We start from the raw sequence: 144,179 nt of genomic DNA on the forward strand, positions 1-144,179 counted from the left end.
GCTGTCGATGCTTGACTCAATACTTTGTCCACCTTGGACTGCATATCTACCACGCTGCTAATCCAACTGCTTACTTCGCTCTTAATGAACCCAACTTTCTTGTCTGTCTCTTCCTGGGCTGACGTGATTTCCCTTAAGTCCTGTTCTATACTAACTTGCCTGTCGTTGAATTCCCTGGTATGTTCGTTTTTCATTTCAACTAACTCCTCTTGAATTTCTTTAATTAAAATTTCGGAGTCCTCATTAGCCACTTGGAGTTTACTAATTGCTTCCTCATTAACTTGCAACAATTTCTTCTCCATGGTTTCGGTTTTTGATAATACCTGACTCTCCAATTCCACACTAATTTTATCTACCTTGTTGTTCAGTGACTGAATGTCCGCAGATAATATTTGACGTTGTTCCTCTATTATGGTTAGCGTTTTCCCCTTTTCCTTATCACTGGAGATCCGCATCTCTACGACCTGTTGTGTAATGTCGTCCTTAAATTCAACCTGGCTGTCGATCAGCTGCTTATGCGCCGCCTGGCTTTCCAGTAAATGCTTGTCAAGTTCCTTTCTCATCTCATCCTGACTATCACATAACCTACTGTACATGTCGTGGCTTTCGTCAAAACGCTTGTCCATATCGGTTTTTAAACTGTCATGGATTTTGGAAAACTGTTTGTCGAAATCGTTCTTTAAACTGACCTGCACTTCCGCAAATTGTTTGTCAATTTCATCCCTAATTTCCACTCGGCTATCATCAAAACGCTGGTTGAGTTTACCTATCTCACCCCTAACTTCCTCTTTAAGTTCGGTACAAATAGTGTATGTCTCCTGAACTACGTTCTTCAATCCAGCCTTCAACTCATCACTAGACTCTCTACACCTAGCCTGGGTATCCTCGATACTACTCTGTAACTCCTCAATCTTACCATCCAAACTTTCATTATGAGCCTTCATGTCCTCTCTCAAATTCTCACTCTGGACTTTCGTGTCCTCCCTCAAACTATTCAAACTATCACTCTGAATTCTCACATCCTCCCTCAAACTCTCATTATGAACTTTCATATCCTCTCTCAACTTACTATCCAAACTATCTATCTTACTATTTAAACTCTCATTGTGAACTTTCATGTCCTCCATCATCTGCTTTAACAGATCCACGGTCACCTGACCTTCCATCTCACAATACCACAAAGAATACAATAATGAGTACGCTGGCTGTTGATGCAACCAGAATACTCCAAACTACTAGGGAAAGAATTCACTACCTACTGCGTTTTCACATACAAACGCTATTATAATTTAATACCGAAACTGACAACATTCCAACAGTTGTCTTATAAAATTTTTGTTTACATGGCTGGTATCACAAAGTTGTTTAATGAAAAGGAAATTCTGAAGTTAATAAGTTACTCTGGATAAATATCTCAAATAGTTTCGCTTCCGTAAATTAAGTAAATAAAGAACATGTTAGCGCATAAACTTTGAATGTAATTCAGCATTACCACTTCCAAAACTTATATTGGCAACATGACATAAGCTTCAATACAGCTTTAAATACTGGTTTCCTAAAATGCATTGTGACTGTTATTATTATTATTATTATCTACCAAGTAGTTACGCTCCTCATTAAACGTATTAATATCTAGCACTCTCATTGGGCATAATTCGTTTAACTGTGGCTCAGCCATAATTTTCACCCGCTTGTATTATTTATAATGTGGCTTAAGCCTCAACATTATTTTATATTTTCCTAACATTTATTTTCAATGGATAATTTCATTATCGTTATCGTGGCATCGTATCGTTATCGTGACTTTGGGCTCCTCATCGTTATCGTGACATTAAGGCCCCACGTTGGGCGCCACTTCTACTGAACCCTTGAACTTACCATTCCATCGTTGGTCGGCCACGGCTGCTATAGTAGAACAATTTAGAACTCTTAAATCCTGGGTCGTTGCGGGAATAAATTCGGTCACGATCTTAACCAAACGATGGGGTTCAGAAGAAAGCCTAACTACTTGAAATGAGGAGCAAAAATGTGCTTACTAACTTTTATTAAACTGAAAGAGCACGATAACATCGTTAATTTAATATGCATTCTTGCCACAAAAATATAAAAAAAGATTTTATTATTGATTTTTGAAAAGTTCCAAATACAGTCACATTACATAACGTCACTTCGTTTCTTCTAATGTCGAAGAGTTGCTTCAGAGAAGCTAATATGTTAGTGGACAGCGAAACTGAAAAACTGAAAAGGGGAAGACCTGAAAACCGGGCGCCTATTTTTCCAAACAAGAACTGAGAGTTAATCCACACGATCCGTGGAAAATCTGACTTTCAACAATTAGAACGCCTGATTTTCTCTTAATTAAGGTTATCCACCAGTCAAATACCCTTCACGGATACGGAAACATCCGCCGAATGGACCCTTAATCGAACCAAACTGACTATCAGTTGCTTTGGATAGGTTGCGAAATATTATGGGAAAGCATGGTGTTCACTACAAGTTAACAGCATCATTCACAATTGACCTAAAATTCCACCATGTATTTGTCATTCATGACACCCTTAAGTGATACGTTAATCCCGATGCTAACTGTGCATCACCCAAACAACTGTTCGGAAGGAACCAACAACCACATGATCCGGGAGGATCTTACGTTAAGTCGTTCTAAAGGAACAAAACTGCGAAATGCAGGAAACACTTACTAATCATGCATTTAGAAGAAATGCCAAACACTGAAGTTAATCAAAAAGTGAAAAGTCACTTGAAAATATTATTATTGAACCGATTTTCAGGTTAGAAATGGGTTTGTTATGCTTAATAAATTTACCAGTCCACGCTAAAATTTACTACAAATTTAAGGAATTCTTTCCCTTGACAACAATGCTACCAGTACAGATCTCTCTATTTACTGTCTGTCCCAACACACTACTGGTAAAGTGAATACTTACTTACTATGAATAAGAATGAAAATACGACAAAATTAAAAATGATATAAATCACTGGCTGACGAATCGAAACCGCATTCGCAACTCAAGTCTCATTCTAAAACGCTGAGTGTCAATATGCACACCATCAAACGAAAACGGACGTTAAAACGAGAAACAATGAAGTTCGTAAAAATAAATTAGCATCTCGAAGTCATACAGCTTAACACGCACGAAGAAACACAGTAAAAATATTTAATCTAGATCGGGTCGATGTCCCGCACTTGGACAGCCCTCATTTGTCAACAGCAGTCCCGTTATCTCAATGAGAGCTTCGCATAGACCCTCTACAATAAATCATATCGCACTGTAATGGCTACCTTCAACCAGGCCACTTCACAAAAGAAACAAAAGAAAAAAAAATCTAAACTGAGACTTGAGTGTGTACAGCTACCATCCCAGACCTATCGTCGGGCTCACTTGAAATCTGTACACCCTAAACCTAATCAGTATATACATGATGCCTTCCAAATCCTATCGTCGGGCGTGACCTAGGACGTCTCATCACCAATGACTCCAAGAATAAACACGTGACGTCCTAAATCTATCGTTGGGCGTCAAAGTGGGTCGCACCACGTCTCCCTTAACATATCAGGCGAACCGCAATTTCCAACAAACCTCCAACAGTAACACTGAATCTGGTCAGACAAAAAAATACGCACGACGGAACTACGTCTCTTATCAAAAAGAATACAAGTCGAAACACGGTAAGTGCCTACCTCTCGAAAAAAATACAAGTGTCTACCTCATCATAATATGTGAACTCAAAAATAAATAGACGTGACGAACGATTCTCCACCTCGAACACAATCTCAGCCTGTGCACTGAAGTGTCAGGGCTGCCAATGAAAATTCCCAACACACGTTTCCCTTTTAGTGGATGCCTTCCAAATAATAATCATCACCATCACGTTCGAAATTCTCAGATCGCCTACCATCAATTCCAACCATCTTATCCATGACCTCTCCGATGAACAAATTAAATATAACCCAACCGTGTGTCCAAAGTGCTCTTCAATCCGTGAGGCCGTACCTTATCTTAACAAAAATCACTGGATGTTTACTACCCAGACCTTTACATTTTACTAGAGTCGTTTTCACTTGGAATCGTTCTATCAATTTACAATGCTTCACATCATAGTCGTCTCAAGTTCGGATTGATTGCGGAAAACAATACAGCCTGTTTCACACAGCCTGTTCCTAAATACTTCCTCTACAAAAATGTCTCAACACTCTTTCTCATCGCTTTATTTCAGCGGTAACACTTCTCTCTCATCTCCACGTACATATAAATCCATCGCTTTCAATCCCTTTTCCTTCGAGACCCTTTTTCATACATCGATCCCCTGGTGAAAACGACAACCATTATTAAGTACATCTCTGACTTTACTATAATTACGACTTTCGAACCTCAAAAATCCAAGAGCACACATCGACCTTTCGCAATTCAAGTATACACGATGTCTCAAAATTTTCTTCCCATTAATGACTGTGACTCTAACAAATTTCATTGACATTATCTAAATATGCTTACGATCCTTGTAAAAATAACTGGTTAAATGCAATTTGACATAGAAGAATTTCCTTATCCCACGGTAGACATTGTTATTATTATTATTATTATTATTATTATTATTATTATTATTATTATTATTATTATTATTATTGACCAGCATTTCTGAATGCAACTGACACCTGAGATTACAATATTCGCCACGACAAATTTACACTTATAACGTTCACAAATCCGTACTTTGAATGATATCTCATCTCAACACAAAATTTTAAGCGTCGCATTTTACCGTTCTTGACATGAACTTTACACACTGAAATTTTCACACGCTGACCAAAATTTACAACGCCTTTCGCCTGATAATTACGAATCTCACCCGACAATCATCTGGAAATTTGGTTGGGACAGACAGTAACTAACTACTAACTACAACATAATATAAAATAGACAGACCTGCACATTGGTGACATTCTCAGCATTCTGATTACATCATCTCCAGCAACCTCGCACTTAGCCCATCATTTTCACAGATAACATTTTCATATTTAAAAACTCACTCATCCAAACACTACCCTTCACACACACACGAGATTAAAAATTACCATAAATAATGCACTTTCTTTGTAACTTGCACCACGAACTTCCCTCGTTCTGCAGTCGGCTATAACTGTCTGATGCGTCTCCCAGAGTGGTTTCTCTCCCCGTTGTTTCAACAAGAACAGGTGTTCGGCCGATAAGGGAGTCGAACTATTTTGAATCGCTTCCCCCAGACCTTCTTCACTTACAAGAGTACAGGAAATGATAAAAATAAAATCTGCTGTGTATTTTTCAACCAGCCTACACCTTCCCAGTTCGTCTGCAAACGTTCACAGCTTCTCCAATTCACTTTTCTTCTTACTAAATATATGGACTTTAGCCACGAACATGTATTGAAATATTGTCGGTCAATCTGGCGCGAAATTCTAATGACGGCGGGCACAAGCTCCCGCGGCTTCAAGTTCCAGATCGACACTGCAAAATCTACGGTGGGGGGTTTCTTTTATAATTTCCGGAAGGACGCTATCCCCTCTATGAGGCTCGGTTGTGAAATCTGCCAAATTTGCTTCTAATAGACCAATTTTGATAAGACTTGTCCCAGAACTCCGGACAGACTTGCACTTATGTTCGATGTTAATTTTATAATTTTTCTGCACTCACAACAGGAGAAATAAATTGTTTCTGCCCGTGCGTTTCGCGCGTTTTTCTTCTGCCCACGACCTTGGCACGTGTAACTAGCTCGCTGTTCTCACGCTAACACACACTTGGGCTTAAATGCATCTAAAATTTTCCCTGGTGTCACTACCTCCACAGAGGGTGTATGAATAATTTTGCTTATTTATTTCTTCCTTTACTATCTTGTCAAAATCCCTCGTTGTGCAGAATTCATTAATTTAGAAAATTGTCGGGCACTCGAGTTCCACCGAGGTGTCCCGGCAATCCACGAGCTCGCCTTGCGGGAACCTTCCCACGCAACATCGGGCTCTTGGGAGCGCAAAATGGCTGCCCTCAAACATACAGTCGTTTCTGAATACCAAATAAATATTTGAGAAAAATAAAAAATTTTCTCATCGTAGAATTATGGGTTCAGTACTGTAGTTTTAATCTGATTTTCTTTACATTTGGCACATTTCTGCTACAACATAGCATTCATAATAGTTGCTAATTTTCAAAAATATTTTTGTGTTAAAATATGAAGATAAAAACAAGCTTTTATAATGCAACATCACATATTAATCAAAAGTGTTGTTAAAATATGAGGTCTGAACAGAAGCAAAAAATAATACTACAGATTTCTTTTAACGTCAAGGTTTGGTTTCCGCCCTGGACTCATCAAAGTATCCCACCTCTACAGCCTCAAGCGCAGTGTCCTAGAGCGTGAGGCATATGGTCGGGGATACAATTGGGAAGGAGAACAGGTGGCCTAACCTGCTATGATGAACAGGGGCCTCGTAGGAGTGGGAAGTTTGGTTATAATAACAATGTTATTGAATTTAGATTTCACTAACTATTTTTACGGTTTTCAGAGACGCCGAGGTGCTGGCATATTGTCCCGCAGGAGTTCTTTTACGTGCCAGTATTCGATGTATTTGAACAACTTCAAATACCACCGGACTGAGCCAGGGAAAATTTTAAGGGATAGGAAAGGAAGAGGGATGAGAGCGACCGTAACTTTAAGTTAGGTACCATCCCGGCATTTGCATGGAGGAAAAGTGGGAAACCACGGAGAACCACTTAGAGGATGGCGGAGGTGGGAATCGAACACTCCTTCTACTCAATTGTCCTCCCGAGGCTGAGTGAACCCCGTTTTACACCTTGTACCACCTTTCAAATTTCGTTGCAGAGCCGAGAATCGAACCCGAGCCTCTGGGGATGGCAGCTAATCACACTAACCACTACACCACAGAAGCGGACTAATTATTTTAATATTTCCAACTTAAAATAATTTCAAAATCATGAACCAGCAATTGTTACACCTGGGAGATTATAAAATTGGATATTTTGGAATATTTCCGCTATTGAGGCAGAATTGTACTTTTTAAATTATAATTTAGAAAATTTAAATTTCAGGAGGGTCTCCTCCTAAGGGGAAGTACAGAGGGTCTCCTCTTAAGGGGATGTACAACTCGTATTACTATATTACACAAACTATAACTAGTGTGTAGTGCGTAATACTGTATATTGCGTGGTTTGGATCTTCAGTTTATGAACAAAGTCAATGAATTCCACCATATGATAATCTTTGGTACAGAGATATATGGCTATATGCTCTCTTAATGTGTGTGTGTGTGTATATACACTGACTGACAGAGCAAATGCAACACCAAGAAGGAGTGGTTCGAAAGGGATGAAAGTTGGGGAAAAAACAGAGACGGCACGGACGAATAATTGATGTTTATTTCAAACCGATATGCAGGTTACACAATGCGCACGGCATCGACTCAGTAGGATGTAGGACCACCGCGAGCGGCGATGCACGCAGAAACACGTCGAGGTACAGAGTCAATAAGAATGCGGATGGTGTCCTGAGGGATGGTTCTCCATTCTCTGTCAACCATTTGCCACAGTTGGTCGTCCGTACGAGGCTGGGGCAGAGTTTGCAAACGGCGTCCAATGAGATCCCACACGTGTTCGATTGGTGAGAGATCCGGAGAGTACGCTGGCCACGGAAGCATCTGTACACCTCGTAGAGCCTGTTGGAAGATGCGAGCAGTGTGTGGGCGGGCATAATCCTGCTGAAACAGAGCATTGGGCAGCCCCTGAAGGTACGGGAGTGCCACCGGCCGCAGCACATGCTGCACGTAGCGGTGGGCATTTAACGTGCCTTGAATACGCACTAGAGGTGACGTGGAATCATAAGCAAAAGCGCCCCAAACCATGATGCCGCGTTGTCTAGCGGTAGGGCGCTCCACAGTTACTGCCGGATTTGACCTTTCTCCACGCCGACGCCACACTCGTCTGCGGTGACTATCACTGACAGAACAGAAGCGTGACTCATCGGAGAACACGACGTTCCGCCATTCCCTCATCCAAGTCGCTCTAGCCCGGCACCATGCCAGGCGTGCACGTCTATGCTGTAGAGTCAATGGTAGTCTTCTGAGCGGGCGCCGGGAGTGCAGGCCTCCTTCAACCAATCGACGGGAAATTGTTCTGGTCGATATTGGAACAGCCAGGGTGTCTTTCACATGCTGAAGAATGGCGGTTGACGTGGCGTGCGGGGCTGCCACCGTTTGGCGGCGGATGCGCCGATCCTCGCGTGCTGACGTCACTCGGGCTGCGCCTGGACCCCTCGCACGTGCCACGTGCCACATGTCCCTGCGCCAACCATCTTCGCCACAGGCGCTGCACCGTGGACACATCCCTATGGGTATCGGCTGCGATTTGACGAAGCGACCAACCTGCCCTTCTCAGCCCGATCACCATACCCCTCGTAAAGTCGTCTGTCTGCTGGAAATGCCTCCGTTGACGGCGGCCTGGCATTCTTAGCTATACACGTGTCCTGTGGCACACGACAACACGTTCTACAATGACTGTCGGCTGAGAAATCACGGTACGAAGTGGGTCATTCGCCAACGCCGTGTCCCATTTATCGTTCGCTACGTGCGCAGCACAGCGGCGCATTCCACATCATGAGCATACCTCAGTGACGTCAGTCTACCCTGCAATTGGCATAAAGTTCTGACCACTCCTTCTTGGTGTTGCATTTGCTCTGTCAGTCAGTGTAAATGTTGAACGCACGGTTTTTCTCGAGGCCGAACACCTTATATATTTTTTAACAAAGAGGTATTTTTGGGGTGCCAGGCTGAGTGCTCAGACGGTTGACGCGCTGGTCTCCTGACCCCAACTTAGCAGGTTCGATCCTGGCTCAGCCCAGTGGTGTTTGAAGATGCTTGAATACGTCAGCCTCGTTTCGGTAGATTTAATGGCACGTAAAGAACTCCCGCGGGACTAAATTCCGGCACCTCGGCGTCTCCGAAAACCGTAAAACTAGTTAGCGAGACATAAAGCAAACATTATTATTATTATTATTATTATTATTATTATTATTATTATTATTATTATTATTATTATTATTATTATTATTATTTCAGTGCCACGTGATAAGCAATATTAATGTTAATTTCACATAGCTGCCTGCTTGCGTCGGGAGTTAGTAGGTTAAAACCCCATTGTCAGCAAACCTTACTATGGTTTTCCGTGGTTTCCTATTTTCACACCAAACAAACAATGCATCCTTAATTTTGTTTTGCTAGTGCCTACTCGCTCTATCGTCCTTCAAAAACATATCCAGGATTCTATGCGTTTCGGTGTACCGGAGACATTTTGCACTAACATATCGAAAGCTTTCCCAATGATAGGAAAAGGCTAGAACTGGGAAGGTACCATCCGTGGCCTTAATTTAGAAACAGCCTCAGAATTTGCCTTCTGTGAAATTGGGAAACCACGGAAATCGTTTTCAGGGTTGCGGACGTTGGGAGTCGAACCCACAATCTCCCGAATGCAAACTGACAACTACGCGATCCTAATAGCGGGACAAACTCGCTCGGTGTACCTTAATTAAGGCTGAATGGACCCCATTCCACCCTTCAGACCAGAATTAACATACCTGGACTAGCCTGCCACTCAACCCAAGGCCTTCGGGTAAGATGGAGCCAATCTACTACTACATCACGGAGCTAGCACATAGTACTATAAAATAAATTATGTTTTTCTAATGTATCCGAAAAGTACAGGTATGAAATGGCGTATGGCTTTTAGTGCCGGGAGTGTCCGAGGACAAGTTCGGCTCGCCAGATGCAGGTCTTTTGATTTGATTCCCGTAGGCGACCTGGGCGTCGTGATGAGGATGAAATGATGATGAAGGTGGCACATAAACCCAACCCCCGTGCCAGCGAAATTAACCAATTATGGTTAAAATTTCCGACCCTGCCGGGAATCGAACCCGGGACCCCTGCGACCAAAGGTCAGCACGCTAACCACTTCGCCATGGAGCCGGACAAAAGTACAGATAACTCGAACTCAACCACCAGCTAGAATATTTGTCTCGTTCTAAAATGTTCGTCCAGAACAATACTTGTACACGACTGACTATCACGGTGTCCTTAGCCTTGAAAGGAAACAACGACATAGAGGTAAACTCATTTTGTAACCCATTAAAATATTTGTAACAGCTAAAGATGTGACTTCGCCAAGTCATCATCGAAAGCTCTTCAGAAAATCAAGCGATGCTTGGCCTATCCCACATCTCAACTATGAAGTGTGATGTTGAAGTGTTTGTACATAAAGAAGTGACGTAATGTACCACACTTGTAACAGAAGCCTCGTCTAGTCTTTGTGATTGTAGCGGTATTTTGTTTGCGAGTAGCGGTCAGGTGCACTCGTTAAGGTACCAGAAGAACTGCATGACGGTGATGGGTGCGCAAGCAAGTACCGCCATTACACAGTAACAAGGTACGATCCTCTGTCCTTCAAGGTTAGAACGTTTGACGTAATACATCTGGTATTTTTTCCAAGCAATTGCTTCTTACAATACACTATACATCATACTCCGTTTGAGTCATTTATCATTGTTTAAGACAAGATACAAATGAGTACATGTATCTTAAATCAGTTGAATACTATGAGGATATAGTCATCACTTGAAAGTAATTGTAATTTCTTAACTCCTGTGATAATTTCTTGTTATCTGTATTTGATGATATTTATCACATTCATACACCTACATTAGTTTAGAAATGAATTGTTATCGTATAATAGGAAGATGGGGATCATTACGTTGAGCCTATTCCATCAATAAAAAGCTACTTGAAGAATACTTTCTATACATAAATACGTAAACATTGTGAATCATTCCTTACTTGCCTTCATCCTTCTATTTTTCTTCCTTTCATTTTCCTTATTTCCTATTTAACCAGTAAAATAAAAAATGCCTTGTGATAAAGACGTATGCACTGATTCGTGAAACAAGGTGGGTGTACACATTCAATATCCATGCAAAAAGCATCGTCTACACCAACTCACCAACCACATTTTAGGAAAAATGTTCAGGAATTCAAAAGAAGAAAATCTTCTAAATACTTGAGATATATAATTACCATCATGTTCAATTTCCTGTATTAGTGTATTAATGCCATATTGGAATAACAGGTGTATTTTTTATTATAGACTCACACTCAAACAGCACGACGCGCGGCCATACACATGAAAGGTGTCGCAGTGTTCACTAGGATGCGCAGTCACTAGAGATTTTGCCAGTAAACAGCAAAGGCAGCACAAAATTTCTCTGTAGTGTGGGGCAGTGCGGAAATATGCCGGACCATTAAGATTAAGGAGTATGAGGGAGGAGTGTGAGAATTTGAGGGAGATAATTGGGTTCTCTCGGAGGACAGGAAGGAAAGTAGGCCTCCCTCAAAAAATGTACAGGATACAGTAGGTGTAAAAGTGAGATAGGAAGGAAAGAGGGAATTGTAGGTGGTCTAATGTTGTAAGGGGAAGGAGATTGCAAGCAAAGGGCTCTATTCGGGATAGGTATTCAGGACAGGTGTCTGTGAGAAACTGGTACGAGTCACTGCAGGTAAAACAACCGAGGGAAGATGAGGAACAGGGAACTGTTGGTGAGAAGTGTGGAAGTAGAAGAAAGGGAAAGGGCAGTAAAGATAAATGTTGAGTAGTGGATAGGAAAAGACAGGTAAAACAGGGTCCAGGGAGGGAGACAAGGGAGGAGGAAGTTGCTACTGCAGTTGTCAGGAAAGATATGGCTGACCAGGAGGGGAGGGGATCAAATAAGGTGGGTGGGGTTGAGGCTCTGGTCATGGAGGATTACATTGTTAGACATGTGGGGAAAGTGTGTGCAGGAAAGGGAACAAAGGTAGAGTGTTATCCAGGAATTAGGTTGAGGTAGATGTTGAGGAAAGTAGAAGAGAAGGAGGAGGAAAGGAGAAGGTGGTAGTGTTTCACGTTGGTACTAACAACGTAAGACAAGCAGGTATAAGTACCAATATAGTTGGAGATGTGTGGGATCTGCTAAATGTAGCACGGGTGAAGTTTAAGGAAGCGGATATTGTTATCAGTGGAATACTGTGTAGGAGGGATGCTGACTGGAAGGTGACTGGGGATTTAAATGACTATGGAGTGAGTATGTGGGAAACGGAGAGTGATATTTCTAGATCCTAATGGGTGGGTAGGAGATAGGGAACTGCGCTCAGATGGCCTTCACTTAAACGACAGTGGTACATATAAGATAGGAACTTTGTATAGAAGGGTGACAGGGAGTTACATTCAGGGAAACGGGGTAGCCTAGGGAGCGGTGATAAGCGTAAATGGAACTGGAAATCAAGTGGGGATGACATAAAATGTTAGTGCTCAGCTGTAGAAGTATTGAAAAGAAATTAATAGAATTAAGTAATTTAATAGATGTATACTTACCAGATATTGTAATAGGGGTTGAATCATGGCTGAGATATGATATAATGGATGCAGAAATATTCTCACGGAACTGGAGTGTGTATCGCAGAGATAGGATAGGAATCGTAGGAGGGGGAGTACTCACTCTGGTGAAAGAAGAATGTGTAAGCAACGAAAACGTTAAAGATGACAAACATGAAATTCTGGGTGTAAGGCTCATCTCTAAAGATAATAGGCAACTTGACGTCTTTGGAGTGTACAGACCGGGAAAGGGTAGCGCTGACGCTGATTCAGAATTATTTGATAACATAATCAGCTATGTGGGAAACGATAAGGAAAGAAACGTGATAGTACAAGGTGAACTCAATTTACCAAATGTCAACTGGGAAGGTAATGCGAACGACAGGAAGGGTGATCAACAAATGGCAAATAAGTTAATATGGGAAGGGCAGCTGATTCAGGAAGTGATGGAACCGACTAGAGGAAGAATATTCTGGATGTGGTACTGGTAAAACCAGATGAGCTCTATAGAGAAACCGAAGTAATAGATGTAATTAGTGATCACGAAGCTGTTTATGTCGTAGTTCAAAATAAATGTCAGTCTAGCTTAAGCAAGCAAAGAGTGCAAACGTGCTGTCTAGAGTGTGCTGGTGGTGTGAGAGGGGAGTGTTGAAGGGGAGTGCAAGAGCGAAGCGAAGAGTGTCGAGGAAGATGATTAGTGTGGAACAATATAGGGCAGTTATAGGAAGATGGCAGGAGAGGATGAAGAAAGAAGCGAAAAATGGAGGAAGCAAGTTGGAACTCGGAATGGGGGAAATGATGCTGGCGGCAGCGGCAATTATGGTAATGCTAATTATCGGGGGAGTAGAATTGCATCCCGGGCCGATCTCTTGTGGAAGCATGAGCTGGGAAGACGTGGAAGTAATTAGGAAGGTGGTAAAAGAGGTGGTAGAAGAAGTTTGCCCGTTTGAGAAAATTAAAATTATGATACAGGAGCAAACGAAGGAGTTCGATAATATGAAGAAATGATTCCAGAAAAGAAAACAGACAATATTAATCAAAGTGGGAAATAACGGGAAAGAAATCGCGCCACTAAGAGAGAAAAATAAGGAAATTAGAAGAGGAAGTGTCGAAGCTGAAATCAGAAGTAGAGGCCAGTAGTCAAGATCGAAGAAAAAAATGCTTATTTATATATGGTGTTCCCAGGTTAAGAGAGAGGACAAGGTGAACACAATTTATAAAGTGATGGAGGTAAGCTAATCCAGGGCAAAATGAAAACTAATTTTAGCGAAGTTGATATAGACGATGTGGAAAGAATAGGTAAAGTGCAGGGCAACAGTCCTATGAAAGTGAAATTGCTGTCTACTTTGATGGCCGAAATAGTGTTCAGAAATGCGGGTAACATTCAGAGAACTCCTTGAAAGTTGGAATTAAAAGATTAAAACCCTATTTGGCCTTCTGGCACGAAGTTACAGAGGCTAAGCCTATACTACTGAGGTGACTAGATGGAGAATATTTAAGTTACAAAAGTCACGGACAGAAAACGGTTACAAAGTCATAGTCACCTCAAAGTCAAGTTGTTAGGTAACTCGAGAGGGTATCACACTCTCTATTCCCGAATTTCGGCTAAGTTCTTGTTTGAAAGTTACATGTTTGAAACTTAAAGTTACATTAGTAAAGATTGGAAACCTTCCCTCGAGCTAACTGTCATAGACTATTATTTAATTAGGACTGCGATTACCTTGAGCTCCTGATCTACTCGATGATTGACGAGGCTCCCCACCTCCTTTATACACACACACACTAGACTGGAGTGACGAATATGACCAGCTGGTCGAAAAGTGTGCCAGCTTTTATACCCTAGGGGAAAGATCCAGAAAACTCTGGGCTAAGGCCTGACACACCCCCAATTCCCATAAGGTAATTAAATATATGCAAGATATATGTTATTGGTGGAAAATAAAATATACAAAATTTCCTATTGGTCAATATTTCAAGGTGGCGACAGAGATAGAAGTGTTGTAAACTTTAACATACCAAAAACAAGGAATAAACAATTCAGTTTAGTAAACCTTAAAATAACAAATTACTTTGCAGTCTTAATAGTCCCTCTTCACACCAGAGGGAATTAACATAAGTTTTTAATAAATTTGAAACAACTAGGTTTATTTAAGTGCTCAACCTACTCAATACAATACATTCCTGAAAATGTTAATAACATAAGCATAATACTTAAATTGGGACATGTTTCGCCCTTGTGGACATCGCCAGCTTATCTCTCAGACTCAAAATCAATTTTTTAATTTTTTTAAGAGCATGAACCAAGAGCTTGGCTACAATATAACTCACAGCTGTTTCAATTCCACAATCTGTTGATATGCCTTTTGTAAAGAAGACTCCAACTTAGAAAAATACGACCACGATTATAGAAACATCAAGAGGTTTTATAACATCCTTCGAGTACGATTAATAGATGATATCAGACATAAAACATTGTAAATAGCATCCAGACAACTTTCACTTTAATCTTTATCCTGTGACTGTACATAGTGTCTTAACATGGTGTTTATCTTATATCAAGTGTTAATGTATTGTACATAGTGTCTTAACGTGATGTTTTATTTTGTATCAAGTGTTAATGTATTCTTTAAACGTTAAACATTGTTTCGTAAGAATGAGAGCGCCTAACCACATAATTATTTTAATAGGTGCCAACACCAGATATCTTACGAATTATTTCAAAGACTCTTTGAAGAACTAAATCTTGTTTACCTGTCAGTAAAGGACCCTCACATAGTATTTTTAACTCATACTACTATTTTAGTAGTATGATGGTTTAATATGAATCTATCGGGATCCCGATGATAATTGATTTTGAGACTGAGAGATAGGCTGACGATGCCCACAACAAGGGTGAAACGTATCCCAATTTAAGTGTCATGCTTAAGTTATGGACATCCTCACGAATGCATTGTATTGAATAGGCTGACCACTTCAATAAAATTAATTGTTTCAAATTTATATACAATTTTCAATACGGACTAACCATGAAGTTTATTACATGCAATAAGATTTTTGGTAGAGACATCTGTTGATAAAAGTTCAAACTTCTTGTACGGTATTGGTAGTTGTAACTTTGGGATGGCAAATAGCTTTCTCCCAGGCGCTTGATTTAAATGAACGGGGCTTGTGTACCTCCCGGTATAGACCTCCCCCACCAGAAGTCCTTCCTCGCGGCGACAGTTTGAGTTTAAGCTTGTTAAAATAAATAAATAATAAATACATTTCTTGATGAATGTTTATTTTTAAGAAATTACGTTGAAAACAAGTCTTGAAGTCTTCTTGCAGCCTTACAAGTGCAGAATGTACCGTTCAGGTTTGACGGCAAGAGCAGCCGCCGCAGCCGATACCTTGGTGGTGTCCCTCGGACCCCCAAGTACCCTCAGATACACCTCTCCCGCTACCATGAGAGGGGTAGCCATGGTGATGATCACCACAGATCAGATATAGAGACACTGCTACAAGATGAGTAGGCGGTTAAATTACCGCACCTCCGCCCTCGCCGGAAGGAATGATCCTTCAGCACGCGGTTATGAAGGAGACTGGGCCAGAGCAGAGTGGGCCCTTACCCCTCGCCAGCATCACTCCCCAGATGTTGTAACTCGGCTGCAGATGACAGAGATGGCACTGAAACAGTAATTTACTTGGCGACGGAGATTGTTTGATGGGAAGCGAGAGTTTGTTTATTTTTCTGCAGGGTCAGGTGAGGCGGGCGGCATTGAGGAAGAGTGTGTGAATAGCAGGCTTGGTTTTGGAGGCGGGGAATAAGGTAATGGCAGCCTGTCAATGGACTAAACGTAAATATTATTAGAGGGGAAGGTTTGTACACAAGTGGAACAATAACAGGTAATATATCCATGGGGCAGAAGGCCTCCATATATTAATTTACCATTTACCTAATTAAATTTTGAACTTCTAGGCTGTTCCTGAAAGAAAGATAACCTTTTATTTACTGCCATGATTTAGTGGCCTATGTTGCAAAAAGAAGTAACTTATACCGGTTTAATCTGGGAGAGATGCACTCGAAATATTTTCTCAGTGGCTGGGTTGCTCACCAAAAGGGTGACCGGTTTTAAGAAATCCAAAATAATACATGGCCCATGGAATCTGGGAGCAAGCTTGCCTGCAGGTACGAAATTCTTAACCATGACCTGGTCTCCGACCTTTAAATTGGTGGGCCTCCATACTCCATACTCTAACCTTTTCATGAGATGCCTTAAGATTACTTTTCGCTTTCTTTCACAGATCTCTGGTATTATCAGGATTTATTTTCTCTGGCAATATATCATTAAGTGACCAATGATTAGAGAGCGGCGTGTAGGGAACAAACTTGAACATGAGAGAGGCAGGGGTGAACTTGTGGGACTCATGAACGGCCGAATTTAGAGCTAAAGATAACCAATGCAGAGAAGTATCCCACCTGGAATGATGTTCATGAGTAGGAAAGACTTATTTAGATGAAGCTTGTAGCACTCTTTAATCAGAGTATATCAGAGGAATATGACTTAAATCGAAAATTCACTGACTTGGGGCAGACTTAATGGTCTCAGGGATCAACCAGAACGTGTTGTTAATTTGAACATTGGCCTTTCCTGTATGAGACATTTTAGCCGCCAAGGAGTACAGGTTCAGCTGTATGTTTAGCTTCGTCCTTACCCATTACTGCCTTGAAAATGAATATCAAATTTGTTAGGATTTGGATAAGCTTCACTAGACCTACTGGCTTGCCCCCATATAATTTTCTCAAAAGAGACTATGCTTTCTTGAAGTCAGTGTATAGCACAGAGCCAGCCCAATTTTATCTTCGGGTACTGTGTGAACTTCAGACAAGCTCATAAACTATTTCCTGATCTCCACTGCTGAGTAAATATTTTCACTGACACCAGTCCATCCAGGAATATGTTCCTTTCTATATCCTTTGAGAATGTGCTTTCTAGGCAATTACACCAATAACACCAACAAATCTGGCATTATTACCACTCTTGGGGGAATCCAGAGAACATACTTGTAAATGTCACTTGAAAAACCATTCCAATTAGCTTTCTTGAAATTTCCTATCCCTTCGTCGCCATAAGACCTATCTGCGTCGATGGGACGTAAAGCACATTTCTAAAAAAAAAGTACGAAAATGGCGTTGTGATATATGCTTGCTATATTTTCAGAGTACAGAACGCTTTCTTCTACGCTCATTAATAAGGAAGCTAGCCTTTTTAGTAAAAAATTCACCAGATCTAGTTTACCCACAAAACATATGAAGGAAATGATTATATTTTGAAAGTAGGTGCTAGGAAGTGGAAAAATATTTCTATTTTTATGTAAAATAAGTCCACGTAATTTTTCAATAAATAGCGGGCAAGTGAAACGAAATTGAAAAATATTCTTTTAGCTCTCGTGTAAAACTGCATATTTGTGATATCGTGCCCTTTACCTCCAGTTTTCCATAGTTTATTATTTGTAACATGGGAAATAAATAACAGAAGTGTTCTTTAAGTGAGAAGAAATGCCCCTTGAACAAGAAATCATATAAATAAATAAATAAATAAATAAATAAATAAATAAATAAATAAATAAATAAATGGTAGTCTCGTTTCTGAGTTTCCGAATTAATGAATTTCGAGATGGGAAATCGAACCCATGCCATTGTATTTGGACCAACCAAGCATTTATTGCCTCGAATAAAAACCCATTTGTGAATAAATACGAGGGGAGTTCATTTACTAGGTTTCGGGTCACGTAGCTATCAGCTTGCATTCGGGATATAGCGTGTTCGAACCCCGCTGTTGGCAGCGCTGAAGTTGGTTTTCCATGGTTTCCCATTTTCACACCAGGCAAATGAGGGATCTATACCTTAATTAAAGGCTACTGCCGCTTTCTTTCCACTCGTAGTTCTTTCCTATCCCCTCGTCGCCATAAGACATATCTGAGTCGCTGACGTGAAAAGCAGATTGTAAATACAACTTTCCAGACAACTGTATCCACACTTAGCAATACCACTGTGTGTCAACTCGAGCAGGTGATTCTTGGATGGCACAATATTCCCATTCACACACAAGACACAATCGTTCTGTTCTGTCATTTTCTTGTACATCTGTTTCTCTAATAAGTGGATATTGTCAAGGTTATTGAGACTTTACAACCTTTTGTTCTCTAAATGTCACTAAAATATTCACTTAGCTCTTACGCATACGAGACCTTGGAAAACTGGAAGATCCGTCTTATTCGTGAAGACAGGCTTTAGAAGAAAACTTTCTTGGAGACTGTGAGCTTCGTTTTATTTTTAAATATGTTTCACGTTTGTTCACCATTAGTGCTAACTAACGATATGCCCAAGGAGACGTAGGCGTTAAGTCGAGAAAAATTGCACTTTTAAATGGTAAGTAATATCCGGCATAGAAGGCGAAGGACTTCGCCATTTGCTCCCCCAGTCCAAGGGCAAGACCATTATTGAAGATATTTTTGAGTTATGGTCATTAAAAGCAGCTCAGTATTATGTCCGCCTCCTACTTGGCTTTTTAGAGGATAGTAATACTTGGAACCATCACTATAATTCCATTATCATAGTAACGAAGGCAATATGATCCATTTCCTCTTCCAGCTAATGTTATGCATTTCTACTAAACTTATGATTTCTCCTCTAAACAAAATTAACCAGCTGATGTCCTTTTTTCTGTTGGTCCATTCTCCAGGTTATCATTCACCTACATTTTCATACTTCAAGTAGGCTACTTATTTTCAATTTCAGTTCCTCTTGAATAGTTATAATCTACGTTCAATTTCTATACCAACTCATGTAGGTGGTGAGTTCTTACTAAATTGTCATTTCTTTTCTGGGATGAACAAGAAAATATTTGCTCTGTCACCATCTTACCTTCTCCAACTGAGTGAATTGGCATTCGAGAGATAGTGGGGTCCGAACTCCATTGCCGCCATCCCTGAAAATAGTTTCTCTAATTTCCCATTTTCACACCAGGCAAATGCTGCGGCTGTATCTCAAGTCCACGGCCGCTTCCTTCCTACCCCTAGCCCTTTCCTGTCCCGTTGTCGCCGTAAGATCTAATTGTGTCGGTGCGACGTAAAGGCAATTGTAAAATTACCTTCTCAAGTGTCGTATCTGAGGCAGGGTGTATCCTTTTCCAATCCATCAAGGCAGTCGTAAATTCTTTTTTTTTTTTTTTTTTTTTTTTGCTAGTTGCTTTACGTCGCACCGACACAGATAGGTCTTATGGCGACGATGGGACAGGAAAGGGCTAGGAGTGGGAAGGAAGCGGCCGTGGCCTTAATTAAGGTACAGCCCCAGCATTTGCCTGGTGTGAAAATGGGAAACCACGGAAAACCATTTTCAGGGCTGCCGACAGTGGGGTTCGAACCTACTATCTCCCGAATACTGAGTCGTAAATTCGTTTCATGTAGAGCTGCTATGATAAACTGTACGTTACCGCTACAGACTGGGCTGAACATGAGTGGCATATGAGTGGATATGTCGGACTAACCGCGTAATTAAGTGTTAAATCAAATTGTAGGATTACGTGAAGGGTATAAATGACATTGCCTGATAGTAGTAGCCAGATGCATCGCTGTACGTACAAATCACAATGAGTTTAAAGAAGAAAAGTCAATGGTAAATGCATAATAGAAATGGAACGTCATTTTTTGTCTGTCGCTTAACCTTTAAGTTTTAATAATATTTTTAAAATGTATTTGCTTTAAGTCCCACTAACTACATTTTCGGTTTTAGGAGACGCCGATGTGCCAGAATTTAGTCCCGCAGTAGTTCTTTTACGTGCCAGTAAATCTACCGAGATGAGGCTGACGTATTTGACCACCGGACTGAGCCAGGATAGAACCCACCAATTGGGGTCAGAAGGCCAGCGGCTTAATTTTCTGAGCCACTCAGACCGGCAACATGTAGGTTTGTAAGTAAGGGAGTAATTCACAACTACCTTAACATGATATGTGAAGTAACATCATCACCTAGGAATTTAAGTTCTTACATACTAACACTCATAAACTGCGAAAAATTACCAGACCAAGCTGGAGGAACAGAAAGTCAAATGGCCTCGTTTAAGAAATATCAAAGAGAAACCACGTCTATTGAACACGTTCAAGAAGAGGAAAACGAAGTTCACATACTCGACAGTCTTCTTCAGTTAATTACTGAAGGTTAAGTTCTGGGCAAGTGAATCCAGGAACGACCAAGAGAACACTATACTAAGGCCCACGTGCGTTGGATTTGACGTCTACCGCCACCGGCGAGAAAAATTTGACTAACGCTGCTCGAAAATCTGTTGCTCTGGTAACGAAAACAGCGATGCCGCAACATTAAGGAAGCTAACGCCACGTGGCTTGGCTTGCTTTCAGTCGCTTTTGTGATATTATTCGGAGTGGTTCTGTGTTAGTTGTTGCTGCTTTATGTATTTGCGTGTTTGTTATCTGAATATTATATTCCTTGTTATTTTCTTTTTCTTGTAAGTTAATCAGTGGCTAGTTCTATTCAGTATTTAACATGTGCGTTTGTCGAGGTTATTATCAGAAACTGATGATTTTGGTGATTATGAAGTGTCATATTTATCCCCAAAGACGTGTTATGTCTTAAATCCTGGAATTATCAGCACGTTTTTAAGAATCTGCAGGCCTTTGGTCTGAGCAGCGGTCGCTTTGTAGGCCATGGCCCTTCGGAGCTGTTGCGCAATGGGGTTGTGGACGGGGGGTCAAAGTTTATTGAATTGCCTTACGTCTACATGTTTTATGAAATACTCAGCCTGTATGAAAGGGTGATATGCCGCAGATGGAGGTAAATACGACTACGCAGCGTTCTTAGTAGTTACTGCTCTCCCCACTCAAATGTTAGACTCCAACTCTCGTGGGCCTAACTATATATTAAGAACACCGTCGATGAAATAGTGATTCATACGCTCATATGAAGAGGATGGCAGTGGACTGTCAGGCATGGTTGCAGCCATAACGCCCTGCCTTTAAGAAAAGAAGAAGAAGAAGATGCATAAATAGTTGAATCTGGTTAATAAATATTTTTTAATTTAAAGACGGAATGCATTCAGTAATAGGCCTATGCATTATTTCTTCCCTACTTCATTTTAGCGGCACTGTTGGTTTTGTGGTCATATGCTCGATCCAATCAGTCTTCCGGCTGATGTCACGCCATATATTTATTTAATATTTGTATTACTTCAAATGTCAGTGCACACGATTTGTTCTGAGTACATGATTTCAGTGTGCTTTTTACCTTGTAATACCGAGGTTATTTTTTTCTAATCCTGGCATTAATTGTTCCAGGTAGCAATGACCCTTCAGTTAATCCAGGAAAATGAATGCAATAAATTGAATCACAATTATGGAGGATAGATAGATAAAATGAGCTTCTGGCTCTTAAGTTATTCGTTCTCTATTCTTCTCTTTCTTTAATTCAACCATGTCTGTATTTCTGGATAATACCGGTGTTAAATGAAGCTGTATTTCTTACTGTATGAGTATGTAGCTACTGAAGAGAAAGTATTACCATTCTTCATAAGTGGCCGTTACTTATCGTTGACAATGGCTACTGTTCTGTTTAGCGGTTGAACAACTATAATAAATTCTTGGTCGCCTACCTCGGAACAGGCAGCGAAATTTATTATTTATTTATTCAGGTATTTGTTTTCACATATCACATTATTTATTCCACTCACTTTCTTTCCGTTATGCGTGTTCACAACCATTTTATTGTACAGTGATAAATAATGTTGAAATTCGCCTGTTACGATGCCGTTTGCAAACTCGGCGTTAAATGCTAAGTAATTTTATGCACAATTTCACAATTTAGTGTTCTATTGTTATTTGTCCTTGCTTAATTCATCATTTATGTTGATGATCATTCTGTGTGACAATATTCACCTCATTCTGTCATGAATGGCGATCACGGGACATCAACAATGTCTAGCATTGCCGTTGTCTCCACTTAATAGCACAAGGTACCTTTATATATCACTCTTTCTGATCCACGTCTTGTGGTAAACATTCCTTTCTTTCCATTCACGACGGTATTAAGCTACTTACTAGAGAACCACTAATCTTCGCTATCATTCTCTTCTCCTTCTCGTTAGAACTCTTCAAAGATCTTCTCATATTAGTGTCTTCGAAGGACTTTGACTCTCAGTATTATATTCCTTAACACGAATATGCCCTATATATTGTATCTTTTATTGCCACCGGGCGAGTTGGCCGTGCGCGTGGAGGCGCGCGGCTGTGAGCTTGCATCCGGGAGATAGTAGGTTCGAATCCCACTATCGGCAGCCCTGAAGATGGTTTTTCGTGGTTTCCCATTTTCACACCAGGCAAATGCTGGGGCTGTACCTTAATTAAGGCCACGGCCGCTTCCTTCCAACTCCTAGGCCTTTCCTATCCCATCGTCGCAATAAGACCTATCTGTGTCGGTGCGACGTAAAGCCCCTTTTATTGCCATTTCTACTACACCTCAAAATGAACCTCGTAAGATATTATTTTACTAGAAAATATTTAACGGGACTCTGTCTGGGTCACTGTCGTAAATTTTGACGTAGTATTTTTAACTTTGAAAGCTAAACCTGTGAAGTTTTCAGGGAAGTATGCCGTATATAAAGGGGGCAAGGAGTTGTAATCTAATCTTACTCAGAAATGCACTTTAGGTTGAACTGCAGTGATACACTGTCTTTGGAATAAAACTAAAAATAACCTTGCGGAAGGTAGCGGTGAATATCTTATCGTTTTAGGAATTATCGAAATGAAGTTCCTAATCAGTGCGACTTGGAAATTTTATTGCTGATATTTTATTCCTTCATTATAAACAAGTTGAATACCATGAGTTATAAATCATTTTCCACCACTGGGACGGTAGATGTGCTCAGCTGGGTCTCCATCAGCGTGGAACTCTTCTCGTTACGCTCGGCCGCCTTGACTTTGAGACGATCCCGATAAGGATTTTGACACTCGATACTTTTCAAAATTTTTCACAAGTCATTTTTTTAAATGTTCGCTCTTTTGAATTGGTTTTGTTGTATAAATGTAAAACTCGTGAGAAGAATCAAACAACGCCTCACACGACCTGCAACCACACCAGGGTCTGGAGCCACACTACTTGCTAGCCACGTGGTATGGTGATTTTCATACCTCAAGATGGCAGTGGTCTTGCATCACCAGATGACGTCATAATGAGGCCAGAGTCTTGTCGCTAGATGTCTTTTTAAACTACATATTGTACACTGTAGTTGCACGTGCTTTCGAGAAATTATCCTAAGTTGAAAACATTCATGTTTTTGTACCGCTCACCTGGCCAAGTACAGTTTCGAAACTATACACGTATTCTGCGTCAAGAAAACTAATCTGTAGCCAACAAGGTCGAAATGTTTAAAGATGAAATAGGCACTATTTAATGGGAAATTTTAAGGCACCCTGAAAACTTACAAATCGTTAGCGGAAAACGCAATATCTACAATATCCACATAAAAACCAAAATCCCCGACACCCCAAGCTGGGGTTCCAGAAGTAAAATAGCGCAAGTACGCTTAAATGACTTTTCGTGCGGTGGGAAACTTTCCTTTTCCGTGGGCTTGAAAGTTCCTTGAACATCCAAACAATTTTTAACGTAAAAATCTGAGAATGTTGTGGGGAAAGTATGTCTTACATGAAGGAGGTAAGGAGTTACAGTCTGCTCAGAAATGTTGAACTACAGCCGTGTACAGGATGTCTGGGGGATAAGAAAATATAACCTTGCGAAGGTATTGAGGAATGTCCGCAGTTCTTTCTAATTTAGCGAATGGTTTGTCCGATGGAGGAGCTTGAAGTAGAGTTGATGTTTGTGAGATATGTGGTAGCCTCGTTTGCCCCTCAGCTTATACCAGCCGCCACACCATTGTTCAGGCAGTACACATGCGTTACGTGTCACTGCAGCTGTACACATCATTTCACTGCAGCTTTACGACGTATTCTGCATATCTAATGTGCAAGAAACAATTCTGAGTACATCACTGCACCGTAACTTCAGCTAGTATGTACGAGTAAGTTGTATGAAAACGTTTTCACACTGGAAAATATTGTACCGTATATCAGCAAAGTCCTAAGTCGTTCAGCACTACCTGAGCTACTCATTTTCAACTTTTGTTTGTCTGTTTTGAAATAGGACATTTTTACGTTATTTGTATCCCTACCAGTAACCAGCAGGAAAAGAAATGTAGTTATCTCCCAAACATTCTGGGTAAGTATAGGTTAAGAAATGAAAATAGACATTGGTTAATGGGAAACGTAGAGGGCCGGGCTGAGTGGCTCAGACGGTTGAGGCGTTGGTCTTCTGGCCCCAACATGGCAGGTTCGATCCTGGCTCAGTCCGGTGGTATTTGAAGGTGCCCAAATACGTCAGCCTCGTGTCTGTACATTTACTGGCACGTAAGTAAACTCCTGTGGGGCAAAATTCCGGAACCTCGGCGTCTCCGAAAACCATCAAAAGCATAGTTAGCGGGACGTAAAACCATTATTATTATTATTATTATTATTATTATTATTATTATTATTATTATTATTATTGTGAAACTGAGAGGCACTAGGAAATTTCAATCATGGTACCAGGAAACCTGACACCCTAAAAAATGCCTATCAGAGTCGTAAATTCCCAAACCCGTGTCCATGGCACCGTGCTAGGGTTTCATAACTGGGTCACAAAACAATACGGTGCTTTGAAAACATGTGCTTCAGAACAAAACTCTTATATTGACACTTAAAGTACTACATATGTTAAACAAATTCACCATAAATAAATGTTATGAATGTATATAGTAATTCCCTTCCTGGCATTAACCCCAGTTTATTCGGGTCGTCACTTGATATGGACTTGACTTAGTTTAACCGAATACGCTTCCTGACGCAACCCTAAGCAAAGGAATGTATTCGCTGTTACGTATTTCTGTGCTACTCAGTAGTGTGCTATGTTGTATATATATATAAAAAGTGAACTGTATTGAAGCGAACACAAACGGTCAGTACTTGAGTCAGAAGAATTAACCATATGGGGTTTAAAATCCTCATACCGGCCAGAAATCGAGCCCGGAATCCTCTGAACCGAAGAATAGTGTGCTGATCATTCAGCCAAGGAGAACATAAGCATATATCTTAATGAATATTTAATTTTCACGACCTTATTGTGCTTGAAATAAATTTTCACGTATTAGTCCGTGTTCCATCGCTCCGACTCATTGGCTGAATGGTCAGCGTTGAGACCTTCGGTTCGGAGGGTCTCGGGTTCGATTCCCGGCCGAGGAAATCTACTGGCCGAGACGATCTTCCAGCAGAACTCTGTTACTCTCAATAGTGGGATGGGCAGAATGGTTCACATGACTCTTCAAGCAAGTCATTAAAGAGGGTCGAACACCGAACGATTTACAACGGAGCATCTCTGTACCCATCTTCAAAAAGAAGGGCAGCCCAGCTGAATGTGCTGGTTACCGACCGATCCGACTTTCGTATCACTCGATGAAAGTATTAGAACGGGTTCTTGATAAAAGGATATGCAAGGTCGTTGAGCTTTCCAGAAACCAACCTGGAATTTTTAAGAATTGTGGCACAATCGATGCAATCCATGCGGCATTGCTCTTGATTGAAAAGCGTCGTGAGAAGAACAAGCCGATCCATCTAGCTTTCCTGGACCTTGAGAAGGCCCAGAGTCCCAGGTTGATCTGCAATGCCAAACCCAAGAATGGAGATTGCGTACCGCATTACCTCATATGGCTAGCACTACAAGAGCATGGCATACCAGAATACATTTTCACCTGGGTTCAGCTGCTTTAGTAGACTCACGGAGCTGTTCACGCCGCCGCAGAAGCATCCAGTAACTTTCCTATCACCGTCGGTGTTCACCATGGTTCAGCACCGTCATCGCTCTTGTTCATTCTAGTGATGAGCACCGTAACAGCAGACCTGCATCGTTCTTTGCCATGGACGCTTGGCCTCTGATATCCAGATTGATATGCAATGCCAAACCCAAAAATGGAGCGATCGGCTGGTGCAATACGGCCTGCGCATAAATAAAATGACTGATTATATGACGTCAGATCCGCAAGCAATCGGAACCATTCAGGTAGACGCGAGTGACAACATTCAAGTATCTTGGCTCCAGGATCACTGATGATGGCCGACTTGCTGAAGAGGTCATTGCAAGGATATCTGCAGCCTGGATGAAATGGAGAAGAACAACCGGCGTCACTTGCGTCCGGAGGTTGAAATATAATCTCAAATCGAAAATCTATCGTACTGTAATCCTACCTGTTGCACTATAAGGTTGTCGATGTGTGCTGACTACGACTGAGACAGAACGTCGATTGGGTGTCATGGAGACTAAAATGCTGAGACGGACAGATGGCGTCGCTAAATTGGATCGCATCTCCAGTGAATCCATCAGGGAGAAATTTGACGTTGCACCGATTCAAGAAAAAATGCGCGAGAGTCTACCATGGTTTGGACATGTACTAAGGGCAGACGCCGACAATATCGCGAAGATGGGTTACATGTTAGAAGTCGCCGGTAGGAGTCCAAAAGAACGACCAAAACAGCTATGGGCCGAAACCCTTCACAAAGATCTGAAGAGTATCAATCTCCACCCTGACATGGCCAAGGACTGAACTAAATGGAGACAACATATCCATGTAGCGGACCCCGCCAGCAGGAGGGACAAACGCTGTAGAAAAAGAGGAAGATTGAATGAATTTTGGGCCTTCTAATTTGAAGAACGTTATGAATTTGGTTCACCTGATTGTAATATTATTATGCAACTCGATCCATTTCATTATATAGAATTACTGAATGCAGTGTGTTTATCATTGGATATTTTTTTTTACTTATAGCTACTTTAACCTGTTGCGATGTGCACGCGTACGGCTGGTTATAGATACACAAGCAATAAACGACTTACTAACGATTTGAGGGTGAGTAAAAGATACTGTATCTTCTTCGAAGACCAGGACGTAATATACCACGTGAAGACATTCAAAATTAAGATACGAACTAACACTCTACCTTACTTTTGCACCACTTGTCAAATGGGACAAGTACTAGTTTCGTGAGTTACGCCTATGTTATACACGGATTTAAGCAATGAATGTAACCCCCCTACGTCCTCGTTGAAAATCCCACACTTCCTAATTGTCCTTTCGTCACGCTGGACAATGGCTGGGTCGCGCAATATTCTGCGGAAACCGGTAGTAATATATAATGAGGAATGTCTTGATTTAGGTGTGAGCAAATATAATATTAAAACTAGGTCCAGCGGAATGTAACTCGCCTACACACTTAATAATAATAATAATAATAATAATAATAATAATAATAATAATAATAATAATATACTTGACGCATACTTTCATTTGCACCATATGAGGAGCATAGGATTACAAAAATCGAAAAGTAAAGCCATCTCCGTACAGGCCATGAAGGCCCTTAAAGGCGGTGGAAGGTAAAGGCTTCCACTATCCGTAACCTCGGCACCTGGTGGGGTAGAGAGGTTAGCTCTACGCCCGGCCACCTTTGCCCTCAGGAATTAGCCTGGTACTCACTTTTGTTGTAAACTGAATAAAACTCAAGACAATATGCACCTCCGCAAGTGGAAATTTCGTTTCTTAAATTTTTCGACTTCCTGATGAGGAATCGAACCCATGTCCTTCCTGGTGAGCAGATTAAGTCTTTACCGCCTTACTGCCTATGGCACAATTGAATTTATTTCGGGACGTTGACACAGAGTCTTCAGCAATTCGCATGACAGTAGTTTATGGGAAACTAGGCATTAAGATTACACGTCAAAACTGTAACTCTGGGAACATGGTGATCGTTTATATAGCAACAAACCTCTCGCGAAGCAATATTCACTTATTTTAGTGATCACAGTGCTGGAACGACAGAACATGTAATTGAATGTTCGGCATTTTTCTTAAAAATGCATTTTTTGTTTTACAATTATCTGTGATGAGATGTAGCATTCACTATGTCTAGGTCAAGTACAGTACTTTACTTTCATCGATCTTTCTCAGTCTCATTTCTAGATTAGACTATATGGAAGTAGCAAAAGTATGAGCGCCGGGCTGAGTGGCTCAGACGGTTAAGGCGCTGGCCTTCTGACCCCAACTTGGCAGATTCGATCCTGGCTCAGCCCGGTGGTATTTGAAGGTGCTCAAATACGTCAGCCTCGTGTCGGTAGATTTACTGGCACGTAAAAAGAACTCCTGTGGGACTAAATTTCGGCACCTCGGCGTCTCCGAAAACCGTAAAATAGTAGTTAGTGGGACGTAAAACAAATAACATTAATTAAAAGTATGAGCGATGCTACTAATACGTTTTCTTCTGAAGCCACTCTTTGTGATAAGCAATGTTGAAGTAACACTCATACGACCGATTGGTTCGAATTGGCCGTGTGGTTAGGGTTGGGCAGATGTGAGCTTGCAATCGGGAGGTAGTAGGTTTCAACCACACTGTCGCAGCCCTGAAGATGGCTTTCGCTCGCTGGCATTACATTCTCGACATCGCCGATTGTGGATTCTTAGTTGGCTGAAGAAACCTACTCTAGAACCATAAACTCTTCCAAAGCTCCTTGTTGCTATAGAGACCAGTGTCACTTCTACGATTTTCATTTTCTGTTCTACAACATTTTTACCACATTCGTACCTTTGAATCAAAATGTTGTGGAGCACTCGAGGATAATACGTTGCCACATCAGCTAATCAGACTCTACATCCTCCCAGTTTGCCGAGGTCAGTTTGATATTCATATTAGATTTTTGAACATGTCAAATATAGAGAAATGTCATCATAACTTGTTTAATATTTGCAGAACAGAACGAAATTTGGCCCTATGAGAGTACATATTTACATTACCAGCTTAATAATAATTTAATGATAATTCGCGTCTTGACCAGTTATCATAAATGCGCTTTGGCCAGTTCACGAGGATATTTTAGCCACCAGGCCGCTGATTTTCAATTCAGTATGGCAGTTCTAATCCAAGTACCTACACAAGGAAATCCACGAGAATTAATCAGCTTTACCCCTCCGCATGTATGGTTGAAAAGTACTTTGTACAATTCCGTCTAAATCAAGCCCTTCCTTTTCACGCTGAAGAAGAAGATGCATGCCTCAACAGGCTCAGCGTACTCCTAAGGATATGGTCAAAATTAAATTATATTAGAATCAAATCGCGAGCGGTTGCAGACCCTTTGCCCATGTAGAACAAGTTACCATTTCAATAGTTTATTGTCCTTCCATATCACATTTGCCATTCTACGATTGAGAATGCGTCACTTTCTTTGGAAGATGTGTGGTAGGCATGTGCGTGATGTGGCCTGCCCATCAATATTGATGATGATGATAATAATAATAATAATAATAATAATAATAATAATAATAATAATAATAATAATAATGGCCTATGACCTCCGGAGCGGCCTGATTCAGGTAGATGGCCTATAGGCGACCTGCATGTCTGTGAGGATGGGGCTCTGTTTAAAACGACTTCTAATGATGAAGGCGGCACACACACACTCAACCCCCGAACCAGACAAATTAACCAATTAAGGTTAAAATCCTCGATCCCACCGGGATTGAACCCGGGAACCCTTGGATCAAACGCCAAAACGCTAACAATTTAGCCATGGAGCCGGACATCGATGATGGTATTTTATAGTCATAGCCTCAATGTCCGACTCGTTGGCTGAACGATCAGCGTACTGGCCTTCGGTTCAGAGGGTCCCGGGTTCGATTCCCGGCCGGATCGGGGATTTTAGCCTTAATTGGTTAATTCCAATGGCACGGGGGCTGGGTGTATGTGTTGTCTTCATCAACATTTCATCCTCATCACGACGCGCAGGTCGCCTACGGGGGTCAAATAGAAAGACCTGCACCTGGCGAGCCACACCCGTCCTGGGATATCCCGGCACTAAAAGCCATACGACATTTCATTTTTCATAGCCTCAATCGTCGTGATATTGGTCTCTTACGAGATATTGATATTCATTCGACAGTTGTGCCATTTAACTCTTAAGTCAGCAACAAATGCGAAGTGATAAAGACTTGATTTTGTTGTCTTGAGCTCAGAAAGAGAGCGATCTATTGTCATCGTAAGTAATTACTTATTCTCCCTGAAACTATTAATTCCAGAATTAAAAAGTCAGTGTAACGCTCAACAGATCGTCTCATTGTTCGTGCAGGTTCATTACGATAGCTAAGAAAAGTAAAGTCACACAGTAAACACGACAGGTTGTTAGCGACAGAGCTGCCAGTTGACGTAATCTCTACTGAATCTCAGAATCAGCTTGAACAGGTCTTTCGTATCTTATTTCGCTTCCTGTCAGTGTCTTTCTGACAGCCTGATCCGACACACTGCCAGGCTAAAGCAAGTATTTTGCAGTCGAAGGTCATAGACGAAGAGCAAGATGTCTCCATGCTATTCTGCAAATTGCAACCTTGCTGAACATTTCTATGTAAATGACCGTCTGCAGTAATTATAAATAAACTCCACATCATAGACATCCATGTTAAGTAAACATCAGACAACAATTACACATACAACACCGTGGGTTACCCAAAGTACAGTACAATCTCCTTTCAGATTTCTTTCACACTCTGTGAAGGCAGCGACTGTTCTCATTATAATCCCGTAATACCTTCTCCAGTCCTCGAAATCGATAAGCTAGATACCTAGGAAAGATGCGGGAAAGTACCTAGATCAATCATTTCTCAGAAAGTCATATTGACTCAGAACAACGAAGATAGCTCTCAACCTCGGGCAACTCTTAAAGGGGAGAGGGGGTTAAGGATCACTCCGGTTGAATAGAAGAATGAAGGCAAAAATCTCAGTCGGATTTTGGAACTGTTTCAGTCAAGTGAAGCTAATACCATCAAGAAAATACTGTATTATGCGTGGAGGACGATGTTCTAGGAGTCAGTTAAGTTAGATGACCAAATTCTGGAAAATGTATTATTTATTTTATTTATTTACCTATTTATTTATTTATTTATTTATTTATTTATTTATTTATTTAATTTCACTTTAACACTGGCGAAGTTAGGGCTCGTGGCTCTCTCTAACACTTATCCACGTAATTTACAGATACCGAGCTCGATAGCTGCAGTCGCTTAAGTGCGGCCAGTATCCAGTATTCGGGAGGTAGTAGGTTCGAACCCCACTGTCGGTAGCCATGAAAATGGTTTTCCGTGTTTTCCCATTTTCACACCAGGAAAATGCTGGGGATGTACCTTAATTAAGGCCACGGCCGCTTCCTTCCCACTCCTAGCCCTTTCCTGCCCCATCGTCGCCGTAAGACCTATCTGCGTCGGTGCGACGTAAAACAACTAGCAAGAAAACATTACAGATAGTACACACATAGAAGAAAAGTATTATTCTATTAATAAAACCAAAGATAAGCTAAAAATTACAGATTTGAACAACATATAATGAAGAAAGAAAGCAAAGTTCAACGAATAAAATAGAATAAAATCAAATAAAATAAATCCGGAGCATGAAGGTAAAAAGAAAGAGACAGTGTCATAATGAAAAAGTAAGATACTAACTGAAAAATACAAGCAACACATAAAGAGAATAAATACGTAATAAAGTAAATGGAAATATAAGTATGGCCATACAAAGTGATCTATGTACATGAGTAAAATCTAAATATTATGTACATTTACACCACAATAATAATAATAATAATAATAATAATAATGACAATAATATATAACCTACATTTACACTATAATGATAATAATTATTAATAACAGTTGTTTTTTTTAATAGTGGAGATTTTACTACTAACAACTGCGATGGAGTTGTGATCACTTTCAATAAAAAATGTAAGATATGCTGGGAAAGATTTTCTACCAGTCTCAATCAGAATGTTGCTCTACAAATTAATGCTGAACCGTGCGACCTGAACATAATTCACGTGTACGCAGCAAACAGTGAAAAATACCGAGCTTAACTGTAAACTTGCATCCGGGAGATGGTGGGTTCCAGTCCAACCTTTGGCAGCCCTGAAAATGATTTCCCGTAATTTCCCGTTTCACTCCAGGCAAATGCCGGAGCTGTACCTTATTTTTATTTTACTTTCTTCTTGCTACTGGTTTAACGTCACACTAACACATAAAACATTTTCGGTGACGGAAGGTTGGGAAACCACAGAAAACCATCTTTAGGGCAGCTGACGGGGGTATTCGAATCCATCATCCCACGAATGTAAGCTCACAGCTACGCAATCGTAACCGCACGGACAACACACTCGGTTGCACCTTAATTAATGCCATGGACTCTACCTTCCCAGTCCTAGCACTTTCCCATCTTTGCGTCGCATAAAACCTTCGATGTGTCAAACCGACGTTAGAAGAAACGCATAAATATTACATAGGCCTACATACATCTTCATTAGAGACGGTTATGCCTTCCACTTTTCAGTCTCGAAGCCCCTGTGGATTTACTAACCGCCGCCACAATCCTCTATTTGTAACTAACTCTGTGACCTCGTTTAGTTCTATACCTTTTATCTTTAAATCATCACAAACTGAGTCTAATAATCGTCGTCTTGGTCTACTTCTACTTCCCTTACCCTCCATGACCGAATCTCCGAGGTAACCTATCCTCCTCCATTATTCTCACATGACTCCCATCACCGAAGCCAGTTTATGCACAAAACTCCATCAGTCGATTTCTTTCCTAACCTAGCCGTTATCTCTTCATTTCGAGTGTCCTCATCCCATTGTACTCACCTGTTTGTACCAATGATCATAGTCGCTAATATCATGTCAGTTACTGTACTTCTAAGTTATGAATAAGATATCTTTATTCCACCCAGCTTTAACTCCCGTAAATCAATGTTTGTCTGAAAACTACTGGTGAAAGGATAGTTTAGTGCAGTAGTTGACTTCCTCCTTACAGAATACTGTTGATCGCAACTGCGAACTCACTGCATTAGCTTGCTGCACCTTGATGCAATCTCACTTACTATACTATCATCCTGGGAGAATCCACATCCTATATACTTGAAATTTTCTACATTTTACAGCTTTGTATAACCATACGGTGAACACATTTTTCCTCGGACCTCTGCCATGTCATCTCCGGGTCAACGAACCATAAACATAAGTGTCGTAGCATTTTTCAATTACGTTGGGCATACTGAAAATCTGATCCTGACAGACCCGCTGTGGTCTGAAACTACTCTGGCTTTCATCCATCTTTCAACCACTGATCGCCATTCTACCTTCCAAAATGCCTGTCAACATCTTACCTTACCTGGTATACTGATCAATGAAATACCTCGAGAGTTGTTGCAATACTTCCTGTTTCCTTGCTAAGAGATAGATGCAGTTACTGATTTCATCCAATACGAAGTACCTTACTAACATTGCAGGCTAATCTCATTACTCTATGAAGCTATTCTAACCCTTTATATCACCATTTCCGTCTAATTTCATTCATTTCTGCTGCTTTATGAAAATGGGATTTATTTGACATCCCTTTCACTTCCTCAAGCATCATTGTCCTCCTCCTTATGAACTCGTTTGTTTGCGACGTCACCAGAAAGATGTCCTTTTGCGTTGAGAAGATTTTTCAAAATATTCCTTCCACCCGTCCAGTTATTTACTGTGATCTGTTATGGGTTCATCTGATTTATTCAAAGCACTATTCATTTCCTTTTACGCTCCCTTTCTACGATTATTTATTGCAGTCCAAAACGATTTATTTGCCCCTTGACCTAGCCTCACCAGGTTATTATCGAAATCTTCTCACGTGGTTTATACTTGTTTTGCTCTGTTTCTTTTATTTCCTGGCTGCATCAGTCATTTCAGGAGCCATTTCTGATACGCCTTGTTTACTACATTTACAAGCTGCTCTAATTTCATCATTCCACCAAGATGTTCACCTTTCCTTTACACACAGGTGTTCTTAGGCATTCCCTTGGTGTTTCCACTACAGCATCTCTGTTTGCAACCACATTCTCTTACTGTATCCCGTTCCTGTTTGTCAAGATTGTCTGCGGTAGTTCAGTCCCCATCCTATATCTAATTTTGGTTTTAACTACGTTAATTTGACTGAACAACAGTTCCAACTCTGCATTTGATCAAGGCAAAGATAACACTGATAATGCAAACTCTGCTAATTCTTTAAATAGGTTTATGTTTGATGTATTTCTATAACTAATTACTTCACACCAAGAACTTACAGAACTGCCATCGAATTAAGTTTACTGTACCCCATTGTGCTTCCATTCTTCCCTCTACTTCTGGTGATATGCTAAAGATCTCAATTAATGGAATTCCCTAATTTACATGACCAGGAATTAATAGAGGAACAGGTTTTATATTTCTACGTTATCAGAAAGTCTTCTCCGTAGTTCCTTGTTAAAAACGACAAAATATTCACAGCGTCCTCGAATTAACTGTTCATTTTCTGAAGTGAGTCTTTGTTCCGTATTCATCTTTCCAGTTTCACTTTCTTATGGTTAAGATGGTTTTCAAAGACACTGCTGGTATATTCAAATGTAAATGTAGGCAATACAGCAGTTTTTCCCAATGATTCAATCGGCGATTGTAAGTCAGTTAAAAGTTTTGTTGGGTCTGCTGTGTTTGGTTCAGAGGCTTTATTTACCGTTGTAACATCCCCAAGAATCTCTGTAAGGAACAACAGGTAAATGAAATTGTATCTTCATTTTTAAGCATAGAATACTGAGTTTCTGCAATATAACACTTCTAACTGATCCTAACAATTGCGAAATGTGTTTTCAGCTCCAGCCATTGTGGAATTATTTTATCAATTGCTGAATAAATTGATATCCATCTGATATTGCAGGTCTGAATTACTTTCAAAGGCTTGTGGCTGTCATTCATATCCTGATGATTGTGTTTATATGCAAGCTGTCTAAGGGAAGATTTTGAAAACCAATTAGAAATCTCATTAATAAGAAACTCAACATTTCTTGGCGAAGTACTAGCCCATGCATGGTTTGCAAGGAATGGCACACACATCTCTCAAGAATTAAAAATGGTACATCTTCTTTAAGCTGCTTATGAACACACCTGTCATCACAATGGCATTGTCATTTTCTATGCCTTTTCAGTTTGCATGAGTCTAAAGAATACTGTTTCACTTAAGTTTTAATTGTTGTTGTTGTAAGCTCTATTATGCCTAAGAATGTTGAAATCATATTATGTTTAGGAGCATTGTAATAAATAATTACTAACCCCAGATATGCAGTGACACTAATGTCTGTAGATTCATCTAACAAAATGCTGTAAGGACTATCACCAATATACTTCCGAAGATCGTTTGAAAATATGGTCAGAAAACATTCTTGATAATCCTGCTACACTTAGTCCTGTGTAACTGTAAATTGTCAGCAGACCGGATTGCCTTAAATTTAATTTTACATAGAGTTCCTATCACAAGATAACATAGATGTATGACAGCACACAAATAATGCTAATGACCCTTGAGCAGAGGTAGTTTCACTACATTTTCTAACGTAAAATAACTCAGATTAATCTCATTATGGCTGCATTATATCTGCATTGGCAGCTTGTCTAAGTTTTTGTCTCCATGTAACCGTTGCCTACGAGATACGAGTCACAACTGCACAACGACCGTACTTACAGAAAGCTTTCATCGCAGGGAATTCATTAACCGATTCACGAAAAATTGTATCTTTCAACCACTCGGATCTAAACTTCTGTAGGCCTACATATTACGGTTTAACTTTCCCCATTTCACTCGCTAATATGTATACGTTATAAAAAATTCACTATTATTAAAGCGTTATCAGTAGCCTACTTACCATCGCCACATATACCGTACATACTTTCAACCACTGCTTAACTGCACTGAAACGTTCCTTTTTCCTTATTTTTCAGGGAGTCCTCTACATCTCATCTCCGCCTACAATTCAGGTCCTTTCGCAGTCATCACGGCTGTCAACGACAAGAATGTAATTTGAACTCTTACATTATTATACTCTCTATCGTACTGCATAAAACTTTATTTGAAAAAACACCAAAATATAAAAATACCCATTGACAGAGGGTGCCAGAATCGCTTTCCCGCGCTAATTGCTCTCGTAGCTTGTGGCGTCACTGTGAGGACACTTCTACAGCGTGTTCCAAGCGGTAACATTAGTAAGCGGTCTCCAGTCAGCTGTTTAATTTTTTATTGCGTGTTTATTGCGTGAATTAGAACAATGTGCGAGTGACGTTTATAATACGTGCTGTTATTTAGTGCAAGGAGGTAGTAAAATTAGTAAAAGCAGAAATAACTGCGCTCATGCAGAATTTAAAAGTATGGTCTATAAAAACCGAGAATTGAATTTGTCTCGGCTTTCCAAGAAATAATTATTTATGGGCTAAATGGATGTTATGGTGCCAAAGAGCTGATAACACCAACCCCAACGCTGCTAGAATTTGTTCCGCACATTTCCTTCCTCATAACTATCAACGAGACTTTTAAAAAAAGCTGCGCGGCCCTTACCGCACGGCCAACTCGCCCAGTAGCTCTCTCTCCTTAGGCATATCTTTATTTGCGAAAACAGAGATTTATTCTATTTTGTCGCTCAACCATTCAGAATTTGGCCAAGCATTTTTAAGTGTAAATCTGGAATTCTGACAGAGGTTCTCGATCTCATTATGGCTAAAGGCAGAAATATTTAAGCACTCAAGAGAAGGTAGCAGTTACCAATTTGGACAAAACGAAATGAACATAGATGGTCGTGTATTGTGTTTCATCTGATGGCGTGATTTTAGGTCGACATAATTCCCTCAAGTTCACAACAAAATAATATCGCTATATGTGAAAACAAAAACATTCATTAGGCTTAGAACGAAACAGAAAAGGTATATAGACATTTTACGAAAGAATGCTGTGATGAAGAATCTTCTCTGGGTAGCATTATCATCCTTTAAGACGCGTTAATATCTAATCTCCAACAGAAACTAAGTCTAGACGTATAACTAAATATTCTAATATTATTGCATTTCCTGTAACATACATATTATACAACTCGTATTTTTCTATCTTTTGAAGCTGCGATAATTAACTATAGTAAGTTGGATATTAATTGTCCTTTATGTTAAGTTAAAAGTGTTGAATTCAGTGTTTACCTCACTTATATGCTTGTTAGTAGTTCGAGTACTTCGCTCATAAAATGTTATTTATTTAATTTCGCAATCTCCGCTTTGAGTGTATGTGTATCATTACAGCTACAGATTTGAGGCGCTATGGTTTCGTATTAATTTTAAATGATAAATGTTATATCCTCTAAAGATACATGATGAAGTAGAGTGTAATTAAAATATCCAACAAGATTAACTCAAAAAACATTCAGCTAACTGTACATAATGCATTGAATCTGGCGGTAGCACTATTCTCTGGGTGACGTCACGCTCACCAGCCAATGGCAGCGCAGCTCCCCGGAATGACCTACCTGTTAGTATTCTAGTTACATTGACCCACTGACGAAATATAAAAATAACCAGATTTAGTAAGAAAACCACCATGCTGGCAGCACTAAATACAATCTATGTGTGTTGTTGATCAACTTCCCTTTAGTAAGATAAAACTCTAATATGTATTCGAGTCAGCAGTATCTACTGAGAAGTGTACGCACTCCGCCATAGACATTTTACCCAAGCAAGCTTCACATGTTTGCATGGAAGTGATGTTTTATATTGCCTGACGGCAAGCTAGGCGTAAGTTACTATTTGTTGAAATTCATTTCCTCCTAGATCACGTTTGTTGGTTAACGACTGTACCAGAGTCCTGCAGAGAGGCCCAGCCCATGAGCTGCTTCAGCAGTAGACTGCAATGCGCTTTGAAAAGCTCGAACAAACGAAGCCCGTGACGTCATCGCACGGGCCGGTCTGGACCAGCGCTATGTCATTCGTATGCGGTGAGCCAAGGACAGCGCTGTGGTAGTGCTATGGGCTGACTGCTTCAATGTGTACAGTGTACTGAGTGTCAGCGGAGTGCGTTGCATTACGGTCGAGTGGAGCCGATCAAATTTGCTGTGGTTTTCAGTTTGACTTCTCCGTCTATCCTGTTATCGGAAACGAATGTGGACTGTAGTTCCAAAAGAAAAGAAACCGTGGCAAAAATCGTGAATTAAAAAAAGAAGCAACAAACGAACTAAAAACCGCACAATACAAGACTTCTGAACCGGATCCTAAACTTAAAAGTCGTATTTGGTTGGTATTCAAGCCTGCAGTTGACTGTGATGAGAAAGACGTTAATTTTGTGTGCTGTACGATCTGCGGTGAACTTTATGTACACACAAGCAGTTACCCGCGGCTTCTCGCGTGGATTTCGTAATTTGGTAAAAGTAATCGTTCCTCGGTACTGTACTAAAACATTATCTGAAAATCCCTGAAGTATAAAACCTCACTCAAAAATTGAGTTTCATTTACCCCAGAAACTCTTTGTAAACAAAGTTTGTGGTATTGCCTTTTGGGGCTGAGATGACCATGCGACATAGAACTGTACACGTGAGAACGTCTTCTCTCAAGTAAAAAAAAAAATACATTTCTTTATTTTTAAACGAGATTACAAATACGTATTTCCACATTTGTAACATCTTCAGGTTTTGAGATATAAGTATCCACATAAAAATTCAACCCCTTTATCAGCCCTTCCTCCACCCCCACCTACATTGATTTTCCAAAAACAAAAAAAGAGAGACATGTCTCTTTATTTTTAAAAGAGATTACAAATACCACTTCACATCTGTAACATGTTAATTTTTTGAGATATATTGTAGATATGCTCAGGGATTATGTATACAAATTTTGGTTGGCAGCTATGCCCAAACGTACACGCATAATCGCGCTGCTGTAGAACCCTGGAGCTGGCATTGCCATGGTTACGGCAGTTCATTTCCTTATCCGATTCCGCGAGCGGGGTAGTGTGGTGCCAATATCTTCATAACGGTCGGTTTTAGGGCCTTAAAACATAGTTTTCGTACCCATAGGGCTTACCGAGATTTGTTCTTTGAGTCAAGGGGCTTAAAATGAGCTTAGTCTCGTCCTTGCACGACAAATTCGATATTTCGCCTATGTTAGCCTATTATTTTTATATCTCCCCCGTCGCCCCCCACCTCGAATTGTTTTGAAAATAAAATACAGCCCACGTCTCTCAGGGTTAATGTATATTTTTATTAGTAAAAGGATATTTAGAATCGGTCCAGTAGTTTCTGAGATTACCCTCCAGATATACACAAAGTAACAAAATTCGCGCTCTCTCTTTATTATATTAGTGTAGATTAAAGGAGTCGGACAGATTTTTTCTTTTTATGATTAGTTAAAGAACTTACGATGAACGAGGTGTGCTTGAATGACGAGCAATCTAATGTTTCCCTGTCATCAGACTCCACGTCCGGCTCCATGGCTAAATGGTTAGCATGCTGGCCTTTGTTCATAGTGGTCCCGGATTCGATTCCCGGTAGGGTCGGAAATTTTAACCTTAATTGGTTAATTTCGCTGGCACGGGGGCTGGGTGTCTTCATCATCATTTCATCCTCATCACGACGCGCGGGTCGCCGACGGGACCTGCATGTGGCGAGCCGAACATGTCCTCGAACACTCCCGGCACTAAAAGCCATACGCCATCTCATTAGACTCCACGACTATGCCACAACCTGCCAAAGTAATTAAATGTTCTTCGTGGACTGACGTTCATGATGCTCCTATTCCAACAGATGAGCTGGAAAGATATTTAAAGCGAAATTGTGGAATGGAAGAAGATAAGAAATAGCGTCCTATTGGAGAACAAATGGACAAAACTATCCAAAATTTCAGCAGATCGCTAAGAAAGTAATATGTATGCAAGCATCATGTTCAGCTTCAGAGATAAATTGCAGTTTAGCGGGCTTCATTCTCAACGCACGACGGTCTCTTCTACAACCAGACAATGCTGATGCTCTTCTTTTCATTCACAGCAATTCCATTCCACCACATTAACAATGACCAATAAACTAAGCACACTAAGTAGAAGCTATGTTCAGGTTTGTTTTTGTTGTTGGCAAATTGCACGTCATTTCTGTTTACATTTTATTTTGAGGTAAACGCGAATGAAGTCCTATGAATATGCCTCGTGTTATTTAGATTCATTTTCAGTTAACTTGATGTCAGTAACCAACGAATATTATTTTATAATAAAGTTTCTGTTTATTTTCAATTATTATTATTATTATTATTATTATTATTATTATTATTATTATTATTATTATTATTATTATTATTATTATTATTATTATTACAGTGCAGGAGAAATTTCTACTGTTTAATTTCAAAATGCGATTAGCCTACTTTAAAGTATGTTATTAGCGTACGGGAATTCGTAGAGTATCGAATTCCGAATAGTAGTGTGACGTGAACATTTCGTTGTGCACGGCGCACATGTTATTGTGGAGAAGTACTCAAGGTTATTCTACTGAGCCCGCCCAGTGCGGTGGACTGCAGTGGGCTGTATGAGACCAGTGCTGTGGGCCAGTACGCTGCCGCGTCAGAAGAGAACGGCACTGCACGGGCTGGGCTGCCGGAGCCCGTGGGTTTGAAGTGCTGCGCGGTGGGCCTGGCTGCAGGACTCTGGACTGTACCGCTATCTCGCGTCTACGCACACTACCATGCGCGTTTCAGATCGGGATCCAACGCTTAAACCACCTACTATATGTTTACCATTGTTTACCATATTAATGAAATATAGACTGTTAACGAAACTTATTAATTTTGTACTCAGGTTGCAGTTATTGGTGTCATGATCACGTATTTAGTTATAAGCTTGGTTTGGATTGCGTTTTGGACTGACGTTGTCATTCTTAGGCTTGCATTCCATTTTGTTCTCACGCCGGCTCAGTCATGAGGCCTATACCTCGTCAGTTAAGGCTTTACATAACTACTCCATGTAGATATATAAACAACTTATAACTTTTCTGTTTCCGATATTTATCAATATTTTACGTAGTTGTTTAGAAAAGTTCTTATGGTTGCTCTACAAAGTCAGTCTCGATTTTAAAGTTCTTTCCTTCATATTTATATATTTGTTTGTTATTTATTTATTGTTGTATACATTTTTATGAAGCTGATCACAACTGAGGGGAGGTTTCACACAGCTTAACATCTACAAAATGATCAATTTTGAGATATTGGTGTAGCCTCATGTTTTAGCACGAGCTGAATTCATTGGCGTAGTCGAAATGTAACTAAACTTAACATCTGGTGACCTAAAAGGTGGGTGAAGTTATGGAGTTTCCAAAAAACTTAACATCTACTGGCAACGGGTTTTTACAAAAAGAGAAAATCTACACTGCACTTACTGAAATTTGATATCTATATATTTAAAACGAAATCGCATTTGCACCGAACGAGTTCATGACTGAACTGGAAAACAATTTGAAGAAGGAAAAGGAAAAGAACCTTGTCCTATGTGTCTTCTCGGATTCATGTGCCTCACAAAACAAAAAATCCACAGTCTTGTCCATTCTCATAAAAGTAGTAGATAATTCTACTGTTTTCAAGAAGATTCTCCACTTTTTTCCCATCCAACGTCACAGTTACCTTCCTCCAGACCACTTGTATATATAAATATTGAGAAATAGTATCGAAGAGTAGACACGATCACTTTACCATCAGAATATCATGCGATATTAAGAAAACATGGGAAGTGCCTAATTCTTGTTAGAGACTGGCAAATATTTGATTTTAAATCTAAATCTCAGGAAATTTTGAAGAAGTAGCTTCCATTCAAAACGTCTGACGCTCGTGAAAACAACATACGCAGGGTCCAGTACTGAAATTGATGTTCTTTATCCGAGAATAAGTGATAGAGCTGTGAAAGTTCCATTCATAAATCACGTCAGTGAAAAAAAAGAGTGCTGACATAAGGAAGTCACTGAAGTACTGCGGCGTGTCTTCACAAGAAGCGTTAACATTTTTATGAAGACGTGTGCCTGGATTGTCAGAACAATGGTGAGATTAAAGCAGTGTCTGTTTATTTTGATGATAAACTTCATATGAGTTGATAATATTGTGTTTATCAGTGAAGTGCCTTGTTACATTTAGTGCTTTATTTTTGACAACATTTTTGGACAATTAATCAATAATACATCCGACCAAAAGCATATAATTGCCTGATATTAATTATTCTTCTTTCTACTGCACAATATAATATAAATATCTAAGGATAGTGGTTTTTCTTGAAAATCTTGATTAAGAAGTTTAGTAACTGATAATAGAAGTGTGTAGATGTTGACTTTTGTAAAAATTTGTTATTTTCAGGGTTAATTTAGAGACAGTATTTAGTTATATAAACGTGTCAACTATCCACTATCTATTTCATTTATATCCTTTTCTTTAAACTGATACTAGCTGCAAAAGTACTGTATTTCATTTGTGAGATAATTAAAAAACATTTCTCCTGAACATTTGTATTTTTGTAGATGCCAAGTTTTGTGATCCCCCCTTTTCCCTCAATTACATTATTACTAGGTTAACTGGGTTATACTTCCTACAATTCCTTCAATAAACGTCATTGATATATAGGTATCGATACCATATCGAAAGTCAATCATTCAGTCAATTAATCATCTTGATCTGTATTTAGGGCTGTCACCCGGTTGGCATATTCCATATCAATCGTTTACCAGGGTTTTCTTGAACGTTTTCGAAGGACTTAATATTCACCCCAATTTGTCCTCTTGTATTCCAGCTTTACTTTCATATTATGATCTTTCCTACTTTTAAAAGCTTCACTCAAGCGTATTCGAGTGCTAATGTCATTCCACACCATATCTTCACTGACAGCTCGGAAGCATACCACATAGTCGATCATCTCGTATCCTTACTCCCAAGTCTTCCCAGCCCGAAGTTTGCAACATATTCGTGACACCGTTCCCTCGTCGCAAATCACTCTAAACAAATCGTGCTGCTTTCCTTTGGATCTTTACCAGTTCTCGTATCAAGTATAGTAGTCGCGGTGCGGGTCCCACATACTGGAACTATACCCTAATTGGGGTCTTACCAGAGACTTATAAGCCCTCTATTAAGATTCAAGATTCAAGATACCCGTCTACCTTAATCTCGAAAATCATAGATTAGGGAGAGGGTATTATTTATTGTAATCGTTTCATAATTTCATAATTTGTGATACATGCCGTATACAAAATTAGAAGGAATAACTTAAATAACTATTGTGAATTGTGTTAATAATTGGTACATGCGATGAATGTTCATATAAAGCAGGTGCTTATTATTATACATCCTTACTATAACCCATGAATACTCACAATTATGTGAAGAGATCAGCAACCTTTCGTATCAGCCTCCTTAATATAATTTCCCCAACGTAGATCATCCTAATATTAACACCTAGCTACTGTACTGAAAGTGTTCGCTATGAGATACTGAGCCGTATCCTGCCGGCCCATAATAATAATTAGAGTATTATTTGACCCAATATGTAAAATTTATTTATAAAAGTTACAGTCTAACATGTTAAAGCATCGTATCCCAAGATAGTTGATACCGGATGTTCAGCAAGACAGTGAGTCGCTGGATATTGCTTCATATTTCCGTATGACCGTGAGAAAGGGTGGCGTAACCAAGCGCTGGCAAGGATCGACACGTGTATTAGATGCTGACCAAGCAAGATATTTCAGCCAATGGGAAATTAAGGACTTGGGAAACATGGAGGCTACACCGCGCCAAATCTTAATTCCAGAATGACGAACCTGCTCAGTTGTTAAAGTCAGTTTCTGTCGGTAATCGGTTTTCCACACTCTTAAGAAGTCAGATATATTTGGAAAAGTAATATGAAAATTGGTGGAAGCGATTTGCTAGTGTTTGAGCTGTGTTTTGTAAATATATCACAATAAATATTGTGTCATCATATACGACGAATTTTCTGATTGGTGGTTGGTTCAGACACCCGGGAACCCCAGTATTGAAATGGCGTCACCAAAGCCTCCTCAGTAACCTAAGCTCTGGAGAGCGTCACTCTGTGTTAAATGCTTGGATAGTGCGGAAGCACAAACTCTGAATTGGTGATCGTGATTAAAGTAGTGTTATTCGAGTAACAGTATCTGGTTCTAAATGATATTTTATATTGTGCAGTTGGAAGATTTTACTGCTCTTGAGTAAATGGAATAGTATATTTTGGCAGAGTTTACTTTCAATATATAAAGACGGTGCTTAGTGACCGATGTGTAGCAAGTGTAGTGGAGACGTGCTATTGTTTCACTACTTCGCGACGGGCGCGTTTCGCGAGGAACTTCCGTAGCGAACCGTATGCTGCTTTTCAAACTGTATTCTCACCCTTTAAGTGAAGTGTATTATAATTATATCAGTGTGTTTAGCTGATCTTGTAAAGAGAAAGGGTATTTCGGCTCGTAGCATTAAGCAGCGAAGATATTGCCAACCATAGTCTTCTGTGTTCCAGTGGATTATTTTCCAGCAAGATGATGGCTATGCATGCAGAAGAAGGAAGTGCATTCCCACATGTTAATGCTGTGATTAACATGGAGTAAATCCCTCAATCAGCGGGGATGTAAGCTGCTATCCTGGTATCTCGAGAGTCGTCGGATGGAATTCAGTTAAGATGCATGTGTTATTTATGGCATGATATCTAAATCATGTTAAGGTACTAGGGCAGTGTAGATAGAATTTTTAACTTCATGTAAAGTAAGCCTGACGGCATGTGTTTGTTTTAATTTGTTACTATGATAGATTCGGATACGAGAATAATGCATGTTTATTTTATTTTCATTTTGCTTTATGATTAGATGATTGGGAAAATGAGGGATTGATAGGATTAGTTGTTGTATTTTTACGCATGTTACTTAGTATAGGATATTCCGAGTTTTCCTTATATATATGCTAGAAGGGCTAGATTGACAGGTTCATCTTTATACAACGTTCAATACGTATTAGTTCATTTCATTTCGGTTATTCAGAGAGACAGGTATAGATATTCTGCATGACGCATGATTTTACGGAAGCTGACTGAAGGAGCTGCAGAACGTCGTTGTTAAAATAAGATCTTTGAGTTAAGTTGGATTCTGTGTTGCCTGATGGTCTGTAAAGGACACGAACTGAGTCTCATAATGTGGAAGGCCAATGGGATTTATGAGAAATAATAAGATAAAGATTGCATGCTGAATTATAATGTATTGATGCAGGCTGATTGTATGCCTGATAAGAGAAAGAATATTGTGCAGATGTGTGTGCCTGCTAAGTGTCTTCTGAGTGTATATTGTGATCAGAATGGACAGTATTAATTCCAGACTATTGAGTCTGATGATATTCAATGGTAAAAGCATGCTAAGAAGGAATGAATATACGTGAGTTTCTGTGTAGCCGGCGAAAGGCGTTATCTCATGGCAAGCTGATTTCAGGCCTGTGTTTATGTAGGCGTGAATGAGACGATACATCCTTGTGACAGCCTCGGGAGACAGAATCCAAACTTTAGCATAGTGTTGAGTTCAACATTTCAGCTCGTTATCTACCTGGAAGTACATGACGGATGACCGCGCAGTTGAGCGCTCAAATGCAGCAGAAAGAGGCAATGTTGCCCATTGCTTTCTTCGTGATATCAAGGGTTATGTATATGTTTTTCTCTTACAGGTTGATGTTTTACATTGTTATTTGTGGTTGTATACCTTGTCTCGTTGTTTTAGAAGGGAACAGCCCGAGTGCTGAAGTATTGATGGTTTATCTAGTTCTGTCTAGATCTTTTGCAGTGAACCGTGATTCACATTCGAATCTGTGTAGCATTTAAGACTTTACTCGATATCCGATGTATATAGATGTGTTTAGATTGATTATTTAAATTGTTGTAAATATAGTGTAGGATATTCCCTTAGTATTTTGCATAACTTACATAGCGTCCATTGCGTCTTAATTATTTTCCTTTTCGTCGAAATTTTTCTTTATAATGTAACTTTTATTTAACGGTAGTATTACGGCGACTCTCGTTTTAACTTAAATTTGGAAACCGTATCGTTGTGATGCGATAGTGTGTAACACCATACGGAAATACCACATGTCAGTGTTTGCGTACACTTGTTGCCATACAATATAAACAATGGACTATAAGAAGAAACTCAGTCTTGATGTATATAATGTTCTTTGTTGAACTTGATTTTTGATTTCAAATTTTGTCTTATCCTTCAAGTAATGTTTTGATTTCCATTTATTTTCTACATTTTTGAGTTCATTTTGATATATTATTTTTTCTTGATTTAATTGTTTTCTCGTAATATGATCGGGGATATTTATAAATAAATCCATCTTACCCCCTATGATTGTTTCTCATTCGTGTTATACCTCCATTTCCTGTCATTGATTGATATTTTAGAGTAGAACTTCGACTTTTTATCCTGACCCAACCGACAACCAACCCACACTCTGCCCAACCCTGAGTTAGTCGGATGTTTATGCAGGAATGGAGACATCGTCCTAGAGGGTATTTACCCTTGGGTACGGTACAGTACTATCACCCCATCAACACAGTACTTAAAACTGAGAGGACTTTCCCTCTTGGTAAAACTTACAACTTGATTTTTTTGATCCCATTTACCATCATGTGATTATGCGCTGTTCGTCTCACAACATTGTCTAAGTCCTGCAAATCATTTACAACTCTATGCAGTGTGACATCGTCCGCCTTATGTGTGATAGCAGTTCTTTACTCATCGTATAAGAAAATATAAAGGCACAATAATACTGTACTGTCCGACTCGTTGGCTGAATGGTCAGCGTACTGGCCTTCGGTTCAGAGGGTCCCGGGTTCGATTCCCGGCCGGGTCGGGGATTTTAACCTTCATTGGTTAATTCCAATGGCCCGGGGACTGGGTGTTTGTGCTGTCCCCAACATTCCTGCAACTCACACACCACACACAACACTATCCTCCACCACAATAACACGCACTTACCTACACATGGCAGATGCCGCCCACCCTTATCGGAGGGTCTGCCTTACAAGGGCTGCACTCGGCTAGAAATAGCCACACGAAATTAATTAATACTGTACTGCGAAACCCCGCTCTTAATCATTACAGGATCAGATAACACTTCACCTACTCACCGCCACCTAATCTTCTCTATCCTCAAATAGATCTTTTACCGGGCGAGTTGGCCGTGCGCGTTGAGGCGCGCGGCTGTGAGCTTGCATCCGGGAGATAGTAGGTTCGAATCCCACTATCGGCAGCCCTGAAGATGGTTTTCCGTGGTTTCCCATTTTCACACCAGGCAAATGCTGGGGCTGTACCTTAATTAAGGCCACGGCCGCTTCCTTCCAACTCCTAGGCCTTTCCTATCCCATCGTCGCCATAAGACCTATCTGTGTCGGAGCGACGTAAAGCCCCTAGCAAAAAAAAATAGATCTTGTAGACGGAGAGAAAAGTAAGGGCGCCTTTATTTAACTGAAAAAGAGCATGAAGCTCGGCTGTCTCAAAATACGTTTCACAGTTTCTCAAGAACTACTAAACATATTTTGGTAATATTTGCTGAGTCCATCAATTTTTTGAACGGGCACTAAAACACATTCCATACATACGAAGGCGAGGGTAAAAGCTAGTGCATGTAAACTACTACTCACTCATTCATCACGATATCTCAGAAACTGATCACAATGAAATTTGGCGTAGATGTTCCTCCTAGGTCATAAGTACCAGCTAAAAAATCTTAGTGAAAGATTCAATCCTTAAAAAGCAAGAATTATTAAGTAAAAAGCACGAAAAATGTGCAAAGTTTCCGGAGTGGGAGGTCACGAGGGTTGCTTGTATATTTAATTTTTATACCGCCTGGTAATGATGATAAAAAGAAAACAACTGAGGTGTGTCTTTTCGAAAGTTGCTATTTCCACCTTAAGAAAGTTGTGGAAAAATAGGAAGTATCGTAAAATAAAAGGCACATGGAACGTACTGTACCCTTGATCGAATTTGATGAAAATTTTAAGAAAATACATCTTCCTGTTCTGGATTCCTCATGACAGTCGATAATATTCAACTACTGTAGGGTCCAATGAATGTGGACGAAATACTGATTTATTTTTTGGAAGTGGAAATAACACTTTTTGAACAGACTCTCCTCAACTGTTATTAAAAAGAAACTCCCGCGCGAAGAATGGGTGATTCCGCTAGTAGATTTATATTCTGATGCTCTTTAGGAGTTGATGATCCCATAGAAATACACCGTTGTGAGGGCACGTTAGCTAGTTAACATTATTAGTTCCTCCTAACGGCTGCAGTTCAAACTCTGGCCAAAAATGTGGGGTGTTTGAAATAAAAAGACATGCACCTCTGATTTGGATTCTATAAAAAGTCAGAGGTCGGTGGAGTGGAAGACACATAAAACTTCCATCTTGCATTCTTGCTTTCTCCTATTACAGGTACACTGTTCTGATAGTAAAGCTAACAACGGTATTAAATAAACGTCTAGAAAATTAATCCTCCGAACATCGATTTACACACAAATAACCTCCATGAATGACTATTGATTTCTCATGTGACCTATGAGCAAGTACTGTATGAAGCGTTTGTTAAACAGTTATTTACACCCATCACCGCATAGCATACGCATTACATAATAGCCAATCATGGCTAAAGTAGCCTGACAGAGCCTTCAGATATGCAAGTCACTCACTTAAATAGGTCCTGGCAGACACCACAATATTCGTTGGCACCTCATTTTATTATAGACGGGCTGAGTGGCTCAGTTGGTAGAGCGTTACCTTTCTGAACCCATGTTGATGGGTATGATCCCTGCTTAGATTGGTGGTATTATTTTGAAGGAGCTGAATTACGCCAGCCCGGTGTCATTAGATTGAACGGTACGCAAAAGAACACTTGTGAGACGAATTCGGGCATCTTCCCGTCTCCGAAAACCGTAAAAGTATGTAAACGTATAATAATAGTGTCACCGAGCTCGATAGCTGCAGTCGCTTTAAGTGCGGCCAGTATCCAGTAATCGGGAGATAGTGGGCTCGAGCCCCATTGTCAGCAGCCCTGAAGATGGTTTTCCGTGGTTTCCCATTTTCACACCAGGCAAATGCCGGGGCTGTATCTTAATTAAGGCCACTGTCACTTCATTCCAGTTCCTAGGCCTTTCCTATCTCATCGTCGCCATAAGATATATCTTTGTCGGTGCGACGTAAAGCAAATAGCAAATAATAATAATAATAATAATAATAATAATAATAATAATAATAATAATAATAATAGTGTCCGCCTCTGTTGTGTAGTGGTTAATGTAATTACCTGTCACCTCCGGAGGCCCGAGTTCGATTCCCGGCTCTGCCACAAAATTTGAAAAGCGGCACGAGGGCTTGAACGAGGTCCACTCAGCCTTGGGAGGTCAATTGAGTAGAGGGGGTTCGATTCCCACCTCAACCATCCTCGAAGTGGTTATCCGCGGTTTCCCACTTCTCCTCCAGGCAAATGCCGGGATGGTACCTATCTTAAGGCCACGGTCGCTTCCTTCCCTCTTCCTTGTCTATCTCCTCCGATCTTCCCATCCTCCCACAAGGCAACTGTTCAGCATAGTAGGTGGGGACGCCTGGGCGAGGTACTGATCATCCATCCGAGTTGTATCCCCCGACGCAAAGACTCACGCTCCAGGACACTGACCTTGAGGTGGTATAGGCGGGATCCGTCGCTCAGTCCGAGAGGGAAACCAAGCCTGGGGGCTTAACAACACACCCTCGCAAAGCCCGTTTGAATTCCCCCGCGAAGTGATCCGATTGGCTAAATTCAGCAGCTAATAAAATTACAACGGCGTGGGATATCGAATTGCTTTTTTTAAAAAAATTATTTATCAGTATTACCAACCCTCTAACGTTCATATGCCCAGTTCACGTTGTTTCCAAACCTAGTTTTACGAAACTCGGTATTAAAGATTCATCTGAAACTAAAAATTTCATTTTTGAATTTTAGAGTGATGGGTTTCATGTCCGACTCGTTGGCTGAATGGTCAGCGTACTGGCCTTCGGTTCAGAAGGTCCCGTGTTCGATTTCCGGCCGGGACGGGGATTTTAATCGCCTTTGATTAATTCTTCTGGCTCGGGGAGTAGGTGTGAGTGTCCGTCCCAACACTCTCCTCATCATATTCAGAAAACATACCACAAAACCAACCACCACAGAATCACGCAATAGTGATTACATCTCTCCATATAGGGTTGGCGTCAGGAAGGGCATCCGGCCATAAAACGGCCAAATCCACACGTGCGACTAGTTTGCACCCGCGACCCCACAGATGTGGGAAAAGCGGTAGGAAAAGAAGGAACAAGAAGAAGAGTGATGGGTTTTAGGAAAATTAAAATTTCGAACGGTGCTGTTACGCTGTCACGGCTGAAAATTTTGATATAGAATACTGCACCCTTGGAGAGGCTCAAAATGATGGGTGCAATACATTATCGCTTGGTAGGTATGATGGAAACATAATATATATTGTCGCTTATGGATTTTAAATTTTATTGTAATATGTTCTTTAGCTCTAAACAAATTCACTCATCTTCAAGACAAATTCAATGTATAATAGCAAAGTCATCCCCGTACAGGCCATGAAGACTCTGGGAGTGGTGAAAGGAAAAGGTTTCCACTATCCGTAACCTGGGTACTTGGTAGGGTAGATTATTTAACTATATACCCGGCCGCCTTTGCCCCAGGAATTAATCTGGTACTCATTTTTGGTGTTGGTTGACTGAACCTCAGAGCCATGTGCACCTCTGGAAGTGGAAATCTCGTTTCTTAAATTTTTCGACTTCCTGACTGGAATCGAATCCACAACCTTTCAGGTGATCCGAGCACGCCTATACCACCTCGCCAATCAGCCCCTAATTCAGTGTAAAATGGGATTGTTATATTAGAAGAGGTCGAAAGTCGAATCTATTTTGTGCCACACAGAGTAGTGGGATCCACGATGGGCGTATCAGAGCCCGTTCATCATCACCATGACGATCAGTATCGACATCCAAGAGTTCTAAATCATTTTTACCACTAGGGCAGTCAGTAGCGCGGAACGCAACTCACAACTCTCCGTCGTCTTAACTTTGAAACGCTCCCGATAGGTGCCTACAACTTCTTGTCGCTCGGCACCAGTGATTTTGGACTTTTTAATTTCTGATAGGCCACGCTATCCTCTTGAATATGTTTTTGATAATTTTGAAACATTTTATTTTCTATAAGTTGGACATTTTGCAAAAAGTGTACATTTTCGCAGTTCATGGCATCATTATCATCATCATCATCATTTCCAGCTCCAGTTTTCGGTGTGTACAAGCGCCCTCCACTTCTTCCTGTCAGAATATAGTTTCTGTTCCTCTATGTCCTCCCACTTGACCTTGCTGACCTCCAATTTCATTGTGTCTATCCATCCATTTCTTAGTCTCCCTATTGGTCTCCTCCCTCTCATTTCTCTGTCAAAGTAATTCCTTGTTGTTCTCCTTCTGTCCGACCTCGTTACATGTCCGAACCACTGTAGCCTGCGGTAAAAAATATGTTGATGCTAGCATCCTTCCTGTTTGCTTAATTTCTAATCTTGATTTCTTGGTTTTTTTGGTTCCTTGTTCTGATGAATTTCATTTTTGTTGACTGAATTTTACTATTAGCCTTGTTGTGTTAGGGTATGCTTTTCGAGGCCATAGGTGAGAACTGGAGTGAAGTAGAAATGAAACAAGGTCAGTTTTACTTTCTGAGGTACTTTATTTTCTCACAGTACATTTTTTACTTGAAAATAATATTGAGATGCTTTTCGAGTCCTATTAGTATTTCTTGTTTTATTGAAGTTAGAAACCAATTATAACCGAGCTCCCTCCAGAAAAATGTTCGAATCTGTGCCTTTCCTGTTGTTAGTCATTTCATATCATCAGTATTTTCTCATGTGTTCATTGATTTTTTTTTGCAATATTCGGGTATAATTCTGTTAACAGAATCAAGTGACGCCTCACGCAATGTGTTTCCAAGCCAGTTTCCAGAGCTACACTAATTCCTATAGGCGTGGCACGACAATTTTAATACCGCAACATTGTAGCACAATTACGTCACATCACATCGAGGTCCGACTCTTGTTATCGGGTATATTTTCCCTTCCTCTTTACAATTAAATACTGAATACCGTCGTCGCAAATGCTATATGTAAATGATATCGATCTTAACACTTTCACGTTTTTGAAATACTTATCGACAAGCATACGGTTACTAATCTGTAGACTTATTCTACGTCGAAACTCAGCCTGTGCTTTCAGACACACATCTCACTGCTTCATCAAAGAAGGATAGGGATTGCTGCTTGGACCATTCCAGAACTAGAGCATTGAATTCTTGAATTCAAGAACTTTCTTGAGACGCGCGAACAAATTGAAATCGCTAAATGGTAGGCAGTGCTGTTGGAAGGGTAGTTAAGAACCTCTCACAGTTTCCCATTTTCACATCAGGCAAATGCTGGCGTTGTATCTTAACTAAGGCCACGGCACTTCCTACCCACCCCTAGCCCCTTCCTATGCCATCGTAAACATAAGATCTATTTGTGTCGGTGCGGCGTAAAGCCAACTGTAAAAAAAAGTTAATTGTTTGATCAGGACTGCTTTAGGTTTTATAACTGTATTGTTGAATTGGCCTTAATAGTTGTACTGATTCGTATTATTCACTGGGTCCAGAATCGGTGTCAAACTCAGAGGATGACTGAAGCTGTTTCGAATACATGAAAGTACTATACGTATCTGCCAGCACCCTGATGTAGCGCTATAGTACCAGACTCCTACTCGAAAGCGCCTTGTTCGGCTGCCATTCAGTTCATGTATTACAATTCTTGTCTGAAGGCTGGGACGGGATTCATTCAGCTCTGCGAGGCCAACCGAGGAGCTGTCTGATGTGAGAGGCATCGGTTCCGGTCGAGAAAGGTAGTCCGTGCTGAGGAGAATGCCGTCACACTGACTACCTGGCAACCCAGTAACTGCTAGCCATCGTTCTGTCTGTCTGTCTGTCTGTCTGTCTGTCTGTCTGTCTGTCTGTCTGTCTCCCAAAGTGAAGCATTTTATTCTAGCAAATGATATTCACCTCACCAAAGTAAATCGTTGGTGATGTTTATGAATGCTTGCCTGGAATAAAATCAACACAGTCTAATAAATAAATTCCATACCTATATTTAAAACAGTCCAGTACACATGTTTAAGAGCCGGTATTAGGGATTAAATAATATATGGGCGTAATTGTATCGGGACCACAAGAAGTGTTCATTCCGATCTAAACTCAGAAATAGACCGCGTGTCTGACATGTCATCCTCGATTATGTCATCATTTTACAATGGATCCCCCGGGCGATTTAGGAAGTCATTGAAATCTTCCGGATTACTATACACCGTAATGCGATCATGCACCATTCTTAGCAATATGAGTCAAAGTTACTCAGCCAAATAGCTACTTGATGAGAATCTTTTCCGGTAATATTAGTAGAGTAGCGTTCAAGAATACAAGCGAATCGTGCAAGTAGGCAGAGTGAATGTTGGTTGATAATAGTTGCTCGCTTATTTCAAAGGTTAGGTAAATTCACTCCGACTGATGGCAGAGAGGGAGATTACCTAAGTTAGCTGCTAAAGGCATTGTTGGTTCACGTGGAAGGACGTTGATTCATTTCTATCAGAAAATCTTGAAATGTATAAATGAAGCTTCTACTTCTGGAGGCAAAATTAGCCTGGAACTCACTTAACCTACACTAAAATCACAAGGTTAATTACTACGGGCAATTGTGGCTGGGTAGTGATATAACTTAGCTATCCCTTTTACTTTATCTGCTCCTCCAAGGGCATTCATGACCTTACGGAGGTGGCTTTTGTATGGTAGAGGTAGATATCACGAAAAAATTTATTTTATTTAGTTGGCTTGGCTCTGGTTTATTATTGTATACCTTTCACTTGCTTATTGTAGGTTTCTCTTCCATTAATTCCCGTCTAATTTCAGGGAGTAAAAGTTTTATATGGCATAGACAGTTTTGCTTTACATGACTCCCTTTACTTATGGTATATGCCTTACTTCGAGATCTCGAAACTTTCTCCCCTGTGAGTAAGGGTGGTAAAATATTTATTTATTTATTTATTTATTTATTTATTTATTTATTTATTTATTTATTTATTTATTTATTTTATTAATGCCTTTCTGTACATGGCGGGGCTTATGTTATGAAGCCTTCTAATATGCCAAACCATACAATTATACACCTGCATAAACATAATATACTGAGCATTATAACTACTTAAAATTAAATTTAATATAATTTAAAGTGAACGTAAAATGTAATTTAACTGAAATTGAAAACAAATATTAACTAAATCTCGAAAAATTTAAATTATAATGTTACTAACCTTACATTTACATCCATGATATCCCGTTCCTCTCGTAACCCCCAAGGTCACTCAATTTGAGAGCGTGGGTTGGGGATGACGGGGGCATTAGCTGAGTCTGACATTGCTTCCACTTACTTGAGCCAGGTTCTTCACTTTCATTTTTACCATCCGACCTTCCTTGGTCAACTCTTGTTCTCTCCCGAGCCTGAAGCCCTTGGATGTCTTTCAATTTCAGATCTTTCCATTTCTTTCCGACGATTTCATTCTTCGAAGGAGCTCTTTAATTTCTGATCAGTGTTAAGAGATGATGGTTGCCAAGTTGTATTTCCTCTTAAAATTCAACTGTTATCTTACATTTCTCTAACGTAACTGTTATCATGGTATCTGCCAGACACCAGATATTTACTACTAAATTAAACAATACTACTTTAATTTACTTTGTTCGTTGAACATAATTCTTTTAAAAATGTGTTTAATTCACGTCACAGCAACGTTCAGAAATGCCAAACCATTGATAATGTTCCTTTTCTTAAAATTCTAAAACATTTCTTTTCTCCAAACCAAACCAAACTCCATGACACAACAGCCCCGAAGGACCATGTCCTACCAAACAACCGGTGCTCAGCCCGAAGACCTACAGATTAGGAGGTGCCGTGTGGTCAGCACGATGAATCCTCTTGGCCGTTGTTCTTGACTTTATAGACCGGGGCCGCTATCTCGCCGTCAGATAGCTCCTCACTTGTAATCACGTAGGCTGAGTGTACCTTAAGCAAACCCTCACATCTCGATAAAAATCACTGACCCTGCCAGTCATCGAATCCCGGGTTTCCGGGTAAGAGGTAAGCATGCTACCTCTACTCAAAGGGGCCGGGATCATTTTTCTTTCCCTCTCCTATTAATAACCTAGAGTCGGTAAAAGAAATGAACTTAAAGGAAAACTCAAAATATAAATTTGCATTTTGATGTTCAGAATCAATGTTGATTAGGGTGGGCAACTTCCCTTATCACAGGATATGGTACGAAATTGTTTCATGTAAGTGACTATAAATTCAGTATGTTCCCGGAAGAGAAGAGGGTAGTCGCCTCACAGACGCATGATTCTAGTTCAGGGTTAACATAGTAATCACCATCATCACTCTCATGACTTTTCCTCCAACAATGAATGTTTTGAGGGGCTGATAATCTTGTTGTTGTTCTGAAATTTTAGAAAAAAAAAAGAAACCATAAAATTTATGCTATTGATGTCACAGTCCATTGGTGGTGGATGTACTGGACAGACCACTTACTAAACAGGTACAATGGTATCATTCAGTTATTATCTGAAATCCTTAAGAAGATAATGCCCTTATGAAAACTAATGTTCCTACTTCAATAATTTGTACATCATTATTTTCTATTCAACGTTTACTCCCCATAAACTCCGTAACCTGGATTTCCGTTCATAACCAAATTATTAAAGTGATATAAACATTTTAAGTTTATTGTCTTACATAAATGATTGTATGGACGGACAGACCACTTAGAGTAATTGAACGAGTATAACTGAAGTGAGCATTAGAAGGTAGGTCTGAAAAAGGAAGTTATTCAGCACGTCTTAATCAGCTTGGATGTCACGTTCTCTGATTAAAAATGGACTAGGAGAGATATTGTTTAGAAAATTGAGTCATCTGCACTGCTTAAGAGGAGCATAGTGAGATCAACCATACAAAGATTGCTTTTTGTATTTTATGAAGTGAGCTTGCATTCGGGACATAGTGGGTTCGAACCCCACTGTAGGCAGCCCTGATGATGGTTTTCCATGGTTTCCAATTTTCTCACCAGGAAAATGCTGGGGATGTACCTTAATTGATGCCACGGCCACTTCCCTCCCATCCCTAACCCTTTCCTATCCCATCGTCGCCGTAAGACCTTTCTGTGTCGGTGCGACGTAAAGCCAATTGTTAAAAGCATCATCTAACGCGGCTTTCAGACCTTGAATGTCGTTTCTGTTTCCAAATTTCTCATCTGGGTAGTAAAGAAAACTCAGTCCAAAGATGATGATCTACTGAGCCCGATAGCTGCAGTCGCTTAAGTGCGGCCAGTATCCAGTATTCGGGAGATAGTAGGTTCGAACCCCACTGTCGGCAGCCCTGAAAATGGTTTTCCGTAGTTTCCCATTTTCACAACAGGCAAATGCTGGGGCTGTTCCTTAATTAAGGCCACGGCAGCTTCCTTCCAACTCTTAGGCCTTTCCTATCCCATCGTCGCCATAAGACCTTTCTGTGCCGGTGCGACGTAAAGCAACAAGCAAAAAAAAAAGATGATCTCCCAGTTTTCTTCGATAGCTGTGTATCCATTCAGAGAGTGGGTTGATTCCTAGGCCATGTCTGATATCATTATTACGAAGTCGAGCAATTCGTGAACACTTAACCCACAAAAATTGGCTGGAAATAATATTTAATTTTATTCATTCTTGGAACGCCATGATAATCGTAAACTGTAGATAGCCAGTGGCGAAGAGATGGTATTCTCAATCCTTTCAATCAAGAGGATTTTGAAATAAATTCATCTCCTGCTACGGCCAACTATAATAATAATAATTTCGTGTGGCTATTTTAGCTGAGTGCAGCCCTTGTAAGGCAGACCCTCCGACGAGGGTGGACGGCATCTGCCATGTGTAGGTAACTGCGTGTTATTGTGGTGAAGGATAGTGTTATATGTGGTGTGTGAGTTGCAGGGATGTTGGGGACAGCACGAACACCCAGCCCCCGAGCCATTTAAATTAACCAATGATAAAAATCCCCGACCCGGCCGGGAATCGAACCCGGGACACTCTGAACCGAAGGCCAGTACGCTGACCATTCAGACAACGAGTCGGACACGGCCAACTTATGTGCGGTGGAGTGAACGTTATTTTCTAACAATTTGCTTTACGTCGCACTGGCACTGATATGTCTTAAGGCGACGATGGGATATGAAAGGGCTAGGAGTGAGAACGAAGCGACTGTGTCCTTAAGTAAACTACAGCCCCTGCATTTGCCTGGTGTGAAAATGGTTAAAACACGGAAGACCATCTTCAGCTCTGCCGACATCAGATATTTATTTATTTATTTATTTATTTATTTATTTATTTATTTATTTATTTATTTATTTATTTATTTATTTATTTATTTATTTATTCATTTATTTATTTATTTAGAAACTGAACGACTTTGCTGACATTCTAGAAGCTGACAATCTCGACTGCCACAAAGTCTAAGTTGAATGTAAAAGGAAGGCAAGAAAATGAAATCTGAACATAAAATATTAAACACCATCTGATAGATTTTAGGTCGCTCATTGATTTGCTTTTATTTTGAACTACGTATTTGCCAACAATGTGTTGATAAATATTACACTGAACTTGACCTGGTATTTAATCTTCAGTCTGTGCTGTATTCTACAACTGTTAGTTCGCAGGTAATTACCATGCGGCATTAGCAAAAGATGAAAAGGAAGATCTCTGCCGATCTTATGATTTTACATTTAACGCCAAAGATTTCAGTGAGAGGAAGAGTGGACCTATGGAGATACGGTACAGATAAACGGGAAGTTTATTGTCCAACAGCTCAGGGCTTTGTGAGCAACGGATGACACGAACATGTAAAATATTTGTGATGTGACGAGCTCAGAACTTCAGACGGAAACATGGAAATCATTCTCCCTCAATTAATTGTGAAGGCATCGTTCGATGAAATAAAAATTGCTGCATTATCACTCAATGGCCATATGATGTCAACAAGGGTAAAATAGTATTTTCCATTGAACTCAAAATGAGGAAAAGAAGTTTCCTTCTAAAAGCAATCATCCTAAACCAATTGACTTCATTTCTGCACTTAAGTTTTCCGACTGTGATATTTTCCCAACAATACCTCGAGCATTGAAACTGTTTGCTGTCTTACTAGCAACCACTGCCACAACAAAAGGCACTTTTTCATCCCTAAAGTTATTTGCAGAATATGACTGCATAGGAAAGATTGGATGGGCAAGCTTTTTTGTATACACAAAGCAGAACATGTGATCGTAGAAAATATAACCCATGAGTTGACCAAAGAACCCAGAAGATACCTGCTATTGTAATAATCAACATTAATACAAATTGTCTTAATTAAATAATTGTGTTATTTTGAAAGTTTTAATTCAGTGTTTCTAATTTCACTATATGTACCCAACATTGTTTTATTAAAGGCCTCCGAATTTGATATTTAATAGCTCGCCCCTCTCCCCGCCAAACCGAAAATAATTTCTGCTTATTCCCCTGAAAACTATTGAGAATATGGATGTGAATTTTGAATAGACAAGGAGCCCTGTAAAGTGGGACTATCGAAAGACGGATTCTGGAATTTTGTAAGCCAAATCTGTTCCTTAAATTAATACAAAACTTATTTAATATACCAAGTTCTCGTACCATTAAAGCCAATACATCCATTTTTTTAAATGCCACTTCCTCCTCTAGAATTCGATGTTAGGTGGGCAGATGTTACTTTTTTCTCCAATGTAAACTCCTCATGCTGGCTGGTCTGATTATCCATGCTGTGGGATCGATTATATAAACTAATTTGCTGTCTTGTTTAAACGCGTATTAACACACGTAGCCAGACCGGTACGTCCCTCACTCTATATGTCCATAAATAACATTTTCCGTCTCTATATTGTGGACGTAATATATATATTTTTTTTTTGCTATGGGCTTTACGTCGCACCGACACAGATAGGTCTTATGGCGACGATGGGATGGGAAAGGCCTAGGAGTTGGAAGGAAGCGGCCGTGGCCTTAATTAAGGTACAGCCCCAGCATTTGCCTGGTGTGAAAATAGGAAACCACGGAAAACCATCTTCAGGGCTGCCGATAGTGGGATTCGAACCTACTATCTCCCGGATGCAAGCTCACGGCCGCGCGTCTCTACGCGCACGGCCAACTCGCCCGGTCGTAATAATTTTGTTTCCATGGGGTTGTGTTACCTGTGAGTGGTTACCTGTCATTAGTACCACTATAGGAGGAACACCGTGGTTCTGCTTTACCAGCGGTAACTTTTTATGAGGGGCCGGTGGCCTGGATTTTCGACCCCTTTGGACAACAAGCATCATCTCTGAAAATAAGGAATTGTTAATTTGATCCACTGACTGTTTTGGATTCACGGTCACTTTTTCATCATCATTCGTTTTAGATTGTAGTCAGTAGATACATTTTAATCGTGTCATTTTGTTTCACTTCGTACCATTAGGAGCCGAAGACCTAGTTGTTAGGCCCCTTTAAACAAAAAAAATCATCATTTTTAGCTAAAAAGCCATTCTGTACCATAGAGACCACTGGTTCAGTTTCTGTCTAGCTTAATTTCTTATTGTTTCTTTGCTATTTGTTTTACGTCTCACCGACTCAGAAGGTTTACGGAACGATAGGTTGTGGCAGGGCTAAGGCTGTTAAGAAGCGGTCGTGGCATTTTCCTGGTATGAAAATTAGAAACCACGGAAAACCATCCTCAGAGCGCGACGGTGAGATTCGAACCCACCATCTCCCAAATGCAAGCTCACAGCTACGTGACCCAAACTTCATGGCCATCTCGCTCGGTATATGCATGTTTCACACGCCTGTCTAAATTTTACATGATTTGAGGAATATTTCTGTTCTAGTCATTTAGGATCGAATTCATTCTGTAACTATTTATAAACATTATTTCATATATCTTTCGGCAATTCAAAATTGTCTTTCGACTATTACAGTCACTTTCATTATACCTGGTAGTTTGAAATTCGTTCCGTCATTATCTGCTGCATTTTAATGCCCCGCCCTGGCCATCGAATGAGTAATTTGGCAGGTAATCCATGAAATATCGACACAGTGAGACATATTATTCCTTCAGGCCACTAGAAGGTAACAACTCAGTAACCAGAAAATCACTGGATGCGTAATATGGCAATCAGGAAGTCCATTACCACAAGCACCTTCTGTCCTGCTCCTAATCTCAGTACAATTATAAAGTTATTATAATTTTCTTAAGTGGATCGCTGCTCGTGTACTTAATACACATAGTCTTACGGTAGGCTATACAGAAAGCTATCATTACATTTTCAGGATAACATTTCTTGGTGGTAGTTGTAGGTTGCTGAACCTAGGTTGCCCACACACCTCGCAAAGAGCGAGGTCAGGGCGACACACTGCTTATGTTTGCATTAATCGTAATGTTACGGTTTTGTTGCGGAAAATGGAAAAGAAGTTTCGTTAGGGTTACGATGTGTTGAACCAAATTCAACCGTAAAAGTTATGCGTAGATGAGACGTAAAAGGCCTAAATGGCCAGCGTTATTTATCTACCAAGCGTTTGAAGATTCCATACCTAACAATATTTTACCTGAATAGATAAATATTGATCTAGTCTGGATACGTATTTTCCTTCTTAATAGCGCTTCAACGGTGAGGAATAGGACACGAAAGCCATTCCAGTGGGAGTTGCATGCTTCAGAATGCATTTAATAGTAATGTTACCTCTAACTGTAATAATAATAAACATTTAATTGGTTTAAGTTCCCTCTAACTAATTTTCAGAGACGCCGAGGTGAAATAATTTTGTTACGCAAGAGTTCTATACATGCCGGTAAATCTATCTACACGAGACATTTACACTGAAGAAAGTGGAAATTGAAACACCCGGAAGGAGTGGTGCTACATTGCTGCAAGTGGACATGCAAGACGAGTGTTCGGTTGTGCTTCGATGATCACACTTTCAGATCCCTCTGACCGCAAGTTTGGACAACAATCAATACAGGATGTGCCCTCCACGAGCTGCAATACATTGATGAATTCGTCGAGACATGGGGTAAATAAGACCCTGGATCGCTTCATGAGGAATTGTGGCCCATGCTTGCTGCACTGCACGGGTCAGTTGTTCCAGAGTTGTGGGTGGCTGAGGACGGTTGGCCAGTTGTCGACCCATCATGTCCCACACATGCTCAATAGGACTGAGGTCCGGGGATCTGGCGGGCCATTCTAAGGTTGTGATGTCGTGGAGAGATTCTCTGGAGATGCGTACAGTGTGAACCCGAGCATTGTCCTGCTGAAACATCCCATTAACAATGTTCGCCATCATAGGGACAACCACTGGATTCAGTACCGTACCAACGTACTGTCGAGCAGTCATAGTGCCCTCAACAAGCACTAATTGTGATTTCACATTAAAGCCAATAGCTCCCCAGACCATAATGCTTGATGTTGACCCTGTGTGCCTCTCGACAATAAGATCTGTGTGGCCCCTCTCTCCGGTACGTCGGCGCACACGATTCCGGCGATCACTGCGGACAAGACAGAAGCGCGATTCATCACCAAAGACGACCCTATGCCATTCGTCGACCCACGTCGATCTTTCTCGGCACCAGGCCAGCCTTATACGTCGCTGTTGTGGGGGTCAATGGAACACCTTCTGCAGGGACACGGGCTCGTAAGCCAGTTGCACGCAGGCGATTACCAACTGTATGTTGTGTAACGTGGGGTGCCACAGCTGCTCGAATTTGCGCTGCTGTTGCATGGTGTACCATCCGGGCCTGTGACGGGTCTACGAGTGTGGGTACCTTCATTTGACCACTGCTGTCATACACGTTGTACCGTAGATGCCTGTCGGCCAACACGTGCAGCGACAGCCCTTGGCGATAATCCAGCCTCACACAGCCCAATTATCCGAGGCCTCTCAAACGGCGACAGTTGTTGATAGCGTGCTCTTCTCTGTCGTCGAGGCACGTTTGACGGGGAACACTTCACTGCACAGACTGTAAGTCAACTACGCTACACCAGAGTCCGTATACTAGAGTTGATTCCTCCGCGACCAATCACGTGGGGAGACCTATAGCAACAAACCAATGAGTCTGAAACTTTGATCGTTTACATACCTACATGGCATCGTTCCATATCTTGAAAATCAACATAAACGACCAATGCCTTCATGGTGTTGCAATTTCCATTTTCTTAAGTGTATTTCACCACTTGAATGAGCTAGAATCGAAACCCCTTCCTTCAGGTTACCGGTACTAAGCTCTCGTATCTAAGTCACTGGGCCGAGCTATAAGAGGGGTTGGAAAGTTGAGGAAAGAAATCTGGATTGATCAGTGAAATATTTTCAATTCCATCCCGCAGTGCATTAATGTAACTCCACTGCACTGGCGTACATCCATTGCAGATTGAGATATGCGCAGACAGAACATCTTTCTCAGGGAATATAAGGAGTTAATATGCAATCTCGAGCTTCCTTTCGACTACGATGTAACTATGCTGAAGAAGAACTGCTTAAAAGCCCGATAACCATCCCTGATGACAGCCAAATTACTCCATCTATGTAATATCAACGTCAGCACCAATTGATCAGAGATATATGATTTGACACCGTCCCCCCCCCCCCCCCCCCGAGGAACATAGGAACTACGCTGATCCTGTCAAAGAAGTGAGTCGGTACGAAATTGCCACAAAGTGTATGGACGACACTCAACAGAATATGAACAGGACGTGGGATCTGCACAGTTCACCTGTGTGAAATGGCGTATAGCTTTTAGTGCCGGGATATGTCCAAGGACTTCGGCTCGCCAGCTGCAGGTCTTCTGATTTGACTACCGTAGGCGACCTGCGCGCCGTGATGAGGATGAAATGATTACGAAATGACACATACACCCAATCCCTGTGCCAGGGGAATTAACCAATTATGGTTAAAATTCCCGACACTACCGGAAATCGAACCCGGGACCCCTGTGACCAAAGGCCAGCACGCTGACCATTTAGCCGTGGAATCGGACAATTCACCTGCATGAATGACGTAAAACTCTCTCCTCGAAGTGCAATAGTGAGTATGTAAGGCAAACCATTCAACACACTGAAAGACTGCAGCTTTCGAGACTATTTCCAATGATGTGACACCAGCTGCCATTAGCTGCATTAAAACTTAGACCTATTGTTGTAGACCCAGCAACTATGAAATAGTGTATAGAAAGAAAAAATCCACAACGAATAGCTGCTCTAATACTATTAAAATCCGGGTGAGTAGACCGCGCAGTTAGGGGCGCGCGTCTGTGAGCTTGCATCCGGAAGATAGTGGGTTTGAATCCAACTGTCGGCAGCGCTGAAGATGGTTTTCCGTGGTTTTCCATTTTCACACCAGGCAAATGCTGGGACTGTACCTTAATTAAGGCCACGGCCACTTCCTTCCAACTCCTAGGCCTTACCTATCCCATCGTTGCCATAAGACCCATCTGTGTCGGTGCGACGTAAAGCCCATAGCTATAATACTATTAAAAAAACCCACAAAGGTTCAGTCTACAATAGAAAAAATCATCATCACCATCATCATCATCATCATCATCATCATAGTCCGACTCGTTGGCTGAATGGTCAGCGTACTGGCCTTCAGTTCAGAGCTGCTGCTGCTGATTATTGTTTTAAGAGGAAGTACAACTAGGCAACCATCCTCTATATAACACTAATCAGAGGGAAAATGGGAAAGGATCCGACACTTCGAAAAATGAAGATATCGGTCAAAGAAAGACAAGGGCCACGAAGGGCGTGAAAATGAAAGACTCCCTAGCCCTCGCAAACCTAATATGTCGGGGTCGGAAAAGAACAAGAGTTGACCAAGAGAGGTCGCATAGGATAGATGAAAGTGAGGAGCCTGCCACAAGTAAGTGGAAGCAATGCCAGGACTCAGCTAAGGGCCCCGTGGTCGCCAATCCACGCTCCAAAGTTCAGAACCCCTGGGGCCCCTTTTAGTCGCCTCTTACGACAGGCAGAGGATACCGTCTCCAAAGTGTTAAGATTTTTTTTTTTTGGAATTAGGCCTGTATATGTACTCATTTAAACAGTTCACCCCACTTTTGTCCGATTCGTTGGCTGAACGGTCAGCATACTGGCCTTCAGTTCAGAGGGTCCCGGGTTCGATTCCCGGCCGGGTCGGGGATTTTAACCTTAATTGGTTAATTCCAGTGGCCCGGGGGCTGGGTGTTTGTGCTGACCCCAACATCCCTGCAACTCACACACCACACATAACGCTATCCTCCACCACAATAACACGCAGTTACCTACACATGGCAGATGCCGCCCACCCTCATCGGAGGGTCTGCCTTACAAGGGCTGCACTCGGCTAGAAATAGCCACACGAAATTCTATTATCATCATCATAAGGTGTTCTGCCTGTTGGCAGGTTTCTGACACAATATCTGTCTCCATCTGCTCCTGGTAGTCTGGTATCTTCCCCTTTTCACTTCGTTAATTACATTTAATTTTCATCGGAACTAAATGAATGTTACAATATTCCTTATTCTCCGGTAGTTACCTTCAGACGAATTCTATTTATTGAAATTACTTTACGTTTACAGATATTTTGTACAATTTGGAGGGAATATCTCAAAATCGTAGTTCAGTATCTTGCAGAACATTAGTATGGAGTAGATACTGTTTCAAACTATTCAGATAAATTTGCGATTGTTCCGCGCGCACCAAACAGCATACCAATAACTTTCCAGTTATTCATTTTGTACCAAGTTACCAACATAAGGTTCATAGTGCCTATCTTTTTTTTACACTGACTGACAGAGCAAATGCAACACCAAGAAGGAGTGGTCAGAACTTTATGCCAATTGCAGGGTAGACTGACGTCACTGAGGTATGCTCATGATGTGAAATGCGCCGCTGTGCTGCGCACGTAGCGAACGATAAATGGGACACGGCGTTGGCGAATGGCCCACTTCGTACCGTGATTTCTCAGCCGACAGTCATTGTAGAACGTGTTGTCGTGTGCCACAGGACACGTGTATAGCTAAGAATGCCAGGCCGCCGTCAACGGAGGCATTTCCAGCAGACAGACGACTTTACGAGGGGTTTGGTGATCGGGCTGAGAAGGGCAGGTTGGTCGCTTCGTCAAATCGCAGCCGATACCCATAGGGATGTGTCCACGGTGCAGCGCCTGTGGCGAAGATGGTTGGCGCAGGGACATGTGGCACGTGCGAGGGGTCCAGGCGCAGCCCGAGTGACGTCAGCACGCGAGGATCGGCGCATCCGCCGCCAAGCGGTGGCAGCCCCGCACGCCACGTCAACCGCCATTCTTCAGCATGTGCAAGACACCCTGGCTGTTCCAATATCGACCAGAACAATTTCCCGTCGATTGGTTGAAGGAGGCCTGCACTCCCGGCGTCCGCTCAGAAGACTACCATTGACTCCACAGCATAGACGTGCACGCCTGGCATGGTGCCGGGCTAGAGCGACTTGGATGAGGGAATGGCGGAACGTCGTGTTCTCCGATGAGTCACGCTTCTGTTCTGTCAGTGATAGTCACCGCAGACGAGTGTGGCGTCGGCGTGGAGAAAGGTGAAATCCGGCAGTAACTGTGGAGCGCCCTACCGCTAGACAACGCGGCATCATGGTTTGGGGCGCTATTGCGTATGATTCCACGTCACCTCTAGTGCGTATTCAAGGCACGTTAAATGCCCACCGCTACGTGCAGCATGTGCTGCGGCCGGTGGCACTCCCGTACCTTCAGGGGCTGCCCAATGCTCTGTTTCAGCAGGATAATGCCCGCCCACACACTGCTCGCATCTCCCAACAGGCTCTACGAGGTGTACAGATGCTTCCGTGGCCAGCGTACTCTCCGGATCTCTCACCAATCGAACACGTGTGGGATCTCATTGGACGCCGTTTGCAAACTCTGCCCCAGCCTCGTACGGACGACCAACTGTGGCAAATGGTTGACAGAGAATGGAGAACCATCCCTCAGGACACCATCCGCACTCTTATTGACTCTGTACCTCGACGTGTTTCTGCGTGCATCGCCGCTCGCGGTGGTCCTACATCCTACTGAGTCGATGCCGTGCGCATTGTGTAACCTGCATATCGGTTTGAAATAAACATCAATTATTCGTCCGTGCCGTCTCTGTTTTTCCCCCAACTTTCATCCCTTTCGAACCACTCCTTCTTGGTGTTGCATTTGCTCTGTCAGTCAGTGTATTTTAATGTTTTGGTGTCATTTTTCTTTAATCCAGGTTTTGTACGTTTTATTTCTTTACATGTATGTGCGTGTGTGTGTGTGTAGGCCTACTTGTTTGTGTGTCTATTTCATAATGTTTAGTTACACTTTCTGTACTCCATCTGTAACTGTATGACGTAATTTTTAGTAGATCATGAAAAGTATGACATACAACAATATATTGACTAAATCTTTCAAAATTTTCAAAACTGTCTTCCGAAAGGGTGCTGCCTAGCCTAGGTGCTAAAAGCGTGCTTGGTTAACCGCGAATGACGTGGGTCAATTTCCCATCAGCAAGTAGAATAATTTAGAAACTATACTTTCTTTCCTAGAGAGACGCATGGCCTTGGGGATTCCTCAGCTTACAATAGAGATAATTTTATTTGGGTGGGGGGGGGGGGGGTTCGCAAAGACAGCTGGGCATAGGGCTAACAACTCTATCGACGTTACTGTAGAGGCTATGGATAGTAGACGCCAGTTAGAATATGGTCCCCTCTCTATGCGACCCCCTTACCAACATTACTTGATTCAAGAATTAGAAGAGATTAAAGGAAACCAGCATGATTTATTCTGGGTTATTTCCAAAAAAAAAAAATAGTAGTGTTGCAAATATGCTGCGAACTAATGGCTGGGAAGAATAGGGAGTGTGAAGATGAGCTGGTCGACTAAGCAGTATGCTCCGAGCTGTCAGTGGAGAAATGGTGTGGAATGACATAAATAATAATAATTATTATTATTATTATTATTATTATTATTATTACTTCGTGTGGCTATTTCTAGCCGAATGCAGCCCTTGTAAGGCAGACCCTTCGATGAAGGTGGGCGGCATCTGCCGTGTATAGGTAACTGCGTATTATTGTGGTGGAAGATAGTGTTATGTGTGGTGTGTGAGTTGCAGGGATGTTGGGGACAGCACAAACACCCAACCCGCGGGCCATAGGAATTAACCAATGAAGATTAAAATCCCCGATCCGGCCGAGAATCGAATCCGGGACCCTCTGAACTGAAGGCCAGTACGCTGACCATTCAGCCAGCGAGTTGGACTATAATTAGGAAAAATCATGATATTGAGATAAAGTTGGAATTCAAGAGGACAGATTGGGGCAAATATACATTTATAGTAAGAGGAATTAGGGATTGGAATAATTTACGAAGGAAGATGTTTGATAGATTTCAAAATTCTTTCAATTAATTATTTACGAAAATAGATGGTAAGCAACTGATAGGGAATCTGCCACCTGGAGGATAGCCTTAAATGCAGGTCAGTGGTGACTGATTTGAGGATTGTTTTCTTTAGCTCCTCTACTTTCAAGGGCTGCAATTTAATTTTGCTCTCGTGGCGTTAATGGCCGAAATAATATTTTACGACCTGGTGACACTGATCAGGCCACTTCCCATTTCTCCTGCCATGCTGAGTGGCTCAGACGGTTGAGACGCTGGCCTTCTGACTCCAATTGCCATTTTCGATCCTGGCTCAGTCCGGTGGTATTTGAAGGTGCTCAAATACAACAGCCTCGTGTGGGTAGATTTACTGGCACGTAAAAGAACTCCAGCGGGAATAAATTCTGGCACCTCGGCGTCTCCTAAAACCGTAAAAGTGGTTAGTGGGACGTAAAGCAAGTCACATTATTATTATTATTATTATTATTATTATTATTATTATTATTATTATTATTATTATTATTATTATTATTATTATTATTATTAATCTATTTCTCCTGCCATGATTCTTATGAGAGGATAAATATCTCTTTTAACTTTGCTTTAAACCAGTAATCCCTACCATATCTTTCATTAATACTGTGTACTACCGGCAACCGCATGGTGAGAGTTAGCGTGCCTGCCTTTTACCTAGAGGCCCAGCTGCGATCCCCGACCATTTCTGTGGATTGAGGACCGGGACGGGATTCACTCAGCCTCGTCAGAACACATTAGAAATTGTGTGATGTGAGAGGCACCGGGCCCGGTCTTGAAATCAAAGTAATACACTGGTGTTTTCAAGCTGACCACGTGCGCACCTTAATCTGCAGGTCATAATTTGTCTTGACAGGCCAAGGCCCTTAACGGACTGTGTGTCACGGATGTGTTCGTTTTGTTATTGTGTAATAGTAGTAATAGGCAGCCGTCCGTACTCCAAGGATGATGGTCTCATACCCCGGTACATTTACAATAGCTGGAATGACTGAGAAGTCCTAATCAGGAGTGACAAGTCCTTGACAGAATTCTGGCATGTGAAGGAGGAGGGAGCCCATCCAGAAAACTCTCTACAGTAAGCTCCTGCGGAGTTTGTTTTGCGAGAATTGCGTCGTTTCCGATCTTCTCTGCTCTCTTGACACCGCGTATAACTGCTGTCTTCCAGGCATATCTGTTATTAGCTGTATTTTCCCAATCGATTGCAGCCTGCCTCAGGACCTTTCCCCAGACATCCTTGAAACGCTGTTTAAATCTACCTAACGGTCTTGAGCCTTCGTTTAGTTCCCCTTACAACAGAACCTTGGGGATCCGGCTGCTATGCATCCTTCTGACATGACTCAGCCATCCGAGCCTTCATTGACTGAGCGGTGCATGGAAGCCGGGTAAGTCTGCACGTCACTACAATTGCTGTGTTAGGAACCTTTCTATACCAAGGGATACGAAAAGATGAAAACTATTTAGCATTTTTTAATGCCTGGCATATATTGGTCAGTTTCCACTGCTAAAGAGTGGCATGCTAAGGACGCATGTCTGATACACATGCATTTGGTTTTTAACCGTCAGTTTTGTGCAATACAAAAGAATAAAATAATACCGATTTTTTTTCTCAAATTATTGTAATAGTCACATAATTCTTTATAATGGCAACGGCCCGCAGCCATGTAAAACCACTGGATCCCGGAAGATCTCCGAAGTTAAACAACATTGTGCGTGGTCACTTGGGATATCCCGCCTGGTGACCATGATCGTAAAGATGTCTAGTCTATATGGTCAGTCACCGTGGTTAGCCTTTTCGAATCTCGTTGGTGGAAAGAATTTTCACCAATTTCTAATCACGATATTGCGTGCCAAAAGCCTGGATTTAATTCCAAACACCTCCGCAATGTTCGTATGGAGTGATTCGTCGTCAGATGGAAACGTTAAGCTTTCAGCAGACTCCTTGGTGTTATTCGATAGGAGTTGGCTATGTGCAGACACCAGGTTTCACCGTCTTCCTACATCATCACCATCATCATTATCATCATCATCCCACATCCAGACGCGCAGGTCGCCCATGGCGGTCAAGTAGAAAGACCTACACCAAGTGATCCGCTCATGTCCTTAGAAAATTTCCGGCACTAAGAGCCATATGATAAATAAATAAATAAAAATAAATAAATAAATAAATAAATAAATAAATAAATAAATAAATAAATAAATAAATAAATAAATAAATAAATAAATAAATAAATAAATAAATAAATAAATAAATAAATAACCGTGAGCTTCAAGATCTCGAAAAAAAGGAGAGGAGAATATTAAGGAAAATTTTAGGACCACAGAAAAATGCTGATGGGGAGTGGAGGAATAGAAAAAATGATGATGTCTACAAACACACCGAAAAAAATCACTGTCACCATGCGAAAGCGAAGGCTAAAATTCTATGGGCATCTAGAAAGAATGGATGAGAAACGACTAAGAAAATATTCAAGTACATCACTGGACTGAAAGCTTCGACGAAGTGGGTAGAAGAGGTAAAAAGAGATGCAATAGAAAGTGGACTTACAATGGATATGATTCACAACAGAAAAGAATTTAGAAGCCGAGTGGACAGCATCAAAACATTCCAGGAGAAACCACCAAAATGTAGACCCAAACTGGTCATATCTGAGAAAGAAAGGAAGATCAGAAGTGAAAGGATGAAGAGGTTCTGGGAGGAGGAGAAGAAGAAGAAGAAGAAGAAGCCTTAAGTTCAATGCGGTCCATAGGCGGCCAAATTCGGAAACAAGAAAATAAATAACCACTTAGATAGTATAATAGCGCTATTGACTAGGAGAGGAACGGAAAGAAACTGCCCACTCTACCTCAACTAAACTCTGGCTCCGGACGCCTGATCAGTGGCCCTCTGTATAGCTGGGGGGGGGGGGGGGGGGATGAGGCAATGACTACGTCGTTATTATTAAGGTGTGGATAAGGCACTTAGATTAGTTCTCGACAACTTTTGTTTACTGTTATGTCTTTTTCTTTCTTTCTTTCTTTCTTAATCCATTTACCGTTCAGGCTTGGCTTTTCCCTCGTACTCAGCGAGGGATCCCACCTCTACCACCTCAAAGGCATTGTCCTGAAGGGTGAGACTTTGGGTCGGGGATACAACTGGGAAGAATGACCAGTACCTCTCCCAGGCAGTCTAACCTGCTATGCTGAGCAGGGGCCTTGTGGAATGATAGGAAAATTGGAAGGGATAGACAAGGAAGAGGAAAGGAAGTGGCCGTGACCTTAAGTTAGATACCATTCCTACATTTACCTGAAGGAGAAGTGAGAAACAACGGAAAACCACTTCTACGATGGCGGATGTGGGAATCGACCCCCCTCTACTCAGTTGATCTCCCGAGGCTGAGTGGACCTCTTTCCGGTCCTCCTGTTACGTTTCAAATTTCATGGCAGAGCCTGAAATTGAACCCGGCCTTCTGGGTGTGGCAACTAATTACACTAACCACTACACGCAGAGGTAGATACGGTGATGTCTACGTGCATAAAAGTTCAATTCTAACATGTGATTTAGAATTACGCATTTCATTGTTTCTTTACCCAATTATATTTTGAAAGGCAACCGATGGTTTAATATACGTTCACTGTGAAAAACACTCTCCTGAGTATTACAGAAATGTTCTTCGGTCCACTTCACATAGCGATCATTAATTTCGTCACTCTCAACGCTACTCTTCGATTGCACACCACAAATTCTTAGCTGCTGTGCTCTATAGATTTATTGCTCTGATCGATTAACAGCGAAAAGGTTGAGGATATCATTGATTACCTTCTGAGTTCCGTAACATGATCGAGAACCGATAATATTAAACCGTATCGCATTTTACTTGCGTTGTTGAAATGAAGTACAAAACAACACGTCATACCATCCGTATGTGAAATAAAGACTGACCTCGGTATTTTGATAAAAACTGTGTCCTGAATTCCTTACCTATAGAGAAAGTTATCAGTGATTGTGGTGCCGTATAGAGGTGGCTTTCATGATGGGAGTTTTGGAGAATTTCAGATTATTGCTAGAAAAAAAACATTTATTTTGGCTCCTACGAAAATTATTTACAACTTTTACCACTTAATATTGCCAAGTTACTTTCCTTCATCTTTTCTGAAATTATTGTAGAGCACATTTCTGACTCGTGGCAGGGTTCATTTCCCAGCTACGGAACCATCAGTTGTACGTGTAACTTGAAACACAGAGACACGACTTTCAATTTATATAAATCTCACAAATATTGGATGGGATTCGAGCCATGCCCATCTTTGTGAGAAGCCAGTGACAGTGTAATTTACTTATCACAGCCTGGGACGGGACGGGTCGAGTTGCATTCATCGGGTTATTCCTTGCAAGATTTCCTCCACATGCTAATGAATTGAGGAGTGATATTTCCCTCAATATAGGTTTGGCATTAGCAAGGTCATTCGGACAGAAAACTGGGACAAAACCACATCGATTGCCAACCCATTGAATTGGATAAAAGACCAGAAATATAAAGAAAATTAGTAACATTCCATTACTTGTGGTTAACGTTCGTTTATTTCATTTAGGAGATCTGGACTTGGTCGTCATGTCTTCTGTATATGCATGTGTTACTCAGATCATTGTTCTTATCTGTGTGCTAACTGAGACAGGTAAATATATAAAAAAACGCAGCTTTCAGTCATTTTGTCATGGAATCATGTAAATCTTTCCCAAATATTTGCCAGTGACAGTGTGATTTACTTATCACAGCCTGGGACGGGACTGGTCGAGTTGCATTCATCGGGTTATTCCTTGCAAGATTTCCTCCACTTAGCTACTATTTGTTGCCACTGTTGTTTCATGTGAATTATGTGGGAGAAAAACTTGTGTGATAATCTTCACTGTTGTGTCTGTACCGGTACATATATTTGTGATTCGTTGGTTCATAACGAATTGGTGAAACTGCCACGGAAAACCATTCTTATCATGATAGAGTGTGAGAATTTTACCCCATTTCGCGTTTCATAACAGTGACGTGGGGACGAGTAGGCCTACACCTGATTACACTCCCTAAATACAGTCCGATGGAACAGCGGGGTATCGAGCCGACGTCAACCAGGGGGAAATCTACTGTGACGATCTTCTACACAATAGTGGTGGATTAGGAAATATGAAGGAAAGGATTTCAGCGATATTAAGTCATATAAATACTATTCGGAGCACCGTAGCCGTCACTCATATCAGTCATATTATTGTAAAGTTCATGGTCTCTTCTTTTCCTTGTTCTCCTGGATCTCTGTTTAAAACTAATCACAGGGTAATCTGTCTCAATTGCGAATAATTCAGTAGTCACTGAAATTCTTGTGACCGAGCTCGATAGCTGCAGTCGCTTAAGCACGGCCAGTATCCAGTAATCGGGAGATAGTGGGTTCGATCCCAACTGTCGGCAGCCCTGAAGATAGTTTTCCGTGGTTTCCCATTTTCACACCAGGCAAATGCCGGGGAATTAAGGCCACGGCCGCTTCCTTCCAATTCCTAGGCCTTTCCTATCCCATCGTCGCCATAAGACATATCTGTGTCGGTGCTTCGTAAACAAATAGCAAAAAAAAAAAAAAAAACTTGTGTACATGTGATCTATGTTGTTTCTATATTCAGGCAGCTTCACTGTTCTCATAGAAATGCTCTTTTACATTTTCAACTCTTTGAATTAATTTAAAATTGTCATTATTTTATCTATATTTTTTGCAGTTAGTTTTAATTTTTAGGTTTTAGTAATTTAAATTACTTTTCCTCATTTCTAACAGTTTGATTTATTCGATCTGTGTCATTAATATGCTAGGTATTTTTACCGTAATAGCAGAGCAACTTCTCCTGTATAAATAAATAAATAAATAAATAAATAAATAAATAAATAAATAAATAAATAAATAAATAAATAAATAAAATAAATAAATAAATCATATTTCTAGTGGTTATGAGTCTTAAAATGTATCAGAGTTGTGCTTTTGAGTTCTCTACGATGGGATGTTCCGGTGAGCAGCAGCAGCCCGGGGTTATTTCTGTCACTTTCCCCGCTCCAAAACAGGCCGTAAAGCGCTCATCTTACCATAACTGAAATTAGGCCATTCTCCACTTACGGTAACTTCGACAGTGGCACGTTAAGCCGTTTGGAAATGATAAAAATACGTTTTTTCCAAGTAGATTGTGAAGAGCTGATGAAGTAATGTAGAATAATACTTGAATGTTCATATATAAAAGTTGTCTCTCTCCCACAAAAGTAATTTCAATTCGATGGGGTAGAAAATATAGCGATAAGATCAATTCTTCGCTCGCTATTGATTCAGATATCACATAGTATACTATACTGAACCCATGACCATTCCGACAAACATTCGGAGGTTGTTCAGGGATTTCTTCTGAGTATATTGGTGCAAGGGACCCGTGGTCTCCAGTGGCTCGTTACTGAGCAATAATGAAATTATGATTTATGCTGGTTTTTTCTTTTATTTTTTTAATTTTTTACACCAATCATTCTTGTTTCTGTGAACCTTCACAACAGTGAAAAAGCCTGTAATAAGTCTTTGAATGGAGTTTTAAATCTAACAACTCCGTGTCGTTGGCTTCCGGCACTTTAAAGAACTTCTGCAGGATACAATTCCGTCACCCCAGCGTCTGTCAAGAATAAGCATTTAGGTCGGACATAAAACAAACAAGCCGGGCTGAGTGGCTCAGACGGTTGAGACGCTGGCCTTCTACTTGGCAGGTTCGATCCTGGCTCAGACCGGTGGTATTTGAAAGTGCTCAAATACGTCAGCCTCGTGTCCGTAGATTTACTGGCACGTAAAAGAACTCCTGCGGGACTAAATTTTGGCACCTTGGCGTCTCTGAAAACCGTAAGAGTAGTCACTGGGACGTAAAGCAAATAACGTTATTAAAACAAATAACATTATTTTAAAATTTTAAGCTCCTTACGAATTTTCAATCGTGAAATTACCTGCACTTCACCCATCATCAGTAGAATTGCCACACCTTTCCAAGACGCTGGCGGCTAGTGCGCCGTTGGGACACCACTACAAGCCTCTTATGCAGGACAATGCAGTGACAGTGCACTAGGGGAAGCATGTGCCTCCACTTGTATAAATGCCTGCCTTTGGCCTCTATAACGAGCCACCATAGACCACGGATGCTATATACTAATATACTCAGAAGGTACCCCTGAACAACCTCCAAAAGTTTGTCGGTGGAGTTTGGGTTAACCTTGTATAATCCAGCAGTACCCATACAATTTACGCAACCACGGAAGCTGTCCTTCCTTCTTTATAAAGTGGTCTCGCCAGGTGCACTCGATGGCACAGGGGAGTTTCACACAAGGACTGATTCGTCGCTTTGCAGGGTTAGCGCATGTGACTGTTGTTAAGGTCCATACACAAAGTCTAGCTGGAAAGGTTTCAGCCCCTTATTTCGCGGTGAATACCGGTTCTCCAGTTTTACTCGCACGCCTCAGTTGGGCATCACTCCTCAGCATTGTTTCATCTCGTAATCATGTACCCCTACATCTATCACATCTCTGTAATGATGTACCTCAATCAGCCCAGTAACACCCATCACATCCCCGTGCCACCGGACCCCTAATACCAACCATCACGTCAAGGCAGTATTATTGGACCTTTATGTTTTCTTATATATATAAAAGATATGAATAAAGAAGTGGAATCAGAGAAAAGGATTTTTGCGGATGATGTTATTCTGTATAGAGTAATAAATAAGTTACAAGATTGTGAGCAACTGCAAAATGACCTCGATAACGTTGTGAGATGGACAGTAGGCAATGGTATGATGATAAACGGGGTTAAAATTCAGTTTTACAAATAGGAAAAGTTCTCTCATTTTTAATTACTGCGTTGCTGGAGTGAAAGTTCCTTATGGGGATCATTGTAAGTACCTAGGTGTTAGAAAAGGTAAACTCGTGTCCTCATAGTGAGGTGGTGCAGCTCTTTTCAGGCACACCCCCATTGGAGGTGAGCTGCATGTACCATTTCAACCACACACCAGCCCTCCTGCCATTCTTAAATTTCTAGCAGTACCGGGAATCGAACCCGGGTCAAAATTTCAATGTACAGTGCAGCATTCAAGGTCGTTCCCTCGGGTAGAAATTCCTTGTGGATAATGCCTTGACTATCGAAAAAGGTGATGAGCATCGTTTTGATGCGTGACTTTTCAGCTCTGACTTTTTTTCCGAAGAGGGGTATCCCGGAGAACGCCAATCCATGCTTTGCCGTTTCAGGGTCGTACCTGAGACACCAGGTTTCGTCCTCAGTGACAATACAGTTCAAGGAATTTGGTGTCGCATCCGCCGTTTCGACAAAATCCTGTGAAGCCTCTAAACGTGCCTGCTTCTGATCGTCAGTCAAGTGATGTGGCACAAGGCGAGAAAACGTTTTCCTCTTCCCTAACTTCTGGGTAACGATTTGTCGGACGGATTCACTGTTAATCTGCAGTTCATCCGCTATCATGCGCACAGTTAATCGCCGATCGTTCGTGATTCATGTCCTCACATTCTCAATGTTTTCGTCACTGACGGCGGTTGCGGGTCTTCCACTACGGGGCTTGTCCAAAACACTTTCCCGGCCTCCTCGAAAAGGGCGAACCATTCGTACACACGCTTCAAGGACAGTGCTTGATCTTCATCAACACGTACCAGCATCACATGCGTTTCTTTCGGTGTCTTGCCAAGCTTAAAACAAAATTTTACATTGATCTTTTGGTCGTTCATGTTCCTGTTCGCAGTTCAGAACCAACGCACTAAACACGCACTGTGTCAAACAGGTCTTACACGGTACACACACGATGCTCAACTGAACAATGTTGGGAGCAGGTGGTCAAACCCTGCTGCTACGCAGGTGCAGCGTTGCGTGTCGCCGGTGTTGCCAGATCGACCGTTCTGACTTCATTCACCGAACTTTATTGTCACAGGTTGTATAAATTTTCATATTATATGCTTTAATTATACTAGAGGGATTAATAACATTTAGATAATAATAATAATAATAATAATAATAATAATAATAATAATAATTGTACCGGGCGGTACACCTCCACGCCGCAAATTCAAATATTGCGCCAGTTGAAACCTCTCTACAGGAGAAAGCATGAATTTTAACAAACTGTATTAACTCAATGGTTTCTCGGAAGATGTCTCTACTGTAAATTTTGAAGTGTTCTGAAGTATGTCTATTTCGATTTGTATTTGTTTGCTCTGTTGCAAGAAGTGTGGACATTCTCTTCTAGATGGCACTACTTAAGAACTATAATTATACACCCTAGTGCGAAGTGACGGAACTGTTTTTTGAAGAAATTTGGTATTCATAAGTTTGTTTTTTGTTAAATTTCTTTCATTCATTTTTTGGGTTGGCAGTATAACCCTTCTCTTTCCGCCAGTTTTGAATTTAACCAATCAGTAATTTCTGTAATTAATTTTCCTCCAATCATAGCTTTCTTCCTCAGGTTTCCATGTGTAATTCCTAGTCTACCAATAAAGTTGAAGGAGTGTGTCTTTTCATTCTTGAAAGGTCTCGAATTTTCCACGAGGGTACAAAAACTGCTGATTTTCTTGTCTCCGGGCCACTTCAGTAACATCTTTCGCAGTGTGTGAATATATATAGCAGGGGGCGGGAAGCGCCTCTTTCTCCAAGCAGCAGTTCATCTACAAGGTAATGGCCTGTTAACATCTTCATTTCTTGCTAGGTCAGCAGTTAAACTCTCGGGGAGGGTTCGAAACCTTTAGTATGTAAACTACCCTTTTAAAATGTAAATTCGTTTCTGTCTATCTATAAATTACAAATCTGTAAAGCGGGGATAGAGAGTGCTTCACCCTCTCGAACTCCCCTTCATTTTGAATTTGAGGTGACTATGTTTTCGTAACCGTTTTTCTCTTCCTTCATAAAGTCTTAAACTTATTTGCCAACTAGTCACCTCCCTAGTATGGAATTAGCCCCTGTATAACTGGCCGAGTGCCACCTAGGTTTTAAGAAACCGGGCGAGTTGGCCGTGCGCGTAGAGGCGCGCGGCTGTGAGCTTGCATCCGGGAGATAGTAGGTTCGAGTCCCACTATCGGCAGCCCTGAAGATGGTTTTCCGTGGTTTCCCATTTTCACACCAGGCAAATGCTGGGGCTGTACCTTAATTAAGGCCACGGCCGCTTCCTTCCAACTCCTAGGCCTTTCCTATCCCATCGTCGCCATAAGACCTATCTGTGTCGGTGCGACGTAAAGCCCCTAGCAAAAAAAAAAAAGGTTTTAAGAAGTTTCATGTAGGAGTGCAAGCTACGCCTCCAGTCAATTTGGTTTTTTGGGCCATTTAATTAACCCAGAGTTTGTTTTCTTCATGTGAAGGCCCGGTACGTTGGGTACAAGATACCCCTGTTTCACTGTATGTGTGCCTTAAGGGCAGTTAGGAATGAAGTTTGCTGTAGCCCTTGATAGGCTTGTAAAATTGAGAGCGGGTCTGCTCTTTTCCTCTTAACATTGTAATTAGGAGCAAGTGCTCCTCGTACTTAGGGGTTTTCTGCCTTTTAGCTATTGTGGTGGTGAGCTGAGAGCTCAGAAATTTATCTTTGGGCTCGAAGCCCAAATCTTGTAACAATTGTAATTTCTTAACTTGTTTTCCTGCTACTTGGTACCTGTTACTCTGTTGTTGTTATCTGTTGATTTTGAAAAGAAATGTTTCAAATACGAACCGTTTGCATTGATACGTGCATCAAACCGCGTCGTATTGAATCCCGGACGCACTGGTGTACCCCTGGAGTATTGCGTATGGTTTCGCAACCTTCTAAAATACGGGCATCATGTAATGTTAGAAGATGAGTTATAACATGGAAAAAAAGTCATTTACGTGTGAGGATTGTGTCCTGAAAGTTTGGTCATACCTTATTGTTACAATCTGTAAACAATGGTCGGTTTTTACTAGTGGCACCTATTTGTTTTCTAGATACATGCAAGTTTCTAGAATTTACGGGCCTTCGGTGTAGCCACCAACGTTGTGTACAACGTGTTCTCAACGACGCAGAAGCCTCCAGATACCGTCGGCACTGGCTAATCTCTGGATGGTGCATACAGAGCGATCGAAGGCCTGCAGAACGTCTTCAGCTTCTCGGAAGCGAATTTCACGCAGTGATTCTTTCATCTTAAGATATAGTTCTAAGTTGCGGGGACTTAAATCCGGAGAGTATGGCGGGTGGTTGAGCACTTTCCATCCCCTGCGATTGAACGAATCAGACACCCCTCCTGCTGCATGCACCCTTGCATTTTCTTGCAAAATTTTGGATGGGTTATGCATAAAGTGCTATAACTTACCTTAATAAAGTACTCCTTTTGTTTTTCCTTCGTTCCCACCAGTCCAGTTAGGAGTTAAGATAAGTCATAATTAGGGGCGGAATCATATCCACGAAAAACGGCAAAATAGGCATGCATCTATGCACTGAAGACAGCAAAAAATGCACTGATATATGCACTATTGCATACTCTGAAAAATACTTGTTTTTCCTCTATGTACTGTAAAAGGTTCGTGCTCCAAATATCACCTGCTGAACCAGCTGCTTTTTCTTTTGGCTTAATTTCTAGTGGTTACTGACCTTCATACAAAATGAACGTGTAGGTTATAGATCCAACATAGATCGCAATGCACTAAACAGGCTTGCCAACTTTGGCTCACTATAGACACCTACTGAATAATCCGAAAGATAAACGGTACAGGTAGGTTAGAGCTACAAAATATTGGCCTGGACAAGACAATTAGTCTGTCCGTGACAAGACTATAGGAGCAAAGAAATTTGTGGCATTATTTAGTTTCAGGCTGTTTCTATTCTAATTCTTCTATATCAGAATACTGTCTGGGGTGGGTAGTTTGGTTCCTGCCAAGTATCGACGAAGGATGTTTCTTCTCTGATACTTCAGGTCTCGTAAAAACATTATTTTTTCATGATTCCAGTATCCGAACCGAATACCAAAACGCCACCGGGAAAAAATAAACTTATACATTGTCAAGCTCTTGTTAATACTGTCAACTGTCAACAACAATTCATTGTAAAGGCTTTGGCGGCGAACGGAATTTATAGCCTACATATTCATCTCTTTGCATTTTTGTACCCATTTGAATATGTTATTTTATACAAAATACAAACATGCAATTATGCATTTATATGCACTATAAAATTTAGCCAATCGGTTTCAATGGTATCAATCGTCTTTATTTTTTACTAGCTAATGTACCCGTGCTTCGCTACAGAATTCTAGGTTAGGTAGAGTACACGTTGTCAGTAAGATTGTATTAAATTGCATAGCTTTTAATGATACCCTAGAAAAGCGACGGGAAAGTCACCAAACGTATTTTCTTAAGTGAAGACTGGGTTAGAGAATTTCCATTGTAATGGCAGGCCCTCTTGCCTATCATCAGTCACAATCAGGTTGGGGAGTTTTCATCATAATGGCAGACACTCGCTCTCCATTTGCCTTTTTACATCCCCAGAAAGGCTTCCTTAGTGGTTTTCCCAACTTAAATCAACATAGATCAGTACAATGATGCCAGTAGGAATGTCGCGATTAAAAGCTATGCTATCATATGAAACACTCAATCAAATGAAAAACCACACATTTTCTCACTTTTAACGAACAGTACTCCGCTGCCGATCTAACAGTCCAAAGTTCCAGACCTGGAATGACCAGGCCGCAGACAGCCGTGAGCCGTGAACACTCCTTAATTTGGGGGGGGGCGAAATAGTGCAGAGTCCCAGGGCAAAAACTATGCCCTCTTACTCATCTGTTTCCCGATGAGTCGGAAAATCTCAATTCTTTACACTGGCGGGGGGAAAATCTATCTGACTTGGAGCCAACTTTTTCCTCCAAGCCATAGGAGAAACCCCTTCTTCGCCGCTAATTTGGAATAGAATGAATGTAGAATTTAATAAAAGTGAAGAGAAAAAAGCCTTTCTTACGAAACGGCTCTTTTCAGGGATGAAATTCCAGTTATTTAGTGAATTACGGTGCTATAATTTGGAATAGGTTGAAACTGTAATTCTAGACCAGGTCATAAATGAGCCCCTGCCATTATTCCGTTAAGGAATGCATACTGATAATTCCAATCAGAGCGTCAGAGTAGAGATCGAATAGTTGGAAAACTAAGATAAACCAGTGTGTTATGTACCAGCAGTATCAGAAAAGTATGAACCAGAGGAATAGCATGGTAAAGAAGAAATCTAAATCCTCAGCTATGTCCTGTCAATATTCAGGCAGGCTGTTATTCTCGGTACGCAGCAGTAAGCCCATCTATCGGAGATGAGTGGCAGCATAAGAGACAAAGAATATCACAACAAACAATGCTCAATGTAATGTTATTGTTGATCAGTTTTATGAACTTTCGATACTGTAGGCCTTCACATTATTTAGTTTTCTTCCGACTCTGAAATACCACTCTTATCGTAGTCGGTACGGTAAAACTGAATAAAACATAAATGATCGAAAATTGTATTTTCTATATACTAATACAAATGTATGACAGCTGTTGGTGGAACTATGGAGGACCAAACCAGCCTTCGGGGTGAATACCCAACATACATACACCCATGATTTTTGTTCTATTGGACTTTTCGATAGGACCAATAACATAGTCATTTAAAAAATAAATTTTAGGGGCCTTTCCCTAAAGTACCATTCCATCCAGGGTGAATAAAATTGTTTATAGCTTAGACTGAATTTTCTTATTCCCGACTCTATATGCCGATTTTCATTCAATTCTGTTTACCCATTTTCTCGTGGCTCGGCATTGATATGAACTTAGCAACAAAAGTACAAATTCATGAATATCTGTGTTATTATGGCCGGTGCGGTAAAAATGTATGACATAAATGATCGGAAATTTAATTCTGTATAACTTTAGTTATGTAGTATTTATCGATAGGACCACTAATAGCATAAATATTTGAGAATTAAATTACAGGCCTTCACCTAAACTACCATTTCACTCAGCGTGAATAAAATGATTTATAGCCTAGATTGTAGTGGCTCATTCACAGACTTTATATACCGATTTTTATTAAACTATCCTCAGCCGTTTTCTCGTGATGTGCGTACATAGACAGACAGACAGACAGACAGACAGACAGACAGACAGACAGACAGACAGACAGACAGACAGACAGACACAGACAGACAGACAGACAGACAGACAGACAGACTGAAATTACGGAAAAGTAAAAAGTTCATTTCCTTGTTACTTTGGACATGACCGATACAGAAATACCATTATTTTTAAATTCTGAGCAATGCACAGACAAAACTCTTATTTTATATTAGATGTGCATACAATATCTTGAAACAAACAAAACATGAAAATATGCCAAAATATGCCATCTAGTCATAACATTATAGCAATTAATATATAAGTACATGCGGAATTTGAAAATAAATGATTTTACACTTCTGAATATTATTCATCAATTTCTTTTTAAAAGTATAACTATTAAATGATTTGTCGGGCTACGTAGCTGGGACGTTACAGCGCTGGCCTTCTGACCCCAACTTTGCAGGTTCCATCCTGGCTCAGTCCGGTGGTATTTTCAGGTGTTCAAATACGTCAGCTTCGTATCGGTAGATTCACCAGCACGTAAAACCCTTGGGACAAAATCTCGGCTTCACGGCGTATCCAAAAGCCGTAAAAGTAGTTAAGTAGCTTAAGACAAATAACGTTGTTATCATTATCTTCTGTATGTCAGAAGACTAATGAGTGGAACCACTTCAGTAGAAGAAACATACAAGATCTGAGATTTCTTTAAGTGGTAGTCCTTGAAACTGCCACCTGCTATAGAAAAGACAATGCATTATTTCGTGCTGCATGCCTCACACAGCCCTTCGTGGTATCCGCTGATAATTACAGACTTAGGCTAATGAGTTATACTTTATTGTATGACTACCAAACTCACGACCACTCACACATTTCTGGAGAATTAGACATTATGAGTTAAGTTCTTGTTGTACGTTTGCGTTTACGTCTGTATGAGTGCGGACATTACGTCTGCGATAAAAATATTATCATGATAAATGGGAACAGTGATGCAACACATGAGGCTGCCATTCATCGTATCCTTGACCGCAAATATTTGAGGGTCATATGGAATTCTTTTATTTAATAAGAGATGGTACAGTGAAGTGGGTAAGAAAATAGAAATGACTGCTTCCTTTGTCATGAACAGTAAAATATGATGAATAGCAGCAAGAGTACTGCAGAAAGAAGGAAATAAGGAAAGAGGAAGAAAGACAAAGAGGATTCTTCACAAAAGTGACGGTGCAAAAGTAAAATGGTGATGATAGTAATAATAATAATAATAATAATAATAATAATAATAATAATAATAATAATAACATGGTCTCAACAACCGTCTTGAGGCAAATTAATTTGAAACCGTGCAGTCTACCCTAATGTAACATTCCTTTTTACTTTTCCAGATGACGAATTTCAAAAATGTGCGTTCTTCAAAACAATGTGTAACGTGGAACTTCTCTATACTGTGGTTACATAGGGCAGTCGATTTGTAAGGTACGGGATATGGGTGCACTACCAACATAAAAAGAAGTCATCAGAAACTGTTTTTAAGCGCATATTACTTAGTACTTACCAGATGGTTACACTGTGTCATGTTGACGAATTATATCTATCAAGTAACGAGCGAGTGCTTACACGGCTTGGGTCACGTAACTGTCAGCTTGCATTGGGAAGTAATAATAATAATAATAATAGCTTTACGTCCCACTAACTACTTTTACAGATTTTGTAGTTCCGCAGGAGTACTGATCTTTCTTCGTTTTTTAATCCATTTACATTCCAGGGTTGGTTTTTCTCTCGGACTCAGTGATGGATCCGACCTCCACCGCCTCAAGGGCAATGTCCTGGAGCATGAGACTTTGGGTCGGGATTACAACTCCGAAGGAGGACCAGTAGCTTGCCCAGACGGCCTCGCCTGCTATGCTGAACAGGGACCTTGTGGGGGGATGGGAAGATTAGAAGGGATAGACAAGGAAGAGGGCAGGAAGCGGCCGTAGCCTTATGTTAGGTACCATCCCGGCATTTGCCTGGAGGAGAAGTGGAAAACCACGGAAAATCACTTCGAGGATGGCTGAGATGGGAATCGAAACACCCTCTGCTCAGTTGACCTCCCGAGGCTGAGTGAACCCCGTTCCAGCCCTCGTCCTACTTTTGAAATTTCGTGGCAGAGCCGGCAATTGAACCCGGGCCTCCGGAAGCAAATCGATTTGTTCTGGATGATTTCCGACAAAAGAGTAGCGTTACAAAAATATTGCAAAGTTTGGGGTGGGAAGACTTGGGAGAAAGGAGACGAGCTGCTTTACTAAGTGGTATGTTCCGAGCTGTCAGTGGAGAGATGGCGTGAAATGACATCAGTAGACGGATAAGTTTGAGTGGTGTCTTTGAAAGTAGGAAAGAACAAAATATGAAGATAAAGCTGGAATTTAAGAGGACAAATTGGAGCAAATATTCGTTTATAGGGAGGGGAGTTAGGGATTGGAATAACTTACCAAGTGAGATGTTCAATTAATTTCCAATTTCTTTGCAGTCATTTAAGGAAAGGCTAGGAAAACAACAGATAGGGAATCTGCCACCTGGGCGACTGCCCTAAATGCAGATAAATAGTAACTGAAGTGATTGAACCACTACACCACAGAGGTAGACCAGGAGTAGCTTTACGTGCGAATAAATCTAACGACACGAGGCTGATGTACTTGTGCACCTTCAAATAGCACCGAACTGAGCCAGCTTCGAACCTGCCAAGTTAGTGTCTCGACTGTCTGAGCCACTCAGCCTGGCATTCGTTGTCGGCAGCCCTGAAGATTGCCTTCTGTGGATTCCTGTTTTCACTTAGTTTCACTTTTCCTATCCCATCTTCGACGGAAGTTCTATGTCGGTACAACGCAAAGCATGCAGAGTGCTCGGAAACAACGTGAACCGGGTTTATATGCGTTAGAGGAATGTGTCATGCTAATAAATAATTTGAAAAAATAAATTCGATATTTCACGCCATTGTTATTTTATTAGCTTCTGAAGTTAGCCAATGAGATCGCATCGCGGGCGAATTCAAATGGGCTTTGCGAGGCGATGTTGCTAATTCTGCACGTGATTTAAGACCGGCTTGAAAGCCAGGCCGAGAAATCAGCATCAAACAGAAACACATTCAGCAGATGTCACCGTAGCGTACTTGCTAGGGTGCGATCCTGTCAGCTCAGAGATCCGAGTTTCAATTCCTCCTCGGACGAAGTTTCTTCTTCGATTCGTTCTCTCAAGCCATCTTAAGCCGCGTGCAGATTTAGCAACACCGTCTAGCAATGCCCATTTGAATTCGCCCGCGAAGCGACCTGATTGGCTAACTTCAGCAGCTGATAAAATAACAACGGCGCGAGATATAGAATTATTTATTTCAGATTATTTATTATTGTAACGTTCTTATACCCGGTTCATGTTGTTTCCGACCACCCTGTATACAGGGTGTTTGGGAGACAAGTGCAAATATGTTGACATAAATATATCTTAGAGCTGGGGGTCATCAGAAAATGCGTGTAAAGAAAATACTGTATTTAACTAAATGTATGATGTGATGTTACCTAGCAACACTACCTTGAGAGCTGTGCGGCCCATGGCTAAATGGTTAGCTTGCTGCCCTTTGGTCACAGGGGTCCCGGCAGGGTCGGGAATTTTAACCATCATTGGTTAATTTCACTGGCACGGGGGCTGGGTGTATGTGCCGTCTTCATCCTCACTTCATTCTCATCCATACGCGCAGGTTGCCTACGGGATTCAAATTATAACACCTGCACCTGGCGAGCCGAACATGTCCTCGGACACTCCCGGCACTGAAAGCCATGCGCCATTTCCATTTTACCTTGAAAGTTGCACAGACCGTGGATCCATTTACGTAAAGTCCATTCATCAATACTTCACATCACTGCCTGCACGGTTGCTAGGTAGCACTGCGTCACATATTCTACTGGGAGGCATATTTATGGCAAGCAAATATACCCGTGCTTCGCTACGGTATTCTACATTGTATGCAGATGTCGAAATGAATTACTGTACATGCAGTGGATAAGATTCTTTTAAATTGCATGTCTCTTGGCGTTATCCAGAAACACCAGGGCGAGGTTCATATACGTGGTTTCCAATGTAAAGTGCGAGCTGCGGAGTTGTGATGATAACGGCAGACCCACTTGCCTACTGCCATTCACAATCGAGTAGGGAGATTTTCATTATAAGGGCAGGCCCCTTTACCTACTGCGCGGCACAATCGATCTGGCGAGTTTTCGTTACAATGGCACGTCCCTTTCCTACTTCCAGACAGATTACAGTTGAGGGGTTTTTATTTTAATAGCAGGCATCTTCCCTACTGCCAGTCAAAAATTGAGTTGTGCTGTTATAATTATAATGACAGGCCCCTTTTCTTAATGAAAGTCACACTGACTTGGTGAGTTTCCATCATAATAGCAAAGACTCTATGCCTATGCCAGTCACAGTTTAGATGGGTAAATTTGTTTATAATGGCGGACACACTTGCCTACTCCCAAACACAATCGGTTAGGGGAGTTTAGAACAAAATTGCATGCTCCCTTAAATTATGCCAGTCAAATCGTGAAGGTAATTATTAATTACAATGGTAGTCCCTCCTTACTAATGCAAGTTACAAAGCAGTAGGAGAAGGATCCCATCCCTGCCGCCAGTCAAATTCGACGTGGAGAGTAATGATTACAATAGCAGACGCTGTCCTGCTGTGAGTCACTATCATTGTAAAATATTAATTATAATGACAAACACACCCTTTCTGCATAGCTACAAATCGACTTCAACGAATATATACAGATCTATATACGAATTATATGCATGTTTACAATATTGCAAACCTTCATTTACAGATTAACTGTTGCTATAGGTAAAAAATATGCAGATGGTCATTATAACCCCTTAAACGGAAGGCTGTACGAAAATTTCGCCAAAATAGTCCATGCACAGACACACAGTCGTCCTAAATTTTACCCCTTCGCCCAAAATCAAGATTGCGGCACAATCTGCCAGACAAGCTAGAAAATTGAAATTAGGCAAAATTATACGTTTTAGCCGGTAACCGACGGAAAAATTCCAAGAAATTTAAATTTTTCACATTTTATCCCTGAAGAATATCGTAATGTAGGGTGAATTTTAATGACGGTGAAGTCCTTCGTTTCGAGGTATTTCGCGGCTAAACGGTAAGTCCTGTCACAAAACGGATGGCACAATCTCAATTTAATTTGGAGTGATCTACAACTTTGGCTCTATGACGTTTCGTCGTATCTCCATTACATGTGTTTCATTTGTCTCTATTTGTTGATTATTTCTAAATTTTTCTCTTCGTACACGTATAATTCGTCGTTCGAATCACTTATACGAAAGGTAGAATCATCTAATTCTACACGAACATTGGCCACCCAGTATCCATACGTCAGCCAAATGCTATGCTTGTAGCTGTCATATTAGTACCAAAAAGTAATGCACGGTGAGAAAACCTTACGCAAATCTCACCCTATTTAACATTTCTAACTCAATTTTACCCATAAATAGATGAGACGGGAGAAAATATCTTAAGATAAACCATTTAGACCGCTAAATGACGCGTCTTATGGTACAATCCCTTTGTCGATATGATGTAGCGTTTAGCAATAGCTAATCTGTAAATGAAGGTTTGCAATATTGTTGTTACGATTTTATTTGTATAAATAATTTGATTTTCACGAAAGAAAATTTAAATTTAAAAGTTCTGGTGGTTATTGATAGGATCCTGAATACTATATGACATCAAAATAAGGTCAAATTTCAAAAATTTTAAATATGTTGAAAATTTGATGTTTGTAGCTAGGTAGTAATTAATAACGACCGACTACGGGCTTTGCTGACAAACATAGCAATACTTTCCTCTATGGAAACGTTCGGTCCTTTGAAGAATTAAACTTAACTAGATAATAATCGCACATTGCAAATGCAACTTTACAGTAAAATCTCGCTTACTCGGACTGACTGGGACCAAAGGCAATCCAGAAAATCGACAATCCGGACAATCCCGGTTATATAGGTAATAGGTAAACCAAAATCCTTAAATAAGTAGACTTACCGTTTATGACAATAAAATAATATGATATGTAAGAAAATTATGTACATATTTACAAGATAATAAAAATTATAACAATCTTAATCACATAAAATCACATCATTTCTTAACAAAGAATTGGTCCACTGTCTTCTGTTTCAAACACGTGTGGCGTTTGAATGAAACAATGGTCACACAAACGTTTTATCATTGATAGTTCAGCTGGAGTAGTGTCGGGCTGATGCTCCGCCTGCGCGTGTCGTTCGCTGTTCCGGTGTGATCGTTCCCTCCTCGTCAACGTCATCGTCTGTCTCAAACTGTAGATGTGCATACCGCTACAATTTATTCTTCCGTCATAGTACCATAGGCCCGTAGCCACCGTCATACCACGTCAGCGCTCTGTGACACTTAATAAATCTTCCTTTACCGGGCGAGTTGGCCGTACGCGTAGAGGCGCGCGGCTGTGAGCTTGCATCCGGGAGATAGTAGGTTCGAATCCCACTATCGGCAGCCCTGAAGATGGTTTTCCGTGGTTTCCCATTTTCACACCAGGCAAATGCTGGAGCTGTACCTTAATTAAGGCCACGGCCGCTTCCTTCCAACTCCTAGGCCTTTCCCATCCCATCGTTGCCATAAGACCTATCTGTGTCGGTGCAACGTAAAGCCCCTAGCAAAAAAAAAATATCTTCCTTAAACTGAACAAAAATATTTTACAGTACAGTATTACTATAATTTATTTTACAATCTATGCAGGAACTGCACATTGAATCAAAGTGAAAAGCGAATATTTGGCGTTACGTTCTTGCTATCATAGTTAAAAGTTATTGTCTAATGTGAACATTAAATTTTAAAAAGTACAAATGTGATCTGGTTCAACGAGCTCCAGATAAACGATGTTTTACTGTATGTATATAGTCTAACTTAAAATCTTAAGAACGAATATAACCATTTATTCACACAATCATGCAACATTCACTCAGGCAGTTTTATAATTTGGAAAATAAGTTTGGCAAGTAGGTCTTAAGCTCTTCGAGTTCGTAGACTTTTTTAATATTCACTGAAGTAGAGCTCCAAAGTCTATTCAACACTTGGAAGAACTGATTGAAAATAGTAGTTTCGTTGTTGGGAATAGCAATGGCATGGGAGCTGGAAAATGTATTACTGTCGTGAAAGGAGGAAAGTGAGTTAAACAAAGAAGAACGGTAGTAGGGATATGATTCATTCAATAGTCTATAAACTAGAATAGCTGTGTGTAGCTTACGTAGTTCGTCGAATTATAACCAGCCTAGGCTTTCAAATTACGTTCTTACGTGAGTAGAGTAATTTAATAAAAATACGAATCTTATCTATATAAATAAAATTGTTCGTGTCTGTTTGTTTGTCTGTTTGTTCCACCATCACGTCGAAACGGCTGGATAGATCTCAACCAAACTTCATATTTAGAGTATACTCATCCCGGGGAAGGTTTCGATATGCATATCATTTTAAAATCTTTGAATACACGGGGGGTTTATTGGAAAACCAGAATGGTTTTTCCACCATCACGTCGAAACGGCTGGATAGATCTCAACCAAACTTCATATTTAGAGTATACTCCTCCCGGGGAAGGTTTCGATATGCATATCATTTTAAAATCTTTGAATACACGGGGGGTTTATTGGAAAACCAGAATGGTTTCTCCACAATCACGTCGAAACGGCTGGATAGATCTCAACAAAACTTCATATTTGGAGTATACTCCTCCCGGGGAAGGTTTCGATATGCATATCATTTTAAAATCTTTGAATACACGGGGGGTTTATAGGAAAACCAGAATGGTTTTCCACCATCACGTCGAAACGGCTGGATAGATCTCAACCAAACTTCATATTTAGAGTATACTCCTCCCGGGGAAGGTTTCGATATGCATATCATTTTAAAATCTTTGAATACACGGGGTGTTCATAGGAAAACCAGAATGATTTTTCCACCATCACGTCAAAACGGCTGGATAGATCTCAACCAAATTTCATATTTAGAGTGTACTCATCCCGGGGAAGGTTTCGATATGCATATCATTTTAAAATCTTCGAATACACGGGGGTTTATAGGAAAACCAGAATGGTTTTTCCACCATCACGTCGAAACGGCTGGATAGATCTCAACCAAACTTCATATTTAGAGTATACTCCTCCCGGGGAAGGTTTCGATGTGCATATCATTTTAAAATCTTTGAATACACGGGGGGTTTATAGGAAAACCAGAATGGTTTTTCCACCATCACGTCGAAACGGCTGGATAGATCTCAACCAAATTTCATATTTAGAGTATACTCATCCCGAGGAAGGTTTCGATATGCATATCATTTTAAAATCTTTGAATACACGGGGGGTTTATAGGAAAACCAGAATGGTTTTTCCACCATCACGTCGAAACGGCTGGATAGATCTCAACCAAACTTCATATTTAGAGTATACTCCTCCCGGGGAAGGTTTCGATGTGTATATCATTTTAAAATCTTTGAATACACGGGGAGTTGATAGGAAAACCAGAATTGTTTTTCCACCATCACGTCGAAACGGCCGGATAGATCTCAACCAAACTTCATATTAAGAGTATATTCCTCCCGGGGAAGGTTTCGATATGCATATCATTTTAAAATCTTGGAATACACGGGGGGTTTATAGGAAAACCAGAATGGTTTTTCCAACATCACGTCGAAACGGCTGGATAGATCTCAACCAAATTTCATATTTAGAGTATACTCATCCCGGGGAAGGTTTCGATATGCATATAATTTAAAATCTTTGAATACACGGGGGGTTTATAGGAATACCAGAATGGTTTTTCCACCATCACGTCGAAACGGCTGGATAGATCTCAACCAAATTTCATATTTAGAATATACTCATCCCGGGGAAGGTTTCGATATGCATATCATTTTAAAATCTTTGAATAGACGGGGGTTTATAGGAAAACAAGAATGGTTTTTCCACCATCACGTCGAAACGGCTGGATAGATCTCAACCAAATTTCATATTTAGAGTATACTCATCCCGGGGAAGGTTTCGATATGCATATCATTTTAAAATCTTTGAATACACGGGGGTTTATAGGAAAACCAGACTGGTTTTTCCACCATCACGTCGAAACGGCTCGATAGATCTCAACTAAACATCATATTTAGAGTATACTCCTCCTGGGGAAGGTTTCGATATGTATATCATTTTAAAATCTTTGAATACACGGGGGTTTATAGGAAAACCAGAATGGTTTTTCCACCATCACGTCGAAACGGCTGGATAGATCTCAACTAAACTTCATATTTAGAGTATACTCCTCCCGGGGAAGGTTTCGATATGCATATCATTTTAAAAACTTTGAATACACGGGTTTATAGGAAAACCAGAATGGTTTTACCACCATCACGTCGAAACGGCTCGATAGATCTCAACTAAAGTTCATATTTAGAGTATACTCCTCCCGGGGAAGGTTTCGATATGCATATCATTTTAAAAACTTTGAATACACGGGGGTTTATAGGAAAACCAGTATGGTTTTTCCACCATCACGTCGAAACAGCAGGATTGATCTCAACCAAACTTCATATTTAGAGTATACTCCTCCCGGGGAAGGTTTCGATAAGCATATCATTTTAGAAACTTTGAATACACGGGGGGTTTATAGGAAAACCAGAATGGTTTTTCCACCATCACGTCGAAACGGCTGGATAGATCTCAACCAAATTTCATATTTAGAGTATACTCCTCCCGGGGAAGGTTTCGATGTGCATATCATTTTAAAATCTTGGAATACACGGGGAGTTTATAGGAAAACTGAATGGTTTTTCCACCATCACGTCGAAACGGCTGGATAGATCTCAACCAAATTTCATATTTAGAGTATACTCATCCCGGGGAAGATTTCGGTAGGCATATCATTTTAAAATCTATGAATAGACGGGGGTTTATAGGAAAACCAGTATGGTTTCTCCACCATCACGTCGAAACGGCTCGATAGATGTCAACTAAACTTCATATTTAGAGTATACTCCTCTCGGGGAAGGTTTCGATATGCATATCATTTTAAAATCTTTGAATACACGGGGGGTTTATAGGAAAACCAGAATGGTTTTTCCACCATCACGTCGAAACGGCTGGATAGAGCTGAACCAAACTTCATATTTAGAGTATACTCCTCCCGGGGAAGGTTTCGATATGCATGTCATTTTAGAAACTTTGAATACACGGGGTGTTTATAGGAAAACCAGAATGGTTTTTCCACCATCACGTCTCAACGGCTGGATAGATCGCAACCAAATTTCATATTTAGAGTATACTCATCCCGGGGAAGGTTTCGATATGCATATCATTTTATAATCTTTGAATAGACGGGGGTTTATAGGAAAACCAGAATGGTTTTTCCACCATCACGTCGAAACGGCTGGATAGATCTCAACTAAACTATATATTTAGAGTATACTCATCCCGGGGAAGGTTTCAATATGCATATCATTTTAAAATCTTTGAATAGACGGGGGGTTTATAGGAAAACCAGAATGGTTTTTCTCCATTTTCTCTTATACTATTGATTTTCTGTAAGCTTCGTTTACCGTACGTGAAACGTCTCTTCATTATAAACAACTTTCGTTATGTTCATAATTTACCTTACTCTTTACATGACGGAGAAATTTACAATTTTCTGCTGGTACCATGCTCTGCATTGAGTGACCGACAGACCGACAACGAACCTACAGGTTAAAATGGCAACGTCTCTGACTGCATGCCAGCAGGGAAGTAACGTATTGCCATTTTCATCATCATGCTTTTAAATTCGTGGTTGTTCCTTAGGTAGAAGGCAAGAGAGGCGTCAATCAGCCTATCTGCGGGATATTGGCGGAATATCGTTGGATGTTATAACCGCCTTCGAATAGATTAAGTAATAACACCATTAGTCATCTTCTTATTATTTCTTTACCTAGGAATCAATGGACCTAAATTTCTCCTCTGTTACCGCTTTATTATATCCATAACTCACACTAGCATAATTTATTGAGGGGCATTTGATTTTCCAATACATTAACTTGGCATTTATATATTTGTCGTTATCCGGCTGTCCTCAGTTATAATCCATTTTCTATTACTTTCAACTCTCTTAACTGTATTATTTTCTTCCTTAATTACGCCGTATGTATGCGAGTGCTACAAACTACTGGATGTATTTCCACGAATACTCATATTTAGAATACACTTGTCCTTGATAGATTTTAGGGCAAATATTGTTTCTAAATCCCTGAACTGACTGGGTGTTTATACGAAACCGAAACAGTGATTTTGCACTTCCACAAAATATACACAACCAACGTTAATTTAAATCTACCTGCCTTGGTAGAAATTAATTTCTAAACCTTTTTTCTCATGTGCATCATTTCGATACGAGGATTAATAAGGGAGATATCATTAACGGACCGTTTTTTTGTACAAGTCCCATCGGACTTAACTCACGAGCGGGTGCGTGTAAAGCGTATTCCTTACAACTTGAAAACTACTGAAGACATTCGAACCAAAATTCATATTTAGCATCCACCTGTCCAAAGGTAGGTTTTAAACGTAAATAACATTTCATGTTCCGGAATGGACTGGCGGTTTATAGGGAACCGAAATGGTGATGTTACTCTTCCACAATATATGCAGAACAAGACCAACCTGACTGGAAATCGACCAAACGTGATGGAATTCCACCTCTAAACCTTTTTTTAATGTGCATTTTTTCGTCAGGAGTATTAATAAGGGAGATATCATGAATGGTCAGTTTTGCAGGTTAAGTCCAGCGGACATAGCCAAAAAGGTGTTTTACATGAAGCAGATTCCTTATCTATATAAATCAAATCGTAACGACTGTGTGCCTCTACACTGACTATTTTGGCGAAATTTTCGTACAGCTTTCCGTTTAAGGGGTAATAATGACCATCTGCATAATTTTTGGTTTAGTTTCCTGAAAGTCCTAATTTTTACCCGCCTCGCCCAAAATCCAGATTGCGGCATAATCTGCCAGAAGAAAAAGAAGATAATTGAAATTTGACAAAATTATACGTTTTAGCCTGTAACGAACGGAAAACATCCAAGATCATTACATCTTTCACTTTTTATCCCCGAAGAATATCGAAATATGCAGGCAATTTTTATGATGGTGCAGACCTTCGGAAATTCCTATCACATAACAAATTGCACAATCTCCGTTCAATTTGGAATTATCTACAACCTTGGTCTTATGACTTTTTTTCTATCTGTATCCCTTTTACGTTTGATTTTTCTCTATTAATGGATGTTAAGTCAATTTGGAATTTTCATATGCATAATTCATACCTTCGATTACTTATATGAAATACAGAATCATCAAACTCTTCACGAAAATTGGCCCACCCAGTAGCCATATATGAGCCAAATGCTATGTATGTAGCTGTCACATAATTATCCGAAAAGTAATGTAATGTGAGATAATCTTACAAGAACGTTACCCTGTTCCACGTTTCTAACTCAATCTGACCCAAGAATAGATGACATATCATTGGACCAGCCATTTAGGCCACTAAATCCGGCGTGTCTTATGGTATAATCCTTTTTCGATATGACGTACGTTTAGTAGCAGTTAATCTGTAAATGAAGGTCTTCAATATTGTAAACACGCATAGACTTTCGTATGTCGATCTATATATATTCACTGATGTCGATTTGTAGTGATCGAGAAAGGGTTGGTCTGCTATTGTAATCAGTACTCCCAACACCGACTTTGACTGGCAGTATGAAAGGGTTCCTTCTCCAACTCCTGTGTAACTGTCATTAGTAAGGAAGGTCTACAATTGTAATGAATAGTTCACTTCTCGATTTGACTTGCAGAAGGCAAGTGAGCATGCAGTTTTGTTTAAAACTCCTCTACCCGATTGTGTTTGGCAGTAGGCAAGGGTGCCCGCCATTATAAAGAAATGTCCTCATCTAAAATGTGACTGGCATTAGGCATAGTGGCCTGCTATTTTGATGGAAACTCACCAACTTGGTGTGACTGGCAGTAAGCTGGCTGGAAGTAGGAAAATGGGCCTGGCATTATAATGATAACTGCACAACTCATTTTCGAGTGATAGTAGGGTAATTGCCTATCATTATAATAAAAACTGTAATCTGTCTGGAAGTAGGAAAGGGGGGCTGTCATTTTAACGAAAACTCCCCAATTCGATTCTGTCCGCATAGTAGGCAATGGGTTCTGCAATTATAATGTAAACTTCCCAACTCGATTGTGAATGGCAGTAGGCAAGTGAGCCTGCCGTTATATCACAAATCCATAACAAACACTTTACGTTGGAAACAACGTACGGGGACCTCCCCATGCTCTTTCTCGGATAACGCTAAGAGACATGCAATTTTAAAACAATCTTATTTACTGCATGCACACTATTTACTTCGATATTCGAATACAATGTAGAATACCGTAGCGAAGCACGGGTACATTAGCTAGTCTATATAAATAAAATTGTTCGTGTCTGTTTGTTTGTCTGTCTGTTTGTTCCACCATCACGTCGAAACTGCTTTATAGACCTCAACCAAACTTCATATTTAGAGTATACTCATCCCGGGGAAGGTTTCGATATGCATATCATTTTAAAATCTTTGAATACACGGGGGGTTTATAGGAAAACCAGAATGGTTTTTCCACCATCACGTCGAAACGGCTGGATAGATCTCAACCAAACTTCATATTTAGAGTATACTCCCCGCGGGGAAGGTTTCGATATGCATATCATTTTAAAATCTTTGAATACAGGGGGGTTTATAGGAAAACCAGAATGGTTTTTCCACCATCACGTCGAAACGGCTGGATAGATCTCAACCAAACTTCATATTTAGAGTATACTCCTCCCGGGGAAGGTTTCGATATGCATACCATTTTAAAATCTTTGAATACACGGGGGGTTTATAGGAAAACCAGATTGATTTTTCCACCATCACGTCGAAACGGCTGGATAGATCTCAACCAAATTTCATATTTAGAGTATACTCATCCCGGGGAAGGTTTCGATGTGCATATCATTTTAAAATCTTCGAATACACGGGGGGTTTATAGGAAAACCAGAATGGTTTTTCCACCATTTCGTCGAAACGGCTGGATAGATCTCAACCAAATTTCATATTTAGAGTATACTCATCCCGGGGAAGGTTTCGATATGCATATCATTTTAAAATCTTTGAATACACGGGGGGTTTATAGGAAAACCAGAATGGTTTTACCACCATCACGTCGAAACGGCTGGATAGATCTCAACCAAACTTCATATTTAGAGTATACTCCTCCCGGGAAAGGCTTACATATGCATATCATTTTAAAAATCTTTGAATACACGGGGGGTTTATAGGAAAACCAGAATGGTTTTTCCACCATCACGTCGAACCGGCTGGATAGATCTCAACCAAACTTCATATTTAGAGTATACTCCTCCCGGGGAAGGTTTCGATATGCATATCAATTTAAAATCTTTGAATACACGGGGGGTTTATAGGAAAACCAGAGTGGTTCTTCCACCATCACGTCGAAACGGCTGGATAGATTTCAACCAAATTTCATATTTAGAGTATACTCATCCCGGGGAAGGTTTCGATATGCATATCATTTTAAAATCTTTGAATAGACGGGGGTTTATAGGAAAACCAGAATGGTTTTTCCACCATCACGTCGAAACGGCTGGATAGATCTCAACCAAATTTCATATTTAGAGTATACTCATCCCGGGGAAGGTTTTGATATGCATATCATTTTAAAATCTTTGAATAGACGGGGGTTTATAGGAAAAACCATTCTGGTTTTCCTCCATTTTCTCTTATACTATTGATTTTCTGTAAGCTTCGTTTACCATACGTGAAACGTCTCTTCATTATAAACAACTTTCGTTATGTTCATAATTTACCTTACTCTTTACATGACGGAGAAATTTACAATTTTCTGCTGGTACCATGCTCTGCATTGAGTGACCGACAGACCGACAACGAACCTACAGGTTACCATGGCAACGTCTCTGACTGCATGCCAGCAGGGAAGTAACGTATTGACATTTTCCTCCTCATGCTTTTAAATTCGTGGTTGTTCATTAGGTAGAAGGCAAGAGAGCCGTCAATCGGCCTATCTGCGGGATATTGGCGGAATATCGTTGGATGTTATAACCGCCTTCGAATAGATTAAGTAATAACACCATTAGTCATCTTCTTATTATTTGTTTACCTAGGATTCAATGGACCTAAACTTCTCCTCTGTTACCGCTTTATTATATCCATAACTTACACTAGCATAATTTATTGAGAGGCATTTGATTTTCCAATACATTCACTTGGCATTTACATATTTGTCGTTATCCGGCTGTCCTCAGTTATAATCCATTTTCTATTACTTTCAACTTTCTTAACTGTATTATTTTCTTCCTTAATTACGCCGTATGTACGCGCGTGCTACAAACTACTGGATGTATTTCCACCAATACTCATATTTAGAATACACCTGTCCTTGATAGGTTTTAGGGCAAATATTGTTTCTAAATCCCTGAACTGACTGGGGGTTTATACGAAACCGAAACAGTGATTTTGCACTTCCACAAAATATACACAACCTACGTTAATTTAAATCTACCTGCCTTGGTAGAAATTAATTTCTAAACCTTTTTTCTCATGTGCATCATTTCGATACGAGGATTAATAAGGGAGATATCATTAACGGACCGTTTTTTTGTACAAGTCCCATCGGACTTAACTCACGAGCGGGTGCGTGTAAAGCGTATTCCTTACAACTTGAAAACTACTGAAGACATTCGAACCAAAATTCATATTTAGCATCCACCTGTCCAAAGGTAGGTTTTAAACGTAAATAACATTTCATGTTCCGGAATGGACTGGGGGTTTATAGGGAACCGAAATGGTGATTTTATTCTTCCACAATATATACAGAACAAGACCAACCTGACTGGAAATCGACCAAACGTGATGGAATTCCACCTCTAAACCTGTTTTTCATGTGCATTTTTTCGTCAGGAGGATTAATAAGGGAGATATCATGAATGGTCAGTTTTGCAGGTTAAGTCCAGCGGACATAGCCAAAAAGGTGTTTTACATGGAGCAGATTCCTTATCTATATAAATCAAATCGTAACGACTGTGTGCCTCTACACTGACTATTTTGGCGAAATTTTCGTACAGCTTTCCGTTTAAGGGGTAATAATGACCATCTGCATAATTTTTGGTTTAGTTTCCTGAAAGTCCTAATTTTTACCCGCCTCGCCCAAAATCCAGATTGCGGCATAATCTGCCAGAAGGAAAAGAAGATAATTGAAATTTGACAAAATTATACGTTTTAGCCTGTAACGAACGGAAAACATCCAAGATCATTTAATTTTTCACTTTTTATCCCCGAAGAATATCGAAATATGCAGGCAATTTTAATGATGGTGCAGATCTTCGGAAATTCCTATCACATAACAGATTGCACAATCTCCGTTCAATTTGGAATGATCTACAACCTTGGTCTTATGACTTTTTGCCTATCTGTATCCCTTTTACGTTTGATTTTTCTCTATTAATGGATGTTAAGTCAATTTGGAATTTTCACATGCATAATTCATACCTTCGATTACTTATATGAAATACAGAATCATCAAACTCTTCACGAAAATTGGCCCACCCATTAGCCATATATGAGCCAATGCTATGTATGTAGCTGTCACATAATTATCCGAAAATTAATGTAATGCGAGATAATCTTACAAGAACGTTACCCTGTTCCACGTTTCTAACTCAATCTGACCCAAGAATAGATGACATATCATAGGACCAGCCATTTAGGCCACTAAATCCGGCGTGTCTTATGGTATAATCCTTTTTCGATATGACGTACGTTTAGTAGCAGTTAATCTGTAAATGAAGGTCTTCAATATTGTAAACACGCATAGACTTTCGTATGTCGATCTATATATATTCACTAATGTCGATTTGTAGCGATCGAGAAAGGGTGGGTCTGCTATTGTAATCAGTACTCCCCACACCGACTTTGACTGGCAGTATGAAAGGGTTCCTTCTCCAACTCCTGTGTAACTGTCATTAGTAAGGAAGGTCTACAATTGTAATGAATAGTTCACTTCTCGATTTGACTTGCAGAAGGCAAGTGAGCATGCAGTTTTGTTTAAAACTCCTCTACCCGATTGTGTTTGGCAGTAGGCAAGGGTGCCCGCCATTATAAAGAAATGTCCTCATCTAAAATGTGACTGGCATTAGGCATAGTGGCCTGCTATTTTGATGGAAACTCACCAACTTGGTGTGACTGGCAGTAAGCTGGCTGGAAGTAGGAAAATGGGCCTGGCATTATAATGATAACTGCACAACTCAATTTCGAGTGATAGTAGGGTAATTGCCTGCCATTATAATAAAAACTGTAATCTGTCTGGAAGTAGGAAAGGGGGGCTGCCATTTTAATGAAAACTCCCCAAATCGATTCTGTCCGCATAGTAGGCAATGGGGCCTGCAATTATAATGTAAACTCCCCAACTCGAGTGTGAATGGCAGTAGGCAAGTGAGCCTGCCGTTATATCACAAATCCATAACAAACACTTTACATTGGAAACAACGTACGGGGACCTCCCCATGCTCTTTCTCGGATAACGCTAAGAGACATGCAATTTTAAAACAATCTTATTTACTGCATGCACACTATTTACTTCGATATTCGAATACAATGTAGAATACCGTAGCGAAGCACGGGTACATTCGCTAGTATACGAATATAATGCCTTTTGTAGGTTACTGATCCGTTCAATAATAGCATCAGTAACATCACAATATAACGGGAGTATGAGTGTCCGAATAGGCTGCCTGTCCGAGGCGATAAAGGCGTGCTCGGTTCGCCCGGAAGGACGTGAGTTCGACTCCCCGTCAGGAAGTCGTAAAACTTATGAAACAAGATTTTCCACCGGTTTAATTCCTGGAGGCAAAGGCAGCCGGGCGTAGAGCTAACCACTCTATCCCATCAAGTGCCGAGGTTTACCTTCCAACCCTCCAAGGGCCTTCGTGGCCTGTACGGAGATGACGTTGCTTTCCTATGAGTGTGTGAATCAATGTAATTTTTAAATTTAATATTTGAGAGGATACACTCTCCTTTACACACTCGTTATGTGTTCATTCCAATTTAGATTTTCAGGCATAATGACACAGAGGTTTTTTACTGCGGTGGAGAAATAAATATAAGCACCTCTTAGCTCTAAGTTGGGGACATTGGTGCTTTTGCGTTTAGTTATGAGTAGGGCTCGGTAGTTAAGGAAAAGTCCTTTTATCTCGAGTGTCTCAAGACGAGGCCCAACATAATATTTGTTCATTCTGGGCCAGTGTAGGCCAGAACGTGGTGGGTTTTATCGGTCCTTTTCCGCATTTTTCGGCGTCTTTTGGCTTATTGATCCCTTTTTAGCCTTCTTTAGGTCTTATCGGCTTCTTTTCCTTATTTCAACTTCTTTCGACTACATTTGTACTGTCCATTCTGAATTCGAATCATGATTAGTTCATCCATGACACCTTAGACATCCTTTCAGTAGTATCGTATCGTAGTCCGTTTACCCTCCAGGGTTGGCTTTTCCCTCGGACTCAGCGAGGGATCGCACCTCTACCGCCCCAAGGGCAGTGTCCTCGAGGTTGAGACTTTCGGTCGGGGGATACAACTGGTGAGGTGGACCAGTACCTCGCCCACACGGCCTCACCTGATATGCTGAACAGGGACCTTGTGAGGGGTTGGGAAGACTTGAAGGGATAGACAAGGAAGAGCGAAGGAAGCGGCCGTGTCTTTAAGTTACGTACCATCCCGGCATTTGCCTGGTGGAGAAGTGGGAAACCACGGTAAACCACTTCCAGGATGGCTGAGGTGGGAATCGAACCCACCTCTGCTCAGTTGACCTCCCGAGGCTGAGTGGACCCCGTTCCAGTCCTCGTGCCACTTTTCAAATTTCGTGGCAGAATCGGGAATCGAACCCGGACCTCCGGGGATGACAGCTAATCACACTAACCACTACACCACAGAGGCGGACTCTTTTCTGTAGTAAGAAAGAAAATGAAATGAAATGAAAAATGCAACTAATGCTTGAAAAAGCTAAAAGAGCAAAGCAAAGGCATCTCCGTAGAGGCCATAAAGGCCCCTGGAGGGGTGGAAGGTAAAAGCTTCCACTATCCGCAACCTCGGCACTTAGTGGGGTAGAGTGGTTAGCTCTACGCTCGGCCGCCTTTGCCCCCTGGTACTCATTTTTGGCGTAGGCTGAGTGAACCTCAGGGCCATATACACCTCAGGAAGTGGAAATCTCGTTTTTTAAATTTCAAGACTTCCTGACGATGAATCGAACCCACGTCCTTCCGGGTTAACCGAGCACGCCTTTACCGCATTGGCCAGGCAGCCCATCTTGAAAAAGCTAGGGATATCAAATTGTTTGCAAGATAAGTTAAATATTGAAAGGAGAAAATGTTGATGCGAGTGTTTTTCAAGGAGAAGATCTCATCTGCTTCAAGTACGAACCCTACCGGGCGAGTTGGCCGTGCGGTTAGGAGCGCGCATCCGGGAGATAGTGGGTTCGAACCCCACTGTCGGCAGCCCTGAATATGGTTTTCCGTGCTTTCCCATTTTCCCTCCAGGCAAATGCTTGGGCTGTACCATAATTAAGGCCACGGCCGCTTCCTTCCCATTTCTAGGCCTTTCCTGTCCCATCTGTGTTAGTGAACCGTAAAACAAAATAGCAAAAAAGTACGAAGCCTTAACATCCGTTGATTTAAAGAGAAGTTTGTCGTTGTTTTGCAACCTAGTGCCTGAAAACCTACGATCCTTTACACCTAAGAACCTGGAGATGACTATTGTGATGTACTGCAAAGCCAACTGAGGTAAGATTTCCCAATTCCAATTTCTGTAACCCTACTGTGGTTGAGCCAAATTTGATTCCAGTTATAGTAATTTCAATTTATTTCTTCAGGATATCCATTGCAGGTACGCTGAATTCATTGTAAGTGGGAGAAACATTGCATGCTAAATTCTGCAAGTACATTTAAACGACCACGTTATTCATTTTTAAAAATTGTGTTAATCTAAAAAGTGTTGCACTCATATATCCTTGCACTGCATATTACATATCACCAAAATTTTGCATTTTAAGACATTGTATTCCTTCATTAAATAAATGTAATTGAAACTAAATTCGCGAATGAATTTGGATCGCATTTTTATGTTCTTTTTGTCCGTTTACGCCCCTTTTTTGAATATTTTTAGGCCATTTTGCGGGTATTTTTAAGGCATTTTATAGGTCCTCAGTTTCCGAGGAGCCGTAGTTTGTCCAAGGATTATTGCTTGCGTTTTATTCGTTTTAATAAAGACAAAAATTTCGCTCACATATTGTGTTTAAAATGTTGAGATCATCTTTAAATTGCTTTATTTGAAAAAATGGACATTTTCAACTGGGGAATGATAGCATATTTGGTGATTATCAGAGTACAGGTGGCATTTGCAAAATTGAAGTCGTTTCGAGACGTCATTTATATCTGAAACTGATGATTATCGGAAGAAATCATTAAGTGTATAAAGGACAGCATACTTTCGGGCGGTAGAGGAGTGAAGCGGTACTAGCCACCGTAACTCAAAAGCTAGCTTGGCGAAGTACTGTATATCACGTCGAGGGATGGGATACGTTACAGGCTTTCTGATCCTTCAGCTCTGTCTGCATATTAAAAGTAAATTTTATACCATAACTTTCAATCAAAGAGGCTCATTATCATTGTTTGTTGCACAAACCAGAACACCTGTGCTGGAGCCAGCAGGTATTTTTGGTCATTAAATTTTACAACTGTTATATTGTGCACGTTAGACTTGTTTATATATACAACTTTCAGTGATGTATCCAGACGTGATCACAGTAATAACGCCATACAGTGTATATAATTTTTCGCTAGCTGGTGGAGACAACTGATTAATGAAAATTCAAGAGTCATTTAGTCTTCCACCACTATGATTTCCGGTGTTTAGCCCGGTGAGGTTCAGCTTTCAATGTGTACTATATCTTACGCCTTGACCGTCACCTAATCAAACATTAAAATGAGGTCTACTTGTTGGATGTGGTGAACAAACAAACTACTATACGGTATGGGAATGTGGCTATTACTGGGGAATCAGACCTCAACTTGGCAGTTTCGATCCTGATTTGAAGGTGCTCAAATACAGCAGCCTCTTGTCGGTAGATTTACTGACATGTGAAATAACTCCAACGGGACTAAATTCTGGTACCTCGGCATCTCCAAAAACCATAATAGTAGTTAACGGGAAGTATTATTATTATCAACAACGGCTGGCTCGGTGAGGAAAGCAACGGGAAACTACCTCACTCCTCATTTCCCTAGTACGCCTCTTCAGTGACGCCTAGGCTATTTATGACAGCTGTTGGCGGAGCTGCAGACGATCAAACAAGCCTTCGGGCTGAATACTCAACATACAACATACATACATTATTATTATTTATTATTATTATTATTATTATTATTATTATTATTATTATTATTATTATTATTATTATTATTATTATTATTATTATTATTGTACCGGCTGGTACACCTCCACGCCGCACGTTTGAATTCCCCACCTTAAAGTACTCCTCTACAGGAGAAACTCTGAACTTTAACAACTGTATCAACTCATAAGTTTTCTCCGAATATGTCACTACCGTAAATTTGGTGATTACGAAGTTGTCAGTATTGTGTGGAGTCCAACTTGTTTTATTTTCTATTGATCAAGAAGTGTGGACATTCTGTGATAGATGTCTCTACAAAAACTATGACCATGCACCCTGGTGCGAAGTGGAAGAACTTTATTTGAAGAAATTTTGTATTCATAAGTTTGTTCTTTACTAAATTTCGTTCTTTCATTTGTGGGTTGGCAATATAAATCTTTTCTTTCCGCCAGTTTTGAACTTAGCCAATCCAGAAATTCTGTAATTAAATTTTGATCAATCGTGTCTTTCTTTTTCGATTTGGATGTGTAACTGTAAGCTACCCATTAAAGGACTGTGGGTGTGTCTTAATTATTCTTGAAATGTCTCGAATCTTCCCCGAAAGTATAAAAACTGCTGATTTTCCTGGCTCTCCGCCACTCGAACATCTAGCCTAGTGTATGGAAGTGTAGCAGGGGGCGGGTAGCGGCTCTTCCTTCGGGCAGCAGTTCTTCACAAAGGTAATGGCCGTTTAACATCTTTATTTTCTTGCTAGCTCAGCAGTTTAACCCTCGGGGAAGGTCCAAAACCTTTATTATGTAACCTATCTTCAAACATGTAAATTGCCGTCACTTTTGTAAAACTTCATATATCTTTAACTGTAAATCGGGGATAGAGAGTGCTTTACCCTCTCGAGCTCCCCTTCATTTTTGCCTTGAGGTTTTCTTCCTTAATGTATTAAATTTTCTTATACGAGTCACCTCCATAGTTCGGGAATAGCCCCTGGTTCATCGGCCTAGTGCCTCTTAGGTTTTAAAGATTTCATGTAGGAGTGCAAGTACTCGCCTCCATTCTACTTGGTGTTGCGGCCCATTAACTTAACCTATTATTTTTCTACTAAGGCCCATTAGGTTGGGTAAAAGATACCCCTGTTTCTTTGTAAGTGTGTCTTGAGGGCAGTTAATAGTAAAGTCCGTTGTGGCCTTTGATAGGCTGGAAAAATTGAGAGCGGGTCAGCTCTTTCTTGTATTTGCATTCTTGTATTCTTGTATGTGCCTCTAGGAGGCTTGACATTGCTACGTGGGAGCAAGGGCTCCATGTAATTAGGGGATTTCTGCCCTTTGGTAAATATGTGTTTGGGAGCTATGAGCTCAAGGAAAGTGTAAAACGAGGGGCATAAGGCCCAGAATTGTTCTGAATCTTGGCTTTTCCCAGTCATGCCCCTGATTGTTGATTTTGTTGACTTGTTGTTAAATTTTCAAATTCTATGTGAAAATTAAGTTGCCATTTTCGAAAATATAACCTTTGTTAAAATTTTAATTAATTTCTTGGATTGTAGTTAGATCCATTCCAGCCCGCACCTTCTTTCACCTCTGCATTTCACGGGTAGCCCCGTCACAATTATTATTATTATTATTATTATTATTATTATTATTACTATTAATATTATTATTATTATTATTATGTGAAACACATACAGCAAGGGATCACAAGAGGTTGTGTAATAAGGTGATGCAATCAATCATAATATCAGTAAATCAATCAATCATCATTTATCAGCATTTAGGGCTATCGCCCAGATGACATCTCTATTAGTTGTTAACCTAGTCTTTTCTTAAATAATTTCAAGGTATTTGAGAACTTATCAAACATTTACTTTGACAAGTTATTCCAATCCTTAATTCCTCTGCCTATAAATGAACATTTAAAGGCTGCACTAGAGCTTATTCGCCTACTAATGTCATTCCACGCCATCTGTCCACTGACAGCTCGAAACATTCTGCTTACTGGAGCAGCTAGTCCCCTTACCCCTAAGTTTTACAACCCCAAAATTTGCAGCACTTTTGTAACAATATTATTTTGTTGAAAATCACTCAGAACAAATCGTGCTGCTTCCCTTTGGATATTTTTTCAGACCTCGTATCGAATAATTCTGTTGTGGGTCGCATTTACTGGAACCATGCTCTCATCGGTGTCTTACCAAAGACATATACGCCCTCTCCTTTGCCCCTAAATAGAGTGGAAGACGGAGAATAAGGACAGAATACACCAGCAAGGGGCACTAATATACCACCATAAAATAAGTGAAATTGACAATTATGATTTATTGGCTAAATACAGAAACATACGCTTAGCATTACGATTATATTAATCGAGAACCCTTTGTCTGTGAATAGGACGTTATTTCAGAGCTTCTTTATGTTTCTAAAAACCTGTAGCAATAATAATAATAATAATAATAATAATAATAATAATAATAATAATAATAATATGACCGAGCGAGTTGACTACGTGGCTTGAGTCATGTAGCTGCCAATTGCTGCTTGACAGGTGGTGGGTTCTAACCCCACTGTCGGCAGCCCTGAAGATGGTTTTCCGTGTGGCTTGACATATCCATACGAGGCGTATTCCGGGGACTGTGTAGCTTAGTCACGGACGGTTCCTTCCCATTCCTAGCCCAGTCCTATCCCATCGCCACTGCAAGCCAAATACCAAAATAATCGTATGATGTCAAAGACCGTGAGCAGGAATTTTAATTTGTTTCTATCTATGTTGCCGCGTGCCTACTCGACCAGAAATAGTTAACTGCTCTTCGATCCATATCTGAATTTATATTAATTTCGCGGGTAAAGACCAAATGTTTCACCGAAGATTTACATGGAGCCATAGTACGTCAAATAGACTCTTTTATCCGCCTTACAAAAATTAGACTACCATTGCCGTGTATGAACCCGGGATATTTGGATCCATAGGATGGCAATCTAACACTGATCCGCAAAGGGAGCTTATATCACATAATGTACGCTTTACATACAGTTTGGTAACACGTAGATGCCAAGTAACTTGCCAAATTTAGTGTAATGAATCTCTCATATTTAGAAGAATATTGTTGTCATACACCTTTGATCTGCCAGTACCTAGATCAATAATTCTGAAAAAAGGAAAGTGAAAAACAAATTCGTTACTTGAAAACGATTTACACAAGGAAAGCATAGCTTAATTACGGCCGGTTCCGAAAGCGAAGGACACCGATTAGAGCAGGTTTCAGTTTAACGGTGGTTAATTTTACTAGCCGTACAGCTCCACATTCGGGAGGTGGAGGGGCTGTCCCCCACTGTCGGCTATCCTGAAAACGGTTTTCCATGGTTTTCCGTTCTCCTTCACTAACGCCGGAACAGATCTTTTCATAGGCCACTGTCGCCAATCCCCTCATCTGCTCCGCGGCACAAATCACCCCACATATCATCCTGCCTGAGACAGGGCGTTATCACTTCAGGATACGGAATGAAAGCTTTAGTAGTTAGAGAGTGGACGATACAGAACAGAGCAGGCTTAGGTTTAACGGTGGCTTCGGCCCTATAGCTCTGCATTCGGAAGGCAGTGGGACGGCCAATGCTGCGACAGTTCCCATCATAGGCCACGGCCGCTCCCCGCTAACTCTTCTCCGCACCTCAAATCACCGCTACATATTTCCTGGCCTAAGATAGGTTGTCGCCGTCTAAGAGGCCCGCCGTTCCGCTTCAGGGATGGAAGGACAGCTTTAAAACTAAACAAAGTAGAGACCGGGCGAGTTGGCCGTGCGCGTAGAGGCGCGCGGCTGTGAGCTTGCATCCGGGAGATAGTAGGTTCGAATCCCACTATCGGCAGCCCTGAGGATGGTTTTCCGTGGTTTCCCATTTTCACACCAGGCAAATGCCGGGGCTGTACCTTAATTAAGGCCACGGCCGCTTCCTTCCAACTCCTAGGCCTTTCCTATCCCATCGTCGCCATAAGACCTGTCTGTGTCGGTGCGACGTAAAGCCCCTAGCAAAAAAAAAATTAAAAAAAGTAGAAAACGACACAAAGAGCAGAGTGAATTTGGCTGACAGTGGCAATGACTTTACCGTCCTCGACATCTCTGCATTCAAGAGACGGTGGGCCGGTCCCATCGTCGGCTGTCCTGGGTGGTATTCCGTGGCTTTCAATTCACCTCACTAAGACAAATTCCGGTTCTTTGCCCGCTTCCCTTTCAACTTCTTCGCACCTCAAATCACGGTAACACGTCTACTGGCCTCCCTCTAGGAGGCACGCCGTACCTCACCAGGGTACGGAAAGAAAACATTTTACTAGTAGTAGAGAACCAGTGCGCCTCTGTAGTGTAGTGGTTAGTGTGATTAGCTGCGACCGCCGGAGGCTCTGCCACGAAATTTGAAAAGTGGTACGAGGGCTGGAACTGTCTCCACACAGCCCCGGGAGGTCAACTGAGTAAAGGGGCTTCGATTCCCACTTACGCATCCTCGAAGAGGTTTTCCGTGGTTTCCCACTTCTCCTGCAGGCAAATGCCGGGATGGTACCTAACTTAAGGCTACGGCCGTTTCCTTTCCTCTTCCTTGTCTATCCCTTCCAATCTTCCCATACCTCCCGCAAGGCCCCCGTTCAGCATAGCAGGTGAGGCCGTCTGGGCGAGGTACTGGTCCCACTAATATTTCCCGACCCAAAGTCTCACGCTCCCGGACACTGACCTTAAGATAATAGAGGTGGGATCGCTCGCTGAGACCTAGGGAAAATCCAACCCTGCGGGGTAAGCGGATTAAGAAAGAAAGAAAAAAGAAAGAAAGAAAGAAAGAAAGAAAGAAAGAAAGAAAGAAAGAAAGAACCAACCGAGGAGTAAAATATCACTGACGTGCTTTCGTCTAAAATGTCCAATGTCGAAACATTCTTAGATAATATAAGCATAGGCTAGATAATCCGAAGAAATTGGACTGTATGGCGTAATCAATGAGATGCTTGCTTTCTACACTTAAGGTTCTTGACCGAATACCCGCGCAGACAGTTGGCCGTATATGACTCCATTAATCGAGTGTCTCGTGTGTGTGGATCTACTACCAAGTTAACTAACCGCTCTTAGGGCGTAATTTCAGCAGTATGACGTTTCTGAATCACTGTCTAATAATAATAATAATAATGGTATGTGGCCTTCGGAGTGGTCAGGTGCAGGTCTTTCGATTTGATGCACTACAGAAGACCTGTCCGTCTGTAAGGATGGGACCCTGCCTAGGATGATTTATAATGCTTAGGATAACATACCCGGCTCACAAGCCATCTGAATTAACCAATTAAGGTTGTTAAAATCGCCGACCCAGCCAGGATCAAGCTCAGGACCCCTGGGATCGAAAGTCGGCATGCTAACCATTTAGCCATGAAGGTCGTATTAATAGTACTTTTAATTCATGTTTGAATTTGGTTCACACATAGGCACATATACATGTACTTATCATTGTGCGTAGTTGTTTCTTTCAAATAATTTTTCCCTAGGGTTTTCAACCTTGGAGAGTCGATTGCCAACAGCGCGATTTCTAGCTGAGTTTTGCATTGCTTCCACTTACTTTTGCCAGCCTCTTCACTTTCATCTTTCCAGTGCAACCTTCCCTACTGTAGCTTCGTTTTCTAGCCCTCCGGGCCGTATGATTTCTTTTGCCGTATCTTAATTCAAACTCGTTATTAGTGTTGAAGGAGCATGGTTGCCTAGTTGCACTTGCAATTGAAAGCAATAATAACCACCACTTCAGCCACATGTTAAATCCTTTCGAAAAAGACCCAGTAATATTATTATGAACTTCGTGTTCCATTTAACAATGTCCTGGGATGGGAAAAGGTACTTCAAAGATTGGACCTCAATATTACTAGCAAAACTAACAATTAAAACATAATTACGAGCTTATGAACTTGAGCTATAATACCATAATGAATAAGGAATTAAATTTGTTTTCGATTTCTTTTTTTTTTTTGCTAGGGGCTTTACGTCGCACCGACACAGATAGGTCTTATGGCGACGATGGGATGGGAAAGGCCAAGGAGTTGGAAGGAAGCGGCCGTGGCCTTAAGTAAGGTACAGCCCCAGCATTTGCCTGGTGTGAAAATGGGAAACCACGGAAAACCATTTTCAGGGCTGCCGATAGTGGGATTCGAACCTACTATCTCCCGGATGCAAGCTCACAGCCTCGCGCCTCTACGCGCACGGCCAACTCGCCCGGTTTTTCGATTTCTAACAGATATACAACAGAAATTAGTCCCACAGGTTTCCGATAATCTCGATCCTTTCATTCATTTAAAAGAATGAAGAGGCAGAATGTTAGACATGCTTATGTTTAATTCATGGATTAGCTTGACCTACCATACAGTTTGCTTCTGAATCGTTTTAGCATAATACCGTATCCTACCTGATCTGTACCCGCACATCACGGAACTGATAAATGCTGGAAGGTAGGCCAATGTCCATAACTTGTCCCGCCCATGTCGGGTGCATTTTATAACCTCCAGCAACTGGACCACGTCGGTAATGTCTATAAATTACGTTATTCTGCCGCTGCTCTGCGAAATAACCTTAAGAATGCAGTTCACTTATATGGAATGTTTTCTCGGAAGATATTTAAGTACTTTTGCATGTAATATAGTAGGAATGTTGAATACACGATTAATGATGCAGTGAAGATGAAGTGAAATATGTAGAATTAGACCAGAATGAGTAGAAATTAGTAGACATGTTTAATCTAAAGTATTTGTATTACTGCCACTTAGAATTCAAACTTGTTAAGACAGAGTTTTCATTATACGAGTGTTGCTGTGAGATAAACATATGTTCAAGGCATAAAGATATAATTTTGCCACATATTATTTGTTATACATCTGGAGCACTACAATCATAGATATTTTAAGGAATCATGGAGAAAACTTGAAGACATCGTAGTGGCTCTTGATATAGCGAGAGCCGAAGTTTAATATATCATGAAATCTATATTAAAAGACCAATGATATTTCCGCGAAACACTAGTATAGAAAAACGAAAATAGGACTGCTTCATATTAACAAACCTATTTTTACAGTTTAGTTTTCAAAAGAATCATTTAGCATGTTTAAGCGTCCGTTGGTATGCTTCAAGCCACTCACCTTTTCAGTGTCCCGATCATCATATGTTATCCCTGGTAATCAGTACTTCTAGCAACATTGTGCGTCTGTTGGCAATTAGTCATTCACAACTCCGGGCTGAGTGGCTCAGACGGTTGAGACGCTTGCCTTCTGACCCCAACTTGGCAGATTCGACCCTGGCTCAGTCCAATGGTATTAGAAAATGCTTCTTTTCCACTCCTAGCCCTTTCCTATCCCATCGTTGCCATAAGACACCATTCGAAGTCAGCCTCATGGTGGTGGGTTAACTAGCACGCAAAAGAACTCCTGCGGGACGATATTCCGGCACCTCGGCGTCTCCGAAAACCGTAAAAGGTGTTATTGGGACTAAAACAAATAAAATTATTATTATTTACAACGGAATAATACTACTACCGTAATATTTCAAAGAATGTGGCTAGGGGCTTACTTTTTGTGTAACGTGAACACAATGACACAACAACTTTAATTCATGAATCCTTGAAGGACAAAGGAATTCATAAGGGAAAATCAGTAACTGGTTTCATGAAACATATACAGCCAGTATCCAGTAATCGGGAGATAGTGGGTTAGAACCCCACTGTCGGCAGCCCTGAAGCCCATTGTTAGACATGGTCATGGTCGCTTCTTCCCAACTCCTAGCCCTTTTCTATCCCGTCGTCGCCATAAGACGTGTCTGTGACGGTGCGACGTAAAGCAACAGGTAAAAAACGAAATACATAGATTGGCATAATTTTCTTAAATGGTTCTCTGAAAATGAATTCTCAAGAGAGGTGATTGCTTAATAGAAATGGTCTCTTTTATAGGATTCAAGAAATTTTTCATAATGTTATTCAAGATATCTCTTAAAGAAAATGTCATCACGCCTCGATATGCGGTAACTTTGTCGGATGAATACTGACCCGCAGCACACATGCCATGGGGGAGAGGGAATTCTTTGAAATAACTCGCAAAATATTGAACCTCAGATGACAAATGTAATAATGTTTGGATTGTTGGACAAACTGGAGGTCCAGACGAGGAAGATCTTGAGAAAAGTACTAGGACCGACCAAAGCAGATGGCGAGTACAGAAGGCAACCAAGCCATGAGCTATACAGTTATTCCGAAAAAATCACAGACGTAGGCAAGAAGAGGCGTCTTACTAGTGATGGAATAATCGAATACAAAATAATAGTTTGTTCAATTATATAATTTTGTTCGAATATTGGATTATTTTCATTCAAATGAACGAGGCAATCGAATAGTGAAAAAAATTTCCATTCGATTATTTTTTCGATTATTCATTCGAATAAACTGGTCGGTCGAATAGTGAATATTATTTTCCGTTTGATTATGTTTCGATTATTCATCCGAAACTCCATTAGCATCAATGTGACAATCGAATAGTGATTTTTTCCATTCGATTATTGTTTCGATTATTCATTCGAAACTGCATTCGAATGAATGAGGCGACTGATAGTGAATGCTTTAGAAATAATCGAACGATAATATTATTTTAACATTTATTCGCTCCAGCCGAATGAGTGATTCTGCTGAAACAATGGAATGAGACATTTGAATGAACAGTTTCTTAGGAATAATCGAATTAACAACATTTGTCCTGTTGTCAAGAAAATCATCGATAAATTAATTGACTGAAATTCACTGTTTGAGGTGGTGGCGGTGGTGGTGGCACAAGTAAGTGGAAGCAATGTCAGGACTCAGCTAAGGACCCCGCGGTCGCCAACCCACGCTCCAAAGTTCAGAGTCCCTGGGGCCCCTTTTAGTCGCCTCTTACGACAGGCTGGAAGCGTGTTATCTCAGTGATGTAATCGCTGCCTCCCCACAAAGATGACTGGGTTCGATTGCCGGTCATTCTATATTGGATTTATTCGAAGTCCACGTAAAATAAGATGACTCGTGCTTTGTAGTCGCAAGATTAAAAGCTATGTAATACTGGAAACTAGGCGCTTTGACTCAATGAAACAGAGTCTTTAATAAATTTAACATACATTTGTTGTATATCAGAAAAAATGAATTAAGCATAAATACCACTGTACAAACAACTTCAGTTTCAGAACGTTAGCTTCACATACACCGTAACTTCACAATAACATTAATGGGCAACTTTGAAACTATACACGCATTTGAAGCTTAATAAAACCTGCACCGAAATGTAAATTACAGCATGTTTCTGATCGAAATATTAACACGTATAGTTATAAAAATCAATGAACGTGGCAAATATTTACTATTGAAGTTAAAAAAATAGCACTCACTTGTAATAGGAACTTACGGAAACTATTGAAAATGGGGCGCTACCTAAGATGAAGTCTAAGACTGAAGAAGGCACAAACAACCAGTCCCCGAGCAATAGGAATTAACTAATGAAAGTTAAAATCCCCGACCAGACCGGGAATCGAACCCGGGATCCCTTGTACCAAAGGCCAGCATGATAACCATTTATCGATTTATCCATGGATCCAAACGACATGAAGGTAGGTGTATTGCCTGCTTGTAATTAAAAGAAATTGTCAGTTGATAGTACTGAGAGTTCCACTGTCACTGTGTGGTCAGAAGACGGCATTTACTTAAACAAAGAACGTTGTTTTACAAATGTTGTTAAGACAGTTAATTCACTCATTTATCTTCAATATTTGGAGATATGTTTGAAATAAGGCGTATTTCTATTTTTGAAAAAGTTAATCGATTTGCTTATTCCAATCGATTATCCATCCGACGATGATATGCCATTGCAATGAACGGTTCACTTCTTCTTCTTCTGTAATATTATAAGAATGAGAATCATTGAGTATATATAGACTTTCTGATACTCTGGATGAACAAAGTACACTTTCTATCTGATTATTATCGGCATATAAAGCGGCGAGATGTAGTTAGACGGAACAACAGTGAAAAATGCCTGGTTGTAAAAGGCGTTTTATACAACAGTTTGATAGCTTGGAAAACTGAAAGTGATGAAACACATCATTAGACCCATAAGTACTATAATAGTACTGCTTATAAAACTACAATTCTTAATATAATCCAACTTTTTTATTATCTCGAAAAGAAAGGGTAAGTCCGCCCCTGCGGTGTAGTAATTAGTGTGATTAGCTGCCACTTCCGGAGACCCGAGTTCGATTCCCAGCTCTGCCACGAAATTTGAAACGTGGTACGAATGCTGGTACGGGGTCCACTCAGCCTCGGGAAGTCAACTGAATAGAGGGAAGTTCGATTCCCTCCTCAGCCAACCTCGAAGTGGGTTTGCGTGGTTGCCCACTTCTCCTCCAGGCAAATGCCGGGTGGTATCTAACTTAATTCCACGGCCGCCTCCTTCCCTCTTCCTTATCTATCCCTTCCAATCATCCCATCCTCTACAAGAAGCCTGTTTAGTATAGCAGGTGAGGCCACCTGGGCGAAGTTGTATCACCCGACCCAAAGTCTCACACTCCGGGACACTGTCCTTGAGCTGGTAGAGGAGAGATCCCTCGCTGAGTCCGAAGGAAATCAACCCTGGAGGGTAAACAGATTAAGAAAGAAAGGATATTTTTCTGTTCCACAAAAAGGTTGAAGAATTTTCTATTAAATAATTTCAAAATACAGAAAAGCTATTCCGGAACCATAGAAAACTGACAATAGAACTGTGAACCGCAACAGCCAGAAAACTGAGCGAGTATCTTAATAAACGCCACGGTTATTTCCTTCCTATCCTAGCCCCGTCCGAAAATTAAAGTCTTATTAGACCTCACTCATTTTCGTAGTCTGAAAATAACGAGTGTTCATTGAGGAGGCATGGGCTGGAAAAATTACAAGAGGAGTGTAATCGAGTAAGGTAAAACGCTGAGACACGGTCAGTAGCATAAGTTACTCAGGGAGATAATTTCTCATATTCTCCAGCAATTAAATGAAAGTACATAAACACGCAAAGAACACTACATAAAGCCAAGGGCCTTAGTCAAGTTCATTCAACTGGATCATTTAAAAACACATTCGTTATCGTCACCATCAAGCAACGTAGAACCATGTAATTATGAAATGATATAACTTTAATGGGTCTACTTTGCCTTCGGACAGCCGTAATTCAGTAGTGATGTTAAAGGCTTTCTAACGGCATGTCCTCCTCAAGACTTCTCCCCAGATGTTAATTGGAACTTGATGAGGTTGACCACATCAGCCACAACTGTAAGTTTATGACCTCGATATGTGCGATGTACAAGTCCACATCACGGCGAATTTCAACACTTGTCCTAAAAAAAAATGATTTTGGTTTTCACAGGATAGTATATTATAGGGAAGATTTAAAGGTACATACGAGCGAGTTGGCCATGCGGTTCGGAGCGCACAGCTGTGAGCTTGCATTCTGAAGATAGTGGGTTCGAACCCCACTGTTGGCAGCCCTGAAGATGGTTTTCAATGATTTTCCCATTTCACACCAAGCAAATGTACCTTAATTAAGACCACGTCCGCTTCTCTCTCACTTCTAGCCCTTTCCTTTCCCATCGTCGCCATGAGACCTATCTGTGTGAGTGGGACGTAAAGCAGTTTGTAAAGAAAAGAAAAGAAGTAAAGAATCTCACAAGTGTGAAACATGCTTCACGCCCCGAAGCATTTCAGTGTTCCATCGCACGTACTGTATGCTATTTAAAGCAAACAAAATACGTCTTCGTGTCGTGCCAGTCTTGTAAGATTAATAAAATTAAAGAGTAAATAAACTCGTGTCCTCATCCCGAGGTGATGCAGCTCTTTCTCAGCCTCCCCCCACCCCCTGCATGTACCAATACACATCCTGTCATTCTTAAATTTCTGGCAGTATCGGGAATCGAACCCAGGCCCCCGAGGATGGTAGCTGACAGTGTTAACCATTAAGCTACGGAGATGGACGAAAAACATAAATATTATTGTTAATTGTTACTGAAGCTCACAGGACGAAAACCAGTCACCCTAGTGCGCACACACAGATAGATCGCTAAGCCTGTACAGATAGCGCAGTGAACGATTCAAGTGCTGAAACGCACGCGCACTACTTCTACGTGTTCATAAGGCAGGAATGATCAGTGAGACATTGTTGTTTCAAGCGGACAGTGTTTGTCAACATGGGTAGATGTAAGGATGTGACAGAGTGAGAAAAAGGGCCAATCGTGTTTGTCCGTCTCCAATGCCATACGGTGCGTGAAGTTACTGAATTTGTTGGTGTTCCGCAGCGGACTGTTCAACGAGTCTACAAGCAGTGGTGTACTACACGTGGTCACGAAACATGACGTCAGAATTGTGGTCGGAAATAGAGCGAACGGAGACGCGTTTCATAGCTTGTGAATCAACATCGCTTCCAAACCCTATAGGAATTGCTGCAGTCAGTGAATGAAAGTCCATCCCAACCTGTTAGCGAGAGAACATTGCGACGAGAACTGCATGCAATGAACGTTTGGAGTTGGACATCTCGCAAGAGGCCATTGCTCACACAGACCGCACAGTAGGCTAGAAATCCTCGACTGGCGGAACGTAATGAGGTCTCAAGAATCACTTTTTTGCCTGTACGTCGATGAATGCAACGAAGGCCAAATGAAGCATTTCATCCTGGATGTGTGCAAGGTCATTTTCAAGCCGAAGGTGGGTCTGTAATGTTTTGGGGATGATTTCCGTATCATACATTGGGCCCCCTCACTAAGGTGACCTCTAACATGAACCATCATATTTATTTAAACATTCTGGATGATCAGGTGTTCCCTTTCAGTCAACATCTGCATGATGAGTATGCTATTGATACCCCGATTTTTGAAGATGCCAACAGCTAAGTTGCTGGTTTTATGAACACTTCCCGACCCTATTACATCTCGATTGGCCTGCAAAATCACCTGACTTGAACCCCATTGAATATCTGTGGGACATGTTGTTACAGCGGGTAAAACGTCGAAATAATCATCCCCGCAATTTGGTAGAATTGCGCGATCTAATACTCAGTGAGTGGCTTAACCTGGATGCGACGTATCTGCACAAGCTTGTGGACTCCCTTCCTGACAGAATCCAGGCGGTTATCAAGTCCAGAGGTGGAGTTACAGGGTATTAAATTATGTTTGTAATGATTTCTTCAGGGGTGACTACTTTTTTTGTCAGGTAAGCTTATTATGGATACTACCTAGCCGAGTCGGTTAAGACGTGCTCGCTGCACCCGAAAGTATGTGGGTCTGATTTCCCGTAAGGAAGTCGTACTGTGTAGAAATGTGACTTCTGAAGGGCCGTATGGTCCCGAGTTTCGCTTAGTTTACACCAGAAATGAATACCATTTAAATTCATAAGTGCAAAGGTAGATTGGTCATAGAACAATGCACTCTATTCAACTTAGTGCTGGTGTAATGGATAGTGGAAATCATTACTATCTGCTCATCCAAAGTTCTCTGTGATCTGTACGAAGATTGCTTTGCTCTCTCCCGCCTTTCCTTGCTTAATTATGAAATAACCCTTTCATGCTAAATTCGAGAACCAGTTCATTGTGTTTCTTCGCTGAATCGGCTAACGGGTCCAAGCTAACCGAATGGTAAGCTTATATACAGACCTCTGAATCATAGGAACAACACCTTAGCAGCTATATAAGGGAAGATCGGGAATTGAGAACCACTAATTATGAGCGAACATTGACTTCCTAGTCCTCCAATGCAGTATGTATGTGTTAGCATGCATGCCTGTGGAGATAGTTCTGTAATAACCACAGCACTAAAAGCCGTTCAAATTATAAGGTATGGAATGTGATTACTGTACGTATTTTCGAACTGGTTTATACAAATTAAACTGGGTTTATAATACAGCACTTATTAGGAAGTAGATATAAAAATATCGTCCATTAAAATAATACGTTTTAATTATTGTATTTACACTCTAAATGACTTCCTTGCTGACGCTTAGAAAGTAATTTCTAGGGAGAATATAATTATGCTATTTTTTTTAAATTTGCGTATCGTGCTCTCGTAATTTGAGGTTTCCTGTAGGTTAGTATAAGTTTTGCATTCCATATGCCAGCAAATATGGAAAACTCAACAGTGGCTAAAAGACTGGAAAAGTTCAGTATTCCAAAGAAGGGAAATTCTAAAGAATGCTCGAATCACCGAACAATTGGACTTATTTCACATGCTAGCAAAGTCATGCTTAAAATATTACAAAATAGACTTCGCCAGTATGTTTATTAAGAGCCGCCGGAAGAACAAGCTGGATTTCGTAAAGGAAGAGGGACCAGAGATCAAATCGCCAACACCCGATGGATAATGGAGAAGGCATGACAATTCCAGATCTCTGCTTTATTGAGTGTGCTAAAGCCTTTGACGGTGTCGATCGTAATGAATGATGGAAAGTACTAAAACACATGGGAGTACCAGATCATATCATTAACCTCATACGGAACTTATAGTCTGACCAAGAAGCTACGGTGAGAACCATATATGGAACAACTAAATGGATCAAGATTCAGAAAGGAGTACGGCAAGGCTATATATTGTCACCTTACCTTTTCAATCTGTATGCGGAACACACTATGAGGAATGTGGAGTTAGATGAAGAAGAAAGAAGAATCAAAATAGCTGGGTTAAACCTGAGATATGCAGATGATACTATCCTGATGGCAGAAAATGAAGACGACTTAAAAACCCTCTTACTGAAAGTGAAAGAAGAAAGTTCAAAGGCTGGACTAATGTTGAATGTCAAGAAAAAAACTATTGGCAACTACACCTGTCAATTCATGGCATGTAGGAGGAGAAAAAATGGACGCAGTCTACGTTTTCTACTATCTTGGCTCACAGATTTCTGCTGATGGTGATTGCAACCATGAAATCAAAAGACGATTGCTACTTGGTAGAAAGGCAGTGACCAATTTTGACAATATCTTAAGGAGTAGAGACATAACCTTAACAAGAAAGATCCGTATAGTAAGGGCTATGGTTTTTCTAGAAAACTTTGGGGAAGGAAATCAAAGGAAAATAAAGGCTCCGATATAAGCCAGTTAGCGGAAAATGCATACTATAATGTAGCATTAAAGCTTTTAAAAAAAACTTTTGCTTCCCCAAAACAATTGTTCAAAGTGGCTCCGGTTTCGATTCCCGGCCATGTCAGAGATTTTTACCTAAGTCTGAGGATTGGTTCAAGGTCCACCCAGCCTACGTTGAAGAGCTATCTGACGGTGAGATAGCGACCGGTCTAGAAAGAGAATAACGGCCGAGAGAATTCGTCGTGCTGACCACATGACACCTCGTAATCTGTAGGCCTTCGAGCTGAGCAGCGGTCGCTTGGTATGCCATGGCTAATCGGGGCTGTTATGCTACCAGGTTTGGTTTGGTTTGGTTTATTTTGATTTGAAATAAATGGTTTAAAATGATTTGGATTAATGAACGCGGGTGAAGCCGTGGGTACCTGCTAGTCTCTATATATAAAATCCCTATTCCGCCTGTCATTCACAGCGATTATGAAAATACGAGACGGTTTCAACAGCTGGAATTCGCACGAGATATACGTTTTTGCCTCTCATTTACAAAAAAAAAAAAAAAAAAAAAAATTACAACGAAACTCTCACAACCAGGAATTTGGTACTAGTTAAAGAAAATGACTTGTCTGAAGCTACGCTGCAGATGATTGACAACGAACACAGAATAACACAGAGATGGCGACTCATACGGCAATGCATGCCAACGGCCGTAGCCGTGTTGAAACACCGGATCCTGTGAGATCTCCGAAGTTGATGCTTGTTGATGATGATGATTGTTGTTTTAAGGGGCCTAACATCGAAGGTCATCGGCCCGATCTCCGACGTTAAGCCACGCGCTGTTGGTGGGGGTTAAGGGAATGGAGGAGCGGAAAGGAACTGGCCACCCTACCGCACGTAAACTCCGGCTCAGGAACACCTCTGCGGAGGTTCTGACCTGCCTTCGAGCAGAATACAAAAATCATATCAACGGCAATGCATTCGCTCACTGAGGCCAAGATTTGTGCCCGTCGCCATACTTGTAACATCGTCTGTGCCAGCCAATGAGCATAGAATAAGACACAATAAAGCACCTCACCAAAGTGCAGCCCGAATTGAAGCTAACAGACATGCGTGACCGCCATATTGTTTGGGCTACAATATTATAGACCGGCTGGTGTCTATTATTGATCAAGATACTATGCTTAATGTAAATACAAGGATTCAGTATTATTATTTAAATTTATTGAGATGCAACCAAAATTAAGGTACGGACTGCATATGAATGGCGGGACGAGTTTGACTGTGGTAAAGCTGGACAAAAAATATTGTTCATGTAGAAATTCGGATGGGCTCAGATTCAGGAAGAACGTGTTTTATGCTAAGAATAGATTAGGAAATGTTGACATACCACTGATTCTTAAGTGGAGGCAATTTCCTCTTAACGTTAGCCTTCTCTGTCACAGGCGACAAGGCACAGGGACAATATTTTTTTTTTTTTTACCAAATTTTACATAGATTTGGGAAGAATCTCTCCACTCCATTGTTTACCTATGGATAACTGTAGGCCTATGGAGTGACTGAATAGTTCGCAGATCCAAAAAACGTCAAAGTGCAACTCCTCTCTACATCTACACTCAATATGGTTCATGAGGAAATTCCATAATTCCTGTTACGATTCTACACAATTGACAAATACGTAACATGGGAAGTATAACTGTAGTTCCTAAGTTATATTAGCATTTTTACATACTAATATTTACTGTCCAAGACAGGCTTACATCCTAGTCTATATAAACAAAGTTGTAGGGGTCCGCTGTCTGTAACTTCTTTTGTTTCACCAATTTTTCAGATATTTATCCGTTTTAGGTCAACTCAAGACCGAATCGGTGGTTTTTACTTTTCGTGTTTGTTTGTTTGTTTGTTTGTTTGTTTGTTTGTTTGTCTGTTCAACCATCACGTCGAAACGGCCGGATAGATCTCAAACAAACTTCATATCTTGAGTATACTCATCCCGGGGAAGGTTCCGATATGCGTATCATTTTAAAATCTTTGAATAGACGGTGGGTTTATACGAAAACCAGAATGGTTTTCCTTCATTTTCTCTTATACTATTGATTTTCTGTAAACTCCGTGGACCGTATGTGAAACGTCTCTTCATTTTAAACAAATTTCGTTATGTTCATAATTTACCTTACTCTTCACATGACGGAGAAATTTACTATTTTCTGGGAGTATCATGCTGGGAAATTGAGGGACCGATAGACCGACAACGAACCTACAGGTTACCATGGCAACGTGTCTGACTGCTTGCCAGCATGGAAGTAACGTATTGCCATTTTCCTCATCATGATTTTAAATTCGTGGTTGTTCCTTGGGTAGAAGGCAAGAGAGGAGTCAATTGGCCTATCTGCGGGATGTTGGCGGAATATCGTTCGAGGTTATAGCAGCCCTCGAATAAATTAAGTAATAACACCATTAGTCATACTCTTATCTATTTACCTAAGGATCGCTGCGCCTTAATTTCTCCTCTGTTACCGCTTTATTATATCCATAACTCACACCAGCATAATTTATTGAGGAGCATTTGATTTTCCAATAAATTCACTTGGCATTTACATATTTGTCGTCATCCAGCTGTCCTCAGTTATAATCCATTTTCTATTAATTTCAACTTTCTTAATTGTATTATTTTCTTTCTTAATTACTCCGTATGTATGCGAGTGCTAGAATCTACTAGATATATTTTCACCAAACTTCATATTTAGAATATTGTTTCTAAATCCCTGAACTGACTGGGGGTTTACAAGAAACCGAAACCGTGATTTTGCACTTCCACAAAATATACACAACCAAACTTAATGGAAATCTACCTGCCTTAATGAAAATTAATTTCTAAACCTTTTTTTCTCATGTGCATCATTTCGATATGATTATTAATAAGGGAGATATCATTAACGGACCGTTTTTCGGTACAAGGCCCATCGGACTTAACTCAAGAGCGGGTGCGTGGAAAGCGTATTTCTTACAACTTGAAAACTACTGAAGATATTCGAACCAAACTTTATATTTAGCATCCACCTGTCCAAAGGTAAGTTTTAAAGGTCAATAACATTTCATGTTCCCGGAATGGACTGGGGTTTTGTAGGGAACCGAAATGGTGATTTTACTCTTCCACAATATATAAAGTACAAGACCAACCTGAATGAAAAGCGACCAAACTTGATGGAAATCTAATTCTAATTTTTTTCTCATGTGCATTTCTCAACAGGAGGATTAATAAGGGAGATATCATGAATGGTCAGTTATGCAGGTTAAGTCCAGCGAACATAGCCCAAAAGGTGTTGTACGTGGAGCAGATTCCTTGTCTACAGTAACTATATAAATAAAATTGTAACGACTGTGTGCCTCTACATTGAATATTTTGGCGAAATTTTCTCGCAGCTACCCGTTTAAGGGGTAATAATGACCACCTGCATACTTTTTTGGTCTAGTTCCCTGAAAGTTCTAATTTTTACCCTCCTCGCCCAAAATCCAGATTGCGGCATAATCTGCCAGACGCAAAAGAATATTGAAATTTTACAAAATTATACATTTTAGCCTGTAACGGACGGAAAATTTCCAAGATTTTTAAATTTTTCACTTTTTATCCCCGAAGAATATCGAAATATGCAGGCAATTTTAATGATGGTGCAGACCTTCGGGAAGTCCTATCACATAACGGATTGCACAATCTCCGTTCAATTTGGAATGATCTACAACATAGGTCTTATGACTTTTTGTCGTATCTGTAGGCTATCCCTTTTACGTTCTCTATTAATCGATGTTAAGTAAATTTGGACTTTTCATTTGCATAATTCATACTTTCAGTCACTTATAGGAAATATAGAATCATCAAACCCTTCACGAAAATTGGCCCACCCAGTAGCCATATGTGAGCGAAATGCTATGTATGTAGCTGTCACGTAATTATCCGAAACGTAATGCAATGTGAGTTAATCTTACAAAAATTTACCCTGTTCAACGTTTCTAACTCAATCTGACCCAAGAATAGATTATATATCATAGGACCAGCCATTTAGGCCACTAAATCCGGCGTCTTATGGTACAATCCTTTATCGATATGACGTACGTTTAGCAGCAGTTAATCTGTAAATGAAGGTCTGCAATATTGTAAACTTTCGTATGTCGATCTATATATATTCACTGATGTCGATTTGTAGCGATAGAGAAAGGGTGTGTCTGCTATTGTAATCAGTACTCCCCACACCGACTTTGACTGGCAGTAGGAATGGGGTCCTTCTGCAACTCCTGTGTAACTGGCATTAGTAAGGAAGGCCTACCATTGTAATGAATAGTTCACTTCTCGATTTGACTTGCAGAAGGCAAGGTAGCATGCAGTTTTGTTTAAAACTCACCTACCCGATTGTGTTTGTCAGTAGGCAAGGGTGCCCGCAATTATAAACAAATGTTCTCATCTAAAATGTGACTGGCATTAGGCATAGTGGCCTGCTATTTTGATGGAAACTCACCAACTTGGTGTGAGTGGCAGTAAGCTGGCTGGCAGTAGGAAAAGTGGCCTGACATTATAATGATAACTGCACAACACATTTCGACTGATAGTAATGTAGTTGCCTGCCATTACAATAGAAACTCCTCAACTGTTATCTGTCTGAAAGTAGGAAAGGAGGGCTGTCATTGTAACGAAAACTCCCCAAATCGATTGTGACCAACTCGACTGTGAATGACAGTAGGCAAGTGAGCCTGTCGTTATATCACAAATCCGTAACAAACACTTTACATTGGAAACAGTGTGTGGGGACCACCTCATGCTGTTTCTCGGATAACGCTAAGAGACATGCAATTTTAAAACAATCTTATTTACTTCGATATTCGAATACAATATAGAATACCGTAGCGAAGCACGGCTACATTTGCTAGTGCGGAATAAAATATTATACTTGTCTGCTTCCATGGTGACATCCATGGCCTCCTGATATAACACCAAACTATGGATGTACGTGAAAAGTATTCGCGATGATATGTGCCATACACTCACCGGGTCGACCTGTGGCAGCCCTTAATGGCTGGGTGGGTAAATGAAGCCATGGTTTGCTTATCAATAGCTAGCCGCGTTTCAACGACTATTTGCCAGTAACGCAAAGCAATGTGTCCCAGTCATGAGAGACGTGTGAATGCAAAGCCTCCACGTGCCTCACCTTTGTCAGATCTCTGTCAAACCACAAGCGATCGTTTACATTGCAATTCAGCCTGTACTCGTCGTTAGTAATGATAAGTGCCGGGCTGAGTGGCTCAGACGGTCAAGGCGCTGGCTTTCTGACCCCAACTTGGCAGGTTCGATTCTGGCTCTGTCTGGTGGTATTTGAAGGTGCTCAAATACGACAGCCTCGTGTCGGTAGGTTTACCGGCACGTAAAAGAACTACTGCGGGACTAAATTCCGGCACCTCGGTGTCTCCGAAGACCGTAAAAGTAGTTAGTGGAACGTAAAGCAAATCGCATTATTATTATTATTATTATTATAGTAATGATAAGTTCTTAAAGTGAGTATTACTAGCTTCTTATCTCGCTTCCCACAACTCACGCACTGACAACTCTTCAGCAGCTCATCAGAGGTATCGATGTCCATGGATTCACATCTGGAATCCATATCGATGTCTGTGTCCGCTGGCAAATCACAGTCAGTAATCCCCACCGTGGGTAATCTCTGCGCTGGTATGGTCAAACGGCGTCTTAGTTCGTGCATGGTTTCCTTTCCCTGTAAAATCTGTTTCATTCAGTACTGTTTTGAATCGCCACAAATTGTTCATTCTTTTGATTCCCATTTGCTGAAATTCCGCTATGATAAATTCGCCATATGCCTCAACATTTTAAAATGTAATTTAATTTTTGTACTACTTTTATTCGGGTTTTTATCTTATACTTATTACAGCGTAACAATGTTATAACTATTTTAACGTGTTTCATATATGTTACTATATTCTGCATAAAGTGAATTTCATTTCTCTTCAATTGGTTATCACGTGTGTTCGCTACATACTCTTAAAGTAGGCTGGCTGCCCAGATTTGAACCTTCAAGAAGTGCGCCGATTCCTTATCGTGGCCCTGAATATTTTTGAGGACAGTTCTTTTTTTTTTTTTTTTTTTTGCTAGGGGCTTTACGTCGCACCGACACAGATAGGTCTTATGGCGACGATGGGATAGGAAAGGTCTAGGAGTTGGAAGGAAGCGGCCGTGGCCTTAATTAAGGTACAGCCCCAGCATTTGCCTGGTGTGAAAATGGGAAACCACGGAAAACCATTTTCAGGGCTGCCGATAGCGGGATTCGAACCTACTATCTCCCGGATGCAAGCTCACAGCCGCGTGCCTCTACGCGCACGGCCAACTCGCCCGGTAGGACAGTTCTTATTGACGGACGCGTTGATTCTTGTCCTCTATATGTTCATACGCAACTGTACTGTGCGCGGTTTCAATTTTATGATGTTTTAATTAAAATCTTCCCTATTTTCGTCTCGCTCAGCTTTATAAACTGGTATCCTGACTTATGTGACGTATTCGAGTTAAAATATACTTGTTTCCAACCATAGTCATTCGTGGTTAGGAGTTTAGGAGAGAATCATATGCTCTACTAATAAAAATAATGCCATCTGCGTGCAGGCTATGAAGGTCTATGAAGGAGTAAAATGTAAAGGCTTCCATTAACTGTAATCTTGGAACTAAGAGGGATACTGTGGTTATCTCTTTCTTTACACAGGGCTGAGTAGCTCAGATTGTAGAGCGCTGGACTTCTTAGCTCAAGTTGGCGGGTTTGATCCCGGCTCAGTCCGGTGGTATTTGAAGGTGCTTAAATACGTCAGCCTCGTGTCGGTAGATTTACTGGTACGTAAAATAATTCCTACGGGACAACATTTTGTCACCTAGGCGTCTCCGCAAACCGTAAAAGTGGTTATTGGGACTTAAAGCCAAGATAACATCATTGTTCTTCCAATTCTAATGGTGTTAGATATTAATCCATTTTTCACACCTCTCATAAACTCTTATTAATATGAGAGGAACTGGCCCATTGTTTTGCCCCGTAGAGCAGCTATCTCACCTGCAATCACTAGAAGTGCGTCTCTTCCTTAAAAGTGAGTATGAAGATGGATGTAGTATTTGCATTTTACTGGCACTCGTACCGGTATATCCTTCAATGTCTTTTTCTGCCCCCGCGTTGTTGTCTATTTCCCGATAATCCATAGTGATAAATCTAATAAAAGGACTGCATAGTCTTATAGAGAATTGTCCGTTATTTCTGATAATCTCAAATGTGAAGTCATAAATATAATGAATACAAGGCCCAATTTTCACAATTTCTTTATTATAGCGCTACTGTATATTTTTCAGATAAATAAATTATCACGCGATAGATAAAAAACCAACGATCAAAACAAATGAATATTTTTTGGAAAGCCTGAAGCCGATTGAAAATGCTCTTTTTTCCCTAGACAGTAAATTTTGCATAAGAAGAAACCTATACTATTTTTTTTAAATTCAATACTACTTGAAAACTCTCGGACGGTAACATAAAAAAGTTAGGTAGCGAGGTAACGTATTTTAATATTGACAGTACGTTGGTGACCATGCAAGAAGAAATGTTTATAAATGTCTGAAATAGTTATTGAAACAAACCAGAGCTCGGTATCAGATAGCATTCATAAGTTACAACATTTTCGCCCAGCGCTGCATGTAGCAGTGACTAACAACAAAGAGAGAGATGATAAATACATCATTGACGAGATGATAAATTCAGCAGGAAAATATATTCTTCGCTTGCCCACCATACACCACTACGAAGCTAATCCTATCGAAGTGGTATGGTCCCAAATGAAGAGCTGCATAAAAATTGAAAACGTCTCATAAATAAAGCAAGAAATGAGGAATTTAATTTCGGTTTCATACCAACACATGACAATACAAAATTGGGCTAACTACACGGACCACACAGTCAAAATCGAAAGTGATCTTTGAAACACAGTCGAGATTCAAGATGAAGAGGAACAAATTTTTGATAAATTTGTCATCACCATCATCATCATCTTATTCTTATTCTTCCTCTTCTGCTGCTGCTGCTGCTGTCAATGCATTGCCAACGGGTCCTATTCCGTTTAACCTGGACTGTCGACGGAAACGGGGGCTTTATATAAGGATTAACATTACTAACTGAGCATACTGAACAGGCCTATAGTTATGTACTGTATTTTAAATATTACTTTATTAATATAACATTCGTGAACATTTATTATTATTACTAGAAAATGTACCCGTGCTTTGCTACGGTATTCTACATTGTATTGTAAAGTTGCATACTAGAAATGTGTATCAATGATCTTTACTAGAAAGCGACAACCAAAAATCCATTCTTATGAAATGAACGGTATCAGCCTAAAACGAGTTGATGAAAAGAAGGATTTAGGAGTGATATTTGATAGTAAACTTCAGTTCAATATACACATAAATAACGCCGTAAATAAGGCCTATAGGAACCTAGGATTTCTAATGAGAAACACAAACAAATTCAAAAATATCAAAGCGATAATACAATTCACTAGTTAGAACAGTAATAGAATATGCCTCTATAGTCTGGAATCCATCATGTATCAAACGTATAAAAGAAATAGAAAATGTTCAAGCTAAATTTCTAAGATATCTGTATTTCTGTATCTCTAAAACTAGTGCAAAATATGTGGCATATAGTGACTTAATAACAAATTTTGGGATAGATAGGTTGCATACGAGGAGAACATTAACGAGTGTAAAATACCTACACAGAATTCTCAAAGGTAAAGCAGATAACCGAGAGTTACTCCACCAAATTAACCTGTATGCACCGTTTGGAAGTAATAGATATAATTTAACTTTCTTTGTTAAAAGGTCAAACACAAATCACCATATGAATTCACCATTAACATAATATATCAGTCAATTAATAAAATGCCAAACGTGGATATATTTCACGAGGAGAGTATATTTAGATCAGTCAGAGGGGAAATCACACAGAGAGGAGACATAAATTAAATAAAGTAGCATACTTGTGTACCATGAATAATTTAGTCCTTAGATTAATTTAAATTAACAATGTATATTTTAGGAGGAATTAAAGTTATAAGTTGAGACACACACTTACCACTGACCATTGGTCATAAGTATAAGTATAGTATTAGGTTTCATATTTTAATTTTTATTGAAAATTATATATAAAATTCGAAGTAAGAAATAGAAATGTTCTGCAAGTGGGCAGAAATGCCTGTTGAACAATAAATAAATAAAATAAAATACTGTACATGCAGTGAATAAGGTTTTCTTTAATTTCATCTCTCTTAGCGTTATCCAGAAACAGCAGGGGGAGGTTCCCATGCGTTGTTTTCAATGTAAAGTGCAAGTTGCGGAGTTGTGATAATAACGGCAGACTCACTTGCCTACTGCCATTCACAATCAAGTAGGGAAGTTTTCATTATAATGGCAGGCCCCTTTACCTACTGTGCGCTCACAATCGATTTGGGGAGTTTTCGTTACAATGGCACGTCTCCTTTCCTACTTACAGACAGTTTACAGTTGAGGAGTTCTTATTATACTTTATTATACTTACCCTACTGCCAGTCAAAACTGAGTTGTGCTGTTATCATTATAATGTCAGGCCCCTCTACTTAATCTCATTCACACCGAGTTGGTGAGTTTCCATTACGATAGCAGGCCACTATGCCTAATGCCAGTCACATTTTAGATGGTAAATTTGTTTATAACGGTGGGGAGACCTGCCCACTCCCAAACACAATCGATTAGGAGGGTTTTGAACAAAATTGCATGCTCCCTTGCTATCTGCCAGTCAGATCGAGAAGGGAATTATTCATTACAATGGTAGTCCCTCCTTACTAATGCCAGTTACACAGAAGGTGGAGAAGGATTCCTTTCCTACTGCCAGTCAAATTCGATGTGGAGAGTAATGATTACGATAGCAGACGCCCACCTTTGAGAGTCACTATCGATTTGTAAAATATGAATTATAATGGCATGCACACCCTTTTTACATCGCTACAAATCAATTACAATGAATATTTATTGAACCCTTTGGTCTACTATGAAGGATACCTACCTTCCTTACCTATCAGCAATTTTCATGAGATCTATTTCTTGGGTCGTTTCGGGTTCTTCGTCACTTGCTGAGGTAAAAGGTAGGGTTCAGTAATTCTAATCTATCTACTCAAATGAAAGGTCTCTTCATAAAATAGTTGTATTTTATTTTGGAAAGATTTACTGAAGAAACTAATAATTTGTCATTCATGTATAATTCGGACTCTACCTTGTCCACTTAACACCACAATCATTTTTACAGAGAGGGGCCGAACGCTGGTTTGAGCTTTTGACTTAACTGCCTGATGGGCATCCTTACTAGAAACCATTGTCTCAATTATTAAATAAAGAAAGGAAAGTCTGGAAATCCTTAAATTCGGCTTCCATGTGAGACTACATGTACCATCATAATGATTCTTGATGGTCCAGCCCTCGTAACACAAACTCTGGACTCTGGGTATAATTAAGGCAGTCCAATCGGTGTGTGTCACACAGTGGTTGTACGGCATGGACCCTTCATTGAATCGATGTGACCTGCGACTATGTCATGGACCGACCTCTAAACTTCTAAGTTACTTTAAAGTCATTGTGGATGATGACCGCAAGAAAATTGATGCTACAGTGGCATATGGCTGTAATCCAAGTCCCTAAGGTTGATGACCCCATGACCATCCAAGTTTCTAAGCTGAAGGCTAAACACAATTAAGTTACATCGGTTGATGACCAAAGTTTCCACTTTACTAACCCCAGCACTTTTACTGCTCAGTCAATCAAAGTCAAATAATGCAACAACAACAACAACGCTCACAATACTTTGTGGCAGTATCCTTCGGATATGTCCCCTTAATCGTTACGTTAACATTCAAATATTCCCAGAAAAATAAACTAAGATTTCCAGAATGCATAAGTTATTCGCTTGGTTTGAAGTTATTTCATAAATACTGTTTCTACTGAATTTAATAATTTAATAAATTTAAATGATTTAATGAAATCCTAATGAATAACAAATTCTATCTCCACGGACGAATGGTTTATTTCACAAGTCCCTACTCAAATTTTGATGGAATTAAATTTTAATTCGCTCATGTTTATCATCTGTTGTTATCGTGCAGCTGGAAAAAATTTACGTCATTTATTTCCAGTATTTTATCTTGTTTCATGACATCACACTTTAATCTAATCTAATACTAACCATTATTAATACTTGGATAAGCCTAATAATTAAGTACAAAACCATAAGTAACTCGCCGTACAATGTAAGCCGATTACGATGTCATGCCTTATCATAACATTCCATAAAGCTTTGTGCACCCCTCACACACAAACAATCATCACTACCACCACTCTATATTTTGGACAACCCTGAAATTGGCCAACCTCGCTCATTATACTCTAACTTCGTGGTTTCAAATATATATTACGATCTCAATTAAACAAATTCACAGTGTCTAATAACCTGCACGTTATTCCCGGATGATATTTTCAACTAGTTCTCGCAAATAATGATCTCCGTTGCCAAGAACGCAGTTTCATTTTTAACACGTAGCAAGCGTACAACCCCGTTATCTCGAGCGGCGAACTCCGATCAGCTGGCGGCACTGAAAACAAACGATCCTTACCTGTCTGTCAGTTTTAATATGAAACACATGTCTTTCGCCACGCTTGATTGGCTTCTAAGAATGAACCCCTTTGACTTCGCAAAATAGAACAAAGTACGATATTCTGACCAACAGATATACACATAGATTTACTTTTAAATGTCCCACAATAATTGTACACGTCGCAAATACCGGTGTGGATTCTCACACTCTACTTTCCATCCCAGACATAAAATCCCGGGTTCACTACAGGCTTCCAATCACCTGATTCACAAATCATATTTCAAGTCATACGGCAAATCTAACTCTTGCCTTCAACTCGACGACTCTCACTAACAAAAGAACTGGAATAAAAATCCTTACTAGAATCCAGGGCGCATAATACGCAAAAATAATAATGAAAAACATCGCATAAAATGATCTCGTATTTTACAGCTTGGATTATCACAAAAATGACTGACAAATTTTACTGTTATTTATTGTCACAAAGACCCAGTTTAAACGGACATAGAATATCGTTACACTTCGTGACAAAATCCACCTATCTGCATTACTCAACACTACATACAGCGCTTCCACCCGATTGAAAATAGGTAACCACGGATCCTTTTGCTCCAATTCCATCAAAATTCCAACATAAAAATGTTACATCGAATAAACATCTTAATTTGACATCACAAAATATAGGCAATAATTTCACGGAAATGATGATCTACTTTGGACTGATATCACTTCGAAACCCAAATTAATAACTTTTTACAACATTACACGGCACTCGCAATACTTTAAAAATTTATCCAAGCAGAAAATAAACCCAATGACCTTCCGTCATATTTCTAACATTCACAAAAACATATGGGTGACCAACTGCGTCAAAAATACCCATTTCAAACACATATAAGTTTGACATCATAAAACAAGATATAGTAGGCGGTAAGATGGCATGTCACCTACCTTAGGTTACGTCACCGTCCATCTTTGGCCTCACCTCTGACCCTCTGCCATTTATTTAGCCATTTTTACATTTCTAGCTGTACATAGAATTTTCTCATTGTTTCCTGGAAATAAAGCATCAAAAAGAAATGCCCTTTCACTCGGGGTCTTCGTTGATCGCACTCGACTAATTGTATTTATTACACGCACACAAATTACTTTTATTCACAACGTTTTAAATTTTACCAAAACTACTTCGGTATCTTGACCGTCCAATGTAGCAAATTACTTATGCTCAAAAACTATCTCCACATGGAGTCAAGACCCAGCCACATCGGCAGAATCTAGGTTTGTAGTAGTCTTCTTTTGACGAACGATTTACTTGCACAGTTCAACCCTCTTTCTCACGCTTCGATGATACAAATGCAGGGGTTTCACATGGCGTCCCTTCTTATTTATAGACGTTACCCCCTCTCTCCAGGCATTTCCCCTTTGCCGTCAAGAAAACTTGCGTAACTTTTCCAACTTAAATGAACTGTATTTAAAAGAGTTTTTGATGTAACCACATACTTGATAACTCGTTAGCAGTAGTGTTCATGAACATTTAAAATGTATTCTTATTAAATTAACCGGTTAAATGACCTCATTTGATAGGCGCTATTTTCTGTCGACTTAGCGTGGGTAAGCTAGGCACGCGCGCCCTTCTGAAATAATCCACAGAAATAGCTTAGCAGTCTCAAATCCGTCTTACTAAAGACCAAGTGTCTTATAGATAAATACAGGACCCTCGTTATACTGCGTTCACCACTAATTCTTTCATTTAAATATATTTATTCAACCTAAACTTTCTTCTGTATCCTTCCACATTCGACACGTGCGGATGACGTCACATCTCAGAGCGTGGTACAGAAGGTAGCCACCCCCTTGCCACGTGTCGCCTCTGAGATATATAAAAATTCGAACTTCTTATTACAATTGACAGTTTAATGCTTAGAATTCTTAGGGCACAAAAGTCATGGGTTCAACATCGATCGACATACAAAGTTTATGCATGTTTACAATATTGCAAAGCTTCATTTACAGATTAACTGCTGCTAAACGATACGCCATATGGACAAACGGATTGTACCATAAGACGCCTCATTTAGCGATCTAAATGTCTGATCTTATGATATTTCCTCCTATCTCATCTATTTACGGGTAAGATTGAATTAGAAGCGTTGAATAGCGTGAAATTTTGGGTAAGATATTCTTACGGTGCATTATTTTGGATACTTTTATTTGCTATTGGCTTTACGTCGCACCGACATATAGGTCTTATGGCGACGATGGGACAGGAAAGGGCTAGGACTGGGAAAGAAGCGACCGTGGCTGTAATTAAGGTACAGCTCCAGCACTTGCCTGGTGTCAAAATGAGAAACCACGGAAAACCATATTCAGGGCTGCCGACAGTAGGGTTTGATCCCACTGTCTCCCGAATATTGGATACTGGCCGCACTTAAGCGACTGCAGCTATCGAGCTCGGTACTTTTGGATACATATGTGACAGCTACAAACATAGAATTTGGCTCACATTTTGATACTGGGTGGGGCCAATGTTCGTTGTAGAATTAGATGATTCTATCTTTCGTATAAGTGATTCAAACTATGAACGATACGTGTACAAAGCGCAAAATGTACGTACAGTCGAGAAATAGAAACAAATCTAACTTATAAGGAATAGAGATACGACAAAACGCCATAGGACCAAAGTTGTAGATCACTCCAAATTCAACAGAGATTGTGCCATCCGTTTTGTGATACGACGTACCGTTTAGCCTTGAAATATTTCGAAACGAAGGTCTGTACGGACATCAAAATTGTCTCAATTTTTCGATAGTTTTCGGGGGTAAAACGTGATTTATTTAAAGATCTTGGAAGCTTTCCATCGGTTGCAGGCTAAGACATATGAAGGGTATAGGGAAAGAAAGGGCGAAGTCCATTTTTTTATTTTTTTATTTTTAATGTGAATGAGATGTTTATTCCCGGTCCTAAACAATACATCAGGTGGATTTGGAAAGAAGGAGCTAGGTCCACAAATACAGCAAAAACAAGAAACAGTGCACTGGGAAAGAAGGGGTCATGTCCAGTAAGTCAAAGAATAAACGGGCTCTTAAACAGTAGTTTTGAACCTTTAAGTTACCAGCCCTATCATATTAATTATTATTTCCCTCCATTGTACCATTTGGAGGTTAGTTAATGTGTAAGATTTTGTTCTAGGAGTGCTCTGTGAATGATTCAGCAAGAAAGTGTTCATTAATGCTTCAATATGTGTGACTTAAGTGAACTATCAGATTCTTCAATTAATCAGAATGATCAGCACTAGGTAACTAAGCAAAGGAGACGTCGTGGAACAATGTCAGAGGTCAGGACCAAACTTAACCTACGTAGTCGTGTAATGGGGCAGAACTGCAATTGTAAGATGAAATGTTTTGATGTGGTTGGTGAGGAAAACAGAAAAAGCATTTTAAGGAATTTTAATCTCATACTAAGCAGGGACATCCAAGATTCATACCTATGCGGACTCATTTCTGTTTTACCAGTCGCTCGTCGACGGCCTAGAAACTTGGAGGGTCAAGAAAATACTGCCAAACAAGCCACGTACAAGTACAGAGAGAGGGGATGTGCCGGTGTAACGAATGATTACGATGTATACCGTAAAGCTTTCCTTGCAATTCACGGCATTGGTAAAAAGAGGGTCGAGCGGCTGGTAAGAGGTCTTAAAATCACCTGTGTAAGTCCAAAGAACATGAGAGAAAAGCATTCCAATCGGCCGTGGAAGATTCTGGAAGAAAGTTTAGATGCTGTTCGTGAACATATAAAACCATTTCCCTCAAGAAAGAGTCACTATGGTATACGAGACACCAAAAAAGCATACTTAGCTGAAGATCTCAATATTAAGAGAATGTATGGTATGTTTAAAACTAAGTATCCTACGATCCAGCTTTCGTATGAAATTTACCGTTCAGTATTCAACAATGAATTCAATATCAGTTTTGGATACCCACGAATGGACACTTGTTCTACCTGCGATGAATACAAAGCAAAGGTCGCTGCTTTACAGACAGAAAAAGCAAACTGAGGGAACTTTGCTAGAGCTGCCCAAATTTCTGATGAAATAAGACGACTTTCAGTTGGAAATAGGGTCCATCTTACAAGAGCTGACACGTTCTATGCCAGAAAACTGAAAGCGCGGATAAGTTGTAAACGTTCAAGCATAAAAGAAGCAATTTGTATTGATTGTGGTAGAAATCTGCCTATCTCTAACGTACCAACTAATGATGCTTATTACAAGAGACAGCTGTCTCTTTATGTATTCAACATTCATAGACTATCCTGTGGTGAAATTCAGTTTTATCTCTATACAAAAGTTGAAGGAAAGAAAGGCAGTGATGACGTTTGTTCGTTATTGCATGATTATTTTTATAATCATATGCCCATGAAAATTAGAGACATTCAAATATTCTGTGACTCTTGCACAGGACAAAATAAGAATCGATTACTTCACTATCTTGTTCATTTTGAGAAGAGATTTGATTCAATCAAAGTAACATTCCCTATTTGAGGTTACAGTTACATGGAGTGTGACAGAAACATGGGCCTAGTTAACCAAAAAGCGCGTATATAAATTACTTTAAATAAAACTGAAAAATTGTCAAATAATGGATTGGGCACCATTTTTACCACATACCCTCTGTATGACTAGCCCCATTCTTTCCCCTTCTGTAGTGTAGTTAGGAGAGCAAAATTTATTTTTTTCCGAACATAGAATGTTGTTTTCACACCAGATATAAGTTAAAACTGTTTAATACCAGGCAAATGCTGGGGCTGTACCTAAATTAAGGCCACGGCCGCTTCCTTCCAACTCCTAGGCCTTTCCAATTCCATCGTCTCCATAAGACCTATCTGTGTCGGTGCGACGTAAAGCCACTAGCAAGAAAAAAAATGTTTAAAAATGATATAGCTAGTAGGGAATAGCTATAACTGATATTCACTTTATAAAATACAGTTGGTAAGCAGAGTTAAACTGTTTAAATGCCATTTGCTCAAAATTTTTAAAATGTGACATAGCTCTTTCTTTCCCTGCATCCTTCATATGATTTTGCAAACTTTCAGTCTTATAGCTCGTCTGTCAGATTGTGCTGCAATCTTTCTTAGGGGGGAGCGGGTAACATGAGTGCTTCCAGGAAACTAGAACTAACAATTATTACACCTGAAACGAGTGTTTTGCCAAAATAGTCAATGTATACACACACGGCCGTTACGATTTTATTTATATAGATAAGGAATCTGCTCCACGTACAACACCTTTTGGGCTGTGTCCGCTGGGCTTAGCCTGCAAAACTGACCGTTCATGATATCTCCCTTCCCTTATGAATCCTCCTATCGAAAAAATTCTCATGAGAAAAAAAGTTTTGTAAATGGATTTCCATCAAGGTTGGTCGATTTCCAGTCAGGTTGGTCTTGTATACAGTATATTGGAGGAGAGTAAAATCACTGTTTCGGTTCCCTATAAACCCCAAGGACATTTCGGAAATTTGACATGATATGGACCTGAAAACCTACCTTTGGGCAGGTGGATGCTAAATATCAAGTTTGGCTGAAATATCTCCAGTAGTTTTCAAGTTATAAGAAATTTGCTTTTCGCACATATGATGATGGTGCTGCTGATGCTGCTTGTTGTTTAAAGGTCATCGGCCCCGTCACGCATATACTCTTGAGTTAAGTCCGGTGGACTTGTACTGAAAAATGTCCGTTAATGATATCTCCCTTATTAAACCTCGTATCTAAATAATGCACATTAGAAGAAAGGTTTAGAAATTGATTTCCATTAAGGCAGGTAGATTTCCATTAAGTTTGGTTGTGTATATTTTGTGTGAGTGCTAAATCACGGTTTCGGTTTTGTATAAACCCCCAGTCAATCCAGGTATTTGTAAAGGATATTGGCCCTAAAACCTAGCCAAGGACAGGTGGATTGGTAGTTGGATTGGTATTTTTCAAGTTATAACAACTCAGACAGACAGACAGACAGACAGACAGACAGACAGACAGACAGACAGACAGACAGACAGACAGACATCAAAGCTATAAATATAGGGATGGTCATTATTACACCTGAAACGGAAAACCGAATGAAATTTTCGTCAAAATAATCAATGTACAGAAACACGGCCTTTACTATTTTATTTATATAGATTTTTTTTTGCTAGGGGCTTTACGTCGCACCGACACAGATAGGTCTTATGGCGACGATGGGATAGGAAAGGCCTAGGATTTGGAAGGAAGCGGCCGTGGCCTTAATTAAGGTACAGCCCCAGCATTTGCCTGGTGTGAAAATGGGAAACCACGGAAAACCATCTTCAGGGCTGCCGATAGTGGGATTCGAACCTACTATCTCCCGGATGCAAGCTCACAGCCGCGCGCCTCTACGCGCACGGCCAACTCGCCCGGTATTTATATAGATTATTATTATTATTATTATTATTATTATTATTATTATTATTATTATTATTATTATTATTATTATTATTATTATTGTTACGGAGCGTTCCGTGGTAGGTAGAGGTGAAAGAAGGTGCGGGTGTGAATAGGTCTCCAACTACGGAATTAAAGTTAAATGTAAAAATTTAACAAGGTTATATTTTCTTTTCAAAATAAGGAGATAACAAGCATGGCAGGTACAAAGTAGCAAGTCAAAAGGGTAGTTACAATATTTACAGAATTTGGGCTTCGCGCCCTGACTTCACAATGCTTGGGCAATCAGCTCAGTTTTACCCCAAACACAAGTTTCAACAGAGGGGCAGAAAACCCCATTCATGCCTAGGAGCCCTTGCTCCAAATTACACTGAAAAGCCTCCACGAGGCATACAACACTCAATTTTCAAAAAGAGCCACTCGCTCTCAACTTTAAGCCTCTCAAAGGCCACACCAAACTCCACCTTCAAGTTGTCCTCACTGGACATAGACACAGGGGTAAAATACCCAACCTACTGAGGTCTATTGAATGAAAAGGGGTAATTACATGACCTCCAAAATAACAATTTGAGAGGAGGCGATCTGCACTCCTAATACACTTTGTTTTTAAAACCCTAATTTGGCTCTAGGCCACTGATGCAAGGGCTAATCCCATACTACGGAGGTGACTTTAGAAAAGAAACAAATTTACATAATGTTAAGGAAGAATAGGTTGAGAAAATAAGTTCACCTCAAAATAATATGAGTGGGAGCTCGAGAGGGTTAAGCACTCTCTATCCCAATACGTAGTTTAAAGATAGAATAGATACCAGTTTCTTTACATTTTTAAGGAAGGTTACATAATGGAAACTTCGGACCCGCCCCGAGAGTTAAACTGCTGAGCAAGCAAGAAAAGAAGTAATTAATCGGCCATTACCTGGATGTTGACCGCTGCCGGAGAAAGAGGCGCTACCCGCCCCCTGCTATGTACTTTACACACTGAAAGATGGAACAGAAGTGGCCCAGAGACCCTAAAATCAGCAGTTTATATACTCTCGCGGAAGGTTCTAGGCGTTAGGGGAATGAGAACACCCGCCCACAATCACTTTATTGGAGAAAAAAGAGAAACCCCTACACAAGATGAAGAAGAAACACATTATTGGTGGAAAATTAATTTCAGAAATTCGGGATTGGCTAGATTTAAAACAAGGGGAAAGAAAGGGGTAATATTGCCAACTTAACCAATGACTGAAAGAAATTTAACAAAGAACAAACTTTTGAAATAAAATTCTCTCCAAAGAACAATTCTTTTTCTTCGCACTAGGGTGCACTATTGTAGTTCTTCAGTAGTGTCCTCTAGAAGAGAAAGTTCACACTTCTTACTTCAAGCAAAACAAAAACACATCAAAAATGACACAGTTCTAAAACTCCAAAATTTACAGGTAGTGACATCTTCTGAGAAAGTAGAAAATTAATACCGTCAATCAAGTTCAGATTTCCTCCAGCAGAGGAGTTTCAACTGGCGCACCTTTTGAATTAGCGGCGTGGAGGTGTACCGCCCGGTACAGACCTCCCCCCCCCCCCAAAACTTCCTCCTGGGGTGACACATGAAATTTGTTTGAAAACAAGGTCCAAGTTTTGATGTAGATATGGAGATTAATTGCCGAAATATTTATAAGACTCTCTTAATGTGGTTTGATTCAGTTTCAAAATTTTGTTGTTGCAGGTGAAGTAAAGTCTTTATGCTTGTAGAAGTTGAATTCAGAAGATAAACTTTAGTTTTTAAAGTTGAGAAAAAACATTTCTAAGTCCACCAGGTATTGCGGAAAATTCCAAGAGAAGGTAATAATGTCGAACTGGAATGTCCATGAAGTTGATGTAGACTAAGTTGAATGGCCAGATCGGCCGTTGCCGCTTGCGTCCAGGAGAGGCCGCTCGGACCCCTCAAGTACCCTGAGATACCGCTCGCCCGCACTATGAGGGGAGCAGTGGTGTTGAAACACGCCGCGCCCGCGGTGAACATATACAGGCTGCGGGCAAGTAGCAGGTCGTGCGCCGCACATCAGCCATGGCCGGGAGGAGAGCTCCGGCTCGCCGTGCACATGTCGTCCTCGCTGGGGCCGAGGGGGCCCTTCCTCAAGCCCAGTCGTGGCACGGCGCCACGCGGCTGCGGGGGCACTGAAACATTAAACTAGGCGGCAGAATTGTTGGACCATCATCATTTTTTGAGGGCACACAGGCTTGGTGGTGAGGTTGAGGGGCCAGCGGCGTGCAGATATCCATGGCATTTAATATAAGCCAGCCACAGTGTGTATAGCAGGAGACGGGAGCGTGGTAATGGCCGTGGTAAGGACCGAATGGCAGTTTAACGGTGCGGGGAGGGTTTACAACAATACTTACATATGAAACTAAATTTTATAGAAGGGGCAGAAAGCCTTAAAAGTGAAACCCCAAAAAAAATATATATATAACCTTCATATTCCTTTCAAATTATATGAAGCAAGTTGACACAAAATTTACACTGGTTTCACGTGTGACAGGTGAACCCTAAATATCCTCTCGGTGGCTGGATTACTTAATAACAACGTAACCGGCGTAAGAAAATCGAGAATGATACAAGGCCCATGAAATCTGGGGGCAAGCTTGCCCGCGGGAACAAAGTTCTTGACCATAACTTGGTCACCTACCTTCAAAGGGGTGGGTCTCCGTCCACGATCATACCTTTCCCTAACCTTTTCATGAGACACTTTAAGATTGGCTTTAGCCTTCTTCCAAAGATCTTTAATGATGTCCGGATCTATTGTCTCGGGTAGAATGTCACTCAGAGACCAGAGGTTAGAGAGCGGCGTGTTAGGAACAAACTTGAACATCAAAGAGGCTGGAGTAAATTTATGTGATTCATGAACCGCCGAATTCAAAGCAAAAGCTAACCAATGCTGGGACGTATCCCACCTGGAATGATCTTCATGATGATAGGCAATAAGCGCGGACCTGAGATTACGGTTAACCCGTTCAGCCAGAGATGGTTGAGGGTAATAAGCAGAAGTAGTTACATGAGAGATGGACAAGTCGAAACAGAATTTACGAAAAAGATTAGATGTGAACGCCTTAGCATTATCAGACACAATATATTGGCACGGACCAAAAGAGGCAAAAATAGAATTTAAGCAAGTAATGGTAGACTGAGCGGTAGCCAGCTTAGTCGGAAATAACCAGGAAAATCTAGTAAAGCCATCTACGCATACAAAGATAAACTTGTTAGCATTTCCCTTAGACTGGGGGAAGGGTCCTACATAATCAATATATAGGCGTTCCATGGGGCGCGACGGTTGATGAGAAGACAAAAGGCCTACCTTGGTGGACATGGTTGGTTTACTGAGCAAACAGGGTTTGCAAGCCTTCACTAGTTCACGGATTTCACCGTCCATACCTTTCCAGATGAACATTTCACGAATCTTCTCACGAGTTTTAAAGATTCCCAGATGCCCTCCTAATGGGGTCTCATGATAATACTTGAAGATCATAGGTACAAGAACAGCTGGAACGACAACTTTCATCATCTTATCATGCCTCGAGGGGCAACATAGAACACCATTCCTCAGAACATAAGGGACGACATGTTCCCCAGAAGAAAGGGTTTCCATTATCGGAGCCAGCGTCGGATCTTCACGTTGGTATTTCTCGATATCCCTAAAGAGCATGGGAGCATCAGTTAAGATGGCATTAACATCAGACAGTATGGACTCGGGAGGTGATGAACTGTCGACCGGTTCATGGGTCTCGACGTCATTGGAAAACATACGGCTGAGTCCATCAGCAACAACATTTTCGGTACCTCTGATATGCCTGACATCGAATTGGAAGGCAGAAATACGGATGGCCCAACGGGCTAGACGACCAGTACGACGCGGCCTACCTAAGACCCAGCTTAAGGCTTGATTATCTGTCTCCAGGTCGAATTTGACATGTTCCAGATAGAGACGGAACTTCTCTAAGGCAAATAAGACTGCCAACCCTTCGAGCTCATAGATAGAATACTTGGCTTCTTGAGCCGATAGAGTCCTAGATGCATAGGCGATGGGTCGCCTCCCTAGTTCAGTCTCTTGAAGAAGGACTGCAGCTACTGCTGACGACGACGCGTCGGTTTGGACGATGAATTTCTTCGAGAAATCAGGCATAGCAAGTACGGGGGCATTACATAGAGCTAATTTAAGATCTTCAAAAGCGGCTTGTTGAGAAGGTCCCCACTCGAATTTGATGCCTTTCCTACGAAGAAGGTTTAAGGGCGCCGCTCTATTAGCGAAATTAGGAATAAACTTCCTGAAGAAATTCACCATACCAATGAACCTGGCGATACTTTTAATGTCCTTGGGAGGTTTAAAATCACGGATGGCCTGTGTTCTAGAATGATCGACTGCTACACCATCAGGTGACACAATATGCCCTAGGAATGACATAGAGGGCTTAGCAAAGGCAACCTTGGACAACTTGACAGTTAACCCAGCCTTACGAAGGCGATCGAGGACTTCTCGCAGATGATCTAGATGTTCTTCAAAAGTCTCTGAAAATACGACGACATCATCCAAATAGTGATATAAGTACTCAAATTTGATGTCGGAGAAGATCCTATCTAGTAGCCTAGTGAGTACAGCTGCTCCCGTGGGGAGCCCGAAAGGCACGCGGTTGTATTCGTATAAGTTCCAGTCCGTGGCAAACGCTGTAAGGTGTTTAGACTCTTCGGCGAGGGGAATTTGATTATAGGCCTGATTCAAGTCCAAGATGGTAAAGAACTTGGCCTTACGGAACCATGAAAAACAAGAATGAAGGTCGGGAAGGGGCACAGATTGTAACACCACCTTCCGATTGAGAGCCCTATAATCAATGACAGGCCTGAAGCCTCCTTGGGGTTTCGGGACTAGAAAAATAGGCGACGAATACGCCGACTTAGATGGCCTAATAATACCATTCTTCAACATCTGATCGATAATTTCTTTCAGAGCCTTCATTTTAGGTGGAGATAGCCTATAAGGTGGAAAACGGACAGGAATCGAATCCGTAACCTCGATTTTGTATTCAATAAGGTCAGTAACACCAAGAGTATCAGAGAACACCTCTGGAAATGACTGACATAATTTACGAATACTATCAGCCTGCTCCTCAGGTAGATGTCTAAGGTCTAACAACATCTTATCCTGGGTAGGCGAAATAGATGAACATGACACAGAATTACACTTTAACAAGGGAATTTTACATTTGGACGCAAATTTGAATGTGCACGACTTACTCTGAAGATCGAGCACAAGACCAGTGTGAGAAATGAAGTCCGCTCCCAGTATGATGGGGCAAGACAAGTGCTTAGCCACAAACAGTTTGGTTTTCCATGTAAATTTAAAAACATGAATTTTGACCTGTACGGAACCTAGAATTTCTAATGGAGATGAATTAGCCGAAACATATTGAACAGGAGATGAGACATAATCAGGTAGTTTACAAACAGATTTCAATTTAGAATACCATTCAGCCGAAATAATCGAACAAACACTGCCTGAATCTAAGAGAGCTGTTATAGGCTCGTTATTTAACTCAATCTTAAGAAAAGGAATAGGTGCGGGGGAATCCGCCGCAATCCTAAGACACTCTTTGGGGCATTCCAAAGATGAATTTGAAAATTGCTCGTTCCCTGATTTTTCGATCTGTTTCCCCGGGGCTGAGTCTCGGGAAGATGGATTAATCGACTCAGCCGAAGACACTAGTCACTTTATATTGTTGTTGGAAGTTGCACCAGAAGTTGAGCAGGAGGGGGTGCTATTCGAATTGGGACAATTCTTGGCAATATGTGAGAAAGCCCCACATTTAAAACAGCCGTGCGATGAACCAGCCCCATTCCTTGTCCCACTCGACTTGATCAGTGGACACTTATTGCGCAGGTGGTCAGGCGACCCACAAGCATAACATTTACGAGGGGTGACTGATCGGCGAGGTGGAGGCCGAGTATTACTAAAGGAAGGCGGGGGTTCTTTCGCTACACGCAAAGAATCGGCGTATCTAACTCCTTCTGCTGAGACGGCCAATGCTTCAAGTTCAGAGAAAGTTTGCGGGCACGCCGCGAAACACAAATATGACCTATAGGGAGGTGAAATTCCCTCTACAATAGCCTGTACAATCTGATCTTCAGGAAAATGAAGGGCAAACACCCTAGTATAAAACTTGATGTCCTGTATGAAATCAGCCAAGTTTTCATCCAAGCGCTGTACACGATAATAGTTCTTCTGAATCAGAGATGACCTCGCGCGAGCAGGAATAAAATTTGCAAGCAAGTGTGCATGAAAATCTTCAATAGATGACTGTTCAGCTATAGCTCTTACTATTTTGTCAGAGAGAATACCAATTGCATAAGGATAGATAATTTGCAAAATTTGACATGGAGAAAGAGAAAACACAAGGGCATGATCCTGAAATTCAACTAGAAATCTTAAAAATGAAATTACTTCACTGGTGGTATTAACGGAAAACTTAGAGATACCTCTGAGCAACATTGCCCATGGATGAGGCAAGCTGCTAAACCCGGGTGACGTAGTCGGTAAAGGTTTAAGTGGCAAAGAAGTTAATTCAGAACGTACATTAGTCAATGAGTTACGACGTTCAGACTCGTTGTCTAATGGGGCAGAGATAGTTTGAGCAGCAACGGTTATCCTATTGACTTCTCCCTTAGGAGGCTCTTCCTCGCTCCCAGCATTCATCGTGGCGGGTTGATCAGTTTTGGGAGGAACTTCCCCAGTTAACAAGTGAGTAACCTTGCTAGATAATTCAGACATATTTTCAAGCAGCGTACTAGCTTCCTTCTTCTGAAAGTCATTCAACTTTAGAGACAACAGATCGTTAACTCTATTTGAAAAATGAAACAGCCTAGCTTGCACACGCTTAATTTGATTAGGAGACGGATCATTTTCATCAAAAAAACTAACTACAGAAGCTAGCCCAGTAATATTCTCCGTGATCGTGGAAAGAGAGTCGTCAATTTCTTTCTCTCCCAAATTGGGGATGGAAATGGGCAAATCTAGGGATTCTCTAAGCTTGTTTGTGTCTACTGCAACCGTGCCTCCAGATTGTACATTTCTAATAGTTAATTCATAGATTAACTCCTCTTTGCGCAAATAGTTAAGATGGAGAACATCGCGAGGGCCGGGCATGATGACAGAACAATTTTGAAAAAATAAAAAAAAATTCCAGCAACTGAGAAAATTGTTAGAGTTCGGAACAAAAC

Source organism: Anabrus simplex, chromosome 1 (assembly GCF_040414725.1).
Source record: "Anabrus simplex isolate iqAnaSimp1 chromosome 1, ASM4041472v1, whole genome shotgun sequence".
NCBI lineage: Eukaryota > Metazoa > Arthropoda > Insecta > Orthoptera > Tettigoniidae > Anabrus > Anabrus simplex.